Here is a 144,179-nt window from a genome sequence, read left to right on the forward strand (position 1 = left end):
TGCCTGCCACAATTACTTAATTCTGCTGTTGGGACATCAAAGTAACCAGACATAGTAAATGAATGAGTGGCTGTGTGTTCTGATAAAACTTTTCTTAGGAGCATTGAAACTCTAAGTTCATATAATTTTCATGTGCAATAAAATAATCTTTTGAAAAAAATATAAATATTAAAAAATATATAAACACTTCATAGCTCACAAGCTCTACAAAATAGGTGATGAGTAGAATTGTCCAATGGACCATAGTGTACCAATCCCTGAGATGCATAATGAAGTCCTGGTTTTTATTTACACTGCATTCATACTCAGGTGTTTTGTTAAGGGAGGTGGTAATAAGGTTTGTAAAAGGGTTATTTCTAAAGCCACTAAAGCCCACTGTCATTTTCATTGAATGGCCTACTGTCAACCAAAACAAGTGCTGTAAGAACAATTTTGGATAGTATCTTTTTAGGGCCTTGAAGATACCTTTTTATGGTGAATTGCATTGAATGATTGGTGCTCAGTGTCTCTTTACTTACATTCTGCCTCATTGATATCAAACAACTCATTAATTTATTCACTTAGTCATTCTTTTGTCCATTCTATCATTTTACTTTAAATGCCAGGCGCTTTCGCGAACACAGGTTAGTTAGACATGATTACTGAATTGCAAGAAAGTATAATAGCTGTGTTACAAACAAGCTGATGTCTGGGTTCTACTGTGATAAGTGTGAGAAATGAGAATCGAATTCCAGGACCCCACGAAAAAGAAAGGATGCTTGGCAAGGCAGAAAGTACAATTAAGACTTCAGATAAACAAATCTGTTTGAGACATTTGAAGAAAAAAACACTTATTGCCAAAAGCCTCAGTTAATACACTTTCTACTTATTTATGCAACTAGAGGCCAGGTGCACAAAATTCATGCATGGGGAGGGGGTCCCCTCAGCTCAACCTGCATTCTCTCCAATCTGGCAGTCAGACAAATCCTGGACCGCTGGCTCCTAATCCCTCACCTGCCTACCTGCCTAGTTGCTCCTAATTGCTCCCACACCACTGGCCTGATCGCCCCTCACTGCCTCTGCATGGCAGCATGATCGCCCCTAACTGCCCCCCTGGCCTGGTCACCTCTTACTGTCCACCCTGCCGGCCTGGTCATCCCCAACTGCCCCCTCCTACCGGCCTGGTCGCCCCTCATAGCGCCCCTGCTGGCCTCGTCGCCCCACACAGCCTGCTTGTTCAGTCATTTGGTCATCCCTCACTAATCCCCCTCCTGGCCTTGTCGCCCCCACACAGCCTGCTTGTTCAGTTATTTGGTCGTCCCTCACTAAACCCCCTGCCGGTCTGGTCATAGGCAGCCATCTTGTGAAGGCATGAGGGTAAATTTGCATATTACCTCTTTATTATATAGGATAGTATACCAATTGCCTGTATATTCTATAGTTATAGAATTTTAAGAACAAAAGACATCTTACTAGTAATCTATTTGGATTCTCAAATTTTTTTAAAAATATATTTTATTGATTTTTTTTTTTTACAGAGAGGAAGGGAGAGGGATAGAGAGTTAGAAACATCGATGAGAGAGAAACATCGATCAGCTGCCTCCTGCACACCCCCTACTGGGGATGTGCCCGCAACCAAGGTACATGCCCTTAACCGGAATCGAACCTGGGACCCTTGAGTCCGCAGGCTGACGCTCTATCCACTGAGCCAAACCAGTTTCAGCAAGGATTCTCAAATTTAATGAGAAAAAATGTGACCCTGAAATGAGAAGGGAGAAGTTCAAGGTCACTCAATTCTTTAGAGGTGGTCTTACTAATCAAAAAGTTCTTCAGTGCCACTTCAGTATTGTTTCTACTATACTAAGCATTCCTTGCCTCTTTCATAGATTTTTACTAATTACACATAGTTTATTCCCTCTTTTCTATGCAGATTATCTAAGTCAACTTTCAGAGTTCTTATTCAGAGATACCTTAATGACTATAGTTGACAAAAATTGAGAAAATGCAATAATAATGCTCAAATGATGTTACCTTTTTTGGATTTTCTGCTGATCTGAAGGAAAAATACAATTACCTCAGCTCTTAGACTCAGCATATTGTATTCTTCATGCCAGGCTACTCCATAAATGTAATTATCATCATTGTGGTTCTCACAAGATTATAGGGACTGAGTACTTCATCAACTAAGATCAGAATTTCCCATGGCACAAAACAAGACACTTGGATAATGATCTAGAAGGGTGGATTAAACATACTGAATGAGAGAGCTACACACTGAAAATGTTCCGGGGATTATCAGTTTAGCTTTTCAAATCCATTCAACTGAAGTGAAACTGATGTGGCTCAATACTATTTTGGGGTTTAAACTTTTACATTTCAGACTTCCTGCACTTTAAGGCTTCTACCATTTAATGCATCAGAGCAGGATCCACATTCTTTCCCTGCCTTCCCCGCAACCCCAGGGATAGGTGCACATTTTCCCACTCCACCAAGGGTTCTTCCAGATACACGGGGGAGTAAGGGAAGAGAATCAGGCTCCTAAGGCAGAATCTCTGGAGATACAGGGTTCTAGAGTTTGTGTGCTTTCCTCCAGGACATCATTTAGAAAAGTGGGGTATATGGCTAGGATCCCAGAAGAATTTCAAGGGACTGAACACTGCAACTACAACTTAAACAGTTCTGTGTGAAACATTACTCATTGTGATGACTGTTATTACTTAGGGGGTTATTGTTATATTCCAGGGCTTCAAGCACAATATTTCATTTAATCACCACAGAATCCTATAAAACAGTTATATCAATAACAATAAAAAATAATAATGGGTTTGTGCTACTTGCTATGTTTTAGAGATTCTTCTAAGTGTTTTAGTATTTTACATGTATTAATTTATTTAATCTTCCCAGCATCCATAAGAGTTATTATTACCATTTTGAAACTTGAAATTATAATTACATAATATGTTTATTGTTACAACTAATAAATGGGAAAACAAAGTTTGGACAGTATGACTCTGGAGGTCACATATTCAACCACTGTACTGCAGAGTAGCTGTCATAAAAGGCAGCCAATAGAGAGAATGTGTCTTTACTCCCAAACTATCTTCCATAGGCAAAAAAAGTCTTATCTGCAGGGCCCTACCTAACTTGAATAGGGGTATCATTTAACAAAAGAATTCAAGTCACTGAGCAAATGCTATGGTTGGTGGATCAAATGTTCAATATATATATACTAGAGGCCCCTTGCAGGAAGATTCCTGCAATAGGGCTTCCTGTGGTGGTCTCCCCCACCCCTCCTTCTTCCCTCCCTTATTCCCCACCCCTCCTGCTTCCCTCCCTTGTCCCCACCCCAACTGCTTCCCTCCCTTCTCCCCCACTCCATCTGCTTCTCTCCCTTCTCACCCACTCCACCTGCTTCCCTCCCTTCTCCCCCCCCAACACCTGCTTTTCCCCTTTCTCCCCGCCCCGCTTGCTTGCTTCTCCGCAGCTTCGCTCCCTTCTGCAGAGCTTGGTTTCCTTCTATGCTGTCTTTAGTCTTCCCTCTGCGCCTGGATATGCAAATTAACCACCATCTTGATTGGGTTAATTTGCATACTTGCTCCTCATTGGCTGGTGGGCATGGCTGGTGGGCATAGCGGAGGTACGGTCAATTTGCATGTTTCTTTTTTATTAGATAGGATATCTATATATCTATCCTATCGAATAAAGAGGGAATATGCTAATTGACCCTCACGCTGTCACAAAGATGGTGGTGCTCACAGCCAATAAGGAGGGAATAAGCTAATTGACTTTCCTGCCCTCAAATATGGCAGCACTCACAGCCAATAAGGAGGAAATATGCTAATTGACTGCCCTGCCCTCAAAGATGGTGATGCCCACAGCCAATAAGGAGGAAATATGATAATTGACTGCCCTGCCCTCAAAGATGGCGGTGCCCACAGCCACAAGAGGCAGCGCCCAGTCCCCTTGGCCCTGCCGGGGTGCCTGCCTCCAGAGTCCCTCAGTCCCCTCAGCCCCCCAGCTGCCCAGGGCTGGCCCAAGGTGCAGGTAAGCCTTGGCTGTTGGCTGCCCAGCTGCCCAGGGCTGGCCTTAGGTGCAGGCAAGCCTTGGATGGTGCTGCCCAGCCGCCCAGGGCCGCCTGAGGCTCAGGTAACCAAGGTTGGCTGAGGCTTGTGCTGCTGGCAGTGGCAGCAGCAGAGGTTTGATGGGGGTGTCTCCTTCTCCTGATCACCGGGTCACCTCCCACCCCTGAGGGCTCCTGGACTGTAAGAGGGGGTAGGCCAGGCTGAGGGAACCCCCTCCAGTGCATGAATTCTCATACACCAGGCCTCTAAAATATATATATATATATATATATATATATATATATATATATATATACACACACACACACACACACACACACACACACACATACATACTAGGAGCCCATTTGCAGGAAGATTCCTGAAAGCGGCCGCTGCAGCCACGCGCGCTGCCACTGCTGCCGCCACCGTTGCAGCCGCCGTGCCCGCACCTGAGCGCCGCTGCCGCCCGCCCTGCCCTGCCCCGCCCATGCTTTCCCTCTGGCAGCCACCTTGCTTTCCACTTTTCCTCCCTCTTCCTTCTAAGTTGTCTTCAGTCTTCACTCCTCCCTCCCTCAGCATATGCAAATTAACCAACATCTTTGTTGGGTAATTTGCATATTCGCCCTGATTGGCTGGTGGGAGTGGCTTGGGCGTAGCAAAGGTACGGTCAATTTGCATATTACTCTTTTATTAGGTAGGATATATATATATATTTCAATACATGACTTTTCAATACATAACTGTTTTCTCCACTTATTTTGTCCTGAAATCTATGCCTTATCCATCCCCATAGATTTGAATTGTTAGGTAGTCTTTCTTATTATCCTTGAAAATACTTCTGCATAGAAGAAAGTGATTATCTGTCTTAATACCCATCTAACCATATTTTGTGTTAATTTAATCTACATCCTATGAGAGGCCTATTGATATAATTGAGAGAACATTCTCCAGGGATAGCCAGCATTTGAAATCTTCTAATCAGAGACCCGTGTTCCCAAGGTATGCACTTTAGTTATCTTTATCTCTAATATTCTTGTCTGACTAACATTAGAATAGCATAACGGGTATGAGAAATTATATTTCATTACTAATATGAGTGACAGAAATATTATGCAGGCTTTCCTGCCCTTGCAGTAATGAAGTATAAGGATCCAGAAACCAGGTTATCTCTATCTTTTGGAACGGGGCCTATGGCCAGATTCTGAGCATACTTGTCACCACACTAAATCTTGCTGCTAGAATCTCTGTTGCATATGCCTCAAGCAAATCTTTCACACAGGTGGGATCCAAACATTAATAAGGAGCTTACAGTTACATGCTTGTTTGCCAATGAATGCCCATATAACCACGTTTGAGCGTAATATGGTTTTAAGAGAGGACTTAAAACACTTCTCTGCCTCTACTCGATGAACTTTTATTTAGCATAAGGAACCTACTAATTGTGAATGATCCATTGCCTTGGATCAGTTGGCAGTTTGTATGTGCAAGTACACACATGAGTGCGTGTGTGCATGCACACATACACACCCACACAGGAGAGTGGTGAAATAGAAGGAATAAAGTAGGAAACAGAATGGGGCTGCCAACTATTTATATATGGGCTTATTTGTCCTTGTCCCTTAGGTTGGAAAGTTTTTCACCCAGAAATTCTCCTGAATTTCTTACTGGTGAGCAAGCCATTTGTCTTTTGTTCCAGAGATAGTAACACGTTATTTATGATCCACACTTAACTACAGTTGTTCAGATCTCTGTCACCTCGAGGATTGATGGGTAAAATGCACTCTACTTTAGTCTTCCCTCGTCAGCTTACATGCCTTTATTTGTTCCTTGAAAGCCTGTGCTGTGTATATTTCATGGAAAAATCTGGTTTAAGTGCTCTTCTTTTTACTTTTTATGTGTGACAAATGTTCAAGCCACTTTTATCCCTCAAAATTTCCATCATTATTGCTTTTTTTCCTTTCTTCTAATGTTGCCATGCTTCTTCCTTGTGTCTTCAAAGGACGAAAGCCATTTAATACACAACATAATAAATACTTCTCCAAGCCCTTAGGGCTTATATCATCCAACATTGTTTCTAAGCCTTTAGAGCCATGGTTTTCTTGAGTTATGGGTTTTCATTTAAAATTTATGTTGTTTGCTTTTGTCTATATGAATTAAGCATTCCCTACTGAGAATGGTATTTCTTTAACTTTTTCCTTCTTAACTTTTGTTTTTATTTTCTTCTCTAGACTTAGCCATGAACTTTTTCAACTAAGAGTAACGATATATTGTGAACCAATAAAAACCTTCATTTGACTCAATCTAGAGTAACTAAAATAGTATTAGTAAGAGGACTTGCATTAGCTTAGATAGGCAATGCTATGCTGCAGCAACAAATAATCCAAAGTAACAACAATGATATTATTTCTCCTTCACACAATGTTCACCCAAGATTGAAGGAAAGTCTAGGATAGCTCTCCTCCATGCAGTGATCAGGGATCCTGGATGCTTTCATCTTATGGTTATACCACTTAAAACACTTGGCCTATGTTTTCTCCAAGTCAGTGGAAGAGATTGCAGGTCATCTAGTGAATCTTAAGTGTTTCCCATATCACTTTTCTTCACAGTACATTGTCCAGACCTATTTAGCAATGCCTGCCTACCTGCAATGGGATTATGAATACCAGGTAAGTAATGACTAGTGTTTTCATAGAGGAAGCGCTAAGTGACTGCTGAGGCCTTCTAATATAAATGTTACTCAGAGCAAAGAAATGCTTAACTCATCATACTTAAGATGAGCATGTATCTACTACTGAGAGCTATCCTTGTAAGTAACTGGCATCTCCACTTAGAGATACGTGTGACTGGCATTCATCAAACTGAACTCGGTTTCCCTTTTCCCTCCCCCACTCTTTGAAAAGTGCTAAGTAAGAGCTATAGTCTTGCATGCAATAGTCAGCCTATTCTTCTCCTTTAGGCAAGAATCGTGATGTGGGGGTGGGAAGATTTGGTGAGCTCCTTTATTGGTGGCAATAAATGATGAGGGAAGTCTTCCAACTGGACCTCTGTATCTTTAAGATTGTATACTGCTGTGGATCAGCATCTTGAGAATTTTAAAATAGATCCTCAACGTTGAAACTTTGCTAAGCTTGTTATACCTTATCGATATCTATGTACAGATTAGAAACAAAGTCCTTAAAGATGCAGAGTCTGGGATTTTTCTTTGACAATTTCAGGAAAGAGAAAGAAAATCTGGGATGCTGAAGAGTGGTCAAGGAGAGAGGCTTGGGTGTCAGTCCGGTCTGGGCTTAACTTTTCTCACTGTTGCCTATTAACCATTTGATCTTGAGTGAGTTACTTAGCCTCTGAATCCCTTTGAAATGGCAATACCTCAGCGGTGGTTGTGAGGATAAAATAAGAAAATGTATATTAGCTGTACATGCACTTAGCAGTAAGTATTCAATGAACAGTGGCTATCAGTATAATTGCTAATCTAATAAGCATGACAGTAGTAACACAGAGGAAAAGGGAAGAACTATAAGAAAAGGGAGAAGACTGTCTAGGCCTGAGAGATTTCCCTGATTTTAATATGGAAAGTTTTATAAGAAGTTTCCTGCAAACATTAATATTTTATTAATGGCAGCACAAGTATTAACCACAGAGTTTGATCTTCAAGAGATTTGAAGCCTCTTCTCATATTCTTCTTGGTTGATGTCTTTCCAAAAATTTTCTTTGTCTTTCTGCTAACGTTGGGAGTGGAGATATTTAATACCATTGTCTACTTTCTTTTTGATTTTGCTTAGAGATGGTGGCCTTCCTGATCTGAGTGGGCAAACTTGGGAGTGTACCAGAAACACTAAGCCAGGAACAATTGTAAAGAAAGCGCAGATGTTGAGAATCAATATGTAGATGGAAGATGAGAGAGCTATTTGTATGGAAGCCATGACCATAGAGAAAAAGCAACATGTAGTGAATCTGGTAGGACTGGACAAATGAGCTTGGTACACACCAGGGAATCCAAGGAGAAACTATAGGACTTAAGGTTGGGATGTGGACAGGATAGATATTGTGGCTCCTATCACAGAAGGAAATCTGATAGGGGAAGAATAAAATAAATTTTGCTCTAATCTTAAAGGACTCTAATCTTAAAGGGCTCTAAATCTTTGCTTAAAGCCTGGCCAGACAGGCTCAGTGGTTGAGCATGGACCTATGAACCAGGAGGTCACTGTTTTATTCCTGGTCAGGACACATGTCCAGGTTGCAGACTTGATCCCCAGTAGGGGGCATGAAGGAGGCAGCTGATCAGTGATTCTCTTTCATCATTGATGTTTCGATCTCTCTTTGAATCAATAAAAATCATATCTAATAAAAGGGTAATATGCATATTAAACCATCACTCCATTACAAAGATGGCGGCTCCCATAGCCATAAGATGGCGGCACCCAGTCCTCTCAGCCCTGCTGGAGTCCCCCAGTCCTGGGGGGGCAGCCGCTGAGAGCGGGCAGCATGAGCAGCCTGGCGGAATGCTTGCTTCATTGCTGCGGTGACGAGTCAAGCATTCCACCCTGGCCACGGAGGGCCTCTGGGCCGCAGAGAGCCTCTGGGTAGCAGGCACGGAGTGGCCAGGCCCTGCAGAGAGCTACTGGCACATGGATTCATGCACAGGGCTACTAGTATATATATAAAAAATAATTGCTTGAAAGATGATAGTATGTGTACTGTTACATCTATGGTATCCTCCAACTCTATCCTTGGTACCATCTCCATTTCATTCACTCTCAATACTGGTGACAACAAAATCAAAACCCTGGCACCTCTCTCTAGGACAGTTTTCTCAAATGGTGGTCTCCAGTCAGCCTTTCCAACATCCTTTGGAAACATGACAGAAATGCAAATTATTGGGCCCCGCATCATAATCAGAAACACTGGAGCCGAAACTCTAAAACTTGTGTCTTCACAGGCCCTCTTCATTGATTCTGATACACACTAAAGTGTAAGAGCAATTGTTACAGAATATACCACAGGTTTTTCACATATCACAGTATTGCTCCAAATGTAACTCATCTCTCCTTTCCCACTTCTGCTTATATACCCAGTCCCACTGCCTTTACATAAATGTCTCAAGCTAGTTGCTCAAGCAGAAATCTGAACTTGTCCTCTTCTCCTTGCTCACTCCTCAGATCTAATCTCCAATCATCTGAATAGCTCACAGATTCATGCCCCTCTTCTCTCCATCTGCACAGACCACATCCACTCAGCCTGTGCTATTGAACGGCCTTCTTGCTGAACCACTATTTTGTGCCAAACTATTGAATGCAGGATATATTCTTGTCATTTCTTGTTTTGTAAATAAAGTTTTATTAGAATGTGGACATACTCATTTGTTTACATATTCTCTTTTGCACTATGGCAGACGAGTAGTTGTAACACTGTGTGGTCCACAAAGTCTAAATATTTACTATATGGCCCTTTCCTGAAAAGGTCTGCTGGTCCCTGTGGTAAGTACTGGGTGTACATGCGGAGAAAGATGGATGCCATATATGTCCTCAAGGAATTTCAGCCAGCAGGAAAACCCCAGAAGATAAAATGAGCTATTTAGTTATCTAGGTCAGGAGCTTCTGATCTAGCTAGGGGATCAAGAAAGGCTTTGCCGGAATGAGATGAAGCTGAGTTTCAAAGGCTATGCACAAATTCATCAGACATAGGAAAAAGGAGAAAAGTGTTACAATCAGAGGAATTACCTCCATTCATTTATTCATTCACTTATTCATTCAAATAGTTTCTCTCAGTACTTGGTATTGTCCTCAGTACATTCTGCTTTTCAATGTTGTTGACTCTCCAATAATCTATACTAATAAAAGGGTAATATGCTAATTAGACTGGACATCCTTCCGTACAAAGCCATGGTGGCGGGGCCAAGGCAGAGGCAGTTAGGGGTGATCAGGCTGGCAAGGGAGAGCAGTTAGGGTGATCAGTCTGGCAGGAGAGAGCAGTTAGGGGGATCAGGCCAGCAAGGGAGGGCAGTTAGGGGGATCAGGCCAGCAGGCAGGCGAGCAGTTAGGAGCCAGCGGTCCCAGATTGCAAGAGGAATGTCCGACTGCCAGTCTAGGCCCAATCCTTGCAGTCGGACATCCCCCAAGGGGTCCCGGATTAGAGAGGGTGCAGACCAGGCTGAGGGACACGCCCCCTCCCATGCACGAATTTCATGCAATGGGCCTCTAGTCATTTAATAAGGTCCCTTGACTAAGTCTTCAGAGCAGGAACCCATAGAAACCTGCCTTTCTAGAAAGTTCCCCAGGCCACAATGATTTTCTCCTTCTAGAATTAATTAGACACGACATAGCACAGCAGTGAAAACACCTATTTTGAGCACCCAAGAAACTCCATATTAAGATGCTAAACAGATTTTTTTCTGAAAGCCCAAGACATACTTTGAGAGTTCCCAAAGTAGTGACTATCAGATTGTGGTGTACATCTGCTAACAAGTGACCTAGATAGAGGAGTATTGGTGTAACAATTTTGCCCAAGGGTCTGTGGCAAAATGTATATGCACCATAGGCTTTTCAAGGTGAATCACCTGTGAGATCTGAAATGATTTTGGTTATGTGTTCCTCTTTCCCACTGAACATTATTTTTTTCTTTGTAGAAATACTTAAGGAAAACATTTAAAAATTTTTATAAACTCAAGAAACTATATCTGAAGTAATTATAAAGGCATTTACTTACTTTAATTTTTATCCCCATTTTTTTATAAAATATATTTTTATTGATTTCACAGAGGAAGGGAGGGGGAGAGAGAGAGAAACATCAATGATGAGAGAGAATTATTGATTGGCTGTCTCTTGCATGCCCCCACTGGGGATTGAGCCCAAAACCTAGGCATATTCCCTGACCGGGAATCAAACTGTGACCTCCTGGTTCATAAGTTGATGTACAACCACTGAGCCACACCAGCCAGACTTTCTCTCCCTTTTTAATTGTATAATGCTAAATATATATATATATATATATATATATATATATATATATATATATATATATATCTTCTTATCAAAGACAGGAGCTTCAGAAGCACTTTTCCTTCCTCTTCTGGTAGAAAAAGGGTATAAAAATGGGAGCCAGGACACTGTAATTGAGAATTGAGACTCCGACAATTTGTGACCAGAGCCACTTCTCTGTAACTTTATCTGCTTTTGCTGCTGCCCCTCCATCTCAGGCAAAACACATTCTCCATGCCCCTCTCTGCCTACAAAGCTGTACTAGCATAATTCCACCTGTTTGTAGCTGGCACTGATCCTCTTCTGGCATGAAAAATGGAGACTCTGGGGCCGTTAAAATGCTGTCTGCTTTTCCCGAATGTTGCTGGGTGCCCTTCTCCAGCTAATAACTCGAACCTGTCTACATAGTGCATTTTCACTTCAAGCAGAGATGTCTTTGGATGGCTGCTTAAGAGGTAGAAATAGTTAGGGGATCTGAGAGACTTCTTAATTTCCCCCTCCTCTCCAGCTTCTAACATTCCCCTTGAATCAGATCGCTGACTGCTAGCTGCTTTTCCTCCCACACAGCCTGCTTTCCTTATCACCGGCATTACTCTCAATCTTGTTGCAGATCTAGCTGATTAAAAACACTAGCCTTGAGAACATTCTCTTTCTTGGAAGGCAATGCTCGCAAGGGATTAGGACTGTTTATATTGTAAGGCACTCCCTTCAAAGCCTCTGGTGACTTACTCTCTTGACTGATGCAAACCTCCACTAATTCCCTTTATCCAGATAATCCACTGGCTTCCAATATTCATCAAATGGCAAAATGAAAAGCTTTTAAGAAAGAGAATGAATGTGCAGGCTTAAAATCACATAGAATTTTGGTCTTGATATAATTGGGAAAGAAATTATGAGGAAATCAGGGTTCTGAATCTTATTTCCAATGAGATAACTTGGAAAAAGATAAAGTCCTTAAGTAGCATAGCACATATGTTTGGTACTTCTTGAATTACTTTAGTGGGTATTTGGATCGTGAACTTTTGATGAGGAAACAGAAATGTGTTGTGTTTTTTTTTTCCTCCCCGATAGGTTCACCTTAAGACAAACTACTCCAATCTCAGCTCCTGCTTCTTCCCTTTACATATGGAATTCCCCATTGTAGTACCTGTCTCTCTGTCATGCCTAAATGAAATTCATTAGGTATTTAATATGCAGAGGACACACAGAAATACTTACAGATATGATATCTATAAAAACGGAAAATATCTTATCCTGAGGGAGTTCCCCTCTTATAGTAAGAGTAGACAGAGTTGTTCTGCATCAGGGCCAGAAAACGAAGGGAAGCTAAGACAGTCAGCAAACTCATTAGTCAACAGAGCCAAATATCAACAGTACAACGATTGAAATTTCTTTTTGAGAGCTGAAAACCGACTTCTGCGCATGGGCCACGAAGTATCAATCGCACTGTACGTGCGCGCCCGCATGTGGTATTTTGTGGAAGAGCCACACTCAAGGGGCCAAAGAGCTGCATGTGGCTCGCGAGCTGCAATTTGTCAACCACTGACCTAAGAGATTCAAAGTCAGTCTTTTCCAGGATTCAATCATTCCCTTAGTAGTAGGAGAAAGACAATGTGTCGAGGAAAGGGATTCTTTTGAAGTGGTGACATTTGGAATTCTATTTCCATATTGAAGAAGTTAATAGTTGAGCAGATTTTTGAGACAACCTATAACATATGTGAATTGAAAGTGTTGTTAATCGATGCCTGTCCATTTAATCCTCTAATCGTGTTAGGGGTGACGTGCAGAATGAAACTCTAGGATTCTTACATTTGCTGCCAGGGTACCACCAAGGAATAGCAAGTATTTCCCAAATATATTAAAAAGTAGTATAGCAATTCTTTCATACTTTGAAGAATGCAGTCCAAGAAGGTGAGTAAAATAAAACAAAGCCTCAATTTTCTTTATAGATGGCAATATGCGATGGTTAAGAATCAGTTAACTTAGTATTCATCAAAAAATAGTCTGGCATGCGGAGCAAGAGAATATGAGAAGAAAGGATTCTTTAGAGTGGGAGCTAGCAAGTTTCTTTCCCAGGTTTCCTCTGTATTTGATGAATGGGTTGTTTCAGGCAAGTGAAATAAAATGATGAGGATCATTGAAAGAAAGCAAACAGAAGAACTGTAAGCCACACCCTATTGACCTGAATTGTCAAACACAAAAACCACCATTGAAGCTCAGTCAATGTAAACAGACCAGAAGACCACAGGCCAATCATGGTGCCTACAAGGTCTGATGCAGGTCACTCGGGTTTCCTGAGTGGTTTGGATGCACAGAGAAATGGGTATTGATGGTCAAACAGTTGAAATGAGTGCATCTGTGTCTCTTATGTGCCCTGTTATTTGATAGCTCCACAGTCACAGAATGAATGCACTGAGCTGTCAAGTGATAAGGATCCTCTTTAGAAGGTGTGGCCTGGGAACGGCCTCTTACACAGGAGAATCCAATGTGGGGCTTGTTGAAATAGAAAGCCTCTGTGGGAGCAGCGTTTGGCCCTACAGATAGGTACCACTGAAGATATTTGAATAAAGGAGGGAGGGAAAGCAGATTTTATCTTGGCTAAATATTTTTTAACCACATCAACAGCAGGAACATTGACATTTCTCCAATCTTGACCCATAATCTAAGTGTTTGTGATAGAGAAATTCTCATCATCCATTCCTGGGAATAAAAGATGCTTGACTTGCCTTCTTTCCCTTCACAACCACTCCCTGATCGAGAATTTTACCTGCTCCAATAAATAAGGGAAAACTCTTTCTCTTGGCTCTCTGGTTCCTTTGGTTTTGCTCCTACTTTCTTGCATTCACCCAGGTTCTAGGAATATGAGTGGTACACGTGGCGGATAACACAGGTTCTAAGAAATTCCCTAGACAGAAGGAAGTAACTAAAAAGGGCCCCAGCCCACTGACTAGTCTTTTGGTGATCCTGTAAAATGGATGCCCACTCCCAGGAGTGTTATTAAAAGTCTCAGTTTTGCCATGTTTTTATTTTCCAGTCCGTCATTTGAAATTTGGATAGATGAGACATTTCTCACAATTTAGGGATACAATTGGAATTTCTGTACTCATGAAGAGATAAAGGCTAGATTAAGAGAAATGGTGCATCCCACCCGATTTCGAGTGGCTCTTAAACTGAGCCCCATATCTCTTCACAGATGCTATAGAATAAACCCAAGACAGTTTTTCTTTAAAGGATGGCAAAAATGACACAAGGAAAATAAACAGGCTGGGCTTAGGCACAAGATTAGTGTTTCCATAATAATGGGTAGTTCTTGAATAATAATAGACCGAATTCCAAGGTTGCCTCACAGGTCCCAGGGCACTCCTGTTTTTTATAAAGGAAAATAAAATAAAATAAAATAATAAAGCCACTGAAAGTCAGTAAGTTATCTGTTACAGAATTTGCCAAAGAAAATGCCTTGGGTAATAATAATTGGCTTTAAAATCTCAAAGTTGTTAAGACAAATATATATAACTAAAATGAAAGGTATATGGTAAATCTTTTTCAGTGGTAATTATATATGACTAAACATAGTTTTCCAAAGTCCTTGGTAATTTAAGGACTTTGGAACATTGCTAAATATCTAGGTATTTTAAAATGACAAGGTACTGAAATGTCCATCTGAGTTTGCCTCGTGTGAAGAATCTAGAGAATAGAATTGAATCTGTTAATTGAATGTGCCTTGTGTTTTGTTTGGAATATATCCTTAGAGATGTGGATATATTGCTAGTCTGAGAAATGCTAGGTGTTTGGCTTGCTGGCTAGAGTTTGAGGCTTCTGGGAGTTTAGAGTTCAGGTTAGGTTGGGAGAAATTGTATGTGCGATGGCAGAGTGCATGGAGTGTGGAGGTTCATCTTTGAGAGGAACGGTTCTTGTGTTTTCTCTGGAGAGATTGGTGGTTCAGAGTGTATTGTTGTCCTTATGTGTATTGCATGTGGTGGAATTTCAACTGAGGATACAGTATTTTGTTGGCCTAATTAGAGAATAAGGATTAATTGTATGGACTGAATGAAATTTTTAATGTTAAGACCAGTTTGAATTTAATTGATGTCTTTTAAAAATAATTTTGAAAAGTGTATAATATAATCTTTGAGTTATGCATATTTGATAGTCTTTCCAAGTTAAATTTCAAGACTTGAACTGAAAGATATCTTTGGGGCATTTCAAGAGCCCTGGAATGATTCAAGGACTTATTCTCTCCTCTTAAAAGAAATATTTTTAAACTAAATTAGGCTGATCTAATATACTCAATATCACATGGGGAGCTTTATCAAATAAAAAATTAATAACTGTGTTCTATTTAAATACATGTAAGCAATTGGTTCTAAAAAGTACACAGTAAAATTTGCAAAAAGAATACTGTTGAAAAGTAAATTTAAAAAGGAGAAATTTTAAAATCTCTTCCACTACTATTTACAAAGTAAACTAAAAAGTTATTATTCAGGCATTAAATATCACCATTAATGAGACACCATAAAGGAAAATAAAGTTACTTTTACTTGAGATGTATACATTGCAGTATTGGCCAGCATGTTTCTCTCCTACTAGTTTTTCTGAAAAGCAACCAAGTTGGTTGTTTTGTTTAAAAGAAAGTAAAAGTTTTTAAAAGAAACTCCCTAAATGTGGTTTAGAGATTGCTCTGGGAAAAAATACAGTGGGAAATGCTCTTCAGATACCTAGGAACTGTATTGAAAATCAAGGTATTAGGCCTGAAAACGTAGAAATATGAAAGGATTGCCTCAAGACCTTAAATGACTTTTAGAAATTGTTAGAGGATATTAATTAGTTAAGACCTTATCTAAATATCTCTACAGGAGAAATGACAAATTTATTCAATATACTTAGGAATCCTAAGAAAGTTGTTATTAGGTGTATCCACAGACCCACAGAGTCATTTTTCTGATTTCATGGCTCGAATGTAACTGCAGTTTGCAAACCATCTAAAAAATATAAATGCCAAGCGGTTTGGGGTCATCTAGTAAATCCTATCTTCCCTAAACCAAGGACAGTTAAAAGTAAATAATTTTCAATTTGCCTCCCTAACCAAAGTTTATGTCTATACACTCAAAAAGACTGATAGCAGAAATCCAATTAGTGTCATTTGCTGTCCACACCCTAGATCAAATAAAGTTCAGGGGAACTAATAGTGGAAGGTTACCAGAGGCTTAACATTGTCGAAGCGGCTTGTCTCTCACCTGGAGATTATTTATGGAAGCATTTTATCTGTGTTTGTGCTGATATTGGGCCAGCCTACGTTTAGGGAATGGTCCGAGATGCAGGAGAGAAAGAATTGGATAAATGAATGCCACTCCAGGACTGATGTTGATGATAATTTAATGCCCCCTAGGCAGGGAAACTTCAAGCTGGGCCAGCCCAAACAGTAAGGGTCTTATCTTTAACCCTACTGCAGTCTTTCCAGCTGGCTCAGTCCCAAAACCAACCTTTTACCATGCCACCCCGGGAAGCACAGGATTGGACCTTAGTCCCACCTCCTGATATGTACTAACGCCAGAGACGGGGCCTCAGGCCATTGCTACGGGAGTGTATGGTCCCCTTACCATGGGCATGATGGGATTAATTTTAGGGAGGAGCAATTTGACATTGAAAGGATTTCAAGTTCTCCCTGGGGTGATACATCAGGACTATACTGGAGAAATGAAAGTAATAGCACAAACAATTAATACTATAATTCAGGTCTTACTGGAAACAAAAATAGCATAAATTCTTCTTCTGCCCTACTATCCAGAAGGGCAGCCTTTAACCGGTCAGCCCCATAGTGACTATTGCAAGACCTAAGGGCAATTAATAAAACCATGGAGATTATGGGGCCCCTTCAGTTGGGGTTACCATCCCCAATAGGTATCCCATTGAAATATCATTTTTTAAAGTATATTTTATTGATGTTTTACAGAGAGGAAGGGAGAGGGATAGAGAGTTAGAAACATCGATGAGAGAGAAACATCGATCAGCTGCCTCCTACACACTCCCTACTGGGTATGTGCCCGAAACCAAGGTACATGCCCTTGACCAGAATTGAACCTGGGACCCCTCAGTCCACAGGTTGATGCTCTATCCACTGAGCCAAATCGGTTAGGGCAACCATTGAAATATCATTAATTGGTATTAGATCTTAGGGAAACTTATAGATTTTCAGGATTCCCTGCATTGTGCAGGATTATGCATAGCACCCGAAAAGGTTCAAAGGACATTTCCTTTTTCTTATCTTGGCAGACACACACTGGGGTCATTTGGCAAGCTCCTGGAGTTGTTGAATGGCTATATTTGGCTCATTCTCCAACTAAGGTGTTAACTCCTTTCCATGATTCCGTTTCCCAGCTAATAGCTCGAGCCCGCCTTTGATCAGGCCAGTTAGTGGGCCTAGACCCTGACTGTAGTGCCATTTACAGCTATACAGCAAGACTGGCTCTGGCAACGATCAACAAGTTGGCAAGTTGCACTTGCTAATTACTCCGGACAGGTTGGTAACCATTACCCAGCAAATAAGGTGTTACAATTCCTCTCAGTTACTACCTTTACCTTCCCAAAGATAGTGAAGTCACACCTATACCTGAAGCATTCACCATTTTTACAGATAGATCCAGTTCTGGAAAGGCTGGATACTACTGCAGCAGGGGAGCAAAGGTCCTTCTAACCCCTTATGTTTCAGCATAACGGGTAGAAATACAAGCTCTTATTTATGCCTTGATAGATTTTGCTATGGAGCACATCAACCTATATAGTGATAGTGCTTATGTGGTAAGTAAGGCCAAAATTATTGAAACAGCTACTATACACTAATTCGGAAGAACTCTTTCGTTTATTTTTTAGCCTTCAAAAGGTTATTAGAGAACGACAATTTCCCTGCTTTACTGGTCATATCTGACCTCATTCAGGTCTCCCTGGTCTGTTAGCTATAGGCAATGACGCTATTGATCGCCTCCTTGCTGTAATGCAAGAGGCTACCCCATTTTCTCTTGGCCAGTCCTCCCATGCATTGCATCATCAAAATGCTGCTGCCTTTCCCAAACAAATTCATATTTCTCGGGAGCAAGCTCGTTAAATTATTAAGCAGTGCCCTCAGTGTGTAATTCATTGCCCTGTACAATCATTAGGGGTTAATTCTAGGGGTCTTAAGCCTAATCAAATCTGGCAAATGGATGTTATAAATAAGTGGAATCTGATCTAAAATTAGTAACTATTTCCAACTAAGAGCTCAGGAAATTGTTTAAAAAAATTTTTTTCAGGTGCATTCAACATATTCTAGTAATTAAATCTGTTAGATTTGTAAAATGTAGCTCCATTGTGCCTACTACTTTCATTAACATCTTATTTTATTTATTAACTTACCATTTTAAATAACTCTTAACATGTACATAAGCACAATAAAGTGATTCAAATGAGATAATGCACATGAAATGGCAACATCTCACAAAACGCTGTGCACTCAAACTATTTTAAAATTATTGTGTAATTGAAATTTCACTAAGTCCCTTGCCCAGCCCCAGTTCAGAGTTGGTAAGCAAATTGAGAAACAAGATCTTTTCTTATTCAATTACACTTTATCTTTGTACATGCCTACACTCATGCTGCAACACAGTATTTGAATAAAAGTTTTCTGAATAAATAAATAAATGAAAGACTAGAACCCGGTGTTTTCCTAGAACAAACTGAATTTGAGAAGCTTTATTTTGATGTTAATGTGTCAAAAAACCTTTTAGCCCTAGTTGGTTTGGCTCAGTGGATAGTGTCAGCCTGCGAACTGAAGGGTGTTGGGTTTGATTCCAGTCAAGGGCACGTGCCTGAGTTGTGGGCTCAATCCTCAGTAGGGGGCGTGCAGGAGGCAATCAGTCAATGATTCTCTCTCATCATGGATGTTTCTATCTCTCCCTCTCCCTTCCTCTCTGAAATCAATAAAAAATATATTAAAAACAAAAACCTTTTATAGCTTGAAACGAATTATAATATTATGGGTAGTAATATTTTCAGAAATAGTGAGGCCTGATAAACTAGATTGATGTACTACTTTCAATATAATGGTAGAGTTAACGAAAAGGAAACTAATTAATGGATTCAGGTTTTGTAGCAACAGACAAATATAATTTCAAAAATTACAACTGTAAATTTAGGTACACATCTTTAGATGGGGCCATGCAGGAAAAAGATGAGAAGCATAAATCTCAGTATCTTCAGGCCAAATCTGCCTCTGACATCTAGACTAGAGAATCAGCCCCATTTGGGTCTTTTGGTCATTGCAGAACATAAACAATAATTGTTACAGCCTTGGACCATGATTCTGCAGGATTTGAAAGCTGATTTCACCATAAAGTATTTAAATATGTTTCCAGCAGAAATAATATAATAAAAATGCTTCCTCAATTATTAGCATGACCAAATGATCTCTCTGAGAATACATGGCAAGCTTGATCCCCAAACTGCAAGGATTCACAGGTTGAATGAATAGAAACAATTCACTTAACCCCACTTAACTGGCCATTTTCTGCAGAAATTAAAGTGGGAATATAAAAATGCTGCCCAATTTCACACTGTATGCATAGTGATTTAGTACCTGGAAACGTTTTAGTCACACCCTGGCTTCCCATCTGCCTTCTAGGATTATCCACTAATACCCTCTCTACATCAAAAATCTAAAAGCTTCCCAAATAGCCTGAAGGAAACTAGAATCTCATATCCTCCCACCTTTTTTTAATTATCAAGGAAATGCAAATTAAAAAAGAAGGATCTCTTATCCTTTAAGAAAGCATGGAGGGACCTGGAGAGTATTATGCTAAGTGAAATAAGCCAGTCAGAGAAAGACAAGTATCATATGATCTCACTTAGATGTGTAATCTAAGGAACAAAATAAACTGATGAACAAAATAGATCCAGAGACATAGAAGCATGGAACAGACTGTCGAATCTCAGAGGGAAAACAGGGGTGGAAGGGTGGGTGGGTGGGGTGATAAGAGACTAACCAAAGGATTTATATGCAAATATGTATAATCCAAGGACACAGACAACAGTGTGGTGAAGACCTAGTTGGGGGAGGGGGAAAGGGTTTGGGGTGAAGGTCAATGGGGACAAAGGGGGCCATCTGTAATACTTTCAACAGTAAAGATAAATTTAAAAAATAGTCTTTCTAACTAGTTAAGGCAATAAATGAATTGGAAAAAAATAAAATCACAATGACATGTCAGCTTACATCTGACAGAATGGCCATTATCAATAAATTTACAAAGAATAAGTGTTGGTGAGGGTGTGGAGCAAAGGGAACTCTCCTGCACTATTGGTGAGAATGTAAATTGGTAGAGGTACTGTAGAAAACAGTATGGAGGGTCCTCAAAATATTAAAGATAAAGCTGCCTTGTGACCCCGAATTCCACTTCTGGGTATTTATCCAAAGAAATCCAAAACACAATTTCTCAAGACATATTCACCCCTATATTCATAAAAGCATCATGTGCAGCAGCCAAGATATGGAAGCAACTTAAGAGTCCACTGCCAGATGAGTGAATAAAGGAGGTGTGGTGTATGTAGACAATGGATGTTACTCAGCCATAAAAAGGAATGAAATCTTACCATTTGTGACAATATGGATGGAGCTAAAGGATATTACTCTAAGTAAATTAAGTCAGACAGAGAAAGACAAATACCAGATGATTTCACTTATACTAGTAACTGGAATCCAAAGAACAAAATAAAGGAACAAAAAAGATACAGAGAACAAATTGGTGGTTGCCAGATGGGAAGAGGGTTGAGGGGCTGGGTGAAAAGGGTGAAAGGGATTAAGAAATACTAATTATACCTTATAATAAGAGTCATTGGAATGCAATGCACAGCATAGGGAATGTGGTCAATAATATTATAATCATTATGCATGGTGTCATATCAGTACTAGACTCATTGGGGTGGTCACTTTGTAAGGCATATAAATATCTAACCACTATGTTGTATACCCAAAACTAATATAATGTATGTCAACTATAAATGAATAAATAGAAAAGTTAAAAAACTATATATAAAATATAGAAAAAAGTTTGTAAATGCATAAAGATTCAGCTTTCCTCTCTTAATTTTTATTTTATTTTAAAATAGCTTTATTGAGGTATAATTGACATACCACAAACTACACATGCTTAAAGGCTACAACTTGATAATTTTGACATAAATATACTGTGAACTGTCAACACAAGACAATGAGCATATTCATCGCCCCCAAGTTTCCTCGTGTCCTTTTATAATCCACCTCTCCTGCCTCTCCCCATGCTCACCCCATACCTTGATTCTTGTCATTTCCCAAGGTAACCACTGATCTGTTTCCATAGATTAAGACACAGCTTCCTTCTCTTTAGATGACAGGGTCATGCTGGTGGCCTGGAAGTAATTTGCAAGCATAGGCCACTGATATTTGAACAAATAAGGTGATTAGAAAGCAGTGAGTCCTATATACTCTGCCCTTTTTTATTATTTTTTTCAGACTTTTGATTCCATGTAATCAGTGAAGGATGATTTATATGAAAGTAAATTATGAGAGCACTTTTTAAAATAAAATACAAAACCAACACTTTCTTTACTTCTGACAAAAGTTACACACATAGAATCACACTATATTTTATTGCAGTGACAAAAGAAAGTTAGTAGGCCTAAAACTGTGGTAGTAGATATGGACATTATTCATCTAACAAGATATTAAGGCTCACATATTTCTATGTCACTTTTAAAGACCAAGACACTCAAATTAATGGAGATATCTGTAATATTTTCTTAAGTAACATGAAAAATTCCCTTCCCTCCCTCCCGCCCTCCCTCCCTCCCTCCCTTCCTTCCTTCCTTCCTTCCTTCCTTCCTTCCTTCCTTCCTTCCTTCCTTCCTTCCTTGTTGAAAGTACTACAGATGTCCCCTTTGATTATTGTTTTTCCCTCCCATTGAGTCCCTCCACTCCCCACCAGCCCCTCCCAGGCCTTCACCACTCTACTGTCTGTGTCCATATATGCATATAATTTCCCTGGTTCATCACTCCCCACCCACCCCACCCACCCTTGCCTTCCCTCTAAAATTCGTCAGTCTTTTCCATGCTTCTATGTCTCTGGAGAAACCTGTATATTCTTTAATATGGCATTCTGGGTTCTTTGCAGAAGTGAAATGAATTAGTTGAACATTTTTTAGTTCTTCTATTATGTTTGTTAAGTCATGGGATTATTGAGCTGGTCACTGGACTATAAATTACTGTGTAAACAAATTAGTTATCTTCCTAAAACCAGCAGGTATAGTCACTCCCTGTTGCTTTTCAATAATAACAAAAAGTGAGTTTCTCTACCAATGTCGCAAATTTGGTCAAGTAAAAAATAGGTAAGCAATAACTCTTTGGGTTATGATGTATTTATAAAAAAACAACTCTATTTTCAAAACAAAGTTCAAGATATTTATATTGAAATCCAGATGTAGGTTCAGAATCTCAGAAATACTCCTATAAATCCATTCACATTGTAAGAGTAAATGATAACTGAATCAGTCTTTGTCACATTTTACATCTCAAAATATTCAACGTTTTAAATTTGTGTTTGGGACATAATGATTGAAACCATACCATTTCCCAAACTGTGTTCTTTAAAACACTTTTCCTTGAAGGAGGCCAGTAGATAGACATCTGGTAAAGATCCCATGGTCTACGTAGCTTGTGAGGTACCTGATTCTACTCCTGTCCTAGAGTCTCCCAGTGCCCATTGGCATATTGAAGGTTTTGAGAAGTCATGGAGTAGATAAGTACTAGATTGAAGAAAAATATTCCCCAACCTTATTTGAATAAAGGTGTTATGCTTGTGGCTTCTTAATAACATCTTACAGAACAGTGTCTAGGGCAGTGATGGTGAACCTATGACACGCGTGTCAGCACTGACACGCGTAGCCATTTCTGATGACACGCGGCCGCATGCCGAGGATGAAACATTTGCTGCTCCTGAGGATGAAACATTTGCAACTAGAGTCTTGGAGTTAGTTTTTTCCTCAAAGTGACACACTACCCGAGTTATGCTCAATTTTTTGGCGAAGTTTGACACACCAAGCTCAAAAGGTTGCCCATCACTGGTCTAGGGGGACATCAGTTTCAGAAATGCTGACTCAGTAATTACAAGGAGACCAGCAAGATATATGCCATTAGGTACTTGAGGTGCTTTAGAAATCTCCAAAAAAACATCCTCCAATGAACTCAGCAGCACTCAAGCAATCTGCCACATTAATATAAATTATTGCTCATTCACATATATGTACTTGTCTGAGATGTGGGGCAATGTAAAAAGCTACCAAATATCAAAGCTGTGCATGGCTCCATTACTTATAAAAGCTACCTTTTTACATTTAGACCTAGATTTTTCGGCATTTCTGAATTGGACAGTATTTTAGAAGTTCTCTAGACAAATGTTTCTCAATCATGAAATGGAAGTCATCTGAAGAGAGTGGCAAAAAATCTAGGTTCTCAGGCCTTAGGCCAGGATAATCTGACTGAATAGGTTTAGATAGTACTCTGATATTTGTAGCTTACAATTTCCTCCAGAAATTTTATTTTCTGAACCAAATTTGGAAACTACTGCTCTACATAGGCCAAACTTTTCAAGTATCCTATCTACAATATTTCAGTAAATGTTGACTTCTAAGCTTAAATACTTCCAAGACAGGTTGTGTCATTATAAGAAACTCTCCCATGCTTGAATCTAAACTATAACTAAGAGCTAGCACTTACTGGTTGCTTATTAAGTGGCAAGCACTCTTATGCATTATTTCATTTAATTGTCACAATGATGCTGTGAGGTAGATTCTATTATTATTTGTTTTTATCGATGAGGAAAATATCTTATAGAAGGTATATAAAACCTTAAGAAGTCACATTTCCAGTTGAAATATTTCTCAAAAGGTCAGAACAATTTCTCTCTCTTTTGTTAATCCTCAGCTGAGGATATTTTTCCATTGATATTTTTAGAGAGAGTGTAAGGAATGGGGAGAGACAGAGAGAGAGAAACATTGATGTGTGAGAGACACATTGATTGGTTGCCTCCCAACTAAGGTATGTGCCCTTGACCAGAATCGAACCCAGGAGCCTTCAGTCTGCAGGCTACCACTCTATCTACTGAGCCAAACTAGCTAGGGAAGGACAATTTTTCTTATAGTAAATAGAGCCTGAAGAAAATGTCACAGACCCTATAATAATCACCAACCACATATGAAAATGTGATTTATGTTTTTATTTATTTGAAAATGTCCATCCCTATAAAGAACTTGACCAGATATATTTTGATTTGCATACAGAACAATATTGTTTGGCCCATGAATTACTCCAAGAGTTCTTGGAGTCTATAAAACCAAGAAATATTCAATGGCTATCAAAATAGTCACTATTACCATTTACCTAATGTTGCTAGAAAAGTATTGAGAAAGATCCCTCTCACTACTCCACCCACAGAAGTTATGCCAACCACATATTTGTTAGAAAACAAAAGATAGATGCCTGAAAAATGCTTTCACTATTAACAATTGCAAACTTCATATGTCACTCAGTGACATCTGGTTTCCTGAGATCTTACAATAAAATGACGTGTTACAAAAGAATCATTGTTACCTGTCAGATAAGATTTCTAGCTTTGTTGATAAAGCAAAGCAACACTTCTACAGAGGCTAGTCTTTGAAAAGCTATATCTACATGGGGTTACGTTAACCTTCCAAAATAAAATGTATATCTGCTAGAGGCCCGGTGCATGGATTCATGCACATTCAAAGGAAATTAATTAAAAGGTGGTGGGCAGGGGGGGACTGGACGAGATGAGCCAGACACGCCCTGGAGCCAACCTCCCTGGTCCCTCCCCGGTCCCTCCCCAGCTGGCTGCACCTGGGGCTACACAGGGACTCGAAGGGCGTCTGCGGAGTGGGTCCCTCTGGCAGGTGAGGTCCCTTGGCCTGGCCTGCAGGGATGGGGCTGAAAACGGCTCTTGGACATTCCCCGAGGGGTCCCGGAGTGCAAGAGGGCACTCTGCAAAGTTGCTGTTGCTTGGCAGCTCCTGCATTGAGCGTCTGCCTCCTGGTGGTCAGTGCACATCATACCTACCGACCAGTTGGCCAGTTGGCCGGTCGGCTGGTCACTTAGCCTTTTATATAGATAGATATCTACATGTATATCTACAAAAATCAATGATGTGTTATTTAAAAGAATAATATAAATATATGATAAAAATGGTTGAGTAAGTAAATATCCTTAATATATGAACTGAGTTAGCTGAAAGTTTAAAATCATCTAGACCAGTGATGGGCAACCTTTTGAGCTTGGTGTGTCAAACTTCGCCAAAAAACTGAGCATAACTCGGGTAGTGTGTCACTTTGAGGAAAAAAACATTATTTCGCAAATGTTTCATCCTCAGGAGCAGCACAGTGCTGACACGCGTGTCATAGGTTCGCCATCACTGATCTAGACAGTAGTCTATTCTCTTTTCCTTTTTAGTCAAGTCTCCAAGTTGGGTTTTATTTTGGATTCTTCTGCACCACAAACATAGTCTTAACTAGATGTTTATGAGGATTTTAAGCTTGATGGTTTCTAAGCTCCCTCTCATCCTGAAGTGCTATGATACTTGCTACAGTACATGGCAAGAACACGTGGTTAGTTGGCTCAGCTGTCCAGACAATTTTGGATTGAAGTTCTGTTTTCTGTTTAGCTACATTCTGTTTCACAGACATAGACTGCACCCATATTCCCAATTTATTTACATGCCAGTGCATGGGGTAATGTGCAAGAGTGTAAACAACCCCCTGCCCCTGGATAAACAATGCAATCCCACTCCTTCCCAATAATATAAAGGGTAACCTATCACCATTAATACAGTTACTGCCATTTGTTTTAAAATAAATATACCTTCACAGGATGAAACATATGGACAATGAGATTGCTACTCTATAAGATATTAAATTCTTTTTTTTTTCTTCAGCAAGCCTGAAATCCATGGAGAGAAGGAGAAATGAGAGTCAAAACAGGAGTGCTCTGTTCAAGTATGAGAATCCTCCATTTTTAGTGGAAAAGAGTCTGGCATTTAACAGATACTGAAACACTAAAGTTCATTTGTCATTCGATTTGTGGGCAATCATGTAGACATGGTTGCATGCTATCTGTGCCATGTAGCTCTGACTCAGATATAAAAATACAATTCTGGTGTTAGAAGCCCAGCTGTTGGGACTAGGGCATGCCTCGGAAATGCCAGCACACTTTCTTCTTCAGACGACTTCGTGTGTCCTTTCCAACGTTCCCCAGGCATGGCATAAAAAGTATCCTTTATACAACTCTTCACTCGAATAAGGCCTATATTAACTATGAACTTGAAGGAGACTGCCCCCTACGTGTTGTATAAAGTCAGGGCCTTATTGCAGTTCAAATCACAAAGCTGACCCAGAGCTCTGTTGCCTCAGCTACACACAATCAGATATGTCTTGAGAGACAAATTTTCTTCCAATGGCATCCAGAAAGCCATATGTTGTTAGTTAAGCAATCAACCAAAATACTGATAAAAACTGAATGCATGATTTCTGAACCAAAATTAAGGATTAGAAACCAATACACTTTCAAGACTGAAACCTGGTTTCTTTCACAAAACAAAAGAACACCACATGCTTTATTTATTTTATGTCAAACTATACTAAAGAATATTTTCAGAGTGAAATGAACATAACATTTTTGAAGGATATATCTAGTTATAAAATGTAAATTTAGAACAAATAAAAAATTACTCTTGATAAGGATTCAACCGAAATATCCACAAATGAATCGTGGTCAATCACATTGAAGGGGTGGTGGTGATGTGTGGAATAGTGATATAACAACAGACAAAAATTGGAGTATATCTAAGGTAAGGCACACCCTGGAAAAATAAATTGACCAATAGATAGCTATTGACTTAGGTAGGCATTTTGTCTAAAATGTGGGGTAGGTGGAGGGAACTATCAAGCCTGCCTACGGAATTATGACTGGTAAGCAAAGCAGAAAGCAAGAATGGGGGAAGTGGCGTTTTATCTCCATATCTATGCATAGGAACCAAAGACACTTAACCATGTCAAAAGTTAAGTGTGCCTAAAACGTGATGACATTTTATGGCATCTTTGGATGTCTTTGATGCAATCGTAGATACTTTCTTAGGAGATGTTATTAGATAGTACATATTTTGAACACGTTTGGAGAAAAAATAGAAGTAGACTTTTTACTTATAAAATAAATCTTCATTAAATGTTATTTACTAGTACATGCACCAATAAGATTGTATGTACAAACACACAAACACATATGTATGTGTTTCTTTGTGCCAAAATATGAATCTCTGGCTTTCTCTAAATAACAATCTTAAAACAGATTTAAAAATACTGCCGTATAATAAAATTATTTTATTGATGAATTTCTATTATGGTTGATCAAGTGCACACTGAAATTAAGCCCTCAGTAGAATGAAAAAGTGGCTGCAATTGCTACCAAGACAATTATAAGCCTGAAAAAAGCAAGTGATTATAGAATTTCTGCTTTTTTTAATAAAAAGAACTAACAAAACTAAACTATTCAGCTCAGACCAAATCTGATTCATTTTGTTCCTGGTGAGTTCAGACCTGTGGCTGCTATTTCAAGCCTCATTTATTTTTGACCTCAAATAATAAAGTTAAAATCAGCCATTTTCCATTCAGCCTTGTTACATTGTCTGCCACTTCATAAGGCTTTATGTTTGCATAAAAAATGTTATAGGAGGAAAACCACAAAGAAGTCACAAATCTGGGCAATTTTCCCTGTTTTAAACAGATCTCTAGTTGTTGCAAAAGTTGCCAACCACCGGACATACTTGACTGGGAAAAATAACCCAAACACTGAACATCTCTGTCACTATGCTGTTAATCCCCCCCCCCTTTTTTTTTTAAGATCTTTCATTTTTTAAAGCATATTTTTATTGATTTCTGAGAGGAAGGGAGAGTGGGAGAGAGAGATAGAAACATCAATGATGAGAGAGAATCATTGATCAGCTGCCTCCTGCATACCCACTACTAGAGACTGAGCCTGCAACCTAGGTATGTGCCCTTGACTGGAATCGAACCCGGGACCTTTCAGTCCACAGGCCGACACTCTATCCACTGAGCAAACCAGCTAGGGCTATGCTGTTAATTCTTTACAACAAAAACCTGCTGTACTGGGTGGTCCCTCTCTCCCTCTCTGCCTTCATCCCTCTCAAGCACCTCTTCTAGTTCCTTCTAGGTGCTGGGGCTATCTTAAGCTTCTCACAGTCTAATAGGAAAAGAAAACTAAAGAAATACTAGAAATATGACATTCCCTGAATTAGAATTTCTCTACAGTGTGGCAGCATCATTACTAGAACTGGCTCCTTAGACAAGGTGGGTCCCTCCTAAGCAGCATGGTTGGGGGTGTCAGAAGTCCGGGTTGGCCTTAGATTTCCCCAACTCCCTGCTATGGAAGCACCCGGCTGTCAGATGAGGGATGATGTGTCTACCATCAGAGCCATTCTATTTGGCCATCAAGAGTCAATGCAGGAATGATCTCAAGCAGGGGCTTTCTCTTACTTCCTCTCCCATCCATTAACATTCTGGTTTAGTTAGATTTTCTTCCCATAGCACCTGTGCTTACCTCTAACATTTTCCCTCACAGTGCTGTCATTAATTGTCTGATAAGAGAGATATCTCCCCTATAGACTATAAAAGCCTTCAGGGCATGGACTCGCAACACCTAGCAAGATACCTGGAACACAGGAGGGTTCAGGAAATACTTGTTGAATGGATTTATTAGAGAATAGCTCTTCCAACCCCCATGTTCATGGCAGAACAATTTACAATAGTTAAGATCTGGAAACAGCCCAAGTGCCCATCAGTAGACGAGTGGATAAAAAAGCTGTGGTACATTTACACCATGGAATACTACGTAGCAGTAAAAAAGAAGAACCTCTTGCCCTTTGAAACAGCATAGAGGTCTATTTCATTTTATTGAAGAACAGTTAAAAGTTCTGTTTTGAATCCGATGAATTTACATCCCTTTATGCCATTTAGATGAATATGTTAAATAAGTGACAGGGCTTCCACATTGGCGCTGGGGGTAGCGGTCAAGGCTGGAGATGTACATTGTATTTAGTCAGGTTTCTGTATGAGATCACCTCTGGAGGGAATAAAGAAAATAAGCTCAGAGAAAATACTCCAAGGAGGACAATGAGAAGGAAGGCCTTGGGGGCAGGAATTTAGCAAGAGAAAGCACCCTGGTAAAGCCTCATTTATCTCCTAACTTTGCCACAATTTGGTCCTGCCAGAACACCTGGTCAACAAAGCTCTACATTCACTTTGATACCTTCCAAATTAGTTGCCCATTTTGTTCCAGATCTAAAGTAAATACATAAACATAATACAGAAATGCACTATTGAAATATGTGGACATGTCAAATATTTTACATGTGTTTATTTAGCCCTAGATGCTTTTTACTTATGGACAAGATAGATGCTGGATCATCAGCTTAGAGCATGTACTTGACCATGATACTTTGGTTTTTTTATTTTAAAAAAATATATCGTTATTTATTTCAGACAGAAAGGGAGAGGAAGAAAGAAACAGAAACATCAATGATGAGAGAGAATCATTGATTGGCCACCTCTTGCATGTCCCCTACTTGGGATCGAGGCCACAACCTGGGCATGTGCCCTGACCCAGAATTGAACCATGACCTCCTGGTTCACAGGCCGATGCTTAATCACTGACCCATGCCGGCTGGGCTGCTCCAGCTATTCCAATTTTTTATTACTCTCACAAATGAAGACTATTGTTAAAAGGTCTTTCTGAATATGAGTTTTACCTATAATTCAAAATATTTCAGCTATCATTCTCCTTCTTACCTTCCCAATCCATACTTTCATGCATACAGACCTAAACACACATTCAAACACATAAATAGGAGAAACCAAGATGGCGGCATAGGTAAACACCTAAACTGCTGCCTCACACAACAATATCAAAACTACAACTAAAAGACAAAACGGACACCATCCAGAACCACAGGAAAGCTGGCTGAGTGGAAATTCTACAATTAGAAGGAAAGAGGAAAGCACATTGAGACTCAGAGGAGGTGCAAAAGGCTTAGGTACGGAGATGCGTGCGCGGAGAGAACAGGCGGCTGACTGCATGGGCGGCTGAGTGTGCGGCTGGCTTTCTAAAGCGGGAGGGAAACGGAAGCTCCTGACTGTGCTGAACTCTAGTCCTGGGCAAGACTCTGGGAACCCAAACTCATTTGGGGGGAATCTGGACTGTCAGGAAAAGAGAAAGCACACTGAGACTCAGGGGAGCTGCGAAAGGCAGAGGTCCGGAGGCGCGCTCGCCCAGAGAGGATTGACTGCTGAGTGCACGGGTGGTTGAGTGTGTGGCTGGCTTTCTAAAGTGGGAGGGAGATGGAAGCTCCCCACTGCGCTGAACTCCAGTTCCGGGCGAGTTTCTGGGAAACCAGACTCATTCGGGGAGAAACTGAACTGTCTGGCAGCGGGCGAAACTCAAGGGTGGCTTTTTCTCAGAGGTGCTTGCAGTGATTACCGAGGGACATTGAGACCCAGGGGACTCATAGGGCAGGGCTGATGGGAAGCCAAGGCTGTCTGCTCCGCCCTGAGACTCCACCCCATCCAAGCTGAGCACAGAGGGTTTTGCAAGTCTTCTCCCATAAGGGTGTCTCCAGCACACAAGTTCTCCAAGCGTAGACAAAGCTGATCCTCACAGCCAATTGGCCTGGAGGTCAATTCCTCCCAGTGATACCAAAAACAATCAAGACTTAACTACAACAAGGCTGTGCACACAGTGCACAAAGGGGTGCACCAAAAGTGTCCACCTCAGGTAACTGGGGGAGGCTGAGCCACTGGGCCATATAGGACACCTACCACACAAAGCTACTCTACCAACTCAGGGAAGCAGCGAAAATGCGGAGACAAAGAAACAGATTACAAATGAAAGAAATGGAGGAAAGCAAATGACTGGATATAGAGTTCAAAACCATGGTTATAAGGTTTTTCAAGAATTTCCTAGAAAAGGCCGATAAATTTAGTGATTTCAGAGAGAAAGGGAGAGGGAGAAAGAAACAGAAACATCAATGATGAGAGAGAATCATTGATTGGCCACCTCTTGCATGTCCCCCACTTGGGATCGAGGCCACAACCTCACCACCCTACCTAGTTGCCCCTAACCACTCTGCCTGCCAGTCTGCTTGCCCCAAGTGTCCCCCGCCACCAGCCTGCTTGCCCCTAAATGCCCGCTACCAGCCTGATTACCCTCAACTGCCTCCCTGTGCCAGTGTGCTCGCCCCCAACTGCCCCCCCCCGCTGGTCTGCTCACCCCCAACTTCCCCCACTGCTGGCTTGCTCGACCCCCCTTCCCTTCCCACTGGTCTGCTCGCCCCCAATTCCCCCTCCCCTTCCGCTGGCCTGCTCACTCCAAACTACGCCCCCCCCACTATACTGATCACCTCTAACTGACCCCCACTGACGTCCAGTTCACCCCCAACTGGCCCCCCTGCTGGTCTGCTTAACCCCAACGGCACCGCCTCCCACCAGCCTGATCACTCACAACTGCTGTCCCATCCTGGCCTGATCACCCACAACTGCCCTCCCCTCTTGGCCTCTAACTGCCTCTACCTTGGCCCCGCCACCATGGCTTTGTCCAGAAGAACATCTGGAAGGTCTTCTGGAAGGTCTCCCAGTCTAATTAGCATATTACCTTTTTATTAGTATAGATAGAGGCCTGGTGCACCAGTGGGGGCCAGCTGGTTTGCCCTGAAGGGTATCCCGGATCAGGGTGCATGTTCCCTTGGGGCATGGGGCGGCCTGGGTGAGGGGCTAATGGCTGTTTGCAGGCTGGCCACGCCCCCCAGTGGGGACTCTTACTCCATGGTGGGGTGGCCAGGTGAAGGGCTGAGGGCTCCCAGGCCCTCCTTTTTTCTTTTTTCTTTTTTTTCAGTGCCTCCTTGAGCAGAGGCCAGGGCCAGCTAGAAGCAAGTATCTGGGATTTATTTATCTTATATAATTAAAACTTTGTAGCCTTGAGTGGAGCCCAGGGCCGGCTGGAAGCCTGGGTGAGGGGCTGATGGCTATTTGCAGGCTGGCCACACCCCCTTCAGGGTGGGAGTCCCCACTGGGGTGCCTGGCCAGCCTGGGTGAGGGGCTGATGGCTGTTTGCAGGCTGGCCAAGCCCCCCAGCAGGGACCCTCACCCCATGGGAGTGTGGCCAGCCTGGGTGAGGAGCTGAGGGCTGTTTTCAGGCTGGCCACGCCCCCCAGTGATCCACGATCCTAGCCCCTCCTTTTTTTCTTTTTTTTTTTTTTTCAGCGCCTCCTTGAGCGGAGGCCAGGGCCGGCTGGAAGCAGGTATCTGGGATTTATTTATCTTCTATAATTGAAACTTTGTAGCCTTGAGTGGAGGCCAGGGCTAGCCAGTGCAGGCTGGAAGCTTGGCTTCCTCCATCACCGGGGGCAACCCAAGCCTACTGCTTGCTCCAGCTCCATAGCCGCTGCCATCTTTGTTGGGTTAATTTGCATACTTGCTCCTGATTGGCTAGTGAGCATAGCGGAGGTATGGTCAATTTGCATATTTCTCTTTTATTAGTGTAGATGGGAGACTTGGAGTTCTAATTATTCTTAATAACACACATTCAATTACCTACTTATGTACAATAGCATCATGACCCATACCTTATAAATTTCTATGTTAAATGGTGCAATTATTTGTAAATGCTAGAATGTTCTGGAATCTAGGTAGCACAAACACATCTTGGGTTTCTGAGTATAAGTCTATACATGCAGCCACTTTTAAAAACATACATAAATTTACTAAATCCTATGATTTTTAATGCTAATGTTTGTAATGCATGTGAGGAGACTGATGCCTGCCAGATGATTTGAAGAACTCAGTACAATGAGATATAGAGGACTTCAGGGTCCACATAAAGAAAAGACTAATGAAACTGTAGCAGCAGCTCTGGGCCTGTGGGTCACTGAACATATCAGAAAGGAGAAGGTAGCAAGGCTAACATCTTAAGGAGAGAAGCATTTTTCATTGTGGTGTAGCATAATTTAAAAAGTATGAATCCTACGTTTTAAAAAATGTTAAATGCAACATCATTTCTTTAATTACAAATGATATTAAGGAAGTCATGCTAAATAAATATTTAGTAAGTAAACAATAAAAGAGTCTACCTGGGAAATTTCTACAGTGGCTTTGCTTAAAGCTTCAACACATGCCCACAGCAACCACATTTAGTGAGGCTATTGCTCTTACAAATAGTCCTCCAACAAGGCTTTATTTAACCATGACTTGAATATTCAATTCTTGCAGCTTAATGAATTGATTTCCCTTCTTCTTTTCTTATTTACATATTTAATTACACATTTCTTCCCTTATTTACATATTTAATTAATTTCTTACTTATCATCTCCTACCCTCAGTCCTCTAACAGACTACAGAGAGTCCCAGTGGTCTCAGCTCCTGCAAGCTGGGGTGTCTTTTAATTGCTGATAGGGTTTTAATTTTTATGCATCACTATGGGTAAAGTTCCACCCCCAAAAGGTAGCTGTGACACCCAACAAAGCTAAGAGATACGCTAAATCTAACACATACCCTACCTCAAGATCAATTGTTTGGATTCTTAGCCATAATCTTTTCCCGTCTACTGTGTACTTGAGACCTACTGCCTGACTACATTCTATATTCACACCAGGGATGCATTTGTTTGTCCAATCAGCAAATATTTATTATGAGTTTATTAATACTCAAAGCACTACCGCATAGTGTTTAGGAGTGTGGACTCCCTAGTTTGGAATATCAGCCTTGTCATCTACCTGTTGTTTAACTCTGAGCAAGTTACATAACCTCTCTCTTCTTCAGTGTATCCATTTGTAAAATTGGCATAATGATAGCATCTGAGGATTAGTATGATTGAAGATATATTAAGCACTTAAAAGAATGTCTGGTACATAGTCGGCTTTTCATGTTATACGTTGCTATCATTTTAATAATTATAATTGAGAAGTGCTTGTGTATTTTATGTTAAGTGCTAGGAATACATTGCTAAAAAAGACAAACCTGCTCCGAAGATGTTAGGCCGGCTGGGTAAATGTGTATATGACACAGATACTTTCAAAATAATGAATGCTTTCATAGGAGTATGTCCAGACCTTGGAATATTTACTTTAAATATAGAAAACTTGTAGATGGAAAGGGATTACTACAAAAAAACTGAACATTTACTTCTAATCTGTTTACAACAAAACATCACGTTTTTCTCAATAAAAATGAAAGTTTCTCTGGAATTCCAGGAAACTCTGGGAACAAAATCATTTCAGTTCTTTAAGAGTTCCATCTTTCTGTTTCAATGTGTTGCTGATTTGATGATTTCCAATTCCAGCAAAATAGGGGTGATGCATTCTTTGTGGACACAGTGTTCTAGGAAATTCCAGAAAAATCAATATCTAGAAACCAAAGGAGGAACACTGCATACAAAGTCCTTAATATATGGTATCGTTTGCTTGCACTTGTCTTTCCTACTGACTGCAATGTACTGTGATTTCCTAAGTGTCTGGTACTGAAAACAAGGGAACGTAAATGATGGAAGGTATTTTTGGGTTGCTGAGATATTTAGGGTTACTCATTTTACTAAGCTGGCCTCAGCAAGTGCCAGTTTTATGATGATAGAGTTATGCTCCACTTTATGCATCAGTAGTAGGCTCCAAAATTGCATATAAATCAAAACTCCATTTAAAAGTAGTTTGTTTTTAATAGACCTTATGATGAATACTTCATTCTATTATCTATGTTTGCAAATTTGAATTTTGTCACTTGGATTTTTAAAATACATGATAAACCTTTTAATTAAAATATATATCCAGTGGTTTTCTAAGATGGAAGAAAAATCTGAAGAAGAGGGAAGAGTGAAGAGAACTACTGGTAGAAAGCTTGAGGTAAGGAATAAAATAAGCTGAAGGAATAAAACATACTTAGGCAAACCCAACACATCCCAGTCTTTATAATGCCTCCTTCTCTTCCTTTGCGCATTCCTATTCTACTTCCAAGAGGATGCAATTTAAATCTTATTTCAATTAGTCTTTTTAATTTCAGATTTTAGTTCTTATAAAGGAACAAAATCTTTTTGAAGATAGAGTGTCCAGTAGTCAACGATAACCTATAATTAGAAACAATAGCCTTTTTATGGTCCATATAAATGTGTACCAATGATTAAACAAACAGATATGTTAGAAATATTGTTTATAAAAAATGAGTTCAAATGATACAATCACATGGAATAGATTGTAGGGGTGGGTCATTACCACTGTAACCCCCCCAACATGCTATATTTACATATCATGTATTTTATTTGTAATAAACTCTATGGGGATAATTGCCATTTTAGAGAGAGGTATTTGCTAATCGTCACTTAGATTTTGCTTAACTGTGAAAACCAGGTAGTGCTATTTGAAATTAATTGAGGTCTGAGTATATGTCAAAAAATTTCTTTGTAAAAACATTCTTTCTAATATGACTATCACACATGAATAACCAATTCATCTATTTACTGGGACAGATGAGTAACTTAACTATGAGAGTTAGGTACGGTTGGGGAGGTATGTATATACTGGTTCATGTAGTAAAATGGCTTTTTTATTATGACATCAACAATTTAAAAACATGGCAAAGTTAGTGAGATAGAGGCTTTGTGGGTTTTCCTTTAATTAATTTGAAAGGCAGCTGCACTGTTTCTCTCATCTGAGCAGGACATGTTTAGTCTACTGAGGTTAAGTAAGGGCCAATCATTTTGAAGGTTGTGAATTTTTCCAAATCCTTCATGATTTAGGTTAAATCCATTTGTGCCATCTGCAAGTGTGCAAATTGTTACATAAAATACCAGTAACAATAATAATTTGTATAGCATTTCATACTTTAAACGTCTTTGTTCTGAAATACTGAACTGGATGGGACAAGGGCCAAGACAAGCTTACAAACAGTGCAGCTGGAGTGAAGTATCTTTATTTCACAGAAATTATGATACCTTCTTTGGAGACATCTATAGTAATAAAAGCGTAATATGCTAATTAGACCGGACAGCCAAATGACCTTCCAGACGACCTTCCAGATGAAGCTGGGGATGCGAGGGCCGAGGCCCTTGCATGAGTTTTGTGCATCGGGCCTCTAGTAGTATTAATACAAAGAAACAATATCTAAGAATAAGTGAGTCTCCTCTCCAGTTTAATTAAAGGGATGTTTGATTTTAATGCTTCGTTGAATTTACTTTGTCCTAACCAAACATGCAATCATAATTAAATTAACTGTAGGCAATGTTGCAGATTTCAAATCCTTTCCTTCCCACGCTTTAGAAATGAATGTAGTACAGAACATTCTTATTTGTGTGCAAATATATAGGGCAAAACAATCATTTTTTCATCAAAAATGATTAAAAAATACCATAGCAAAAAATTGGAATTTCTTGAGAGTGAGAATAATTGCTTATACAATATAAAGTAAGTTATATTAAATTTTTCATATCAAGCAAAGTCTGGTATATGAAACAGGACACCTGTTCTTTTAAGGTAATCTGAGAGCAGTGATTTCATCAGAAGACATTTTACTAATTAATTTTATTCGTGGTCCATTTCATATCATGCAATCAAGGTCATTTTTAGGGGCACTAAAGGGATTCTTTGTCTAGTGGTTCCTGTATGTGGCTGACAGAACACATGGGAGAGTGCATGGGAAGCTCAGATTCCAGAGCCCATCCTGGAATCACTGAAAGAGAATTTCCGGGAGGTGTGGCTGGGGACTGGCTGGCAGACAGGTGGGGACAGATTCTGAATATTTGAAGACTCCTTCCTAGGATTTTGTGAAGATGTTCCAGACTTGGAGAGTTTCCTCTAATTTATTTCACTAACAATCTGTTCCCTATGGACATTTATTTTTCATGACATGGAACTCTCTAGATATTAATCAACCTTATCTTCAAATGGATAACATTGACTTAGTATCCACCTCATATAGAATAGAATGACCAATTTATTCTAAGGAATTAAGAATTCGAGTGTACTAAAAGAAAAGAAAAGGGTGTTTTACAAAACATTTCGTAAGTAAAAAAAAAAAAAAGGAGGTGTGTGTGTGTGTGTGTGTGTGTGTGTGTGTGTGTGTTTCCTCTTTATCCTGGGCTCCTAGAACACTGCTTAGTGCCTGCCTTTCAGGGAAGGTGTTCAATAAATACTTTTAAACCTTACATGAAAATCTGTAGATATGGCACAAAATGTTATCTCAGAAAATAAAGGTAAGGAATGCGTTCACAATATAACCAACTATTTTAGGCTCCTCCTGTGCAATGACATAGCGATGGCACTCATCTAAGCCTTATTATGCTTTACCTTGAATTACATTAATTTGCGATCACATGTCTGTGTTAACCAGATTGTAAATTCCTTGAGAATAGGGAAAGTCATGTCTGGAATTTAAATTTTAACTAAGTTTAAAGCAATGTAGTGTTTTGCCCAAAGTCTCAGCAAGAGCTGAGATAGGGGACTCATGTCTGTCCACTCTGCTTTTATACTTTTGACTCAAGCGATTTCACAGTTAGTTCTTCACATCATCCCTCCAGCACCTGGTACAATCCTTTACACATGGTGGAAAAATACATGAATTATTTTTTATGTATTGCTCCCTATGTAATCCTTTGGTTCAGAGAAACATATAACTTCCTTAGTTCTGCATTGAATTGTTTGAGTAAAATAGCCAAAATCAATGTGTGTACACACAGTATCTGAAGACACTCAAGAAGACTGAATCATTTTCCCTGCTGTGGCTGCCACCATGAAATTTTCACATGGCTTTCGCCTATTCTGACTACAAGAGACAATGCTAGAGAGAGAAAAGGCTTCCAATGCTTTATTTCTCTGCTACACACCCACAAGGACATGAAGCATAAAAGAAGACACTAAAGAGGGAAACAATTGGGTTTGAATCTAATTTCCAAGAAATGCTGACATTAATCTAACACCAAAGTCATTCCATGCAGAATTATTTGGGTCACAATGTTGTAAAAATATACCATATGTTAGAAATATGGCTATTATTGACAAGTTATGTCATTATAAATTATTTTATTAAATACTTTTAGCAGTTTAAATATAGAACATTAACTGTACCTGGTCATACCTAGAAATACTCATATTAAAAAGGAAATTTTCCTTTCTTCCCGCATATTCATCAATGGTGAGTAGGTATTTTGCAACAGGTTCATTAGCTTATAAAAAACCTTTAAATATAACGGAGAAAACTGTGAAACTTAATTTGTAATATGAAGTTGTATTATATATGGCCATATGTACATGCATACGTATGCACACACATGCATGCATACATAGTAATTTGAGAGAACTAATTATTTCTTTTGCTAATGGAACATCTCTATTAACTTTGTAAAGTAGTGTTTTGATATCTGTAGGTGAATTTTCAGCTTTCACAACCTTATCAAATGTGGAAAAGAGAGTAAATTCACCATGGCAAGGAATCAATGTTCATATTAAGAAGAAAAAAATGGCAAGTATGAGGATCTAAAGTATTTTAGTTTCCCTTTGATTTTTAGGTTTCTAATTAACATCTACTTTTAGTAATGCTAGTTTTTAGATCACACTTTATTATAACAGGGTAGCAATCTATATGACATTTTCCTCTTGATCATTTACATATACAAGTTAATAAAATAAAGTTACAGATTTTTATAGAAGGAAATACAAACACTTTAAAATCATCATCTGAAATCCTTTGAATACGTATGGCATAACAGTGATGAAAACTCAATTAATGGAACACCCCCAAAATGATAACCAATTGGATTCTTGGAAGAAAAGATTAGAAGGAGAAAGACTAGCAAGTCTAATAATAATAAATGAAACCCAAAGTGATTAATTTGCACAAAATAATCCTCCTTTGGTAAAGCAAATATTCTGAATGTCAACGTTTTGCAATTTTAGTAAACCATGTATAGTACCTCCATTTAATTTCTAAGGTTTTCAAAGATGAGTCAATGGGTAAACTATACATTTGCCCCTGCAAATAACTTCCTTGAGAAAAAAAAGACCCAACATCAATCCTTATTGCCCTTGTCTACATGATGAGTTTAATATAAATGTAAAAAGAGAATGGAACTGTGGAATAATTTTGGAAGTCAAATAAATATCATACCAGTATTAGAATTGTATATTTCTAATTTATGAAATGTCTATCTGGGATTGCTTTTAAGGTTTGTCACTTGATAGGGGATTTATTCTTTCTCTAATTCACTCAGGGATAAACCAGATCTCCAATGGCAGTCTAGGGAGAGAAAGGTGATATTTTTCTTCTTGTTTATTATTTGGTCCTTAGAGTATAAAACATCAGCTTTTTAAAGAAAAAAATCTTAAAAGCCCAATTACATAATTTCACTTGCTCAAAATGTGGCTTACTGTTAATATAATCACAGAAAAATGTTCCCACAGTTTATGAAATTCAGAGTCAAGTAAATAAGGCAAATTGCTATTGAAGGGGAAGTATTGATTCTCTTACAATAGGTGCACTTCAGTTTTGATATATGGGATTTTATTTCTATTGTAGCAATAATTTATATTTAAGCCTTGAGTTTTGTGTCACCTTCCATGGCCTCTGTTGTTTTAAATCAGATGTGACAACTGTGCCTAAACTTCCCACTCTTTTGTTCTCTTTTGAAAATCCTAAGGGCTACATGCTATCAAATCTGGTCTTGAGAAATTATAGAGTTACCAGTAACTTGCTTGACAAACTTTTGCAAAAACCTTTATTTTTTTGTATTCTCATATTTCTTGTCTGAACATGTAGAAGACTGAACAAATGGATATGTAATTTCCTCTTAGTCCTAATATCTCGGAGGGCATGAAGTTATTATTTTTTCACTCTCCATAGAATAACCGTGGGTGCATATCGAAATCTGTAGATACCTTTTTCATCAAATGTTATGGCCAAGGACTGAAATTATTTTCCAACTAGTTTAGTTGGTTTACTATCACAAAAGTATTAAACAAAAATGCTAAGCAAATCAGAATCAACCTTTCTTTTTCTGTGCTAAAACAGTACACCATGCTCCTGTTAAAAGTGTTTCTTTGGCGGGAGTGGGGTGAAGGGGGTCACTGGGGGAAAAGGGGGACATCTGTAATACTTACAACAATAAAGATAAATTAAAAATTATTTTTTGAAAGTGTTTATGTATTATAGCTGGATTTCTGGTGCATCACTCTATCTCACAAGATTGGAAAATTTATGATGAGCAGGGAATTAAGGAGTCCTTTTTTATTGCTGTTATATGTGGCTCCAACTCAGGTTTAAATAATACCATCTTCCATTTCTTGACTATTGCTCTTTGTATCTAATATCTTGACTCCTCCCAAAAAGAATGCACAAAGTGGATCTTATTATCTTATTTTGCGGTTGAGAAGGCAGGCTCAGGGATATTTGTTCACTTGCCAAAAATGACACAGCTGGCAAGGGGTGGGGCAGGGCTGTTACTTAGATCTGTCTGATACTAGAGATCAAGCCCCTTCTATGATAGGCTTTGAATTTTCAAGACAGATGCATAACACCTGTCGAATCAAATGCATTTTTTTTTCCTTTTGGAAACACTGCATACCTAAAAACTTTCCCAAATGTGACGATTTGATCTGAGAACTATAAAAAGAAATAAGCAAGAGCAATTAAATTATCCACTTCAAGCCTCAGCTTTATCTCCCAAATGGGGATCTCACATTGAAATGTGGTGAGAATTCATTAAGTGCAAGTATGTGATGTGAGATCACTATGTGCCTGGCACAGAGAAGCTCCCAATGACTTAGATAAAACCATCATCATCATCATCATCATCATCATCATCATCATCATCATCATCCTTCTTTAGTACTATTTGTACACAAAACTCAGACATATGACGCAGAGGCAGTTCTTAATTTTAAATTGGCTCTACCAGAAATTCATAAAAATAAAAAAATATTTCTTTGTAAGTTGTTTTAAAAGTGACTTGTGATAGTTTCCCATATCTTTTACTTTTTTTATTGTTTAAAGTATTACAAATAGTAGTACATATGTCTCCTTTTTTTTTTTCCCCATTGACCTCCCCCCTACTCCCCTGCACATGCCCTCATCCCCCACCCCCAAGTGTCTTGCGTTCATTGGTTAGGCTTATATGCATGCATATCTTTTACTTTAAATAAATGCTGTTTCTTTAAAAAAATTATAGTGAATTCATTGTGCTAAGGGAAGATGATATCTTCATTTGTATGGGAGGGAAAGGCTAAGATCCAAAGCTTTAAAGGTATATTCCTTAGCTTGCTTTTTACCAGCTTTTCATCATGAGTTACCACTGAGTTTATATTTTAATATAGAACTAGAATTTTAACATAGAACTATATAAACATATCTAACTTTTAATGAGCATTGATACATATTTGCTGGAAAAAACGAGGCCCTTTCATGTTTAATGCTACCAATCTAGGCTGAAGTTATTTCTAGTTCTCATATATTCAATATCATATCTGGTTATCAGAACTAGAGGAGGGATTAAGTAAGAGCAAATTACAGTAATGACATTTAGCTTTATTAAGTTATCTTTACTAAGTTACTTGTTAACATATAGCCAGTGAATATGAACCAGAAGAAGCACCTGCGGATCTCAAATCCAAATTTGGTGCTTCTCTATTTTACAAGAGTATGCTGGCTGACTAAGAGCTTTTGGTGAATTATCCTAAACTTAGGGATATGCATATTTGATAATTCAGATGAATTCCTATAAAAACAATATAAAATAATATAAAACAATGAAAAGGATGAATTTGTAGCATCCTAGTGCTTTCATTGTCTTATGATTTTTTTATTTGTTAAAGAAATGGTGGGGATATCTGATAGAATTGTATGCATATCTCCTGCTTTTCTTATGAAGAGGATAGATTTTTTTTTAAAAGAAAAGATTTATTACACTCATGAGAACCAAAATCAATGAGCAGTTTGTAATATTGAAGAACATGTCTCGACTATTAGTAAAACCAAAGAGTATTTTTTTTAATAGGAGTTCAGTCACTGCGTAATAATATCTTTGGAGAAAAGTGCTCTTTTTCAGTTTCACAAAATGTAACTTAATGCAGTGTTGTATCCTGATAGATAACACCTCACCCTCTTTACTCTTGTGCTGCTAAATGCTCAGTTCAAGTGTACACAGCACACATTCATACCCCACTGAGAACCTGTAGAGCATGTCATTCCAGTTGTTATCCAAGCTTTGCTGTTGTTTGCACTACTGAGCTTTGGAATCTAGAAGATGCTCAAGTATGTTTCAAAGGTTGAGTCTGTCATTCTTCAGTACGTCTCTGATTCTGTTACCCAGAAGATATGCCCCTCTCTCTCCCTCTACTTTTCTCTCTCCCCTCCCCCTTCCCTTCCTCACTCCCTTTCTCTTCCTCTCCCTTCAGGTAAAGTCTGTGAGATCCCTAGGCAGGGCAGAACCTAGGTTCCTGAATGACTTCATGGAACAGAGCACCACTGAAACTTGCCCTGGACTATAACATGTGTAAGTGAAAAATGTTGTAGTGTTAAGCCAATAAATTTGGGGCTCATCTGTTACACAGTTAGCTTCCTCTGATTTGCTTTAGAATTTAAGTAACCTCTTTTATACATAACCTCATCAGCATTGGAAATAATGAGCAACAAAGCTAGTTTACCAGTATTTTTCTACTGTATTAAAACGTGATTCCACATTTAGGATAAAATTCAATATGTTCTGTGTTTTCACTTAGTCACTATGTTTGGTGGTTTAGGGACCAAATCTCTTCCTACTTTGACAATATGGAGAAGTGCACACAATCAAGAGCGAAGAAGTACTTTATGATATGTGTGTGTGTGTGTGAATGTGTATTATACACTATAGCTTAGTATATGTAGTTTTTTTAAAATATATATTTTATTTATTTTTTACAGAGAGGAAGGGAGAGGGATAGAGAGTTAGAAACATCGATGAGAGAGAAACATCGATCAGCTGCCTCCTGCACACTCCCCACTGGGGATGTGCCCACAACCAAGGTACATGCCCTTGACTGGAATCGAACCTGGGACCCTTCAGTCCGCAGGCCGACGCTCTATCCACTGAGCCAAACCGGTTAGGGCAGTATATGTAGTTTTGGGGAAAGTATAATTATTTAGCCTGAAATACCTGCATCTGGTTGAAGGTGGACCATGGGTGTCATGACAGTTTATGAATCACAGCTGCTCTTCTCATGTCTTTCTCCTAGGGGAGTAGTGATAGTTTTCTTGGTAATGCCTGCAAAGCATGTGGCTTGATTGCTGCACATACACATCCCTACTTATAGTGATCATTTCAGTGGGAGCTCCATTAGGAAATTAAAAGGGGGTGATGAGACTGAGTGATTCAATGTTCCAGCTTTTTCACTGTGCTTGTGGGGACCACCTGCAGATCCACAAAACAAGAGTGGGCTTTGGACAGGTGCTATTTGAATGCAGGCTCATTACAGTTTAAGCAACATAAACAGCAAAGCTCAAGGAGCCCCAGGAGAGCAGCACAGCAGGTGTCCTGGAACCACCTCCAGAGAACTCTGATAGCCCTTTCCTTAGGGACTCAACATCAGGACTGACAGAATGACTGGCCTATGGGACAAGATGGTTGGGGTCAATGGGCAATGAATTATAGGTTTTTTTAGTTATGAATGTCAGAGTTTCATTCTTAAAAATAGGTTTTCTTTCTAACTCCTTGAACCTGGCGTGTATATGAAGCTATGATGGGTATATGATTGTCATCAATGACTTTAAAATGCATATACTCCTCTTGCTATGAAATCAGTGCTTTAAATGTTTGTCAAAGTTAGCAGGGACTTTTCTGCACCTGGTAGTCTCTTAACTGACTGTGGCACTTGAACATTTTCCAGTAATGTCCATTGAACATTTTAAGCTTAACCGAAGATGCTTTAGCTTCTATAGACTGCTTGATATCAAAAGGAACTACAAAATTTCTCTGAAGTTTCACAGTAGCAGACAAAACAAGAGGATTCAGAATTTCTGACTTGTGTTATTAAACTCTATTTCTCTGGTGGTTAATGTTTTCAAAGTATTTTTGCATACCATACTTGTCCTACATGTATTTGCTCCTTTAATTTTACTCCTCCCCGCTGCACCCTGCTCTAATCCTGGGAGGCTGACTGAGAGGGGCCACCCTGTTGGGCTTCCTGGCCTCTGGCTTCCCGTTAAGTTCAACCACTGGAGAACTCTGGCCACAGCAAAGAAAGGGGTGCTCGTCAGGGAAAGTTTGAGCACCTTGCGATTGGCTCTCTCCACTTGGCTTTTTATCTCTGGGCTCCAGCACCCACTGCCTCCCCTCACACCTGCAGGTGGTCACACTGCTCTACCCCTTGGCCCCCAATCCTCTCAATTTTACAAATTCCCCTAAAATCCTAATTGGATCCTGCCATTTGCCTCTGTGATGCTGCCAAATCAACCATCTCAGTTGATGTTTACGTCAACTTTATAAAATATTTGCCCCATTTTCTTTTTTTTTATATATATATATTCTATTGATTTTTTACAGAGAGGAAGGGAGAGGGATAGAGAGTTAGAAACACCCACCAGCTGCCTCCTGCACGCCCCCTACTGGGGATGTGCCTGCAACCAAGGTACATGCCCTTGACGGGAATCGAACCTGGGACCTTTCAGTCCACAGGCCGGTGCTCTATCCACTGAGCCAAACCCGTTAGGGCTGCCCCATTTTCTAATAGAATATTTTGATTCATCGAAAAAGAAAATGATTTGCCCAAGGTCACAAAGCTAGTCAGTGGTTGGAATTCAGCAATTTTGACTCTTATTACAATGTTTCTTCTACAACCCTGCACTGCCTCCATTTACTGTAATTATTTAATCATGCTAACCACATCATACTGAATAAATGTTGAACTAGTTATCACCATCTATTATATTTTCCAAGTAAAGATCAGACATTGAAAGAGATCCCTTTTAAGTGAAAATCAGTGAAGCAAATCTTTTATGGTAATGTGTATGTTAATCACAGTAATTTTTAAAATTGTGAGTGATTTATGGCATAATTAACAATTGCAGGAGATCATCACAATAAGGCTGTCTTCAAATACCTTTATTATTGAAAGTTTAGTACACCAGGCATCCACAAACCTTGTATGTGATGCAAAAATAATTTGCTCAATAGTTTGGTAGTGAGTTTTTTTTTCTAATAATTTTTTATCATTTTTTTAAAAAAATTATCTTTATTGTTGAAAGTATTACAGATGTTCCCTTTGTTTTTTCCCCCACTGACTCCTTCCACCTGCCCCTCCCAGGCCTTCACCACACTATTGTCTGGGTGAGTTTTTGAAAAATACGTTTTTATTGATTTTAGAAAGAGATGAAGGGTTAGGAATAGAGAGATAGAAACATTGATGAGATCACCCTAGCCAGTTTGGCTCAGTGGACAGAGCGTAGGCCCTCAGACTGAAGGGTCCTGGGTTTAATTCCGGTTGCAGGCTTGATCCCCTGCCCTGGTCAGGGCGCCTGGGAGGCAAACAATGGATATGACTCTCTCACACGGATCGATGTTTCTCTCTGTCTCTCTTCCTCTCTTCCACTCTCTCAAAAAAATCAGTGGAAAAATATATCCTCCTCTGGTGAGGATTAACAAAATAAATAAATAAATAAATAAATAAAATAAGAAAGAAAGAAAGAAAGAAAGAAAGAAAGAAAGAAAGAAAGAAAGAAAGAAAGAAAAAAACATTGATGAGAGCGAAGCATCATCTATTGACTGCCTCCTGCATGCACCCAACTGGGGACCGAGCCCACAACCCAGGCATGTACCCTGACCTGGAATCAAACTGGTGACCTCTTGGTTTTGACATTGCCAGTCCCTGTGAAAAGTCATTAGGGTTTGAACAGTAACAAGTTCAGTTATAAAAAAATACTTGGCTAGTTGTACCAAGTGATCTGAAATAATCTAAACTGAATTTATTGCATGTAATATCAGATTTTGTGCGGTTTTCTCATCTGATCATTTATCAAGAGGTGTTAAGAATGTGTGTTTTTTTTTTCCCTTCTAGGAGCAGATGTTCTATGTATGGAGCTAAATGGCACACTTTCTCAGGTCAACTTTGTCGTTATGATGGTGATGCCTCTGCAATGCAGCCAACTGTCTAATAAATAAATGTAGGGAGTATTCTCTTTCCTTTCTCACAGAGCCTTCTAACGTGTCAGCATTAAAATACATGTTAAATAAAGTGAAGTATCAGGAAAGGGAACATCCCACCCCGACAGCTTTGCATTCGCTATTTCTGCTCTATGACAACACAGAGTTGATATGCGATCTCGTGTGATTTACCAAGCCGAGCATTCCACCTTTAGCGGCTGCAACGGTGTTGAGCTGCCTTGAGATGATTTACTGCAATTTGTCACTGTTTGAAACTGTTCCAAAATAGTCTGCTGACATGTGCTAAAGAGCTTTCAATGAAATCTGAACTGGTTCATTTGTTATGTCAACCAGAAACATTAAGTGATATCTGAAAATCACTTTAAGATTTATTGAAGTGATTTGAAATATCCTTTCATGGCAATTTGGTATATAAAAAAAGCACTATTGTCATGAAAAGCATAAGAACATCTTTTCATCACATCTTAAAAGTATTCATATTATGTTACGATTAGAACAGCATCACTTGGGCCCTTGAAAATGCTATCACTTTAAAGATATTCTAAAAATTTCACAAGCAACGTTTTAACAAATATTTGTAAGTGGAAGGGGATTGTTGTAATTTGCATGATTTAATATCATTGAAAATCATAGGCCTGATAGCTTAAATTCCAGATACATTACTAAAATAGTTTAAAGATAAGTTCATATCATTTTTCCTTAAGAATCTAAGCATGTATGATTATGCATCATATCTGTGTGGACTACTGGGAATCACTTCCCAATTTAGTGAACGCACAACTTAAATAAACCAGATAATTTATGTGTCCTATCAAATATGGGTAGAGGTTTCTTAAAGTTCTCTTTGAGACCAATGTCTCTAGAAGAAGGAGTAAAAGACAATAAGTGGCAAGCCGTGTACAGAGAACATCCTATGATTATTGCTTATGATAACTTTCCTTGGGAAAAAAGAAAGGTACACTGAATTTCTTGAGGTTTAGATATTAAGTATGCTTTTACATTATAGTCCTATCTAATAAAAGAGTAATATGCAAATTGACTGTACCTCCACTACACCCACAAGCCATGCCCACAAGCCATGCCCACCAGTCAATCAGGAGCAAATATGCAAATAAACCCAACCAAGATGGCTGCAGCCACAGAGAGCAGGAGGGAGGCTTGGGTTTCCCAGGCAATGGAAGAAGCCAAGCTTTCCACCTGCCCTTGCTGGCTTAGGCCTCCACTCAATGCTACAAAATTTCTATTATAGAAGGTAAATAAATCCCAACAGAAATGGCAGCAGCCATGGAGCTGGAAGAGCAGGAGGCTAGGGTTGCCCCCGGCAATGGAGGAAGCCAAGCTTCTGCAGTCCTGGCCAGCCTAGGCCTCTGCTCCAGGCAACAAAGTTTCAATTATAGAAGATACATAAATCCCAACAGAAATGGCTGCTGCCATGGAGCGAGTAGAAGGCTTGGCTCTGCTCCAGGCTACAAAGTTTCAATTGTAGAAGATAAATAAACCCCAGATACCAGGGCCTCCGTTTGGATCGCTGGGGGGCGTGGCCGGCCTGCAAACCACCACAGGCCCCTCGCCCAGGCTGCCCCACACCCCAAGGGAACCCCCACCCTGATCCGGGACACCCTTCAGGGCAAACCAGCTGGCCCCCACCCATGCACCAGGCCTCTATCTTATCTAATAAAACAGTAATATGCAGGTTGTCCATCACTCCAACACACAAAATGGCTGCCCCCATGTGGTCAAAGATCCTGTCCCCATGTGGACACAAGATGGCCACCACAAAATGGCCAGCAGGGGAGGGCAGTTGGGAGGGACCAGGTCTGCAAGGGAGGGCAATTGTGGGCAATCAGGCCAACAGGGGAGGGGAGTTGGGAGGGACCAGGCCTGCAAGGGAGGGCAGTTGGGGGCGATCAAGCCTGCAGGGAAGGGCAGTTAGGGTGACCGGGCTGGCAGAGGAGGGAAGTTGGGGGTGACCGGGCCTGCAGGGAAGGGCAGTTGGGGGGGACTCAAGCCTGCAGGAGAGAGCAGTTGAGGGGACCAGGCCTGCAGGGGAGGGCAGTTAGGGGCAAACAGGTTGGCAGGGGAGCAGTTAGGCATCAGTCAGGCTGGCAGGGGAGTGGTAAGGGGGTGATCAGGCTGGCAGGCAGAAGTGGTTAGAGGCAATCAGGAAGGCAGGCAGGCAAGCAGTGGGGAATCAGCAGTCCTAGATTGTGAGAAGGATGTCTGACTGCCCGTTTAGGGCTGATCCCACCGGGATCGGGCCTAAATTATCAGGCCTAAATGGGCAGTCGGACATCCCTCGAGGGGTCCCAGATTCGAGCGGGTGCAGGCTGGGCTGAGGGACACCTCCCCCCCACCCCGTGCATGAATTTCATGCACCAGGCCTCTAGTATGTAATAATTAAGGATACATTTGAATTAGTCAACAATACTTGGTCATCAAAATACTTTAATTTTTAAGCTTAATAGAAGTGTTATAAAATATGGATTAAGTTCTAACCCCATCTCCTAAATATGAAAAAAGTTAGTGGGCCGATATTAATAGGATTTCTTAGAGAGAATCCTAGAAGGAAATAAAGAGAGACATGTCTTCACATCTAAGCTAGGCCATGGGGAGTTAGCTGCTTTGGCTTGAAGTAGAAGCAGGGAGTGAGTACAATATAAGAGAACTGAATCTTAGTCCAAGATGGGGACTGTGGCCACGTACTTTCTCCTTGTTTAAGTTCATAGGATGCGCTGGTACCCGTGATTTCTCTCAGGGAACAGGTACCTCCAATAGAGCCCAATAAAAATCAAATCACATCTAAGGAATGGTAATGAACATAGTCATATATTGCCAACCAATGCAACCCAAGGGAAATCACCCTGATTGAGCATGTCCTGCTCTGGGATCAGTATGAAGAACAGGGGCACAAGGGCTGGATGCCACTGGCATGTAACTTCTTGGCTCACTACATCCATTAATAGACTCTCCTCTAAAAAAAACCACACTAAACACCCACTTTTATGAGTCTTCAATTATGCCAGACCATGAATAAGGTTTAAGGAGGGGTTTCGGAAGCAATTTCCACTAGTAATTCCTCATGCTGAACACAAGTGATCCAGAACAACATGTCTGTTGAATTCTATGAATGAGATTATTATTCTCCACTGGCTCCATTAGACCACTGCTATGCATGGCCAAAAACAAATTTGTTAATTTTTCTTTTATCTAATTTTACCTCAATTATATATTTGCCTGTAGTAAATTCGTGTTTCTCAAAGTGTGATTTATGGACCAGCTGGGTGAGAATTACCCAGAGTACCATTTAAAATGCAATAATTAGGGCCCTAGATCTCTTGAATTAGAATCTCTAGAGTCGCTCTAGCTAGTTTGGCTCAGTAGTCAGAGCATCGGCCTTCAGACTGAAGGATCTCAGGCTCAATTCCTGTCAAGGGCACGTGCCAGGGATGCAGGCTCCATCTCCAGTAGGGGGTGTGCAGGAGGCAGCCAATCAATGATTCTCTTATAATTGATTTCTCTCTCTCTCTCTCTCTTCCTCTCCCTACCTCTCTGAAATCAATAAAAATATATTAAAAAAAAAAAAAGAGAGAGTATCTCTAGGGTCAGGCTCAGGAGCCTGAATTTTTAATAAGAACTACAGGTGATTCTTATGCACACAGAAATTTGAACACCCCTATACGAAGACATTTTCCTTTGATTAGGGCTTATAGCTACCACAAATGGCTCTTCACAACTAATTTATTTTAGAGATCAAAGGAACCTTGGAGATCACTTCATTCAGCATCCACGTGTTTAAACAAAGAGGTGGTTAAATTCCAAAAATATTTGATTATTTCAATGAGAAGCCAGCCTTCCAGACTATTTCTGACATAGTCATAGTAATAATTATCATTTATAAGGGATTGAAAATATGCTTGGCGAGTAATATGGCATTTTAACTAATGAAAATAATCCTTAGACCTAGCAGGGTAATTTAAAAAGCATAATTTATAAGCTGGTGGACCAGACTAATACTATGGTCACTTGGTTCAGGAAGTATTTAGAATAATAATAACTAAATATGCAACTAAATATGGCTATCACCATAATAACAACTATATACGGCTATCGCGAAAATATGGTAATTCAAAAATATTTTGGTAAAATTACTCTTTGGAGTAATCACAGTGACTGGAAGTTCAAACTTGTTTTTTTTTTATAGTAGAAATGAGCCTCCTTGGGGGCATTGATATTGTTATCAAACCCTCCTGTTATGAGGTTCTTATTTGCCACCTCCAGGAATTTTGATACTGAATGTTCTACTCATTCTCTTCTCCTTAGATCAGTATTGGCAAACTACAGCCTGTTGGAAAAATCCAGCCCATGGCCAGCCTTTGCACTGCCCACAAGCTAAGAATGTTGTTTCCTGCATGGTTTATATGGTGAAAAAATTTAAAAAGATGATGTTGTATCATGTCAAAATTATGTGAAATTCAAATTTCAGTGCCTATAAGTGAAGTTCTATTAGAACATTGTCAGGTTGATTTGTTTATCTACTGTCTGTGGGTACTTTCATGCGACACACACAGACTTGAGCAGTTAGTTCCTTGCTACAGAGACCATATATCCCACAAAGTCTAAAATACTATGTGGCTCTTTCCAGAAAAATTTTGTGGACTTCTCTTCTAGAATGGGGGTTTTCTAAGACCAGCAGCATCGGTGTCAGAGAATTTGTTGCTAGAAATTCAGGCCTCATTTAGACATGCTGAATCAGAAATGATGGAGGTAACGTGGGTATGGGAGTTGGTGTCACATTCTGTGCATTATAAGCTTTCTTGTTGATTCTGCTTCATGCCACAGGTTAAGAACCACTATCACCTGGGCTTGGGCCTTGTTTTATGGGTGCAATAAGCCAAACTTATTTGAAAAGGTAAGTTAGAATGTATATGAAAGAGTTATGATTTATTCATTTTTTAATATTGCATTTACAAGAAAAACATGTAGAAGAAAATGAGCATTGGTAAACATTCTTTGTTGTCAGAGAAATAGCTTTTGGTAGAGAAAAAAATGCAGGCTTGCTTCGGGGGTTACTTTAATTTTAACAGGATTTATAAAATTACCTCCGAGTAGCTTTGATAAATCAGGAAAATGAGATGGCAATCTTTCTAGGAGCTGAATCTCAGTGGTACTTAAAAGGGCTTACCATTTGCTTTATAAAAAAGAAAATACAATATAATCCAATTACTTATATATGAAGTTAAAGAATCCAACCTGAAATTATACGTGGAAATCAAATTGACTTCAACAGAAGGGAGAGAAAAAAAATACAGCTTCTTTTTGAAGAAGAACCTGATCCTGATGTCCTGTCATTTGACTCATACGTGTCACGAACACCAAGTGCTCACCCCCATATGGCTGACATTTTTGCATCGACTATTGAAGAAGAGGCTGCTTAGTCCCAATCTGAATAAAACTGTGGGGACAGATGAGGATGAAAGGAGGCATGGAGACGAATCATTTAAAAATAAAATATAATAAAACAACCCAGTCTAAGCGAGGTTGTTGTTTTGAACAGCATGCTCAAGAAAACGCTTGAATGGCTCTTAACATTCCACTCTAATTAAATGAATGGCTCAATGTACCATTCCATCCTCATTCGTGATATTTATTTCAGGATATTAATAAATATTTAATTTCAGTTCTATTTACTAGTACAATAAAACCCGAAGTGATGAAAAGGAGAAAATGATATGGTTACTAAAGCCAGAATGAAATGTTGCTGATAAAAATGGAGATTGTAATTGAGCGGTATGGTCTTAGTAGGCTGGCTGGCACTGCCCATGGAGCAGCCAATAAGCAAATCAGACAACAGGTTTAGTTTTCCGAAGAGCACTGTAAATGTATGTAAGAGGCTTCGTTGTCAATTATAGAAGGATGGCTCCGCTGGAGTAGTTAAAAGCTCAGCCTTTGCAGTCCGACTGTTTAGGTTGGAGTCCCAGCATTGCCTGTTACCACGTGGGTAACCTTTGGCGTGGTACAAAATCAATCCCCCCATCTCTGTTTTCTAGCAAAAGAAGAGAATGATGACATTATCTACCTCAGAGAGTTGCTGTGAGAATGAGATGAGAGCCATACAAAGCCCCTACCCACGGTCGGGCACATAGTGAACACTCAGAAGTGTGAGCTAGTGTAACTGTCACTGGTAATTGTTAATCACCTATTGGCAAGGCCGTGGTGGTAATAAGGGAGGAGAGAATGCTGTAAAAGATTATTCAGTGTGCCAACAAGTCAGAGCTCCCGCATAAATCAGGTCCTATTGCTCACTAAAATCTCTCTCTGGATCAGCTTTGGAACCATTTAGTAGTCCTCTTCCATAAAAACTGTTTTGACAGCCCAGGTGGCGTGGCTCAGTGGTTGAGTGTTGACCTAGGAACCAGGAGATCGCAGTTCCATGCCTGGTCGGGGAGCATGCCCGGGTTGCGGATCCCCTGTGGGGGCTATGCGGCAGGCAGACAATCGATGATACTCTCTCATCATTGATGTTTCTATCTGTCTCTCTCTCTCCCTTCCTCACCGAAATCAATAAAAATATATACCTAAGGAAAAAAAAAAAAGCTGTTTTGACAACCTGTGCATGGTTACTCCAAAGAGAAAGCTCATAACTACACCTTGCAATAATTTCATCGAACATTGAAGTTACCCAGCTTAAAAAATAAAATCCAGGCTCTATTCTAATCCAAGTGGGTGATAAAGACTTTCACTTTGATAGGAGTTTTTTCTTTTAGATTCTTTGCTAAAATATGCAAATGGAACGTAGTTAATAAAGCACTCTTGTCCTTACGCCTTGACCTGTCAATTCCAAATCTGGTTCTACCTTGTGGTGAGACATCTGGATGTGCCCCTGCCCTGCTGTGCTGTTCTGTCCTAAGGGCGTGCTGCTGAGGCAGCTCTAACACCTGACTTCAGTGCGCATGCGTGGTAGACTATTTCTATTTAACAGTCCAAGGACGTAAGGCTTAGTATAAAGAGTAAAAAAACCTCCACATACAAGTAAGGGGTGCTATCTATAAAGACCTATTTTACAAACACAAGTGCTAACACCTTGCTCTGGGACAAGTGCTGCTGCCCATCACCGGGACAATTGACACTTGATCCCTAATTCCCGGCACTATTGAAATGACGGAGACAGACAGCTCCTTGGTTTTGGAGAACATCAAGGTGGGCTTCTATTATGTCTAACCAGAAGAAGTTATTGTGGCCACAGATAGGTCATCTGCTTCTTATTGTCAGTGGTTACAATTAGTGTTCCAGGGAATTTGCGTGAGAAACTGCAGTGTGATCCATCTCCTTCTTCCTAGTTCCTAAGGGTATATACATTATGCTAGGGTAGGTATGGGGGACATTATGGTAAATACGATAAGCTCATATTTCAAGGAACGTAACCATCTAATTAAAAATATATTTTTATATTATAACAAAGACTAGTAGATATGCTATGTCATAGAATGGACATTTTCAATGTATGTTTATAATAAAACAAGGAAGTCCAACTAAATTCTCCCTGATGGACTTGTTCATGTCCTTCTGCCATAGGATTACGTTAGTGGAAAAAACTGAAAAGCAGAAGTTTTTTATTTTTAATTTTTATTGACTTTAGTGAGGAAGGGAGAGAGGTAGGAACATCAATGATGAGAGAAAATCATTGATCAGCCCTACTAGGGATCAAGCCCACAACCTGGGCATGTGCCCTGACCAGGAATCAAACCATGACCTCCTGGTTTATGGGTCGATGCTCAACCACTTCTACTTTTGCTCAACTGAAGTTTTTACCCACCTGAAAGTACCTGCTGATAACACTTTGCAAACAAGATCATCTGTAACCACAGTTTAAATCAATTAACCTCTTTTAGGCATAGAAATGACTCCATTCCCATCATTCTCTTCAAATGCTTTCACTCTCTCTTCTGCACTTATCTGGGATCTCAGAGAACTCCAGTCCTTCAGAGTCATGGTTTTGGAGAGCCTGGGGCTTTTGTTTGAGAATTTCCTATACTATTTATGCTTTCCCTTCTTCACCAAGAATTAGCATCTAAAAAGAAGATGATAATTCACACCCACAAGCCTCCAGGGTTTCCAAATCCCAGGACCTAGCCTGGCAGGGGTAATGAAACCTGGGTGGGAGTGGTCTCCTATGTACTGCCAATAACTGCAGGCAGCCATCTGGGGACAGGTACAAAATGTCTCACCAATCATTTGGACTTGAACTTCATTCTGAATGAAGAACTTGACATGAAAAGGTCAAAAATTGTATTTTGTTTACCTGAGATGGCCTTCAGAAACTTGAGAGTCAAATATCAACTAGCAAAATCTCTAAAAATATTCACTATTTTTATTTGAAGAAACCATCTTAAAAGATTACTTTTGGAGGCTACTGGAGAATATATTTTAATGTAAAATGCGTTGGTTGTTGATGAGATGGTTTGTTTTTCAGTTCATCAGCAAGATGGCACTTTGATAAATCACAGATTGCTCAGTGCCTAAGGAGGCACATTATGACAGTTTTCATCACAAGGTGATATGAAGGGGCACATGAAGAGGCACTTCAGATCACACTAGGGCTGGTGGGTGACGGTGCCCATGGTGTCACTAAGAACCAGGGGGGGCTTTCATTTACTAACATGTGCTCACTGTTTTCTGATCCACCTGTGACAGTAACTTTTTCTTCAATCACTTAAGAACTGCATTTGATCTGAATCTTACTGCTTATAAATAAATGGATAAATGGAAGGTAACCCAGCCAACCAGAAGACCTCTTTGAAAGGAAATGGACTGTGCAATTTTTTTTCTGCCTTGATTTTTTTTTTTCCTGCCTTGAGTCCTTCTGTGTGATAGCATTGGATATGAATGAACAGCTGCTCACTGATTCATTCTCCCTTATTTTCATGCACCAGTTAGTACTCTCTCCATGTCAAATCCTTTCACCAAGCCTTTTGGAAATCAGGGCCATTGCATAGTCCATGGGTATCTGATTTGGACACATACGTAAAGACATCACCTCTGACCCTAGCCGGTTTGGCTCAGTGGATAGAGTATTAGCCTTCGGACTGAAGGGTCCCAGGTTCAATTCCGGTCAAGGGCACATGCCCAGGTGACAGGCTTGATCCCCAGTAGGGGGTGTGCAGGAGACAGCCAATCAATGATTCTCTCTCATCATTGATGCATCTATATCTCTCTCTCCCCCTCTCCCATCCTCTCTGAAATGAATAAAAATATATTTTAAAAAAAGACATCACCTCTGACTTCAAATTTCTCTTTTGAAGTGATTTTTTTTCATTTTAATATTCATAACACAATATTATGACCTATGTACTAGTATCTAGGTAAAATATTCTCTCATTTCATCTCTAAAAGTAAATATCAAGCCCTTTCACTCCTTGATTTGCTTTTGCTTTTAAGTCTTAAGGGGAGAATTATGATATTCATATACTGGTTCAGACAGATCCTAGGATCTTAATGGGAGTGACTGTATGAGATTAATGCTAAAGACAAATATGCAAACATATAATACAGCAAGAAAGAAAAGAGTTATCAAACCACTTTATCACTGGGTGGCGGCGGTAGGGATACAAATAGTGCCAAATGAATGGCATAACTATAATCTTCATCTTTCAAATATTGCTGTGGCACTATGGAGACTAGTCCGAGAAGCTGATCTTACTTGCTTCATCCTGTTTTTGTTTTGTTTTGTTAATTCTCACTCAAGGATACTTTTCAATTGATTTTTAGAGAGAATGGAAGGGAGAGAAACACAGAGAGAAACATCGATGTGAGAGAGACACAATGGATTGATTGCCTCACACGCATGCCCGTACCAGGGCTGAGGATTGAGCTTGCAACTGACACATGTGCCCTTGACCAGAATCAAACTCAGGACCCTTCAGTCCTTGGACTGATACTCTATCCACTGAGCCAAACTGGCCAGAGTTCATCCTGGCTTCTTTTGGGCATTGGGCAAATGGGCCAATACTTATTTTCAAGGCTGATCTCATCTTTTCTGGCTGTTGAGTAGACTTTGCACTTCAGTTGATGAGGGCATATGAGAAATGAACCAGATAAATTGCTTGATTAGGATCTTCATGAACCAGAACTGATGAGAGGGGCACACATTTACTTGTGAATTAAGAACCAAATACATCTTTCTGGGGCTTGATGATGACATATATATTTACGTTCTCCCCACTATGTGCCATTCACTAATTATAAACTTTGGGTCATTCCACTTACAGCATATGGTGGAATTTTTGCACCAGCATTTGGTGTTTGAATATTGACCCTGCTTCTTTTGCAAGTCTTATCTTACTCTATAAACGGCATTCTCGTTAGACGAACTCTGACCCTCTTCCTATGTTTTTGGGAATATGAAGAAGGAAACCCAACTGATGATTCAGCCATTTTTGAAGTCAGTTTGATTATTATTTCTTCAATAGTATGAGCTTCTATTACCATAGTAAACAAACAAATATAAATTCTCCTGAATGAATAGATGGTATGAACAAAAACAGACAGAATTTACAATTTTTTATAAAGATGAAGTTATATTTAGCCAGAATGGAATAAGCTTACATTCTTGGCATTGTATACAACCTATAGTCCTGGCTTACAGATAGTTATCTTCTTGCTGTATTCTTAAATAGTGCGTGTGTGTGAGAGCTCTCAGGTGTCTCTTGGTATAAGGACAATAATCCTATTAGATCAATGCTCTACCTTACTCCCTCATTTAACTTTAGTTACCTCTATAGAGGGCCTATCTCCAAATACAGGCCTATTGGGAGTTGGGGCTTCAATATTTGACTTTGGGGGAAATATATCATTCAGTCCATACCAGTTACACAGTATTATTATAGTATAAACTTATATTAACATGTTATTAAAGATCATCCCAGCTCTTTGCATCAGCTTTCTCTTAAAAGAGCACCAAATAAATCAGAAAAATAAAGAAAAAAGAACGTATTCTGGTGTAGGCATTCAGTATAATGAAACTACTGTTGTTTATATGACCATTTTTATTTTTACATCATTTTCTATATAAACACTTCTTGCCAGCAGAAAATATTTTTATTAGGTAAAATAACCAAACTCACTATATTTAATGCATTATAATATTTTTACTGTTGAAAAAACAAACTTATCTCATTTTCTGTCTTTTGTGTTTATGTGTGTTTGTCTGCAATAGATTACATAGATTTCTTATTTAAAATCTCCTCTGTTGAGTAGAGTCTGATGAATACAGAAATGCAACAGGTGATATTCACAATCAAATAATGGGATTAAGAAACACAGAAACAATGTCAGTTATTATACAGTCTGAGCGGAGTATTTCCTTAGTATACAGTACATGCCTACTCGAAGGCATACCAAGGGGCCTTTCTCTCTTTTGATTTTAGGACTGGATAATGTATTGACTTTTTATTTACTTTTATTAGTTTTTGATCCTCACCCAAAGATATGTTTCTTATTAATTTTTAGAGAGAGAGAGGGAAGGAGAGAGAGAGAGAAATTGATGTGAGAGAGAAACATCGATGGGTTGCCTCTCCTACATGTACCGACCTGGGATTGAACCCACAACCTCAGTATGTGCCCTGATAGGGAATCAAACCCGCAACCTTTTGGTGTACAGGACAATGCTGCAACCAATTGAGCCACCTGGCCACAGCAGACCTTTTCATTTTTTAAATGTTAATATCTAGTTACGAGAGAGTGCTGTTTTTTAAAATTGAAATTGTCTGTTCCCATCACAGATTGTCTTCTTTGTACCAGAATTGGATCTCAATATAACGAAGCACATCATGCAGACATGCCGTCAATTAGGAGCAGCAGCCCTGGAATACAACCGTTGAGGAAGCACTTACACTTGTCGAGGGAGAGGCCAGTGAAGGCAAAAGAAGGGCCACTGCAAGCGAATGTTCTCAGAAATAATTCTGTGGGCTGCCAACCTGGCACACATTCGTAGCCCGAATCTTGAGACTGATTGATTTGACTGAGAAACCTACCCGGCGTCATGGTCAGGGTTGCTTCTCAACGTAGAACCTCTCAGCATGATCGTGCTTTCCTAGCCCAACACTCCAAGCAGAGACAGTCCTCTTAGCGCTGCATGTATCCTAAGAAGAAGCCTATTTTTTGTTTGTTTCATATAAAGGTGCTGAGCAGTCTAGTGGTGGCTCTGAATCCATGGACAATCCTGGACCTGCCTCCAGAGCCTGCTGTGTAGGTAAGAAGTTACACTGCAGTCCTGGGGATACTGCTTGGGCATAGTTTGAAAACCACTAATTTATTTGAACAAGTATGATGACCTGCTTCATCCAGACGCTCTAAAACGTGGACATTTCCTTCTTGCACGAGCAGAAGCTCAGTTCCCTGGCCCGTGCCTACACCTTGTCTCCTGCTTCAGCTTCCTTGAATAGTGGCTTCGGGATTAGCTCCCACCGTAGACATGGTAACTTGGCCATTTTTACTAAAAGAAACCCTAAAACAACTTTCCTACACACTGATGAGGGATGTGATTCCAGCCTCAGACTTCTGTTTCTGAACTGGACAACATTTATTCACAGTTCTTGTGCATTTGCTTGTAAAATAGGTATCCCTTTTACCTGAGGCATTATAAGAATCAAATACTTCATTTTGAAAGGGCTCCGAGGAAAGCAATCTTCCTGTCAGATATGTATGTGTCTTAAATTAGTTTTGACAAACTATTATAGTTATATTCTCAAGCCTTTAGACTTATTTCCAAATAAAAATACCTTCAAGTCTATTTTAGAATGCAGGAAAAGTAATTTTCTTACTTTTCTTGCCAAGATTTCCATTCTCTATCTTCTGAGATATTTATATTTATCTTAATGTTTTTATTATGTTAAAGGCCCCAAAATGGCTTTAAAGTGAGTAGATTTATGTCTGCCATTAAGAAAACATTTTCATATAAGTATTAATTAAGAAGTATCAAGAACTGCCTGGCTGGCGTGGCTCAATGGTTGAGCATCTACCTATGGACCAGGAGGTCGTGGTTTAGGTCATGGATTAGGTTGACTCCTAATCAGGGCACATGCCTGGGTTGCAGGCTCAATCCCCAGTAGGGGGCGTGCGGGAGGCAGCCAATCAATGATTCTCTTTCATCATTGATGTTTCTATCCATCCTTCTCCCTTCCTCTCTGAAATCAATAAAAAATATATATTTTTAAAAAGCATCCAGAACTTAGAAATAAATTTAGCATTAGAAATGGTTATAACCAACATATATTTGATTAGTCTAATTGTAAAAATAACCAAGAGATTATCAGAAAATGTATGGCTCAGGAGACTTGGGGGCATCCATTTTAATGATTCCCAGTGGTATGTTTTTTTTTTTTACATGAAAATCCACAGCAGGCATTCCAGACGGGGTCATCTTTTACTTGGACCCAGACTCCTTCCATCTTGTGGAATTATCTTGTCAAGAATCTTAGTCTTCTCCAGCTCATAGATCAGGAAGGAAACCACAGGAAAAGCATCCCTGATTCTTAATCATTTCGCCTAGGAAGTGTCACTCATCACTTCTGTTCATGTTCCAGTGGTGTCACCCGGCAGGAAAAGAGTTGGGAAATACACATTCCCTCCTAGGCAGCTGCTTCTCAGGAACAAATCCACACTTATTCCGCCACGTAGTGGCTCACCAGAGCCTGTCTGCGTTTTTTCTAATTTTTGGATGAGGATAAGTAGCAATGATATTCATCCATTAACCCCTCTCTGTGAGAGCATAAAGAATTAGTGGTCATAAGCTATAATTGGAGCGCTCACTCTTCCTTTTCATTTGTAGGGTGCTTTTCCTTCTATTTATATTTAATTTGCTAAAGTGATCAGGAGATGAAGAGAAGAGAATGTGGGGTTCGCATTTGGGCTCCAAGCCAGGCAGCTTAGCCGTAGATATTTCATTTTAAAATTTAATTTTAATGAAAATGGGCAGGTAGAGATGGAACAAAATTCAAGAAATGGAAATTAAATAATGAAATCAAATCCCCGGGGAGCACCCACTTAAAGATTTATACAGGCTTCTGAATGAGAATAACAGTATTTCACGTCATTCTTCTCACGTCTATTGGTGATAAAGACACAGCTGTACATTGACATCTGTGACAAAATTATAGAAACATTTAAAATATGTTTTAGATAAATACATATACACTTGTGTATCACACTGCACTTCATTTCTAAATGGCAAGCTATGTGATGCATTATATAACGGTAATAGCAATACTACCGCATAAGCTACACACATACTACCTAATAATAGAGTAATATGCAAATTGACCGTACCTCCGCTATGCCCGTGATTGGACCGGGAGGCACAGGGGGGCGGGACTTGGGGTGGCTGGGGTAGCTGATTGGGCCGGTGAGAGGAGCGGGGGGTGGGGACTCGCGATCGGCCGCCTCGCTGCTGAGCAGGGACCAAATGGGGCCGGCAGGACGCTGAGCTCGCATCGCCAGCAGTGGCGCGAGCTCAGCATCTGGGCCATGGCTGTGCTGCGGCCCAGCGGGCCGTGTGGCGGGAGTAAATGGGCCTCCGGGGCCGAGCGCACGCGCCCCCGCCCCAGCCGGCCGTGTGGCGGGACTTAAAGGGCCGCCCGGCGCTCCACGCACGCGCCCCCACCCTGGCCGGCTGTGCGGCGAAAGTGAACGGCCCCCCCGCGCCACGCGCACACGCCCCCGCCCCGGCCGTGTGGCGGGAGTGAACGGGCCTTTGGGGCCCAGAGCTCAGCATCCGCTTGGCAGGGGAGGAACCAGAAAAATGGGTCTTTCCAGTTCCTGATGCTGACAGAGCCATATGGGTGCCGGGGTCCTCCACCTGCAGCCCCCAGTCACAGCCCATCAACCCCAGTCGCAGACTAGAAGCCCCCTGCCAGCAGTCCAGACGGGACCAGTGTGGCGCCGCGGTGGTGGGTGTCAGCGGGCATGCTACAGACATCAAATCACTGCCACCGAGGCCACCCCCCACACACACTCGCAAGTAGTATGGTCCAAGGAGGTGACTCCTAAGGCAAGGCTCCCATGGCAGCTGATGCTCACCATGCCAGATGAGGAAGCCAGACCTGAAAGCCCAAGCCCCCGAGTACCCGAACTGCAGGGCGTCGTGGGCCAGGGCCCTGAGGAGGCCCCAGGACAAGCATCTTCCCAGAGGCTGTGCAGAAGGAGGGGAGGAACCTCTGGCTAGAGGCCGGGGTGAGGGATGCTGGCGTCTTTGCAGGCCAAGACAGGGGTGAGGGACACCCCCCCACACACACACCCCCGTGCACGAATTTCGTGCACCGGGCCTCTAGTATATCATAATTAGCTAATTTTTTCCATTTTTCTATACCTTTATGAAATAGCACTCTGCTTATAAATTTATAGTAGAGTCTTAAAAGGCACTTCATTTTGAGATCCTGCATCTTGAATCCTAAAAGAACAGCAGGATCACATAAGAAGAGACCAGCACTTGTCAAAGGAGAAATATGAAGGCCAGGGCTTTAGAAGACCTTCAACTATTTTCTTGCCAATATCTGAGCATCCAGTGCCCTATTGTTCTTGATCATTTTGTGCAGAAAATTGTCTACAGTGACATTTTCCTCCTATGCATGCACCAAGGCTGCCAAATTCTGCCGAACACTGCTAAAGAATGTCACCTAGAAGGGAAGATTGGTGCCCAAATGCACTCATGATTGCTCATCTTACCCAGGCTCTCCTTAGTGTCTGTGAATCCCATTAGCTTTCCATTATACCCCTTAATTCCCATTTCTCACAGATACTGTCAAACCTTCCCAAGTCTCCTCAAATTTTCAGCTCATCCATCTTTTCCCCAAGTCCAGGAGATTACTTAAAATCACTGGAGAAAACTCTTGGACTTTTTACTGTCCAGGCTACAAGCTGCCTCCATCTTTCTCTTCTTCCTATTGGGTTGAGGAAGACTTGAATTTCCATCTCCATAACTGATCTACCATATATCTGAATTCTGGGACCTTTCTCCTCCGGATTCCTTAGACACAGGCAAGACCTTCCCACCTCCCCCCCGGCCCTCGCCGCCCTCCAACTGCTTGCATCTTGAACTCCCCTTCACTTATGGATGTGTCACACCAGAATTCCGTTATGGATGGCTTTCCAGCAGTGAAAAAGAGAGAGAAAAAAACTAAAGAACCTTCCTTCGATCTAAATTACCTCTGCAAATCCTATTCTCTCTTGTCTCCCCTTCACACTCAAAATTCTTGAAGGTGTTATCTATATTTTTTGTCTCAATTTCCTGAACTCATCCAATGTTATTTTTTTCTTGCAATATACCCCTGACCTTGCTCACACATGCTGTCAGTTCCCACATACTGCAAATGTGAATGCTTTTCATAGGTCTTTCGTGGAAGCATTTGATGCTGTTGAAATCTTTTCTTCATGAACCTCTACTTTCTTGCCTCACTTGGCACAGCTCTCTCCTGGTTTGCCTTCTTTCCTTCTGGCTTCTCCTTATTTTCCTCTGAATGTTCCTTTTGCTATACTTCCACTTTACCTATCGATGACCTTCATAGCTCAGTTCTAGTTTTTTTAGCCACCTCACTGTTAAGGATTTATTGAGCTAATACAGGAACTGGGTAAATTCATCTACTCCCAAAGCTTCAAAAACCATTAGTAAATAGATGATTCACAAATCGACTTTTCCATCACTGACTTCTTTTCTAGGCTCCAGTGCTATTTATCCAACTGCTACTGAACATTTCCACATGCATATTTCATGGACACCTTAAGCCTAATATATTGAGAAGTGCACTGATGTTCTTAACGCTCTTTCACACTTAATTCTCCTCTTGTGTTTTCTTTCTTCTTCTCCTTTTTTTAAGTCCGAGCTCAGATCAAGTGTAGAAACCTTCATAATTACAAAGGTCAGTACTCAAACCTTTCCATCATTGCTCAGAAATGATCAGCCTTTCAAAACACATGTCCCCACCTCCCCACCCTCAATCTCATTTATCCATCAGCAAGTCCTCAGTTATCCACTGTCACCTTTACAAACATAAGTTCTCTCTCTCTCTCTCTCTCTCTCTCTCTCTCTCTCTCTCTCTTTCTTTTATTGTTTTAAATTACTTTACACTTTTGCTTCTCAGAACTAGCGCGATCATGCTTCAGGTGGACTGGAAGGTCTTCTGATGCGCACATTTGGCTATTTTCATCACTGATCCACTTCAGTAGGAGCAGATATCAGAGAATTCTTCTTGTATTTTCTACCCCTGAAATGCTATCACCTTCCCATTCAGGACACCTTTCACATCTAGTAAATCACCAAATCATTCAGATTCTATTGTCAAATTGCTTTCTGGATACTATTCTTTATTCCTACAGCTACTACCCAGGTCCAAGCAAAAGCCACCTCCTTTGGTTGCCACATTTTCTTAAATGGCCTTTCCTTTTTCAATCTCTCTCCCCTAATACACTCTCCACAGTGCACACACGAGAATATGATTATGACCATCACCTGCTTAAAATCCTTTAGAACGTGCACATTGCTCTTATGATAAAGTTCAAACATTGAGACAGGTCATAACTGATTAGGTCCTTCATGGTCTGACCTCAGCCTTAGCATGCATCCTCCATCTTGAATTCTATTGTCCAGACATATTGAACTTCCAACAATTCTTTGAAATATTAACTTGCCCTTGCCCATCTCTAAGCCTTCATGTCTCATTTCCCTTCTCTGGAACATTCTTTAGCTCTCCTCTTTTCTGGTTGATTTTGTTCACCCTTCTAGTCTTATGTTATACATTTCTTCCTCAAGCAGCCCTTCTTGGATTCTTGGATTAGCTTAATAAATACCACTGAAATATGATTTTAACATTTATGCATTTTCCTTATCATAATTTAATACTTTACTATTGTTGCCTGTTGTATTAGTTTCCTCTTATTGTTGTAATTACCAAAAACTTTGTGGCTTAAAACAGCCACAGATTTATGATATTATAGTTCTGGAGGTCAGAAGACTAAAATGGGCCAGCAATTCTGTGTTGCTTCTGGAGGCGCTGGGAAAGATTTCATTTGCTCACAGGTTTTACCTTCACAAGATTGACTACAGTCCTTGGCTCATGACCCCTTCTCCCACCTTCAGGGACATCAGTGTAGGCTCTTCAAATCTCCCTCTCTGACCTCTGTCATCACATCTCCTTCTCTGACTCTGTCCCTCCTGCCTCCCTCTTTCCCTCATAAGGACCCTTATGATTACAATGAGCCACCTGGACAATCCAGGATAATCTCTCCACCTTAATATCCTTAATTTAATCACATCTGCAAAGTCCCCCCCTCTTTTAATATTTTTTAAATTGATTTCAGAGAGGAAGGAAAAGGGAAAGAGAGATAGAAACATCAATGATGAGAGAGAATCATCCATCTGCTGCCTTCTACATGCCCCCTACTGGGGATTGAGCCAGTAACCCAGGCATGTGCCCTTGACCGAAATCAAACCTGGGACCCTTCAGTTCGAAGGCCAACACACGATCCACTGAGCAAAACCAGGTAGGGCCGAAGTCCCTTTTGCCATGAAAGCTAACATGTACCAGGTTCTGGAGATTAGGAAGAAGACATCCTAATGGGTGTGATAGTCTGCCTCCCAAATATATGTTTAAATGTCTACTTTTCTTATTAGGTTTATGAAATATCCTTTATTCCCCTCATTATGCCTATGCCTAGTACAGTGCCTGACCCAGGAGAGGTGTTCAGTACTTGTTATAAAGAGTTCTAGTTGTAATTTCAATTTATTGATATATACATGTAGATATAACAAATGTATGTACCATTAACAAGTATAAATTATGAACTACCATCATAAATCAACCAAATGAAATCGGAAATAGTATTTTCCTTGTTCTGCTCTATGGCCCCTTTCATTTTTTCATAGCAACTAGTTTTTATCCTGTCCTTGAATAAAAACTCAGGCCCTATTGCTTCTCTGTCCACTTATAGGTGTTGAAACAACCTATTAAATCACAAAACATAGCTTTAATTCCATAATTCAAATGCCCCATCTTATGAATATGTCAAAAATCTGCGTTTCCTTTTAGGCTGAATCACTTTTCCTCCTCTCCACTATATCGTCCCTATGGTGGTTTCTGCCCCCTTCACTGTCGGGATAGAATGGAGGGAGGAAGGTTAAGTGGGACAGAAGGCACTACTTGGCTGAAGCTGCGCAAGTGATGTAATCTCAGTACCCTCTGGTTGACAGCTGACTCTCGTGTTCATTCATGGGACATTGGAGGATACCTCTCCCGCCGTGTCCCTGAGGAGCTCTCTCCTATACCCCTCAGTTCTTAAAAGTCATCCTCAGCCTCTACCTGCTGTGGAAGTCCCTTCACCCTCCAGCTGAACTGCTTGGGAAGGCTAAGTGAACCCCACTGCAGCCTCCTCTCCTGTGTGTTTCAAAAGTGGTCCCAGGGGAAATGCTCAAGAATCCATTGTCCTTATAAAGTGGGGGTGCCGTTAACGTCTTCACACCAGCCCTCTCCTCTGCTGCAAGAGACCACTTTACACAGCTTCCTGCTCACGAACTTCTTAGGCTTAGCTCAGATACTCGTCCACTATGCTCTCTAAGTTGAGTGGTCTTTTTAAAGACCCTTTGGTGTGTGTGTGTGTATGTGTGTGTGTGTGTGTGTGTGTGCGTGCACGTGTGCGCGCGTGCTGGGGGGGGGGGAAGCATTCACAAGACACCTCTTTCCAGATTAAACCTCAACAAAAGTCCTCCTTAGAGGACTAAAACCAAAACCAAAAAATAAAATCTACCTATGGATGTGAGAGGTTAAACTCATGCAGCTGGATCATAAACAGCTATTGTTGAAACTTCCATCACAGCCTAGAACCTCACTTTTGAATATACGTCCTACCTGAGTTAAATAATGAGTATTAAGTATGTGCCACTGTACTAAGTCTTATCTCATCAACCCTTTCAACTCAGTGAGAAAGGCATTGATGTTGTCTTCATTCTAGAGATGAAGAAACCAAGGCTCAGAGACATTAAGGAATATGCTAAAGATCACATTGTTGATACATAGTGGACCTGAAACTCACCACCAGAGTACAAAGCCACAACTTATGTCTTTTCATATGACAACATTCATCACACTTTCTTTGTTTAAATGCCTGTCTTCCATATCAGATTGTAATTTCTTTCCTAGTCCCTTCACCGTTCTTAGAGTAAAGCACATGTATGTTGTAACACTAATGTAATTCTCAGTTTTTAAAATGCAATGCAAGATAGTGTGTCGTTTCACATGCTCTGGATGAAGGAGTGATTTTTCTATTTAATAATAAAGACGAACAAAAAAAGCAAAACACACTTAAGAAGAAAAAAGATCCCAAAGTATAAAATGCCTTTATTATAATATCCAATTAAAAAACAAACAGTATGGTCATTTGTTTTTGTCTACAAAAGACCAAAAATTAACTTTATGCTGAATTTCACACTCATTTTTTAGATGTGCATGAGGCTGTGACCAGCTGCTGCAGGAAACAAGCTATTTTTGTTATTGTAGAGATGTAACTGACATTGCCCACTGCCAAGCTTCCCTTATTGAGCTTCAGCATCCATCCAAACAAACAAACAACAAACACAAAACACTATGCTTCTTTGGAGTAGACTTTAATCTTAAAATTAGGTAACTGACTCTTTCTATCTTTGCTTTAGTTCCCAAAAGAGGATTGCGCAAACTCCAGCCTGGGTAAATCTAGTCCACTGCCTATTTTTATAAATAGTTTCATTGTTACACAGCCATGTCCAGTCATTTACGTTTTACATATGGCTATTTTCATATAAAATGATAGAGTGGCCGCAGAGTCTTTATGACTCACAAGGTCTAATACAGGTGCAATGTAACCCTTTGTAGAAAAGGCTACTGACCCTTGCCCTAGAAAGCTTAGATTGGCATTTGCCATTATATAAGACTCTGCAAAATAATGCTGCATACTGTGTTGCCCCAACTGATTATCAAATGTGCAAAAGTGGCCCTAACCAGTTTGGCTCAGCGGATAGAGCGTCGGCCTGCGGAATGAAAGGTCCCAGGTTCGATTCCGGTCAAGGGCATGTACCCTGGTTGTGGGCACATCCCCAGTGGGAGGTGTGCAGGAGGCAGCTGATCGATGTTTCTCTCTATCCCTCTCCCTTCCTCTCTGTAAAAAATCAATAAAATATATATTTTTTAAAATGTGCAAAAGTGACTTTTTAACTTTATTTGTTATTTTTTATCTTTTATATTTTACGTTAGTTTCTTGTCTTTATTATACTTTCTGTATATTTTTAGCAACTTTAAATTTATTTTATTTTACTGTATTTCATGACTTTTCAAAAGCTTCCTTAAGTTCCTTTGAAATAACATGGCATAAAAATAAAATATATTTTGCAAGTTGGCTCAGTGTTTTTAGTTAAAATAAAGTTGAAAATAAATACATGTAAAAGTAAACAAGAAACTTTAAAATGAACACTGGACAGTTTGTACTGCCTTGAATATTTTATTGTTTTATTTTTATTAGATATTAGAGGCCTGGTGCATGAAATTTGTGCATGGTGGGGGGTGTCCCTCAGCCCAGCCTGCACCCTCTCCAATCTGGGACCCCTCGAGGGATGTCCGACTGCCCGTTTAGGCCCGATCCCAGCAGGATCGGGCCTAAACGGGCAGTCGGACATCCTTCTCACAATCCAGGACTGCTGGCTCCCAACTGCTTGCCAGCCTGCCTTCCTGATTGCCCCTAAGCGCTTCTGCCTGCCAGCCTGATCACCCCCTAACCCTGTGTTTTCCGATGGTCTTAGGCTCTACAACAGTGGTTCTCAACCTGTGGGTCACGACAGGGTCTCCTAAGACCATTGGAAAACACAGATATTTACATTACGATTCATTAACAGTAGCAAAATTACAGTTATGAAGTAGCAATGAAAATAATTTTATGGTTGGGGGTCACCACAACATGAGGAACTGTATTAAAGGGTCGCGGAATTAAAAAGGTTGAGAACCACTGTCTAACCACTCCCCTGCCAGCCTGATTGATGTCTAACTGCTCTCCTGCCAGTCTGATTGCCCCTAACTGCCCTCTCCTGCAGGCCTGGTCACCCCTAACTGCCCTCCCCTGCAGGCCTGGTCCCCCCCAACTGCCCTCCCCTGCAGGACTGTTCCCCCCCAACTGTTCTCCCCTGCAGGTCTGGATCCCCCTTAACTGCCTTCCCTGCCCAGTCGCCCCCAACTTCCCTCCTCTGCTGGCCTGGTCACCCCTTACTCCCCTCCCCTGCAGGCTTGATCGTCCCCAACTGCCCTCCCTTGCAGGCCTGGTCTCTCCCAACTGCCCTCCCCCGCTGGCCATCTTGTGTCCACCTGGGGGCAGCCATCTTTGACCACATAGGGGCAGCCATCTTGTGTGTTGGAGTGACAGTCAATTTGCATATTACTCTTTTATTAGATAGGATAGAGGCCTGGTGCATGGGTGGGGGTCGGCTGGTTTGCCCTGAAGGGTGTCCTGGATCAGGTGGGGGTTCCCTTGGGGCATGGGGCGGCCTGAGCGAGGGGCCTGTGGTGGTTTGCAGGCCGGCCACACCCTTGGCGACCCAAGCGGAGGCCCTGGTATCTGGGATTTATTATCTTCTATAATTGAAACTTTGTAGCCTTGAGCAGAGGCCAGGGCAGGCCAGGAAGCTTGGCTTCCTCCATCACCAGGGAAACCCAAGCCTCCGCTTGCTCCCTGGCCGCAGCCACCTTGGTTGGGTTAATTTGCATACTTGCTCTTGATTGGCTGGTGGGCATAACTTGTGGGGGTAGCGGAGGTAAGGTCAATTTGCATGTTTCTCTTTTATTAGTGTAGATTTCCATATGTTTATTTTTCAATTTTGTAAGCTTAAGATGAACTATTTGATTTTTTTTTTCCTGGCAGAAAAAGGCCAACAAGCAATAAATATAATTGTTCATTTTGAACTTTATGCTGTTTTCTGAAAGATAAGAGTGTATTTACTACAGGGTATAGTTGAATAAGATCCAAAATAATTTCTTTATTAAAAGTATGATCTTTTAAAATGAAAATTTATTTTTTATTTCTTTATTGACTTCGTTTAAGCAAGTACTAGTAGAATAAAATTAATGCCTTCCTGTGTCTCTCTGTAATAAAAAATGATGTATTATATTGGACATGTGCTCTCTTTTATAAAATGCCATTTACTTAGAATATATGTTCTACTATTAAAACAACCACTGGATGCCATAAAGCATATATATTCATCTCAGTGGAAACCAGCATAGGTAAAATTACATTAACCTTCTAATTGAATGTTACCATTTTGTCTAAGGCACTGTTTTCTTAGCAAATCTTAGGCTACCTCTTTTTCCTTTAACTTCTTTCATTCAAAAGTTTTATGATATTTCTAAAATTATATTTTATTTTCTAGGACCCAAAGTAACACTACAGATAATATATACACAGGTCCCACTACAGATAATTTTATTTTGACTTCTGACCAACTCTAGACCAGATTAAAGGTTCTAAATTCAGTGTCTCTGATGTAATACTAAGAGGATTTTTATATTTTCAAAGTCCTTTTGCTTATTAATATGGCAAATATTTAGAAATAAAATTTAAATCCCAAGACTATATTTCAAGTACTTTTCTTTAGTTTGTCATAATAAAATTAAGAGACCAAAGTGAAGTAAGTTTATACTGAATTTTCCAACTAAAAATCAGTGACTTATTGTGGTGAGCATTTCACAATATATACAAATATCAAATCATTATGTTGTATACTTGAAGCAAATATAATGTTATATGTCAATTATATGTCGACTAAAAAATGGAGATGTGTTCTTATTATAGAGACTGTCTCCATGAATTTTTTATGTTGCTGGTCAAAGCACATCTCTCAGATATATTTTGCTTTAAAATGTACAGCTACATTCCTTCCTGTTTGCTGCCAGATTTTCAGGAGATTCTTTTTATTGTTGTTAATCCTCACCCAAGGATATTTTTCCCATTGCTTTTCAGAGTAAAAGGAGGGAGGGCGGGGGAGACAGAGAGAAACATCGATGTGAGACACATTGATTGGTTGCCTCCTGCATGTGCCCCGACCAGGACAGGGGATTGGACCTGCAACCCAGGGAGTGCCCTTGACCAGGAATCAAGCAGGTGATCCTTGGATGTGTGAGCCAACGCTCTAACCACTGAGTGATACCAGCCAGAGTTATAGAAGATTCTTTTGTATTTTGCGTTTTAGTTCAAAAACAAAAATCTATGACCATGTTTACCCTGAGCGGGCTTTTGAGATTTCAGGTTAGACACATTATAACAGTTATCTGTAGTCTGAGGCATCAGAACCTATATATGTTCAATTCAAAGAAGCAACAAAAAAGGCACAGACTTCCTGGTTAGCTTAATGACACATCATTATAAATAGGCAGCCAATTGGTTTAGGGCAGTGGTCAGCAAACTGCGGCTGGCGAGCCACATGCGGCTCGTGAGCCCTGGTTTGCAGCTCTGTTAACTAAGGAGTTTGCCGACCACTGGGGGAACCCTGTCTTGTTAGTAGATCTGCAAGACTTGATGGCTCTGCCAGACGGGCCTGGGAGGAGTTAACATTGGCTGTTATTTTGCAAGCGCTACAGGTCCTGTGTGTCTTTATGGTTGTATTTATTCTATTGTGCGATTAAAACAGAGTGAGCCATAAAGGTTTTTTTTTTGGGGGGGGGTTGTTGTCTTTTTTTGAAAAAATTTAAAGTTTTTCAGTTTAAAAGATGGGTTATTTATTTATCTAAATAACAAATACACCAATATTTCATTATAGAAGATTGGATCAAGTTATGCCCAAATAACAGCAGAAAAATCATTTTAGGTCATGTTTTTAGATTTCTCAGAAGATTTTAACACTGAATTGAAATGTTTTTCTGAAATCCATACTTTGAAGACTCATTAAGATTCTTGTTCAAAATCACAGTAGTGGGTAACAGTCTTTGTCCTTCAAATTCTCACTTACATTAGATTTCACTACGTAAGAAATAAATAACAAAACAGAGTGGGTAGTTTGATTTTAGGGGGAAAGTCTTGAAATGAATTTTTGGTTTGCCTGCTCTTGCTACCTCATTAATCCTAAATGGTGTCAGTCAGTTGAGTCTAATAGCTGTGAGTGTTACTACCATGGTCAGTTCCAAATTACAGTATTGATTAATTGATTGTCTTCTTCCAGTTGTGAATTATATTAGCGCTAGCTCAGGCAGCTTGGCTTAGGGCCAAAGCCTAATTTTCAATAGAAGGCAACAAGCAGCTTCACTGTTTCACTGCTGTGGTTAAGTGGATGCTTAGAAAACAAAAAGCTTCGGAAAGATGGTTTGACCAAAAGGAATGCACTAGGTGTAATGAATATGCACTTACTGATGGTCTCTCTCCAACGTAGGAAAATTGGAAGGAAGAGAGTATCAAGAAGTCATCATTTCTCAACCTCAGACTTCCCAAACAATCTTCAAACAATTGACTGGAGGAAGAGAGCAGGAGGGGAGACATGTGACCCAGAATGACAATAAGCCAGCATTTGGATCTGGGGAATTAAGTCCATTCAGGAGAAGAGTGGTGTCGCTGGCACTTTCAAGTCAAGTAGAAGTTAAAGTGGAGCATGGATTCCCTCACATCATAGTAGGTGCAGCCAGCTATCCAGGGAAGCTTGAAAAGCAGCTGCCAACTGTGCATCATGGAGCAGTGGCACCATCTTCTTAGAATAATATAAACTTACAGAGTTGGAAGACAAAACATTAGCAAGTTGAAAGAGGCACAAGATTTCATGTTAACTCTCTGCTTTAATGATCAACATAAAATGGATGGGTGTGTTTATCATTGATTCTTGTGGGATGGGAAAAGCTAAATGGGGCATTAAGAGGTTAATAACTTTCATAGATCCATACCTTGGTGTTTGTATGCTGCCAGATCGATTCCTTTTCTCTAAAAAATCTGAAGGGAAAATTGGTGTGGGGTGGAATAATTCTGATTGTAATATTATATTCACATTAAAATGTACTTAAAATCATTATTGTTCTTTTTTATTCAGCATGAACAAAATAATACTGGATTTCACAGGGAATTAGCAAGAAGAACCGCTCTCCCTCATGTAAAGGGAGTGATCATGAAAAAGAAAGAGAGAAAGAAATGATTCTAGTGGTCCTAAATTTGAAAGCTTTGAAATCAATGTTTGCACAAGAGTGGTAAATGGAAGTTTATAAATGGGAAAACTATTGTGAATTTATGAAAAGCATATATCACAATGTCAAATATGGGAATTAGAATTTTATAAAAGTATTTGATACAAGAAAGGAGAGAAAGATTTCAAGTGAATGTGTCAATGAGGAGAAAGTTACTTTTCTATAAGTGGTATTAAGATCAGGATTATTAAACACACACATATATATGTGTTTGTATATTTATGAAATCCTTAATAGAATCTACGATGTAAGTCTCTTGTCATAGATCTTATAAGGAAAGTTCATAGACTAAATTTCTACAAAATACAAAGGTATATTAATTCTTCATGGCTGTCTTACTGATCTGCAGCAAAAATAAGGTTAGAATTAGATATGCCATGTATTTGTTACTTAAAAAAATATTATAGGTTATGTGATTGGACATGTGCTAAGGATACTTTGGAGGGGGTGAGAGATAGAACCAAGCAGCATGCTTTAGGGTGATCTGTTGAGTAGTTACTAATGTTGTCACTAACTCAGGTAACTCACATGTATGATACAATAAATCTAGTGTACTAGCAACTTGAAGATAGAAATGCATGTAGTGGACTTAACTAAATAGTTAGGTGTTAATATGGGGGATAAAACTATGCTCTAAGTCCCTTTGGACTAGATTAAGCAACCTTATTACAAACTCCTGTGCTTCCCATATTTTGCAAATATTTACACTCTCCTATAATTGTTTATTTAACCGGCTGTCTGTCCTAGGTAGACTAGCAAAGGGTTTGGCACATAGACAGCTACTTGGTTCTTTCAGTCAGTGTCATTCTTTTTTAAAATATATACTTTTATTGATTTCAGAGAGGAGGGGAGGTATCGTTTATTATTTTCATCTTTGCATCCCCATCATCTAAGGTAGTGACTCGCTAATACAATAAGCAGATGAATGAAAAAAGGACTCTGTGTATACCTACAATTACTTATTTAAGATATACAAATTATCACAACTATGTCTTTATTTTACTTAATTTTAATCAAGATAAAATTATTTATACAAACTTTTATTGGTGCAACTATAACTTTAGAAATTATATATTTCTAATGTGTGCATTTATCTGCCTCAAGGTTTTCAGAAACACAATCCTTGTGATTGAGAACAAAATATTATACACACACAGTCCTCCCTTGGCATTACTATGCTTTTAAATTGCAGTAACATTAAGATCTCAGGTAAATTGCAGGCAGTTGTTTCCAAAAAAGAGTCCGTAAGATATTTCATAATTTCATTTAATAACTATAGATGATTCTTGATCTTTTAAAAATGATTTTAAAAAGACAATTCTGCTTAAGAAAACCTGGATTCAGATTCAGAAGTCGTTTTGTTTTGTTTTTAACCATTTCATGTGCTCAAGATATTTTAAAAATGAGATTTTTTTATTGTCTAAATATTATCTTTACGTCTACACCATACACCACAATCATAAGTAACCCCTAAAATATTTGTTAATAAAATATGTAACATCACATAAGGCATTTTGTAAAAAGTACAACAGATAGTCTTAAGAATTCTTATAAACTTATGACTCAAAGCTGCCTGTTTCTTTTAAAAAATATTTTTATTGATTTCAGAGAGAAAGGGAGAGGGAAAGAGAGATAGAAACGTCAATGATGAGAATTATTAATTGGCTGCCCCCTGCAGGCCCCTCGAGCCTGCAACTGAGCCCACAACCGTGGCATGTGCCCTGACTGAGAATTAAACCTCCTAGTTCATAGGTCAACCCTCAACCACTGAGCTGCTGGCTGGATTTCACTGCCTGTTTTAAGGAACACTACCTTTCTTATGTGCTCTTGTTTTGTTACTACCCATCTCATATATTGCCCTTGACCCAGGCAACTCTCCCATGTTCAACCCAGTCCATTCTAGGTACCTGTCTTCATTCCATTGAATATTTGAGAAATAGGTCAGATACTAGCAAAAACTCACATTTAAAAATACAGAACCAAATACTATGAGTACAGTTTAGTTCCCAAATTCTGAAGATTTCAAAAAAAAAAAAGCACCACATTTTAGATAACATTTTAAACTAAATTCTGGGTGGTCTTTTATAGTTGAGTCTCTAAGCCCCTCCCTTTGAACAGCAGGTGTGTTATGGTGTATATAGCATAACTACTTTAAAAATATTTTTATTGGTTTCAGAGAGAAAGGAAGAGGTATAGAGGTAGAGAAACACCAATGATGAGAGAGAACCATTGATTGGCTGCCTCCTGCATGCCCCCCATTGGGGATTGAGCCTGCAACCCAGGCATGTGCCCTTATCTGTAATCAAACCTGGGACCCTTAAGTCTGCAGGCTGACACTCTATCCACTGAGCCAAACCAGCTAGGGCTAACATAACTACTTTATGATTTACTTTAAACTACTTGTTTAATTTTTGTGTCATTATGAACTCCAATTAGACTTAATTTTTTTATCAACTCAAATATTCCAAACTGATAGACTTTTTGATAATTACAAAGATGATGATAGCAAAAAGTCATGTTTAGTCCTGTCAATCTCGACTTAGAAATGACAAAAGTAAACAAATTAATTAGCATGTAAGTATATACTTATAGTCCCCCATGTGAAAAACACCTTTAGGCTTTACATAAGCACAACTACACAAAGCACAATTAATTTAAAAACCAACAGTGCTTAGACCAAGAGATAATAGTAGCTTTTCCACATACTTACAGTAGTCTCCAGATACCATCTGTCACACTGGGTTTAATTCTAGGATCAACCTGAACTGTTTTACTGATGTGCTAGCAGGAGGCATCAGAAGATGCAACATCTGAAACTCATGTCATAAAAGGAATGGTTGAAGGAGGCATGGATATTTTACGTAGATGACAGAAGATTAAGGAAGAAATAAAGGCAGTTAGATTTTCTATTGATGTAAGACATTTCATGCAATTATAACTACCCAATAATAAAAGTGAGGTTCATGTATAATTTTAATCAGAGACTGCCTGACTGTCATGAGGACGTTTCCAATAGAGGAGATTGAACTATGTGACCTTCCCTAGATTTTATGTCTTAATTTTTCTTTTTCTTTTTTTTTCTGTCCTCCCTCCTTTCCTTCCTCCTTCCCTTTCTCCTTCCCATCCTTCCTTACATCCTTCCTTTTTTTCTTTTTTCCATTGAAGGGCAATATGTTTTAAATGCAGAGTGAAAAATACCTCAGTCACAGATATACTACCAAATATCTATTTGATCTCAGCAGGTCGTTTATCCTTTCTGAGTCTAAATTTGTCATGAACAATACATGGCCTGGAGTTTCAAAGGTATATTTTAATTCTAATGTTCTCTGACCATACAAATGTAGACATATTGAATCAACCTCTAAGTCTACTCATGGTGAAGAGTCATTACAATCATAGACTTTTGAAACTGGAAAGCATTTAAAGTCAACCCCCCTATAAGTCATTAGATTACACCCATTATCTTTCCTACACTATCTTCCTAGTAAATCATTTAAATAAGTTTTTTAAATGTTATGTATATAATATGAAAGTTTTGGTTGCTACTCCTAAATGAAAAAATGTAACTCTCTCAAGCAGAAATGTTCAGAGAATGTCCTGCTGAGTTTTCTTCTTCTGACCACAGAGTCTGCATGAACAATTAACCTTCCTTTAATTCAATTAACTTGTTACCTGGAATTGTCACATTAATACTGTAATAAAAAATCTCTAGTAGAGATCTGGATATATCCCTTCTATGTGCACTGTTAATTCTGAAAACTAAATGAAATGAGGCTCACTTCATAGGGTGCCTTAGTAAGCAACTCTGGTTTATTTATCCAAAATAGTGCTAGTCAAAACTTTATAAACACTTCTCAAAATTAGGTAAAGAAAACTTAGTATTTCTGACTTTCTTAATTGATGAGAATCCAAGCATTAATTAAAATTCCAGAAGTTTACACTTAATGTGAACTATTTATAGGCATTGCCATTGGTCCATACTAAAACATGATACTGCACAGCATATACTCAAATGTCATCATACACAAGAAACTAAATTGCACTTGCCAAAATAAGCCAAGCACTTGGCTAGGAAACCCACAGTAATATTATGTTCACCCCACATGTTTTTGCATTTCTAAATTCAGATATTTTAGCAGTTTCTGGCTAGCATTAGCTTGATCCAATCATGAAAAGTGACAATGACAATAGATGAAAGAGACAGCTTATTTAACCAAATTAACTGAGCTTGGTCAATAGCCCCAAGGCAGAAAATTTGAGCCTTTAATTATAGATTTGTATATTCATCACTGACAGTATCTTAGATATCCCATAATGTTCTCATTCATTCATTTATTAATTATACATGATGTCTAGGCATTCTTTTAGACATTGTAAGAAACACAACGATGTAAGAAGACATAGACACTCCTTTCAAAAAGTTTACAATCTAGATACTTAAGGAGGAACTGTCAGGGGCATGGAAGCCTTACACATTTGCCCTCTAGTGAGATGGCTTGGGTTCTCTGAACTGAAAGCAAGCAGGGGTTGTTGCAGAACAGTGGCAACTGCTATATCTGAAGTTTCGCCTGGGTTCAAATCCTGATACTACTACTAGTTGAGTAAATTTGGACAAGATATTTGGTTTTCCAAGCTCTCAGGTCTCTCATCCTAACATGGAGATCATTGAAGTATAGACCTCAGAGATTTACTGTGAAGAGTAAATGAGATGTGTGCCATGTGCATTGCACATAATACACATATCAAAAATAAAGGTTAAGCATATTGAAGGGATAAAGCATACACTAAATAAGAAAGCTATCTTTTCTTTTGCAAGATAAAAAAGTTCAACGTTTTGTCATAGGTTAGAGTTAGATGACTGCACTCATGACTGATGATACAATATTCATGAATGGGAAAAGAGAGTTTCTAATGCAGTGTCTTAAAGCAACACTGCTAAGGGTGCTGATAATCTCAATGGAGGACAAGATACTCTGGGGAAGCCAGGCCATGGTGGCTCAGTGGTTGAGCGTTGACCTATGAACCAAGAGGTTTGATTCCTTGTCAGGGCACATGCCCAGGTTGTTAGCTCGATCCCTGATCATGCAGGAGGCAGCCAATCAATGATTCTCTGTCATCATTGATATTTCTATCTCTCTCTCCCTCTCCATTCCTCTCTGAAATCAATACAAACATTAAAAAAAAAAGACATTTGGGGGAATACTGATCAAATAGAATGCACTAAATAAAGTGTGCTAGTAAAAAAATAAAGTGTACTAGGCTTTCCCCAATTGTTTGACAACGTGTCTTATGATATTTTTATAGACAACATGTAGAAGACAGGATTAGAAAGAACTAGGTAGATTTGTTAAGTGGCAGAACAACCCCTAAAAAGACATTGGAATATGTAAATATTAATTTGAAAAATACTTTTGGACCTGGTTCAGAGCATTGTATATGGTAGGGTGGAAATCAGATGAGATTTAAAAGTCAGAAAGGTTGAAGTTGGGATTCTTGTTCTAACTCTCATTAGCTGTGACCTTTCCTCCTTGACCATCAGGTTCTTCATCTGTAATGGGAGGACATGAGGATTGCATATAGAGTCCTTCACTTTATGCTTGGCATATCCTAAGGGCTCAATAAGTAATAATAACTGCTAGCTTTACTTTTGTTTTTGTGATGAGATGAATATGGTTACATATTCTGTTTCTATTTTTACTCATCTTAGAAATACAAGTAGGCAAAAAAAAGCATTTGATCTGTATTTTATGGAAGGGTAGTTCGTTATGTTCTTTCTTAGTTATGTTCTTTCTGATCATGAGACACTGTGTTCTGTGATTGAAGTATCTATCCTGTCTCGAGAGGGTGAACTTCTAAAATATATAAAATATTTCTACTTTTAAACATGCTTATATGTGAGCATTTAAGTTCCTGATACCCTAAGTTTCAATGAAAGTAATAAAGATAACACCTATATATCCCTTACTATGTGTCAGGGACTGTTCTAAAGCACATTCATATGTCAATGAAGTTAGTCTTCACAACAGACATAGGAAGTAGGCAGTATGATGATCTCCATTTTAAAGAGGAGAAATCTCAGATAAACATATTTGAATAATTTGACTACGCTCAAACAGCTAGTAAGTAGCATAGAATTCAGACAAGTCTAGGTTTAGAATCTATGTAATTTGCCCCCTACAACAGATATAATTTATTTTGAAGAAGCAATGTCATCAGTAGAGGTATATATGAAATATTTCTATAGGCACTAGCTCAGAGAGCACTAGAACTTAAAAAGAAAATAGAAACATTATTTGTATTATTAGTACTATGGAAACAAGTACTTTGGATTCCAAAGAAATAAAAACTGCTTTTTAAATTAACTCTGGAACATAATGTGCTCAGAAAATGGGAAGTGATTCTATACAAATTGCTGAACCATAAAGCAGAATGATTAAAATCTTAAGGGAGTTATGAGCAAAGACACACAGGAATTTAGAAGAAGACATCATTCTGACTGGGGGTATCCAAGAAAGCTTTATGATGCTGAGCTGAATCACAATATATAAAAAAGCAACAATGAGAAACCAAAGGGGAACCTGCCTGGATGCCTAAAATAAAGTTACTGCAGTCCCGTATCGTTCGTGTTTAATTCTTATCTAATTTGACTTCAAAAGCATCTTGGTTTCTGGATTCTGTGTACCATTTCTATATACAGACATTTAGTTATTTTTTTCCTTAGAGTTATAAGAAGCATCAACCCAAAATTGAAGTTCACAGGGAATATGGGAGATGGTATTTTTTTTCCCTTTAAGCTGAAGATGCAACATTTTTAGCAGATAAGAGTATTTTAGTATGCTAGGAACTTTTTGTAAACTTTATTTACAAAATGTGTATTTAGAACCATCAATTAAAAGTAATTTGAATTTATTTTATAGTTCTTCACAGGTTTTTAACAGATAATAGTTTAAAATAGTGAGGAAATAAATCAAATAACTTAGAGAGAAAGCATAGGAGTTACTTATGTCAAAGAATTACAATTTTAAGATTAGAAACACACTATTAAGCTGCAATAAGCAAGAAAAATACACTTTGTAGATAATTGCATCAAAAAGTACTATTATGATAAGATAAAATGTTGATAACAAGGATATGTATGGTAAACAAAGCTGTGTTAATAGCAAAACATTTGTTGCAAAGTAGTGAGAACTGAATGCATAACATAACTATTACTGTTTAACAGAGATTAGATATTTAAAAATTTGCTAATCTGTTTGCAAATCTGCTTTTTCACTTTATTCCCCAATTAACAATAAATAGCTTCATAGCTTCCAGAAGAACCAAAATAGAGTCTGTAGGCAAGACCATCACTGAGGGACAACAGTTTCATAGCAGCAGCAGATAAATTCAATCAATGTTTAAATTTACAGACATCTGCTACTCTAGTTCAAAACTTTAACTCATTGTTAGATTTCCCACACATTCATGAATCAGAACTGAAAAATAAATCCCTCATTGACATATCATTTCCTAGTTATTCTACTAGTTTGAGTATGTTGTAATTCTATTTATAAAATAAAAACTATTCATCCATAGTTAAGAAGAATTCATTCTTAGCATATTTTATGAGGAATACCAGGTGAAAAGAATATATTGTTTGGATATTCTGTCCATCCATCCAACAGTATTTGTTGAGTACCAACTCCATACATATCAGGCACTACATTGAGTGTTAGGACCCAAAGAAAGAAGGAGTTCAGATTGTGTTGTAGACTTACCTTGTGCTAGCCACTGTAGGTGCTTCCAGACAGTCCCTGGCCTCAGGAAGATCAAAGCCTAATTAGAAAGAAATAAAAAATTATTTAAAAAAGTATTTCAAACCCTACATGGTCTTCAAGATACTGTATTTCTGTCATTCCTCTTTTTAGGGGGGGATTGAGACAGAGAGGGAAAAAAAGCAAAAAGGTTAATGAGAAACTGCTATAAATTTTATGTGATAAATGTTTAATTGAAAGAGTAAAATGTCAAAAATCAACATGGACATTTCTTTTCTTCACATGCTACAAAGCTGTACATTTTGACTGTTCATTAAAATTTTGAATTCAGGCTTTCCTATCTAACATGAAGTGGCTAAACTGCCTTTTTACTACATCTATTTCATCAAGTCTACTGAATGTCTTAGTTTGTTGCTTCCTGAAATTACCCAATACATTTCAAATTTCCCATTTTTGGGTCTTTATGGAACTGGATGTTAAGGAAATCACTTAAACACTGGCAGCCAAGCTAAAGCAAATCCTTGTCTGTGCTACTCCTCCTGGGACTAGATAGCAAAGAAGAATTGTAAATCTTATAAGTACTACATTTATGTAAAAAAACAAAACACCTCATTAATGTTTTAAAAATCTACACCTCTGAAACATATAAAAAGACACTATGTCTGAATTCCTCCATAGAATCATTTTATAAGGATTAAAGCCTACCCTAATGATTGTTTTCAGAATTATTTTCTTCTGTCTAGGCCACTTTTTTGTCAACTCTTTCCCCCATGTTCAATGCATTTCTCTGTCAGTTCCCTGAGAAATTAGCATCTCATGTAGAAAGCATTCCTTATACCTTGTCCACTCTATACTTCACTTAGATGTAGCTCTTAGATGCTGCAACATCTCTGTGTACTTCCTTATCACATACTAGAGGCCCAGTGCACGAAATTCATGCATGGGGGGGGGTGTCCCTCAGCCCAGCATGCACCCTCTCCAATATGGGACCCCTCGAGGGATGTCCGACTGCCCGTTTAGGCCCGATCCTACCAGGACTGCTGGCTCCCAACTGCTTGCCAGGACTGCTGGCTCCCAGGACTGCTGGCTCCCACAATCCAGGACTGCTGACTCCCAACTGCTTGCCAGCCTGCCTTCCTGATTGCCCCTAACCACTTCTGCCTGCCAGCCTGATCACCCCCTAACCACTCCCCTGCCAGCCTGATTGATGCCTACCTGCTTCCCTGCCAGCCTGATTGCCCCTAACTGCCCTCCCCTGCAGGCCTGGTCACCCCTAACTGCCCTCCCCTGCAGGCCTGGTCACCCCTAACTGCCCTCCCCTACAGGCCTGGTCCCCCCCATTGGCTCTCCCCTGTAGGCCTGGGCCTCCGCCCCCAACTGCCCTTCCCTGCAGGCCTGGTCGCCCCAACTTCCCTCCTCTGCTGGCCTAGTCACCCCTAACTGCCCTCCCCTGCAGGCTTTATTGCCCCCAACTGCCCTCCTTGCAGGCCTGGTCCTTTCCAACTGCCCTCCCCTGCTGGCCTGATCGCCCACAACTGCCTTCCCCTGCTGGCCTGATCCCTCCCAACTGCCCTCCCCTGCTGACCATCTTGTGGTGGCCATCTTGTGTCCACATGGGGGCAGCCATCTTATGTGTTGGAGTGATGGTCAATTTGCATATTATTCTTTTATTAGATAGGATTATCACATATTATCACATTACCTTACCACATATTATCATATTACTTTGTATCACAGAAACTGGCCAGTTGTTCACCAAACTGTTTCCCTTTACTTCCTGTTACTGAGCTGGAATATATTTTGTAGATATGTATATGCATGTGGTTGAATTCTTCCCCATGTGATATAGCTAGATACAAATCTTGACACTAGCAGGCCTGGCTTAAAACCATCTCACACATGCTCCTTCATTTGATGTTCACTATCTATAGGAAGAATCCCTGAAGAAGAAAAGATCCATAAGATAGCAAAAGCCTGGTCCTTTAGCTACAGCTCTTAGGATAACTCCCCTCCCCTACCCCCACCAATAATGCCTATTCATACTAGAATGTTAATAACATGGCTATCCATCACTCTGTTCTGATTAGGGACATCTATTGGCACTGGAGTTGCATGTAAATGATAATTAAATTTCAGTTCTTTGTGCCATTAAAAATGTTGGGTGTTTGTTACAGCACTTAATCCACCCAAACTGTGATAGTTTGATCTTTCCATTAGATCGTAAGCGAGAGTATCCTCGCAACAACTGGTTTTCTCTCGTTCCAGGTTTTAGCTGAGCCCCTGGCACAGTGTATGGCACATTATGACCATCTCGCTATTTAATAATTTGAATTTTATAGAATGAAATGCATGCAGCATGAGGTTTTCATAGGAAATACTATTCTAAATTCTGTACTGCTTTGTGGCAAAATCCTAGGCTTCATCTAGCACAGGATTCACAATTCCTTTTGATAAAAACCTTAAAGGCAAGAAACTGAGTTTGCTTAGGAGTTCAAAGCAAGTGGAAACATCCCAGCATTTTCGCAAAACTGTTTTTGTAGGCTTCTATTTGCAGTTTTTGGTAAGATGGTGAGAACATTGTAAAACCTTAGTCAGAAGTAACAGTCTTAAAAGTTCCTTGATGCAGTTGCTGTGATTTGAAATGTCCTTCCAACTGCCACTGGGGATTTAACGCCAAGGAGAGAAAATGAAAGGTAATTTTCTTTCCTTTTCGAAACAATAACCAATCACTGAACTCAAGACCTTCTGCTCTTCTCACAGAACAATGAAATAGTTTTTGAAATTTAGACAAAAGTAGAGACATCCAACAAACAATATCAAATTTCAGTCAGCACGCCTCAATGTACTTATTGCAAACACGCCTCTTTCTCCTGTTACTCCTGCAGACAAATCCACAGTATGAAACAGGGCGACCACCTGTTTGTTGGAGGTGTCTTCATATATCTCACCTATATGTCTCCTTACTACCATCCACGTGTTGGTTTGGCAGAGTCTAACTTTGAAACACATACTTCTTTTACCTTGAGCTCAAGGTAAGAAAAAAAGTAGAGGAGGTGGTCGTATCTTTTTGCTTCCTTTTAATTAAAGGAAGACTCTTTTGTTGGGCATGTAGATGCCTTTAACCAAAATAAAAACCCTCAAGCTTGGTTCCACGACTCAGTTAGGTTATTGCTGAGTGAAACCTTTAGGCTAGATTTTATGGTAGTAATAAATTTGTATGGCACTCACATCAATGTTAATACATCATTTTCCTTGGCAAAGCACTTGTCTCTTTAGTGTCACACACATGCATGGTAGATTGTTGAAGCCATTTCTTAAAATTTTCAAGACATTAAGACAAACTCTTTTGCTTCTCAGTCTATCAAAAAGCTATCTTTCCTTTCTGAGTACAAACACCAACCTAATGACCTGCTGATCTAGGAGAGGAGACAACAGAAAGTATTTAATACCAGCCAAGCCTATTTTTAAAAATTGTATCTAAATCATGTTTACTGCTTAGGTCAACTGAGATTTCTGCTGTGGTCCAAGTACAAATTATTAAAAAGTTTCGATTTTGTTTTCTTTTCTGAAGATTAGGAAAAATGAATAATATATTCCCATAAGCAGGAGAAAATGGAATTTTGGAAATTGATTTAGCCAGGTGAGCACACTCCAGCTCATAGAGCATCCCTGATGTGGGTGAGAGAACGAAACAAACAATAAGAGGGCTGTTGGAACAGTATGGGCTCTTTCATTTCCACGATTTATGCTAAAGTTTTGACTATTTGTTGTGGCTGAGAAAACTATAAGAGCTAAAGTCAGTAACTTTCCAGAGCAGAACTGTCCATAGTGATGTATAATCTGGCTATGATATATATTATAGTACAGACATACCTAGGAGATACTGCCAATTTGGTTCCAGATCATTGCAATAAAGTAAGTCACAATAAAGTGAGTCAAATACATGTTTTCGTTTCCCAGTGCAGATAAAAGTTATTTTTACACTATCACATAGTCTATTAAGTGTGCAATAGCATTATGCCTATAAAAATGTATATACCTTAATTAAAAAATGCTTTATTGCTAAAAAAAAAAATGCTAACCATCATCTGAGTCTTCAGTGAGTCATAATCCTTTTGCTGGTCCTGATGTTGATGGCTGCTGACTGATCAGGTTGGTGTTTGGTGAAGATTGGGGTGGCTGTGGAATTTCTTAAAACCAGACAACAGTGAAGTTTGCCATGTCGATGGACTCTTCCTTTTGGAAATGATGTCTCTGTAGCATGCAGTGCTGTTTGATGGCATTTCACTCCCAATAGAAGCTCTTTCAAACCCGAAGGCAATCCTCTCAATCCCTGCTACTTCATCTGTTCAGTTTATGTAATCCTATCTAATAAAAGAATAATATGCAAATTGACCATCACTCCAACGCACAAGATGGCTGCCCCCATGTGGACACAAGATGGCCTCCACAAGATGGCCAACAGGGGAGGGCAGTTGGGAGGGACCAGGCCTGCAAGGGAGGGCAGTTGGGGGAGATCAAGCCTGTAGGGGAGGGCAGTTAGGGGTGACCCGGCCAACAGAGGAGGGAAGTTGGGGGTGACCGGGCCTGCAGGGAAGGGCAGTTGGGGGGAACCAGGCCTGCAAGGGAGGGCAGTTAGGGGCAATCAGGCTGGCAGGCAGACGAGCAATTGGGAGCCACCAGTCCTGGATTGTGAGAGGGATGTCTGACTGCTCGTGTAGGCCCAATCCTACCGGGATCGGGCCTAAACGGGCAGTCGGACATACCTCGAGGGGTCCCAGATTGGAGAGTGTGCAGGATGGGCTGAGGTACACATCCCCCCCTCATGCACGAATTTCGTGCACCAGGCCTCTAGTATTCTAAATATTTTCTTGTCATTTCAACAATCTTCACAGCATCTTCACCAAGAATAGATTCCATCTCAAGAAACGACTTTCTTTGCTCATCCATAAGAAGCAACTCCTCATTCATTAATATTTCATCATGAGATTGCAGCAATTCAGTCACATCTTCAGGCATTATTTCTATTCAGTTCTCTTGCTATTTCTATCACATCTGTAGTAATTTCCTTCATTGATGTCTTGAACCCCTCATGATGGTTGGGATCAACTTCTTCCAAACTCCTGTTAATGCTGATATGTTGATCTCTTCCCATGAATCATGAATGCTTTGAATGACATCTAAAATGGTGAATCTTTTCTGGAAGGTTTTCAATTCACTTTGCCCAGATCCATCAGAGGAATCTATTTATGACAGCTTTAGCTATACAAAATGTATCTCTTAATTAAGACTTGAATGTGGAAATTACTCCTTGGTCCATGGGCTGTAGAATGAATGTTGTGTTAGCAGGTATGAAAACAACATTCATATCATTTTACATCTCCATCAGAGCTCTTGGGTGGCCAGAGGTATTGTCAATGAGCAGTAATATTTTGAAATGAATATTTTTTGTCTTCTTTTTTGAGCAGTAGTTCTCAATAATGGGCAAATATATAGCAAACCATGTTGTAAACAGATGTGCTCTTATTCAGACTTTGTTTTTCCATGGAGCAAAGAGTAGATTTAGCATAATTATTTAAAAAACATTTTTATTGATTTCAGAGAGAAAGGGAGAATGTGAGAGATAGAAACATCAATGATGAGAAAGATTTATTGACTGGTTGCCTCCTGCACTGCCTATACTTGGAATCAAGCCCACAACCCAGGCATGTGTCCTGACCAGGAATTGAACAGTTACTTCCTGGTTCATAAGTTGAAGCTCAACCACTGAGCCACACCAGCCAGGCTAGCATAATTCTTAAAGAGTCTTAGACTTTTCAGAATGGTAAAGGAGCATTGCCTTCAACTTAAAGTCACCAGCTGTATTAGTCACTAACAAGAGAGCCAGCCTGCCCTTTGAAGATTTAAAATCAGGGTTCCACTTCTTCTCTCTAGCTATGAAAGTCCTAGATGCTATCTTCTTTCAATATAATGCTGTTTCATCTACATTGAAAATCTGTTGTTTAGTGTAGACACTTTCATTAACTACCTTGGCTAATTTTCTGAATAATATACTGCAGCTTCTATACACCAGCTACTTAAAAAAGTGTAAGTAGTCCTTGCACTTTTGTTATGGACACAGACCATAGCGTGGTGAGGGCCTGAAGTGGGGGAATGGGGTGGGCTAGAAGGGGTCAATGGGGGGGGGGGGGGAAGGGGGCATATGTAATACTTTCAACACTAAAAATTTAATTTAAAAAGAAGAAAAAGAAAATACCGATTATCAAAATAGCATGACATTTAAAAACATGTTCTACATTAGTATAAGCAACTGTGACCCTTCAAAGTAGGTTAATTACATATTAAATAATTACATCCTAATATATAAAAACCCAGGGGCTGTAATATCCAGAAGTCAGTGCTAGATTGCCATGGCGACCCAGCACTGACTGCCGCCACTGCAGGAGCCCGGACCCAGCACTGACTGCCAAGGGGGCTGCGGATAAGGCCTGAAGAGAGGCCTGGAGAGAGAAGCAGGGTCTGATCCATAGCCTCCATGGCAGCTATTGATCAGCACTTGCCTCTCTCTTTCTCTCTGAGCCTGGCCAGCAGCTGCGCCTCTCTTTCTCTCGGGCCTCCACTGGGGCTGCTGATCAGCTCCGCCTCTCGGATCAGGACTGTTGATAGGCCCAGAGATGCTGACTGGCATAGAAACCAACCAATCAGAACCAAATCTGGGTGAAGTGTGAGGAGCCAATGGCTGCCTAGGAGGTGGAGCTTTTGACGCTGACTGGCATAGAAACGGACCAATCAGAACCAAATCTGGGTGAAGTGCAAAGGCAGAACCTAAGGCGGGGGCTGAGGAGGGGTTTTAAGGGCAACAGCTGTTTGGTGTAAGGTGTAAGAAAGCGGTTCAATTTTTTAATGACTGGTTGGGCAGTATAAGGCATATGGCTCTCTATCAGTCCAGATATAGGGATTATGTATTTTTGTCTGCCAAGAGCATCTTCTCCTGATGAAAAAGGCTCCCCCCACCCCCATTTAAGCAATCCTATCCTATATAATCTATCTGTACTACTAAAAGGGTAATATGCTAATTAGACCAGGTCGACCAGCCATCTTCTGGACATCTGACTTCCTTCTGGAAAAGCCATGGTGGTGGGGGCTGAGGCAGAGGCCGTTAGGGGTGAACAGGCCAGCAGGGGAGGGCAGTTGGGGGTGAGATCAGGCCAGCAGGGGAGGGCAGTTGGGGGTGAGATCAGGCTGGCAGGGGAGGGCAGTTGGGGGCAAGATCAGGCCAGCAGGGGAGAACCGTTGGAGGCAACCAGGTCAGCAGGGGAAGGCAGTTGGGGACAAGATCAGGCCAGCAGGGGAGAGCTGTTGGGGGCAACCAGGCCAGCAGGGGACGGCAGCTGGGGGCAAGATCAGGCCGGCAGAGGAGGGCAGTTGGGGGCAACCAAGCCAGCAGGGGAGGGAAGTTGGGGGCAAAATTAGGCTGGCAGGAAAGGGTAGTTGGGGTGACATAAAGTCAGCAGGGGAGGGCAGTTAGGGGCAATCAGGCAGGCAGGCAGGTGAGTGGTTGGGAGCCAGTGGTCTCAGATTGTGAGAGGGATGTCTGACTGCAGGGGTCCCTGATTGGGGAAGGTGCAGCAGGCTGGGTGAGGGAACCTGCCCCCCCCCCCCCCCCCCCGCCTCCGTACACGAATTTCATGTACTGGGCCACTAGTATTATTAATAATTACATATTATTTCATTAGGAGGTTTTTAGTCCCCTTTATTTCAATGTGTTTGTGTTTTTTTTTTGCATTGTTGTACTTTAGTCATTGTTCTTAAATTTTTATACATTCATGTTTATACTAAATAAGCAACACTAGGTAAGTAATCGCAAAGGAAAATATAAAGTTTGAAATACTTAAAGGTACCTATCTTGCAAAATTGTCAAGTTCCTATGTAACCAGATGTAGAAGAGAGTATGTTTTTAAGCTTTGTTTTGTCAGACACATTAGACCCTTAAGTAAGGGTCTAATATCATTCAGATTTTTCTCTTTTCTTTCTTTCTCCCCTCTCCCACCTCCCTCCTTCTGTTATTTTTCTAATGTCATACCTTACATAGTATGATTGTTTGTTTTTTAAATAGATTGAGTGGTTTGGAGCTTTGTTATATACATAACAACATACCCTACTTTAAACCATGCTGCAACTGGCACAGAAACTTAAAAAAAATATTCTACAACTAGAGGCCTGTTGCACAAAGATTCGTGCAACAGGCCTTCCTTCCTCTGGCTGCCGGCACCAGTTTTCCTCCGGCATCCAGGACCAAGGCTTTTGCTCTGGCTGCTGCCTTCCATCTATGCTCTGGCTGGAGCCTTCAATGTTCACTCTGGCCAGAGTCTTCAGTATTCGCTCCAACTGGAGCCTTCAGTCTTTTCTGCTCCGGCTGAACCACTGCTTCTGTAGCTCCCTCTACCCCCCACCCTCCCTCTCATAGCAGGTGTCCCACCCCACCTGGTGGCTCTGCACCTGCATTTGCAAATTAACATGCCATCTTTGTTGGGTTAATTTTCATACTCACTCCTGATTGCCTGGTGGGCATTGTGGAGGTACGGTCAATTTGAATATTTCTTTTTTATTAGTGTAGATGATGAAGGTTACTGGAGTACAAGGTTTTCCTAATACAGATGGCAGGGTATAAAAACTGGGAAATCAATTGTGCCTCTCATCACTAAAAATATTAAAAGTTTTTTTCTTTTTAGATTTGTGTGTGTTTCCACATGGTCCTTAAAAAAAAAAATAAATGAACAGGACCTCCAGGAAGCCCAAGTTCTTTCATTTATATATTTTTAAATCAAAGAACAGTGCATTTATAGAAAAGTGCATAAACAATGAATACAAAAGAAATGTCAGGGGTTCCTCCACGCCATTCAAAATATAGAATATTTCTAGTGCTTTGGAATTCCTATCCTCCCTCCCAATCCCATTTCTCCCCTTTATCAATAGTAAACAAACATTATCTTGATTTCTAACCCTATAGTTTTAGAACTGCCTGTATGTTATATAAATACAGGGGTGGGCAAAGGTAAGTTAATAATAATAATAATAATAATAATAATAAGTACAATAATTAATAAATAATAATACAAGAATAAACTCTGTTTCACATATACTCACAACTGTAAACCTACTTTTGCGAAACCCTGTATAATCATGTATTACATTATTTTGTGTCTGACTTCTTACTTAACAATATACTTATTGGCTTTATTAATGCTGCAGTTTGTCAAATATTATCTGAATATACCACACTTTATATAACCATTCTATTGCTGATGGACATTGGGTCATATCCAGTTTAGAACAATTACAATTAAGGCTGCAATAAACATCCTTGTAGATATTTCTTGGTACACATGTTGTATATAATGAGAAGTGAAACTGTTGGATCATCTGGTACACATATGTTTAACTTCAGTAGATAATGCCAAACTGTTTCCCAAATTGGTTGTAGCAATTATACTCCCCTGAAATATATAAGCATTTCTGTTCTATCACATCTTTGCCAATACTTGGTAGGAATATTTGTTTTGAAAGTCTAGGTTAAACCAGAGAAAGAGGAAATTGGGACTGAAGGTTTGATGTGGAAAAGGGAAGAATACTGAGGCAGGACTCAGTTGACTGGTAGAAGAATGAAGGTTGTGCTGTGAGTGGTGATAACTTAAATATTACTGCTGAAGATTTTCCCTGAAAGTAGGAATATCCATGAAGATTGAAGAGTCTAATAAAGAACATGACATTCAGTAAAATTAGGAGGCTGAAAATCAACCTGGCAATAATTTTAGTGCAAAAGAGATTTTGTGTGTGGTGCAGTGGAGTGGTGGGGAGGGAGACTATTGGAGACTTTTCACAAGCAAATCAACAAAACCAACATCTATGTATATAAAAGCCTAAGCGACCATTATGACCAGTCGACCGAACAACCGGTCGACTGATCGCTATGACGACGCACTGACCACCAAGGAGCAGACGTTCAACACAGGAGCTGCCCCCTGGTGGTCAGTGCGCTCCCACAGCCAACTTCCCCTAGCCAGCAAACCTCCTGTGGTCCCTCCCCCTCACCGCTGGCCCTCATAGGGACTGGGCAGGACAGCCCTGATCGGCCCAGATCACCAGCCAGGCCAAGGAACCCCACCCGTGCATGAATGTGTGCACTGGGCTGCTAGTATAGAATATAAATAGTGTCTCATATATGAAAATTATTACAAATATCTAGGTTGGTAGATTAAAGCTGAAATATGTCACAAGAGTAGATGTTTGCCCTGGAGAACTACTTCATATTAATCTATTCTAAACTATGTCTTAACTTTTCTTTTTTGTGAACATGTTGTATGTATCTCAGAAGAGATGGAAATACGATTCCACTATTTTAAAATAGGAAAATTTCCCATGGGTGTTTACTGAACTTTTTTAGTAAGTGAAAGCTTTATAAGGTAATTAGTTGATAATTATCCCATAGAAGGTGATTCTGAAAAAAATATCCTCTAGAGCCAGAAATAATCACAGCACTTTATAGTTGGAAGACAACTTGGACAACATCTAATTAAACCTTCTCATTTCACAGATGAGGAAGTCTTGGTGCACAGTTGCCCAGTTACTTGATTAAGTAAGGCAATAGTTAACCATAGATGCAGAAGAATCGGGTCTTTAACTGAGAAGATAATCATCATACATTCATCTTACTAAAAAATTGAAAAATATATCTTGACTTTCTTGCCTGGCTTATTTCTATACATGTACCAGAACTCATCAGTGTTCATCTACTCTAAGATGTCCTCTCTGGTCTCCTCTCTCTCTCACTTTCTCTCTCTCTCTCTTTTTAAAATATATTTTTATTAATTTCAGAAGAGGAAGGGAGAGGGAGAGAGAGATAGAAACATCAATGATGAGAATCACTGACTGGCTGCCTCCTGCACGCCCCACACTGGGAATAGAGCCTACAACCCAGGCATGTGCCCTGACTGGGAATCAAATCGTGACCTCCTGGTTCATAGGTCGATGCTCAACAACTGAATCACACTGTCTGGGCTGGTCTTCTCTCCAAGTCTGTGTTAGATGCCTCTAGTATGTCTTAAGCAACATCTTATAATAATTTCTACTTTGAAATTATCTATATACTTATCACTTTGCCCACCATATTGAGAAACCAGAACATAAGGAAGAACTGCTTTGTTCTCTGCTCTTAGTCCTTAGAATTTTGCATACGCCTCATATATAACAGTACTTGTTAAATATTTGTGGAATGAGTTAAATATCAAAAGTTGGTTTATAATCATTTTGGCATGTACTTTAATTGGGTAAAGCTGAATTATATAACTTCACCCATTTGGTTAGTGTTTTGGGCTGTTCATTGATATTCCTGTTCCTGTTCTTTTCAGGCACATGGTAGAAATGTACTTCCTTGTTCCTTTAAAATTAGTGTGGCCCTGCTGTTTGAGCAGCAGTAACACATGTCGCTGTCATGTAGGAGATTTTAACAGCCAGTGATCAATTCACTCTTCCCTCCATCCAGCCCCAGTGAATTTGGAGACTTCCTGAGTGATGACAACATAAGAAGAATCCTTAGCCAATTTATGATGGACATGTCGTATGACTGAGAAACAAAAGTACGTTGTTTTGCATCACCAAATTTTAGAGTTGTTATTGCAACAACATAACCTAGCATGTCCTGCCTTAATGCAATGGAATGAGACTTTGGGGACTAGATGGGGAAGGGACTTGAATCATTTGGGTGGAAAGAGTGAACTGTGGTAGACAGCTTCTGAAGCGGATCTCAAAGATCCCTATCACCTGGCATTTATGTACTCCTTGAATGTGGCTTAGACCTGGTGACTTGCTTCTAATAAAAAGGATGCTGAGCCCTAACCGGTTTGGCTCAGTGGATAGAGCGTTGGCCTACAGAATGAGGGGTCCAGGTTCAGTTCCAGTCAAGGGCATGTACCTTGGTTGCGGGCACATCCCTAGTAGGGAGTGTGCAGGAGGCAGCTGATCGATGGTTCTCTATCATCATTGATGTTTCTATCTCTCTCTTCTTCTCCCTTCCTCTCTGAAATCAATAAAAACATATTTTAAAATAATAAATAAAAGCTTGTGGCTTCCTTTTTGCTCATCCTGTCTCACTCATTCTTTCTTAGAGCACTTGGTCTAGGGAAAGTGAACAGCCATGTGGTAAGTAGACCCAAGGAAAAACCTGTGTGGCAAGGGATTGATGTCTCTGGCTTATATAAGTGAGTACCTGAAGCTTGTCAGTGAATGGGCTTGAAAGTGGATCTTCTGAACTCTGCCAAAGTCATGTTGGCACATTTGGAAGTGCATCCTCTTCCATTTAGGCCTTGAAATGACCCAGTCCTGGCTCACAATTTGATTTCAGTCTTGCGAGAGAGTCTGTGCAAGAGGCACATAGCTATACCACCGTGATTCATAACCCACAGGGACTATGAGATAATAAAAATCTGTTGTTTCAGGCTGCTATGCTTTGTGATAATTTGTTACAGAGCAGTAGATAATGAACAAGTTTTGTATTTCCCTATATAAGTATAATGTAGTGATAGGGCAAACACATTTAACATTGTGTTAGAAATGCCTGATGATAACCATATCTGAAGTTGAAGGCACTATATTAGTTTTTTCTTTATTGCAGCACTGCTATGTGGTTGTACCTTGTTAATGGATATATGAACCCAAAATCATATCAGAATCAAATTCATACTTTAGTTGTTTGAATCAATTTATTATGTCAAAGATATATAGATGTGGGAAAGGATTTTGAACTGTAAATAAGACTTAATTAAACATATAATAGTGGTCAGTATTTAGGATCCTAGGAAGTTAGGTATTCTGCATTTCTGATTTTTTTATAGATAAGAGAAAACTTGGTTTGTACAATAAGGAGAAACATGGGTTATACTAGACCATTTTCATGTTGCTCCAATATAATCTGACTTCTACTGAAATAGCTAACCCAATTCTTGTACTGCTTCTGGAAAACAACAACTTATCAAAATATGATCAAAGGAAGGCAGGGACAGGGCAAGACAAGGACTTTCAGGCTATTTTGAATAATCTGAATCTAAAAATGAGGGCACGACACCAGTTCTTTTCCCATAGCTGCTCAATATCAGGAATCCAGGACAATGTCTGCTCAGTAAACCAGAGAGTTAATGTTAAATTCTATATAGTGAAGATGAAAAAAAAAAAAGCTGCAAGAAAAAAATTAAAAAATATTTGGAAGAAAGCAAGAGAGCAGTTCTCACGTGAAAAAATAAACCCATATGCTGAAAAATTGTAGGACAACCTTAGGGTAATACAGGAAAGCTTGAGACCCAAAAGGACACTGCTTAGGTATTAGCCTCACAAGAAACTTGAAAGACAGGTACACAAGTTATGAGAAGGTTTTACATAGGCGAGTGAGTACAATTGCTCTCACATGTTTAAAGTCTACCCTGTTTGAATCTCACCAGGAAATCCCGATGTTTTCTGTGGGAGCAACAATTCATAATTTCCCTTTATTCCTGTTCGTTACTGCAGAAGACTCAGTCTCAGGGGGCCTTAATTAAAGAGGATGAGACAAGGAATCAAACAAATAGGGAGTCTGTTAAATGTCTGCCTGAAACCAGAGCTGCACCACTTAATGCAAAAGACTCTTCAAAACCAATAATGAAATAATCATCCTTTGGCAAGACTGATAAGAACATGAAGGCTAGATGTCGATTTGGGGAAACTAATTTACACTGGGGGAGGGAGGAAGGGAAAGAAGAACAACTACAGAAAATCAACTGTTAATAAATATCGCAGACTGCAGAGGAGTCACAGATAAGCAGCATGTGTTCCTCCCGCTGCGACATGGCAATCGTTTCTCTGAGAAGAGAAGCTGATAAGGCCCCTCCTCTCCAACAGGCAATCATTTTGCATTTTATATTATTTGAAAAGAGCTTGATTATTTTTTTTGAATGAAACTATATTGATGCACATTTACCTGTCAACAGAATGTTCTATTCCTCTGTTTCGCCTGTCTATTTAAAGGCATGTGACCTGACTATGAAATTCCATAGACAAAGCTTTCATTAGATGTAAATAAATGATCAAGAGTGACCAGCTCATTTTCAATGTTGTTTTTGTGTGTGTGTGTGTGTGTGTGTGTGTGCATGCCAAATTATGCTAAATTAAAATCCACAGCCTGATAAATATGACTGATATTTGCAGTAACGGATTAAGATAATGAATATTGCTTTATTCAAGGTCAGATACAATCTTTAAAAATCATATCCGCAGGGAAAATCCACACCTGGAAATAATAATTATGTTATTTGAAGTCTCCTTTAAAAGGAGAACAACATAACATATAATTTCTTCTGTTTTTGTAAACTTGCATAGATATTTAAATATTGCTCTATCAAGTAGGGACAGATAAGAGGAATGTGGAAAGACAAACAAGCAGTGAGCAGCTCATCAATTGACTTATATGGGTTTGATTTCACCTATAAAGTAAGGGGCTAGGCACCAGAGCCATAGTGAGACAGTGGTTCTAAAAGCATTTGCACTGTGTTTCCCAATATCATGCATATATTGCATATTGTTAAAGGGGGGTGGGGAATAAAATGCTTCAGTGGGCCTCTAAAGACTTGGGTCATGGTTTGGAGTACAGTCCATTGGACTGGAAGGTGGGAGGCCAAGAGTTAAGCTCATGTTTGGCCATTTTCTAGTTATAGTCTTGGGTGAGGACTTAATATACCTGAACTTTCATATTCTCATACGAAAACTAAGATAATAATCCACCCTTAAGAACATATATGTGGAAACTATTGTAAACCTCACATGCAATTGAAAAGCTGAATAATTGCTATTACTTTATTACATTTTAAGATTTCTTCCTACTTTATGAGACACAGTAATATTATATTAAATACTCATAACCCTGATCAAGTGTGAACTTTTGATTCCACCCATCAGTTCATCCACCACCCATTTCACTGATCCTTCCATATTTATTAAGCACCATTGTATGCAAGTCATTGATCTGGTTGGTCTGGAAAAATCAGAAATGAAGAATGCAGTATCTCTGCCCTCATGTACCTTATAGTTTGATAGAGAAGCTTCTCTCTTAATATACCAATGTTGTGTGCATAACCACTTTCTTTTATGATGTAGTGATTAAGCACACTGGCTCTTAAGTCAGACAGGCCTAGGATTCTAATCCCAACATTTTACAGGTTGAGCCACCTTAAGCAAGTGACTTTTATTTCTCTAAGCCTTATTTTCCTCATTAGTAACATGTATACTAAGATAGTACGCTCCTCGTAGAATTGTTATAAATATTAAATCATGCCCCAAAAGCATTTAGCCTAGTGCCTGGCATGTAATATGTGTTAAATAAATAAATATTAGCTGTTTTTCTTTGCACTTTCTCTTCCCCTGATTTTAATGTGCCTCCTCCTAAGAAAGAGAAAAGCAATACCTGATGGCCTGCTACTGTCATTCAGACCTTGGTGCTGCTACCAGCTGGCCTAGTCCTCACAGCTAAGTCTTGTTGGATGTAAACAATTTCACAGGACATCAACACCAAACAAGGTCATTCTCTGACCATGACAGATCTAGTCAAAACAAGACCATTCCATAATTATGTTTGAAAAATTGAAAAATAATCCAACATCCCCATGCTGGCTAATATAAGTGATTGGACTTCTGCTTCTTTACTAGTGACAGTTTTAGCCTTGTTTGGTTTTACTTCCTCATAGGTAATATTAAGATAACCAGTTGTAGAATTACCCTCACTTTCTGGCAGCCTGTAATCTGGGCACAGCCCCATATCCTTATACTCTCCCCCAAAGCACTTAAGACAACCCCCAATCATGTAATAAATCCTAACACCCTCTTACCGAAATCCCCCATAATTCCCCATGGCATGTGTGCTCCCATGATGTAAGAACCAATAAACTCACCTTTTCAACTACAGGTGTATTGCTGGAGATCGTTGGTTGGAGTGTGATGATACACCTAACCACACGATACCTCTCTTGTCTCTACTCATCATTATTTTTCTTTTCCGCTTAACTAATCTTATGTTCTACTTTGACTTCCTTTTTCTGTTACCACTCCTTTCATGGATTACATAAATGAATGTTCCCTTTCTATATGTATACTTGTTATCTTTCTTCTTTTTTTATATATAGCCTTAGCTGAGACAAGCTTATGGGAAAAAAAATCTACTAGACAGGGAGGAGAGAACTGCATGGCATCATGATCCCTTAAACATGGGAAAGGACAAATGTAAGAAAACAATGTCAACTATCCACTGAACTGTGAAAGAGCACAGGAAAACTACTAGAAATGTCTGACTTTGTACAAGGGAGTAAAAGTATCCACTTATATTTGTTTATATTTTAGTTATAAATCTTGTTTTTTCTATCTGGTTGAGTTTATCATTTTAATTTTACTTAGACATGAGGCTTTGTATTTGTTCACACTTTCATAGTTTCCACTGGGTAATTTTTAGGTCATAAATATACACATGCAATTAACTAGTTTGAAATATACACCATAAAATCACAGTAAACTTAAAATATAAAAATATAAATTTTGTTAATTCTTCTATCCTACCATGAGTAGTCATAAAATTTCACTAGAAATTAGCCCTCCTGTGGGGAGTTTTGTAGCACTTTGTCAAAGGAATTCAAATTATTTTTTAAAATTTGTCTTATTTTTATTCATTTAGTAAACATGAAACCACTTAGAAGTTAAAGATCTTTTACAATAGGCAAAGCTGCTGGTAGACATGTGAGCTGAGAAAGCATGCTATTTTAGTTTTCTCTTACTCTAAATAAGGTTGGTCTTGAGAATTTTAGTTAATTTCTTCTCCATAAATATTTTTGGTGACTCAACTTGGAATGCCTAAATTTTGGAATTCAATGGGATATAGTTACTGAGTGAAATGAACCCAAATGCAAACATATGAGGTTTGTTTTAACCTAGTCTCAAATTTCTGCATGTTCTAAAATAAAAATAAACTGATAGAAACCTTATGATATTATTGGGCTGCGGGTGTCCATAATCAGTCTCATCTTAATGGAAAGTATCTGATTTCCCCTCTGGTTTCTAATTGGTTCTATGTGCATTCTATTATGGGAAGTCTGCCTTTGATTCTAAGGTCAGGCCTCTGTCTTCCAGACTCATCATAGCTTGTATGCATTTTAGAGAACTTCTCAGCCATGGAAGGAGGACGCAACTTATGATTATTTATGCAGCACCAAAGGTATGTGTTAGGCAGCAGCAGGTCAAGTGTTATCTAGAAGGTGTAGACTGAAAGTTGGTTAAACTTGAAGGGCTTCCCTGATGATTGCTGAAGAAGACATAATTTCAGGTAAGAAGAGAAAGAGCAGGTGACAATTGTAGTATCTAGAGTATTTCACAATATATTTAAAACTAAGTTGGTTCCTCAAGGAAGGGCTCTGGGTGCTGTGTTGTTATTACTGCTGGGATAGGGGTTGATTTTAGAAAAAATAAAAGACCTTTAAGCACATTCCATTATTTTATAAAACTCCATTCTTAAAAATACCTATTAGTTACCTTAAATAAAATCACTAATTCAATTGTCATTCCTGTATCCCCATGGCATGTACCTGGATCCCCATCCAGAAAACTCAGAGATGGTAAAATACATTCATGCCAGTGGAATTAATTGGCAGTGTTTTGTATTAATGAGAGGAATGAAGACAAGAAGACCAGAACCAAATATAAATGGTGAGAACTGACAAGAGTATCATAAACAAGACTCAGATCAACTTAAACCTAGAGAAATGTTTAGCCACAGGTCACTTTGTTGAAAAGGTGATTATACATGAGTTAAATAGCATTTGAAAAAATATTTCAGGAACATGTCAAGACTAAAGAGTTGCAGAACATTTAAACCAGGGGTCCTCAAACATTTTAAACAGGGGGCCAGTTCACTGTCCCTCAGACCGTTGGAGGGCCGGACTATAGTTTAAAAAAAAACTATGAACAAATTCCTATGCACACTGCACATATCTTATTTTGAAGTAAAAAGACAAAACGGCAAAAACACCCGCATGTGGCCCGCAGGCTGTAGTTTGAGGACGCCTGATTTAAACTATACAGGTCAACTTCTTAAGAAAAGGAAAAGCAAATTAAATGTAACTTAAAATCTCAAAAATGATTTTATTAAAACTTATGCTAAAGTAATTTATATACATACTAGAGGCCCGGTGCACAAAATTCTTGCATGGGGGTTGTGTGTCCTTCAGCCCAGCCCGCACTCTTTCCAGTCTGGGACCCCTTGAGGGATGTCCGACTGCCTGTTTAGGCCTGATCCCTGTGGGGCATTCAGCCATCACTCTCACAATCCAGGACTGCTGGCTCCCAACCACCTGCCTGCCTGCCTGCCTGATTGCCCCTAACTGCCCTCCCCTGCAGGACTGGTCACCCCTAACTGTCCTCCCCTGCAGGCCTGATTGCCCCCAACTTCCCTCCCCTGAAGGCCTGGTCACTCCTAACTGCCCTCCCCTGCTGTCCATCTTGTGGTGGCCATCTTGTGTCCACATGGGGGTGGCTATCTTTGACTACATGGGGGCAGCCATCTTTGACCACTAGGGGGTGGCCATCTTTGACCACATGGGGGCTGCCATCTTATATGTTGGAGTGATGGTCAATTTGCATATTACCTCTTTATTATATAGGATAGGAGGACTAGAGGCCTGGTGCATGACATTCATGCATGGGGGCAAGAGAGTCCCTCAGCCCAGCCTGCACCTTCTTCAATTTGGGACCCCTTGGGAAATGTCCGACTGCCCATTTAGGCCCAATTCCAAAGGGATCGGGCCTAAATGGGCAGTCAGACATTCCCCTCACAATCCAGGACCACTGGCTCCTAACTGCTCACCTGCATGCTGGTCTGATCACCCCTAACCTCTCTGCCTGCCTGCCTGATCGCCCTTAACCTCTCTGCCTGCCTGCCTGATCCCCCTAACTGCTCTCCCCTGCCAGCCTGGTCACCACTGACTGCCTCTGCCTTGGCTCCCGCCACTGTGGCTTTGTCCAGAAGGATATCTGGATGGATGTCCAGAAGATGTCTGGTCTAATTAGCATATTATATTTTTATTAGTATAGATACTAATAGATCTATCTATCTATCTATCTATCTATCTATCTATCTTTATAATCTGATTTTTTGTCCTAGTGATAAAACTGAATGGCCCTCCTATGATCACTGGATTTGGCATTAGAAAACTTGCTTTCTGATTCTACTCCTACTTTTTAGCATTGTGGCCTAGCAAGTCTTTGAACTTTAGTTTCTGGTTGTTAATTGGCGATACCTATTTCTCTACACAAGGTTGTTATTGGTCCAGTGGTGGCCACAGGATCTGATGTTCTAATCATATCAAAGACTAATAAGCCTGTAACTCCCACTGTTAAGGGTGGGGGTGGGAGGAGGTGTGTCCTTTCTTCTACATCCAGCCATCTTGTAACACTGAGGATAGCAAAAAAATAACATGAGGAAGAAGCTAGGAGGAAGGAATAACAGAGAATTTGAGCAGAAGCTCTGATATCCAAAATTGGGAGTCTTCCTCTTCTCTAGATAATAAAGCATATCCTTATCACTTAATCCAGCATGAATGTGATCAACTTTATTGGTTGCATCTTCTTACATTTCCAAAATGAGCATTCTCCTCTTTGTCTGGATCAAGCAGGTATTAACTCTCTAAGAATGAAGGCAATCTATATTTGTTAGGTCCATTTATGGGCAAGGCACTAGTTGATATTTTACATATGTACTCTTATTTAACTTTATAACCTTCTCACTTTACAGATAAGGGAATCAAAAGCTCAGAGAATGAAGCAATTTGCCCAAGGTAACACAGGATTCCAAATAAACTGCCTGGTCACAGATTTCATACGTTTTTTTCATTATGCTACTGAGCAAAGCAACTGTAAACCTTTATGGAGATATCCCTAGTGGTAGAGTTCTGCTAACAATGCATTCTTTAAAAGGTATCAAGAAATACCCTGGATAATTATCAATGCTTTTGCATTAAATGAAATAATGACTGGGTAGGGGTGGCAGTTCCTTTATCTTTCTAACCAAAAACTGCAAAACCTTCAGAACAAAGTAATTATTAAAGCCTACACAAAACCATCATTGATTACATTTCCCCGTGTGGATTTCCTATTGTAGAAATTCTTTCCTAATTCAAAAGAAGCTATTATTAAAAAGCTAATCTCTTCTTATGTGAAGAACAGTGTATGCTGCAAATATCTCAAACTGTGTACTAAACACAGATTCATTGAAGGGTTAGAATAGCGGGGCTATTATCAAGTCATAAGGGAAAAGAATAGAAACTTCTGAATAAATATAAGAAAATTCTTATTGTAAAAGTGGCTTATTTAACTCCAAACAGTGACATCTTCAGAAAAGCATTCTTCTCTCTCTCTCTCTCTCTCTCTCTCTTTTTTTTTTTTTTGTAGGCAATATATAAAATTGTCAGATTCTACCATACACATGTCAGGAGAAAGAAGAAAACTAAAATAAATGTTGAAAATAGGGAGTATTATAATCCATGCTGAGCTGATTGGAAGGAAATAGGAAGATAGGAAATGGGAACAAACCATTGTGTCTGTATTTTGTTGTCGAGATCCTTCTTATTTTTATCATATTAAAGAAAAGCAGGGAATATGTTTTGTTAGAAAATGTATAGGTGGGCCCGACAAGTATGGCTCAGTGGTTGAGCATTGACCTATGAACCAGGAGATCACAATTGATTCCTGGTCAGGGCACATGTTCAGGTTGTGGGCTCAATCCCCAGGGTGGGGCATGCAGGAGGCAGCCAATCAATGGTTCTCTCTCATCATTGATGTTTCTATCTCCCCCTCTCCCTGCCTTTCTGAAATCAATAAAAACATATTAAATAAAATAAAATGTATATGTGGTAAATGGGTAGCAAAATTTAAAACCAATAATTCTGTTGGTTCCAAGTGAATTTTGATCAGTCTTTTTAAGAACAATATAAATATTAATTAGTACATTTTAAGTATTAAAGTAATAGAACTGAACATTCAATAGTGAATAGAGTGTAATATTGGAGACTTTATAATTAAAAAATTAAAAAAAAACATTGATGTGATATTATAGCATTATGATTAGGCCCCAAAATCAAACTTCTCCAAGACACTTTAAAAAATACATTTTTCTAATAATTAACAAAAGTCTTATAATGTTAGCAATGAGTTTAAAAGGTGAAAATAGTGCTCTATTAATTGAAAAATACCTTACAACATAACTCTGATTAATTTAATATAAATAAAGTGATTATTTGAGATAAGGCAATAATTTTGAGGTGATAATCATAGCAGTCATTAAATCATTTTAATGATAGTCATTAAATGTTTCCTCATAATTTACTGTGTAGAAAACATAGAACCAGGAGCTCTGGTGCACAATAAAAAGATTAGAGTCAGGCATGGTCTTTACTCTCAAGAAATGTTTTGACTATGAAACCCTTGTAATTTTGAAAAATAGCAGAATGTACTTAATGTATTAAGAGGTGTACACAAATTTTTGGTGGATTCTGGCATAAGAGGTGCTAATTTTCCACAGGAAGATCAGAAAGGCTTCATGTAAAAGATGCCATTTGGATGACTTTGAATAGTGTCTTGGGTAAGACACACAGATATAAAAGAACCTGTTTGTGAAGAGACCAGGGTTAGAAAATCCTAGACAATTTTCTAGCAATAGTAATTTATATTGGAGGAATCTCTTCACTCTTTGTACTCTACTGCAACATGAATCTTATTGTCAGATCTGTTTCTCTCTTATCTTTCTACAGATTAATCAAAAGTCTCCATGCAAGCTGGTTAGAAATTAACTATATTCTTCCCTTTAACAGCCCTATATATTTTAAGTTTTCCATTTTCTTCTGGACACCTTCCATATTAAGTAGGAGACATTAAAGCTGTGCCTGACAGCTGCTTTTCATTCTTCTCCTAGGTCATCTCAATCTAGAAACAGCAATCATACTAGTAGCTATGATTTATTGAGCATATACCAAGTATACTAAAGTATACTTTAGGTACTTTATCCAGTTTAAACTTCAAATCCAATTCTGAAAAGTCATGTATATTTCCCCCTTTTATCTGAAACTCAGAAAGGCTAGGTCATGCCTTCAAGGTCACACAGCTGGTCTATAGTAAACCTTGGATTTGATCCCATTCTAAAGTCTGACCCATTGAAAGCCATGCACTTTCCATTATGCTTTACCATATATCCCACAGGAATCACAATATTTCTGTTTGTCACATCATTATCTATCAACTCTCTCAAATTAGAAAGCTTGAAAATACTTCTTCCTATCCTTCTATAAGTCATTATTTCAGTCTATTAAATATCATTTTAATCACCCTCTCCATCTGACTGTTACATTCTCATTACATCTTTCCTGGGCTGTTGCAAAAGCCTTCCAAGCATTTTTCCTGTCCCCAAGTTCTTCCTTCCTTTAATTCATCCTCTCCATCTCAGCCAATTATATTCCCCTCAAAATACACATTGCATTTAAAAATTTTTCTTTTTTGCAGTTTCTAATGCATCCAGCAGGTGCTTTGTGTGGACTTGGACAAGTAATATGTGCTTTAAAACAAAGAGGAAGGTCTTTGGAAATATTGAATATTTATTAATTCTCACCCGAGGATATTTTTCCATTGATTTTACGAGAGAGTGAAAGGGAAAGGAAGAGACTTAGAGAAACATGTGAGAGGAACACATTGATTGATTGCCTCCTGCATGTATCCCGACCAGGGCTGGAGAACCTGCAATCAAGCTTTGTGCCCTTGGCCAGAATCGATCCTGGGACCCTTCAATCAGAGGGCTGATGCTCTACCCACTGAGCCAAACCGGCTAGGGTGAAATATTGAATATTTATGAAGAAAAATGGCTTTTCCAGAGTAGTGCTTTAGAAATATTAATTTGGCAGTAGAATATGAGAAGGATTAGGAAAAAAAAAAAAAAACACGAAGGGATAGAACCTGGCATTCTCTGCTCACTAAACTCTTAGTATTTACATGTGGATAAAGACAGGGACGATATGGCTCTGGTTTAGGGATCAGATTAAATTGAGAACATTGAGGCTGGCCCTGAGTGATCCAGTGCCTTTCTGGGTCAGCTCAGACTAGTGCTGGTTGCATTACTGCTAAAATTAATGCTGTGCACTAGGGAGCAGATGCGAGTTCAAGAATAGGGACTGTTGATTTCTAATCCAGCCTGATACCCTGTTTAGCTTTGGGGAATTGAGTTGGTAAATCTGCTTTGCAGAAATGTGGTTAGCAAATATGCATAGGCCCTGTTTCATTACTAATATAACTAATGCTTCCAGTGAGCACAATTTCACTGCAACCATGTCTCTCTATATACAGTTATGGAGTTTTTCTTCCTTCTTTGGAGTTCTCTTCATTATCACCACAACCTCAAGTCCATAAGTGTATTGATGATAATGTTAATCTGCTATTCAGAAGACCGACTCAGCTAGTTTAATCCTTTTATTTTTGACAAAGCCTAGTTCAGACACTCTAAATAGTTTCCTCCTATTACTATGGTCTCAAGTTCCATGGGTAACACTCACAAGGCCCTTGCTTCCAACCACAGAGTAGGGAAGGCCGACAGAGTTTCGGCTCAATTTCGATAAGATTCACAGATGCAACACTATGTTGTGTATGTTTATGTAAGATATTTCGAACCAGATATTAAATCAGTCAGGTAGAAAGTGGTTTTACATTGATGGCTAGTCAATAAAGTTTTTGTTTAGTGAAAACAGATTTGGATATGGATTACCTGAAAACTGTGCTAAAGTATAAAGCAACCAAAAGAAACCTTCAACAGCCATTTCTAAAATATTGCTATAGCAAAACAACATATAGAACTGTGGATTTCAGAGTTCATAGGATGGCATTGTTCTTGGAAGTGCATGTCAGGATATGCATCCTAAAGTATCTGTGGCATTTAAGAAAGGTGAAGTGTATGTCAGTTGAAGAATGCAAATTAATTCAGAGTAGCTTTGTAGATCTCTAGGGGTGGTAATTTAGTCTAATGGGAACTTAATAACTCATATTAAACACATTACTAATCTGATGCTTTGCTTACAGTAAATTAGAATCAGTGAAATTATAAATCACTTATTAAAGAAAAAAAGAGTATCTTCTTGAACTGATTTTGAATTTTCTTTAACTAAGAAACAGCAGGTAGGAAGAATCCTTGTTGTTTCCCAATGAATTCCAATCAAGTTTTGTATTCATGTAAGAACATTCGGTAAACATGTTTAATTCAGACAACTCAAACCAGTGCCCTTCATGTAATCACATAATACTGTAAACCAGGCTGAAACCGGTTTGGCTCAGTGGATAGAGCGTCAGCCTTCGGACTCAAGGGTCCCGGGTTCGATTCAGGTCAAGGGCATGTGCCTTGGTTGCGGGCACATCCCCGGTGGGGGGTGTACAGGGGGCAGCTGATCGATGTTTCTGACTCTCTATCCCTCTCTCTTCCTCTCTGTGGAAAATCAATAAAATATATTTAAAAAAAAATACTGTAAACCAAGTAGGCACTTTACCAGTTTACACTGAGCTATACACCGACCTCCATTTCTTATTCTGGATGAGCAAGGATCATGTGTGTTTAATTCTAAATACTTGGCAATGCCTTGCTCAGGATTAATGCAAATTACTTCTAATAATAATGATAATAAAATACCTATAAAGGTATTGCAAAATTCAGATTCTGCATAAATTAGTATTCCATAAAAACCTGTAAAATAAAGCAGCAGTAAAAGATTTTTCTTTTCTTTGCATTGTCTAAAATTACATGAACCAGAGTTTCCCTAACACCAATTATCCATTTGTAGACCTTTATTATGAATTTTAGTTTTTATCATTATACTGATTCACAGATATTTCTGTCTGATGTAATTGTTAAGTCAATAACATATCGTTTTATATTCATCCATTATTTTATTCATTCATTCACTCATCTATTATGAAAAATTACAGAGTATCTACTTTGTTCTAAACTTGCACATACAACAGTGAACTGGAGAGAGTTGACATCATCATGGCTGCTTTCTGGCAGGTAAAGCAAGCAATCAACACAATAAACAAGTCATTATGTCAGTTGGTCCTAAGTGCCTGGAGGGAGGGGCATGATAAAGGGGCTAGTGAGTGTGTCAGAGGGTGGGCTTATTTTATCTTTGGCTTCCATGGAAGGCCTTAGTGATAGTTTCTTCTTAGAAGAAAGTGATGGAGTGAGCCCTGGAAATATCTCGAGGAAGAGCATTCCAGATATAGGAGTTGGATAAGTAGTAGCCTTGTGGCTAGAATAAGGTGAGTTTGCTCATAGAACAACAAGAAACTGGTGTTGTTGGAGCTGAGTGAGTGCTAGGAGAGGAAGTAGATGCTGAGGTTGGAGAAGTAGTGATGGAGGGTGGTGGACCAGATGGCATATGGCTTTATAGAGCAATCACAGGACTTTGTCTTTTACAACAGGGGGACTTGGGAGACCTGTGAACAGAGTTAGAATATGATCTCATACTTTGTGTGTGTGTGTGTGTGTGTGTGTGTGTGTGTGTGTGTGTGTGTGTGTGTTTGTTGTTGTTATTAATCCTCATGATATTTTTCCATTGATTTTTAGAGAGAGTGGAAGGGAGGGGGAGAGACATTGAGAAACATCAATGTGTGACACATGGATTGGTTGCCTCCCACAAGCACCCTGACTGGGGTCGGAGATCAAACCTGTAACTGAAGTATGTGCCCTTGACCTGAATTGAACCCACTACCCTTCAGTCTTCGGGCTGATGCTCTAACCACTGAGCAACCAGCTAGGGCTGATCTCACATACTTTCAAAAGAATGTTCTGGCTATTATGTGAAGGCTGTACTAGGGTGGGGGTACAGGGAGACCAGGAAGATCAGCTAGGAGACTATTGTAATCATGCACATGAGAGAATAGCTCAGATCAGAGTTGAAGTGATGAATTTGAAGAGAAGTAGTAGGATTTTGGATATACTTAGTAGAACCAGTAGCAATTGGGGACAGAGTTAACGTGCTAACTAACAAAAAGAAGAGTCAGGATGACTCCAAACGTTTTGGCCTGAAAAACCTAAAATGATGGAGCTGCTGTTACTGAGTGGGGCCGGTCTAGAAGGAAGACTTAGTGTGGAGTGAGCAATCAGGAGTTCCATTCTCAACTTGCTAAATTTTAGATGCTTAACAGATGACCATGTGGAGACATGGAGTATATGAGTCTAGGGGTCCATGAAGAACTCAGGGGCAACAGTATTAATTTGGGAGGTGTCAGTAAATAGATTGTATTTCCCTAAAATATAAAGACCTCCTAAAATTAGGGAAAAACATCAACCATTCTATTTTTTAAAAAAGTAGTGGGGGTAAGGGAAATAAACAATTCCCAGAAAAAAGACTACAAATGGCTCTTTACCATATGCAAAAATGCTTGCTCTTGCTCAAAATAAGGAAAACAGAAACTAAAGGAATTAGATTGATAAAAATCCCCAAAAGTGACAATGTACAATGTGAGCTTTGTGATCTACTTTGTTGAGAAACATGCTCTTTCTTACATTATTGGTAGGAATTCAAAATGTTACAACCTAATATAGAGGAAAAATTTGGCAACATCTAGCCACATTGACCCAGAAATCCCCATTCTAGAAATGTATTCCAAAAATAAACTAGCAAAAATACCTAATCATATATACACAAAAAATTTTACTGTAAGGTTATTTGTAGCAGTAAAGTACTTGAAACAACTTAAATGTCCATTGGTAGGGGATTGGTGAATAAATCCTGGTATACATAGGAGAGCCATGTAATTGTGAAAGAGATGAGGAATATCTCTGTGTACTGCTATGCAGCAATCTTCATGGTATATTGTTGAATGAAAAAGGCAAGTAAGAGACAAGTACATAGTGCTCTATTATTTATCTAAGAAGAAGATTATATGACTCTGTATCTAGTTATATTAAAAAATAAAACTTGGAGAATAAGTCATAAATCAGGCTTTCTTTAGTTACCAATAGAGAAAGATAGGGTAGAGGAAAAAGGGGAGAGAGGATAGAAATATAAATTAAGATATATTTTTACATTTTCACTCATATAGAAGAAATTAGATAAATGTTTGACCTATTCCCTTTATTTACCAGTTGGTTTTAATTTTTTTACTTTGAAACTATATATTTTATGTAATTATAAAATTAAATTTAATAATCTCTAAAATTATTCTGAAATTGGCACTAAGAAATCATTAAAACTCTGAGACTGTCTCCTAATCAGCAATATTAAAAAGGTTTTTAAGCTACAGAATTTTTTTTTTTTATAACGCTGGCTTTTTTTTTTTTCCCCCATATATTTTATTGATTTTTTACAGAGAGAAAGAGTTAGAAACATCGATGAGAGAGAATCATCGATCAGCTGCCTCCTGCATACCCCCTACTGGGGATGTGCCCGCAACCAAGGTACATGCCCTTGACCGGAATTGAACCTGGGACCCTTGAGTCCGCAGGCCCACGCTCTATCCACTGAGCCAAACCGGCTTCGGCGAAGCTACAGAATTTTTAAAAATTTTATTTTATTTTATTATTTAAGGTATTACAAATAGTAGTACATATGTCTCCTTTTTTTCCTCACTGACCTCCCCCACTACAGAATTTTTATATGAATCAAAGAGTCTTAATAATTAGATTCTTAATACATAATTACATGTAGCAACTTTCATAGAATAACAATAATAATAATTTTTGGTTACTTTCTCAAAGCTTCTTTGCTGTGTTTTCCATGTACTATCACATTTAATCCTCACATCTACCTTAGAAAATAGGTGTTAATTATTTGATTTTAAAAATAAAGAACCTTAGTTCTAGTCAGGCTAAATAACTTACCCTAGATTACACAACTATGTAAGTGTTGCAGCCAGCAGGATTTGAAACCAGTTCTAAAATTTTAATATCTGTGCTCTTTCTAGTGTTAGATGCTGCCTTCTCAAGTTTAATGAATCATATTTAGAAGCACACATTTTTTGCTTCTTAATATACTACTTAATTATGATTCCTTATTTTATTTTTATTATTTTTTAAATATATTTTTATTGATTTCAGAGAGGAAGGGAGAGGGAGAGAGAGATAGAAACATCAATGATGAGAGAGAATCATTGATTGGCTGCTTCCTGCATGCCCCCTACTCAGGATTGAGCCCACAACCTGGGCATGTGCCCTTGACCATAATCAAACCCGGGACCCTTCAGTCTGCAGGCTGATGCTATATCCACTGAGCCAAACCGATTAGGGCTGATTCCTTATTAAAAAACAAAACAAAAACAGCATCAAAGATGCATTTTACCTGAAACTGAATAATTATTTTGTTGTTTTAAGTAATAAGTGGGATAAAGATGTTTGTACTTTAACAATATCTATCACTATTTATTGGGTGAATCCCATGTTCTTAGCAATGTTCTTATTTAAAATATTCTATTAGCACATTTGTAGGAGAGAAAAAAAATATTTAAAGTTAACTGCCAAAATATTATTGTCAAAGACTAAGGAATATAATGGTCATACCACTAACACATATGAAATGTCCCCCAACCCCCTAGTCTCTTTGTGATTCTCCTGTATACTGAAACAGTTATGTCATGCTACTTCTTACTTTTCAGCCACTCTTTACACTTTCTTATTGTTCCTCCTCATGGTTTAGTCCGTTTGCTTACAATTTGTGATTTTAAATCTATTGGTGATATATCTTTGCAAAAGTACTAGGGCCAAATCAATTGAGCAGCAAAGCAAATACTTGTATTCACTTAACTGTTCACTTGCTCGTGCCATTTTAAAAATACCCTCCACAGCCAATCTATAGAAAGTTAAGAGAAACATGTAAGAAGGCGCAAGTAACAGGGCACGTTGAGATAGCAGTGTTTTGCAAACAGCCAAGGCCACTCAGGGACTTCCTGAGCATGGTTAGACTATCAGTTAAGGAACTGACACATATGAGTGACTACACTGGACCTCAATCCCGCTGAGACGGCAGTTGGTGTGCATATTCTTGTGCGACAAAAACATTATTTCAACCTTTACATTCTGAGGTAGTTTCTACTTTGCTTTTAGGGAGTGTGTGCGGTGAAAACGACACTGGAACGGGGTTAGACCGGCCTTTCCTTCTACACCAGGTGCTTTGACATCAGCCATCGACCTTTGGCTTCACTGTAACATGCTTAGCCTGGAGGTAGGATGCCATAGGTTCTCCCTTCTGTGACTGTGACCTGTCCTCTCAGGTCAGAGTCAGCGTAAGATGCTGATTAAGATTTTAATGGTTACAACCCTTTTATGTATTCAGTGAAGAGGAGACAATGACCTCAAAATCCTAAAAGAGGCTCTGAAGCGAAAGTTCGAAAGCTTACTTCCTCAAGGTGGTTTAATAAACTACCGTATGGAGTGATTTCAGATTCTTTTAGAGATCTTATTACAGGGGATTCACTTTACAGCTTTTTAGCTGAACTCATTAACCGAGAGGAGTAAATCCTTTAAGTGCCATCAACTAAGACGTGGTCAGGGGTGGGTGGGGGTGCTCCAGAAACCCGGTGCCTTTAAGGCAACAGAAGATTTCTCCGTTTGATGCAGAGATATGGACAAATGTTTACACAAATACGGCATGGCCCCAGTATCTGTACACAGTTACGGGTGTTAGAAAGTACTCTGTTCTAAATTAAATGTATTATGTTTTAATTACACTTCAATAATTTGATTTAAAACTACACTTGAAAAACCAAATGCTGCTCTCTTGTACGAGACCATCGTTGATTAGAGCCAAATGATTTAAGGAATTGTATTTATTGCAAACATGTCAGGAAGGTAGAGATTTTAGTCCCTCTGTATTCAGATACACGGACACATCATGACAAAAGGCACATTCGCATCTTACAGGGCGTTCCTAATGTGTCTGCATACAGGCCCACGTTCAAGCCAGACAAGTAGATGAAAGTGAAGGGCTAGGCTAGAGGATCTGAAGGAGAACTGATCATTCGCCCCATATAAGACAATATAAGGCAGAAAAAAATGCATCCATACAAGACAATGTAAGACAAAAAAATAAAGCAACATAGTCTAAGGATTTCCTCCCCTTTTCTATAGCAAAGCCTGTCCCTTGTTTAGCTTTGTTTTCTAAGTAGTTGTAGTCTTATGTATACTTTCATTCGTTAAAGGCCTAGTCACATTCCTGGCACATTTTCATCTTCCTTTATTTCTTACCTATTTTTATGAGAATGATAGCAAATGTCTGGCAGAAAAACAGATAAGTGTAAACATATCCCAGTGCTTACTATTCCCTCCTTCCCCGCCAAATGGCAACCATAAAAGCACTCTCATTCTCAAACTGACAGAGTGCTGCCTGCCTCCCATTAAGGAGAAGGCAAGGTGTCCGAGATAGTTGTTGATGGGCATCGGGCCTGTTCCAGCTGTCAACAACACAGCTGTGGAGTTTCCTTCTGAGTGATCAGTGCTACGGATGCCCTCCAGCTAGTGCGTTCCCTGATAAGGTCCAGTGGAGAGCTGCAAAAGAGCTGAACACTGGGCTTCTCGTAGCAAATGCAAAAACAAACTTCACAACAAATTGCATTTTCAGCACTGCCTGATGCCATACGATCAAACGGGCTGAATTTGTTCTAGTCCACTAACTCAGAAGACATCATGATAGAAGAGTTTCTGTTGATGATTGTTAAGTGTTAAAGCAGTTAAGGGAGAAGGATTTTTTTTTAACTTCCACTATAAGACAGGAGGATGGGGGAGGAAAAGCTGAGCAAGCTTAGTAGGGTTGCTCACTTAGAAGAAAGCAAATAAGGCCATTTAATATCCTCACCAGGGTGAAATCTGTCACTGAGACCTCTCTCCATAAGTCTTTTGTGCGCATTTTAAAAATTTTAAACTTGGAGAGAAGGAGAAAAAATTCCAGTATTTTTACCTAGTGTGTCCATTATTTTTCAAAGCCTTGAGTAAAGAGACACTATAGGCAAAAAATATTCATATATTTTTTAAATTTATTGATTCTAGATAGAGAGAGGAGAAGGGGGAGAGAGAGAGAGAGAGAGAGAGAGAGAGAGAGAGAGAGAGAGAGAGAGAGAAACAGTGACCTGCCTTTTGACTCATTTATTCATTCATTGGTTACATTCTGCACATGCCCTGAATGGGGACTGAATCTGCAACCTGGGCACATCAGGATGATGTTCCAACGGAGCTACCTGGCCAAGGCATATAGGCAAAAAATATTAATAAATACATTCACATAATACTCTGGGGTTGGCATTGTAGCCACGTGTTAATCCAGCAAGACTCATATGTATTAATACCATTACTTTTTACAGAGGAAGGAACTAAAGTCCAATAAGGTTAAGTAGGATAAGTAACTTAACCAAGACCACAAACTAATAAATGGCAGAACCAGCATTTGAACCAGCCCTTCTGTGTTCAGAGTTTGTGCTATTGCTCACTCTAGTCTGCTCCCTCTTGAACTCACACTACTTTGATATTTGTTCAAATATGGTACCACTGTTTGACCCACTTTCTTGGGAATAAGAGTTTCAGTGCAGAATCCGCCTGATGATTCATTAGCGTTTTAATGATAAGTGCAAACAGTTCAGTTTAAAGGAAGGGAGTTCCTTTAAAAATCATCCACTGGGGAGAAACGTTTAATGCATGCTTTCATGTGTCTCCTCATTGACTCATTAGTTGTGGAAGTCAAGCCTGACAGTAGCTCAACCATCATATGCAATGGAGTAGCTACATATATTCAGTTAGTAGTAAGGTTATGAAGCTACACGAGAACTGGATTTGCCACTCAGCCACTTTACAACTAACACAGGTAGCTGCTCATGGCTTTCTTCATTCAATCACTCACTGACTCGCTGAAGAACCTTTCATGAAATCCATGCTTCAAGAATTGTGCTAGGGGGTCAGAACAACACCGCAGGAAAATAGCACAGCATCTGCCCTGGTGGAGCTAACAGTATAGTGGAGGAGACAGATTAGTAAATGAAAAAGTACTGTAAACCCTCCTAGGTTGGGGACAAGCACTTCCAGAAACCTTTAGGCGACACCTCTTCCTCTGCCTTGATTGTTACCCATATTACATATTGGCAGTATAAGGTGGTGGTTAAGAATATGTACTCTGGTGTCAGCCTGCCTGAATTAGAATCCTATTCCATCCCTTTCTAGCTATGTGAACTTGGGAGAGTTACTAATCTTCTAAGTCTTGTTTTATCCATCTTTTCAATGGGGATTATAATAGGGCCTCCCTCACAGAGTTGTTATGAAAATAATATGAGCTTATGCATGTAAAGAGATTAGTACAATACTTGGAAAATAGAAGTGTTCAACAAATGTTACGTGTTATGACAATGATGGCAATGCTATTGACAGTCACCTGCTGACAAACCTAAACAATTTTCAAAGAAGACATACAAATGGCCAACAAGTACATGAAATCACTAGAAATATGCAAATCAAAACCACAATGAGATATCACCTCACATTGTTAGAATGACTATTATAAAAAAGACAAGGAACAATAAGTGTTGGAGAGGCTGTGGAAAAAAAGGAACCCTTGTATTCTGTCAGTGGGAATGTAAATTGGTAGAGCTACTATGGAAATGTAGGTTTCTTAAAATATTGACAATCTGACTATATGATTTAACAATCCAATCTCTGGGAATATATTAGAAGGAGATGAAATCGCTGTCTTTAGGAGATGTCTGTGCTCTCTCATGTTTATCGGAGCATTATTCCCAATAGTCAAGAAATGGAAACAAACTTAGTGTCTGTCCATCAATGGATGAATGGACAAAGAAAATGCGCGCGCGCGCGCACACACACACACACACACACACACACACACACACACACACACTGGAATGTTATTCACCTATAAAAAAAGAATGAAATCTTGCTATTTCTAATAACATAGATGAACCTTGGGTGCATTATGTTAAGTGAAGGTGTTAACATTCCTAGATATTTTTACACTTAAAAATGTTGAATTTCATGTAAAAAAAAGAGCATTTGTGGGAATTTTTAACACATTACTTTATTTTGAAGAAAAGTTATCATATACTTCGGGAAGCTTATGCTGAACATGCTCCATCTCAAGATACTTGTGAATGCTGGTTTAAACACTTTAAAAGTGATGATTTCGATGTAAAAGACAAAGACATCCAGGTCAACCAAAAGAGTTTGAAGACCAACAATTACAAGCATTATTGGATGAAGATGAGTGTCCAACTCAAAAACAACTTGCAGAAAGATTAAATGTTGCTCAGCAAACAATTTCTGATTGTTTATAAGCAATGGGAAAGATTTTAAAGGAAGGAAAATGGGTGCCACATCAACTGAACGAAAGACAAATGGAAAACTGAAAAATCACCAGTTAAATGTTGCTTCAACGACACAAAAGAAAGTCTTTTTTGCATTGAATTGTGACTGACAATGAAAAGTGGATTTATTTTGAGAATGCCAAAAGCACAAAATCATTGGGTTGATCCAGGTCAACCATTAACATTGACTGCAAGGCCAAATCGCTTCAGAAAGAAGACAATGCTCTGCGTTTCGTGGGGTCAGGAAGGTATGCTGTATAATGAGCTTCTAAAACCAGGTGAAATCATTAATACCGATCGCTACCAAAAACAAATAATCAATTTGAACCATGCTTTGATTGTGAAACGACCAGAATGTGCCAAAAGACACGGCAAAGTAATTTTGCTTCATGATGACACACCATCACACACTTCAAAACCAGTTAAAGACATGTTAGAAGATCTTGCCTGGGAAGTATTAACCCACCCGCCATATTCACCAGACCTTGCTCCTTCAGATTACTTGTTTCGATCGATGGCACACACACTTTCTGAGCAGCACTTCAAAACATACGAAGAAGTGGAAAATTGGGTCTCTGAATGGTTTGCCTCAAAACAAGAAAAGTTCTATGGGAACGGTGTCCACAAATTACCTGAAAGATGGGGGAAATGTGTAGCTAGCGAAGGACATTACTTTGAATAAAGCACTTTTGATGTCTCTCTTGAAATTATCATATTTTCTTTGATTACAAAATCCTCCATACACCTAGTAGAAACAAGCAAACAAAAAACAAGCCCATAGATAGAGAGGACATTATTGGTTGCCAGAAGCAGGGGATGGAGATTATGCGAAATAGGTTAAGGGGGTAAAAAGGCACAAACTTCCAGTTATAAAACAATAAGTCATGGGGACGGAATGTACAACATGGTGACTTTAGTTAATAATATGAAATTGGTAAGAGAATAAATCTTAAAATTCTCACCACAAGAAAAAAATAATCTGTATTTTTCCATGTATATATATGGTAATGGATATTACTAGACTTATTGTGATGATCATTTCACAACATCTACACATATCAAATCATTTTGTTGTATATCTGAAACTAATATGCTGCATGTCAATTATATCTCAATAAAAATGGGCTATAAATAAAATAAAATAGAATTCAATGTTTCCAAAATGTATTAGTTTTCCAAACCTCCTTTCAAGATATCACTATGAACCAGTGATCTTTGAGATACACCCAGACTTTTGCTCAAATGTATTATGTACTCCTTAATAATACAGCCATTGCCTTAGCTCAGCCATTAGCCTTTCATCTGGAAATGTGTGTGATACCTCATCTTTCTTCTATCTGCTAAGGGCTGCATCTGCACAGTTATCTTTCTAAAACACTAACTTGAGTATATTATCCCTTCCTAAAATACTTTCTCTTATTTTAAGTCTAAACTCTTATTCAAATGGTCCAGGCTCTTTAAAACCTAGCCCCAGTTAATATTGGCATAACTTTATTTTTTTTTTAATTACTTCTACTCCTCTCTAAAACCTCATTCTGCCTGGTGTGGCTCAGTGGTTCAATTCCCAGTCAGGGCACATGCCTGGGTTGCGGGCTCCATCCTCAGTGTGGGGCATGCAGGAGGCAGCTGATCGACAATTCTCTCTCATCATTGATGTTTCTATCTCTCTCTCCCTCTCTCTTCCTCTCTGAAATCAATAAAAATATATTTAAAATAATAATAAAAATAAAACCTCATTCAGACCAAAACCCCACCCTAGCATTATAGCTAAATTCCTCTTTGCCTTTGTTTGGCTTGTTCTGTATTTATATGTTTTCTGACAAAATACTGCAGAAACAGTTCCTTTTCTAAGACTTCCTGGTCCCTTTCACTATTACAGAATGAATACATTAACTTATTCTTATTTCTTGAGTGTAATAGCTCTTTCTTCAGGTGGCTAACAAAGCATGCCTTCCATTGTAGGAGTAATTCCTTGCATGTTCCCTCTGTGTCTCAGCCCTCTGGGTTCTGGGAATGAAACATACACAGACACGTTTATGGAATACCTGACTTCAGGCCTCGAACACAGCAGGATCTTACTAAACATGTGTTGCATTGTTCTGAGTAAAGAAAATAAAGTATCTTTGGGAAATTGCTTGGTTCATATTCTAACTCTACTGGCCATTCTCAATATTCTCAAAATGTCAAATTTCGGTCATCTTTTGGTTTCAAATGGTTCACTTATTTTTTTTTTAATCACTCCTATGTGACTCATAGACGCAGGTGAGGTGTAGATTGGCCTTTAACATTGATGCTCAGTTTAACTTGTTTCTCCCTGTCATACTTTATTTTTAAAAGAAGTTTCAATGCTAAGACAAGAGTAGTGGCCATCAGCTTAAAATCTCATCATTGCATTTAATCTTCCAATTTTCTTCCTCATTAACAAAATATATTCCCGTTTCATTCTGACACGAAACATCAAATGAAGTGTCTTTCCAGTATGAGCATGCCTCATAATCTTGGGCACAAAAGAACATTGGCGTGTTTTTTTTCCTATGTGGAAGGCTGCTAAATCAGACAGACCAAAGCTAAGTGCTCCGGTAACATGCATAATGGGACAGGAAAGGCTGGTGAGCATTGTAAAGAAATCCAGGGCTTTTGTCAGTAGTGGTGTTATGAGCATTATTCTTCCGGTTTGGGAAAATAAACAAAGAATGGCCTTCTCCACTGTTATGACTGCCGGCCAATCACAGCTGAGCATGGTAAGAAACCCCACCAGAAAACCCCACCCCACATTCTCCAGAGACAACACTGCAACCTTGCTGGGATGTCATCTTGGCACTCCCTTAATCCAAGAAGCCAAATATGCCTTTTAGCTATGTCTCATTTGTGTAACCCAGCTATTGAGTAGCAAAGTACAAAGCATAAACCTTGTCAAGTGAAAATACCATGAGGAAGGCCCTGGCCAGGTAGCTCTTAGTAGAGCATTGTCCCATATGCCAAGGTTGTGAGTTCAATCCCCAGTAAGATACATACAGGAATCAACCAATAAATGCATCAATAAGTGGAACAAATCAATGTCTCTCTCTCTTTTTCTCTCTCCCTTCCTCTCTCTCTAAAATCAATAAAAAATTACTATGAGGAAAGGAAGGGATACACACAGTTATCCCACTAAACAAGGTATCTCTTTTCATATATCATGTGCCAATTAAAATACATTATATTATTACATATGCATAAGCATGTGTGAATATCCCCTTTAGATTTCAATTTAGATATATCTATAGGTAAAAATATTGAATGATAGAATTGCTAAAAATAAAAGTTCCTGGGTTGATGTAAGGCATTTAAAAACTTTTAAAGATTTTAAAATACTGTCCAAAAAGTTTTTAGAAAAATAAGTCTCTAGATGTGCAGCTTGACATTGTACATTAGATTTTGTTTACAGACATAATTCTGGCTTAAAACGAAAAAGAAGGGATTCTATTTCAGGAAGTGTTTTATTCATAAATATCAAATTTCACAGATGATTTAGTCCATAATGATAATGCATCTTCTGATGTTTATTAAATTACAGAACTTGATAATTAGGAAACGAATATAAAAAACATGTCCTTGAACATTTGGCCCATAGTTAATAATACCTTAAAATTTAAAGTAGATGTTCAGTCTATATTCAGGAGAAGTCATAGAGATAAATTTAAAAATTCTTCCCAGTGATTTTTTTTTTTACACTATAGAATAATCCTGTTTACATTAAACAGGTATAAGATATGTACTATGGAGCAAAGGAAACCCATTTAAATGTATTGAGAGTAAAAGTTGTATCAATAATGAACTTGAATCTATCTATATAAAACCCTAATATGCAAATCAACCAAAAGGCTGACCAACTGGTGGAACAACCGGTTGCTGTGATGTGCACTGACCATCAGGGGGCAGACACTCAACACAGGCGCTGCCCCCAGGCCACAGGCCCCGACCGGCAGCAGCGGGGGACAGGGTTGGTGAGCAGGAAGCACCAAGCCAGCCAAGGCGGGAGAGAGCGGGGGCCCCCCAATTGCCCTGCTGGTCAACCCAAAGGTTGGCCCTGATCATTGGACAGGATTAGGGATCCTACCTGTGCACGAATTTCATGCACCAGGCCTCTAGTCTCTGATAAGAGGACTGGATACTGGGCACAAGTATGCCTTTGGAGGAATTTTCTCTGAAAGAGGAAGGAAGACCAAAATTCTCCACCCCAAGGGATGTAACAGCTCTGCACTTGGCACAGACTCCAACTGGCAACTGCCAGTTACAGTCCTACAATTCTCTGTGCGAAATGGACACCTGCCCCATTTTCAGCAAAAGACTTGGCTCTTCATTAATTCAACAGGATATTCATTCTGTAAAATTTTCATCTATTTGATGTGGACTTTTCAAAATGGTATACTAGTAGACACTAAAATTTATTTGTGTATGTGTGTTTTAAATCCTCACCGAGGATATTTTTCCAAAAATTTCTAGAGAGAGTGGAGGGGCTTGGGAAGAGACACAGAAAGAGGAACATTGATGTGAAAGAGACACATTGATTGGTTGCCCCCTGCACAAGCCCCAACCAGGGCTGGGGATTGAGCCTGCAACCAAGGTACATGCCTTTGACAGGAATAGAACCTGGGACCTTTCAGTCCGCATGCCAACAATCTACCCACTGAGTCAAACCACCTAGGGCTATACACTCAAATTGAAATAAAATAATCACCTTTGAAATACTCTCATAAAAGCTTAGAATTTGAAGGGCTTAGACATAACATAATTTTTATAGTCATGTTACTTAACAGATCCCTCCAGCTTCTCTTGAGGAGGCACCATGATTTATTTCCCTGACTCTTTCAGATTGATGACCTCGTCTCTGAGTAGGAAAGTAGGGGGAGGCTAACATTGGCAGCAGCCAGGATGGCTGCCTCCATATTTTAAGAGACGAAAGAGCCATGATAACAGCCTCTATTTATCCCTCTCCCTGGTCAAAATATGGGGTGGGAGGAGGACATAGCAGAGGCTGTTGCTCTCAAACCAACCAGGTGCAACTCTTCAACTAATCATCTTGGAATCCCTACTTTGGGTTTTAGGAGGCTGTTTTGAGCATTGACCATGATAACATAAATAATGTAGTGACTAAGGAAAATTAAATGCATTCTTTGTCTTTTGTGAGAAAAGTATCATGTCTAATCCAATCGATGTTGATGCATGGTATAGTCAGGCTAGAATTTGTAGCACAGTTGAAAACTTGCTTCTGCCCAGCTTCCTAATCTGGTTCATTTTACTTCCTCAGGTGATATGTGGGAGTTAACAAAACTAAATAAGACAAAGCAAAAACAACCCCTGTATTAGTCTGCTCAGGCTCCCATAACAAAAAGCAATTGACTATGTGACTTAATATTTATTTCTCACAGTTGTGGAGTCTGGGGATTCCAAGATCAAGGTGCCAGCCTATTTGGTTCAGAGAGCTGTGTTCCTGGCTTGCAGACAGGGCCTGCTGGCTGTGTTGTGTCCTCCCATCAAAAGAGAGACAGCTCTCTTCTTATAAGAACACTAATCTTAACATACCATGGTCTCACCATTATGACCTCATTTAACTTTAATTACCTGTGTAATGGCCCTATCTTCAAATACAGTTATATTATATTGGGGGTTGAGGCTTCAATATAGAATATTGGAGGGATGAAATTCAGTCCATAATAACAACTTAAACCTGTAAGATATCGGTTATGTGAATCATAAAGGAAAATCAATATGAGATTCTAGCACAGGGCTACTTACTCAAAGGCTGTCCTTGAACCAGAAATGTTGTCATCACATGGGAGCTCGTTAGAGACACGGAATCTTACACCCTCCCCATTGATGTAGAATCTGCATTTGCACAACATCCCCAGGTGATTAAAGTTGGAAAAACACAGTTATAGGATTCATAATAAAAGTAAGAGTTAATTTTGTCCACTGTGTTAGAACTTCTAATAACTAGAACTGGCAAAATTATTTACTGTAACAATAGGGAAAACTTGGTCAGAAAATTAATTAGTATTATTTTTGCTATTGTAGGTAAAATTAATCCATTGATTTAATTTCAAACCTTGACATTTTGTGAATATAATTTATGATAGACCATTAGGTTCCTTGACGTGAAAATTTAGGAAAAAACCTCCATGCTTAGGCATAAACTAAAACTTTGGTTATTATATCATTAGCTTAAAAACATGCTATTTGTCTCATACAAGTGCTTTATGGTTAAAAATGGCATTATTTTAAAAATAAATAACACTTTAAAGTAGGCATATATTTTCTACAACACAGAGAGTGAGACATTACTTATAATGGAATTTTCAATTATGTACTATTTCTAAGCAACTTTAAAAAAATGCATTCCATCATGTCAAAAATGTAGAATTATGCACACAAAGCTTAATATTTTGGCACAGTCCTACAAAAGTGTTTAATAAATCAGCCCTTCTTATAGCTGACATTTATAGGTCCCTACCATATATTTCCTTAATATTCTGCTTAAACACTAAAATGAATGAAATATGCCAGAGAATACAATTTTCTTTGCCAATAAGAAATAAAATATACCCCCACTATCATTTTTTCAAAATATTAACATTAACTGATCACTGAAAATATCAACAAATATTCTTTAGATTATAGTTTGAGGTGAATAGCAAATAAAAGTAACACAGCCCCCTGTATTAATGTATGACAATTTGAAGGTATATATTTTTATGTTAGCGTATATTCTGGATTAATTTTATAGTACAATATTTAAATTTATGCATTAACCCTTAAAGAATGCGTCATGAACAATGCATGGTAGGTTAGTAATGGTATGACTTGCATAATTATTAGCTAAACTTCAAGAAGATACAATTTATGCTGCTAAATCATAACTCTTTCTTAATTCAAATATATTTTAGTTTGTTTTACACCTGAGATACAGTGAAAAGCTGGAATTATTTTCTTTTTTTAAAATTAAATTTATTGGGGTGACATTGGTTCCCAATATACAGGTTTCAAATGTACAATTCAATAAAACATCACCTGCAAATCTGCGTCGTGTGCCCATCACCTCAAACAAAGTCTCTTTCCATCTCCTTTTTCTCTTCCCTGGCCGACCCTCACCTACTCCCCACCCTCCTTTCCTTCTGGCTATCACCACACTGTGGTCTATATCTGAGATACTATGTGTGTGTTGGTTAATCCCTTCACCTTCTTTCATCCCAGTCCCCCAACCCACCCCCCTTTGACAGCGGTCAGTCTCTTCCATGTATCCATGCCTCTGTTTCTATTTTGTTGGTCACTCTATTTTGTTCTCTAGATTCCACATATAAGTGAGATCATATGGTATTTGTCTTTCTCTGACTGGCTTATTTCCCTGAGTATAATAATCTCCAGGTCCATCCATGCTGTCCCAAAAGGTAACATGTCTTTTTTATTTTATTTTAATTTTTACAGCTGAGTAGTAATAGAATAACTTTATTTATAGGAACCATAAAGAATAAATATTGTGATGTGATTAAGCATTAATACTGTTATAGATCTAGCTGATTTATAACATAGCTCTAAGTATGTAGGTATTTTTAGAGGGATCCATTGAAACACTGAGCAATAGAGCTATGTGGGGAGGTGGCATCCACATGTCACCATATACTTCAGGGGAGTCCACGGCACAAGGCACAGGTCCAATCCCTCAGAAGTGTGATTATCGCCTGAAAACCACACCCCACTGAGCTGCCTTATTGCTGTTATAAAAAACCTTTATCATAGGAAGCTCTTTGTGCTGTAGGAAGATGAATTCCACACTTTAGAATGCTACACAGCAGTTTCAGCAGAGTTCTGTAGTTCACACAGACTAATCTACCCCTTTGGAATATTCATGATTCAATCAGAATGCTCGCTAAGTCTTGGCAATTTTACCATTGTAAAATAAACTAGGTACGTTCTGATGAAACAGGCTGTGCCTGGAGAATGCCTTCATTAGATTTTAAAAAAAATACTCTATGAATTCTGTTCCTATCAAAGAACACCTCTCTATGAAAGCTGACTCAATCCCACTAAAGCAAAATCGGTATTATTGAAAAACTTGGTACTCGAGAGAAGCAGGATAAAACCAAAACATTATGAGGCAAAGTGCATTGACAATGCAAATCAAATGCACACGGTTTAATTATAATTGTGTATTAACTGAAGAACTGGGGATTATAAATGATGTGTTTCTGGTGAAGAGTTCGGCTGAGTACATTACATATTCATTAGCTTTCCATTTTTATTCACTAAATGTCCAGCCTTCTCTCCTACACACCTGGCGTTGTGCCTCCATGACTGAAAATGAATATTTTGTATTCAGAAGATCATGTTTATGTATATATTAAAAGGAAAGGAAACTATGACATATAACAAATTTATTTCTATTAAGCTGCATAATTTTGTCTGATTAGCAGGTTGTTTTGGTTTTGTACAACACCAGAACATTCTATAATGACTATTCAAAGATTAGATTTGGAAAGGATTGAAGAGTCCCTCAAGCCTCTCACTATTCAAGATGAGGAAGGGTGTATGTTTGGGTCTGGAGGTGGCAACTATAGTCAGTGACTCCATCACAGTAACCTTAACTGTGATAGAATCAGTAAGAAGCTTAGCCACAATTCCTATTTCAGTACAGTTTACAGATACCAGCCGCTGATCAGTTTCTCATAAAAAAAATTATTATGGTTGTTGAACATTATGTGTGTGGGGGAAAAAGAGGGAAAGGGCATTTCAAGTGACCTTTTCAGTTTTTGTTTTGCTTATTTAAAATATTTTTATTGACTTCAGAGAGGAAGGAAGAGGGAGAGAGAGAGAGGGAAACATCAATGATGAGAGAGAATCATTGATTGGCTGCCTCCTGCACACCCCACACTGGGGATCAAGGCCACAACCAGGGCATGTGCCCTGACTGGGAATTGAACCGTGATCTCCTGGTTCTGAGGTCAATGCTCAAACACTAAGCCACACTGGCTGGGCATGTTTTTATTGATTTTAGAGAGAGAAGAGAGAGAGAAACATCCATGTGATAGAGAAAGGTGGATTGGTTGCCTCCTGTACAACCCCTACTGGGGATTGAGCTCACAACCCTGGCATGTGCCCTGACCTGGAATCGAACTGGTGACCTTTGGGTACATGGGACATAGCTCAACCAACTGAGTCACACTAGCAGGGCAACCTTTTCAATTTTAAGTAGGTGGTTCTCATTGTACAAACTCAATTTCTAACATTTATTCTCATTTGGCACCATCTTTTTAGGACTGCCTTTGACTTGGCTCAGTTATTGACATTTAAGTATTGTTTGTATTTGTAACTTTGAAAGAAAAATTGAAAATGGGGGCAATGAACTATCTCTGCTCTGGTTCAGATGTTACAATAACCTACTTCACATGGAAAATTAGGGGATTTGAACTAAATCATTAATAATTATTAAGATACATGTATTAGTTATGATTATATTCACATTTCATTATGACTTCAAAACAATTTATTTAAACTGGCTTATCTAATTTATTATATTCATGAAGAATTATTTTAACAGAAATGGCACTTAAATTTTCTAAGTATCTGCTGACTTCTCTGTTTTCTAAAGAAAACAGTATTATTTTATAGCTTGAGTATCTGCCATGCATATAATATTTCATAAGGTGATTATCCATCAAAATAAACTGATAACAAAGCATTCCAATTAATTCATGTGCTAATTGCTCATCCCTATATGCTGCCTATGAACTAAAATTCCTCAAAGATATTCTTTCCCTAAAATTAGTTAGCTAGATTTGATTGTCTTTTAATTTACACTGACTTGATTTGTTCAATCAGTTAAACTCATTTATACTTGTACTAGAGGCCTGGTGCACAAAATTCGTGCATGGGGGGGGGTCCCCTCAGCCCAGCCTGCACCCTCTCCAATCTGGGACATCCCTCTCACAATCTGGGACCACTGGCTCCTAACTGCTCACCTGCCTGCCTGCCTGATCGCCCTAAATGCCCACCCTGCCAGCCTGGTCACTCCCAACTGCCCCCCCCCCGCCAGCCTGGTCGCCCCCAACTGCCCTCCCTGTGGGCCTGGTCGCCCCACGCAGCCTTCTGCTTGGTCGTTTGGTCGTCCCTCACTAACCCCCCTGCCGGCCTAGTCACTCCACGCAGCCTGTTCGGTTGTCTGTTCGGTTGTGATGGTTGCTTAGGCTTTTATATATATAGACTAAAGGCCCAGTGCATGAAAATTCGTGCACTCAAGGGGGTCCCTCAGCCCAGCCTGCACCCTCTCACAATCCAGGAACCCTCAGGTAGGGTCCCTAGGCCTGGCCTGAGATCAGGGCCTATCGGGGCTTTCCTTCCCTGGGCTGAAGGCAGCTGGCCCCACCCCTGCCACTGCCACTGCTTGCCATCTGTGCAGCGCTGCTCCCCCTCCCCTGCCACCGGTGGCCTCCCTCTGCAGGTGACAGGCTGGGGTGCAATGGCTTGGCTGGCCTGGGCCTCCCTCTTTCTTTGCTGGGGGGCAGGGCCAGCCCTGTGAGGGGCCGTCTGCCTACCTGATCACCCCTAACTGCCCGCCTACCTACCTGATCACCCCTAACCACTGGTCTGCCTACCTGATCACCCCTAACCACTCTGCCTGCCTGATAGCCCCTAACCACTTGCTTGGGGGCAGGGACAGCCCAGTGAGGGGCCATCTGCCTACCTGATCTCCCCTAACTGCTGGCTTGCCTACCTGATCACCCCTAACCGCTGGTCTGCCTACCTGATCACCCCTAACCACTCTGCCTGCCTGCCTGATTGCCCCTAACTGCTTGCTTGGGGGCAGAGCCAGCCCAGTGAGGGGCCGTCTACCTACCTGATCTCCCCTAACCACTTGCCTGTCTACCTGATCACCCCTAACTCCTTTGCCTACTGCCTGATTGCCCCTAACCGCTTGCTTGGGGGCGGGGCCAGCACTGACTTCCAGTTGGTCAGCCTCCGGTCGTTACGACCCAGGGTTTTTATATATTAGGATACTGACATCGATGTTAACTCAAATCCACAGTAGATATTATTTTGCATGTTGTGTCTTTTTCTAAGAAAGGCCATAATTAATATAATGAATCCTCTTGTCATGAAATATATAATTTTATTAAATTATCATTAGACAGAAAAAGAAGGGGAAAGCTGGACTGAGATGGAGCTTTCTGGAACCCTCCTTAATGGTTTCATGTCTTCCTTATATCTGTAATTAGCTTATCTCATTTATTTACTCATCATCTTTAGAGAATGTTACTATGTCATGAGGGAAATCACCGACCAGGTTAAGGAAATCATACACTGGACTAGCCTACATGCCCCTAATCAAAGACTAGCCACTAAGAAATATGGAGCCTTTCTTTCAAGGGACACGATAGAAGAGGATGAATGTGATTAGTGAAAAATCTCGCACATCTAAGGAGTAAAACAACTCACGTTGGTTGCTACATGGCGAATACAGGGATGCAAGGACTGGGTCCCCTGTACCATTTATGCCGGGGAGGCCCGCTGCTTCCCCATACACCAGTCGATGCTGCCATTGTCCTGCAAATGCAGTGCTTCCTACAAATCATAGCTCTTATTAAGATATCACTAGCTTAGCCCCAACCGGTTTGGCTCAGTGGATAGAGCTTCAGCCTGTGGACTGAAGGGTCCCAGGTTCGATTCGGTCAAGGGCACATGCCTGGCTTGCAGGCTAGGTCCCTGGTAAGGGGCGTGCAGGAGGCAGCAGATCAATGACTCTCATCATTGATGTTTCTATCTCTCTCACTCCCTCTCCCTTCCTCTCTGAAAGCAATAAAAATATATTTTAAAAATAAAAGATATCACTAGCTCAGAAACTTACTTTGAGGAGTCATCTTCCTATTTAGGTGATAGGGCAATTAAGAATTCTAGATTTTTACGAAAGGAAGAGGAAAAAAAGGACAGACTGAAGGAAAGTCAATAGAGAATTCTGCAGATCTCAAGAAGAGAAGCAGAGGAAAGAACTAGAAAGGTTTAATTGTATCCATTCCAGACAAAGACAGATTGCCTTGGGTGTTCGGGAAAGCCACACTCCGGCTTGGTATCTTAAAATGGGTATTAACACCTCCTTTCCTTCCCAGGCCCTGAGAGCAGCAGGCACATGTGGCATTTTCTTCTACCTCAGGAGTTTATTGCTGAGAAAAATGTACGGGTCCCTCTTCTGGATTTCTTGGATCCTACCCTACATAGGAAAATTATAAGCCCATTGGGTGAAATTTATCTACAGTGTATCGAAAAACAAACTGACATTAGCTTTCGAGGATATTCTCTGCATTTTAATGGCTGCCTTATCTGAGATAATTAAAGTGGGGGGCGGGAAATGCTGGTCATTTTGGGGGTCTTGGCAGCTCCGTTTTGAGGTTAGAAGATTCTCTCAGAGAAATCTAGCAGGCGGCAGTCTGTTTCTCTGTGCAAAGGGCTAGTCTGGTAGGAAATGCTTATTGGCCTCAGATCTTATTGGCCTATGATTGGGATGAAAAAATCTAATATCAGGGCATTAAGGACATTTTTACTCTTATTTAAAAAGTGACTATTTACTATGGAGATCTCATTTGGAATCCTTAGCTGTCTCAGAAGACTCACGTTGGTTTGCTGTCACTGTTATTTGGCTCACAAATATTTACTCTTACATTATGGATGATGCCAAATCAGTTGGAATAATAAAACTCAGCAGAGGGAATTAAGTGGGGAGTGGATGGTGCGGGGAGAGGAGGAGGAGAATAAAAAGTGAGGTAAACATGAAGAAAGCCTGGCCAAGAGGAGAGAGCACTGTACTATTTCTAGGTTTGGTCTTCCACTTTCAGTGGGACAGTTAGATATTGGATCTTGGGTGAAACACTTGGAATGAGCCTCACTCTCTTCATCTATGGAGATAATAAGTGCTTTAACTATATCACGGGGTTGTCATACAAAGCAGCTGACCTGTAAGCTCCATGATGGATATGACCCTCTTTAAAATATATATATATATATATATATATATATATATATATATATATATATATATATATATTAAATATATATTTTTATTGATTTTAGAGAGGGAGAGAGAAATAGAAACCAATGATGGGAGAGAATCATTGATCAACTGCCTCCTGCAGGTCCCCCACTGGGGGGGATCAAGCCCACAACCCTGGCATGTGCCCTGACCCGGAATCAAACCGTGACCTCTTGGTTTATAGGTTGAAGTTCAATCACTGAGCCATGCTGGCTGGGCTGACCTTAGCCCTTCTTACTTATCCTGGTTATTAGTATATCCTGCACTTAAGCACAAATATCATACTTTGGGTACTTAATAAATGTATAGTGAACCAAAGACACATTTCACAATCAAATGACCATAGGGCTATCAACTAGTTTGAATTGAGAGCTGCCCCAAGTAATAAATATATATAATTTTTACTCCAAGATACTAAAGGAGCACTTGGTTTCACAATCAGAGGAGCCAGGCCCTCTTGGACATTTCTTATACTTCATATTTGTATAGCATCTTTTATTCCAAAGCAGCCTCATCATAATGTCCTTTTACTCTTATAATACCTCTGTAAAGTAGATCAGAAAAACACTGTTCTTTCCATTTTATGGGAATTTAGGTAAAGTAACTTGATCAAAGATATTCCTCTTCCCATCTCCCACCACAACATAACATAGTCATATGACAAGCTTCCTTATGTAGTTAGCAGGCTCTTGAGTAATTTTCTCTATTCCCATTTTCATATATGTTGCAACCCTTCTAAGATCCTGGTTTTCGGCAGTGGAGTCAGTAGCAGGATTTGAATGGCATAAGAGAAGACTGGGGTTGTTTGTTTCTTTTTTCCTCCAACCTGAAAATGAAAATCTCAGCCCTTAGCCTGGAGCTATATATCTTGCTCTGAAATCCCCATTGACTCCCCATCCCGACTGATTTTATTTTATTTTATTTTTTATTTTTTTACTTTTTGTGGTAACTGTGGTGGTTTAAAAACATTATATTCACAATCTATTTAATACTCTTCCCTTCAAGATATGGAGGCTTGAGTATGGGCTGAGCTTAGGGACTTGCTTCTAATGAATAGAATAAAGCACAAATGATTATGTGTGCTTTGAGGAGAATAGGTCTTAAAAATATACCACTGCTCCCTTCTTGGTCATTCTCTCTCTTGAATGACTGGTTCTGGGGGGGGGGAGCTAGCTTACCAATGACAAGAAACAGGACTCCTGCCAAAGGACATGCAAGTGAGCCATTTTGGTGGTGGATCCTCCAGCCCTACTCAAGCCTCAGACATTGGCAGCCCTAGCCAACACTTGATTGCAACTTAATGAGAGACCTGGAGCCAGAACCACCCAGCTAAGTTGTTCTTGAATTCCAGGGCCATGAAATGATGAGCTAATATTTTGTGAGCAATTCATTATTCAGCAATAGATGATTAATACCATATTTTTTCAAGTATTTCTATTTTGTAGTAGGAGAATGTGGGCAGTCTATATCATGTCATTTGTTCATGCTGGCTGAAGTTTCTGGGTACATTTGACTACACAACAAAATGCTAAAATAAATATATAGCAGAAATTATATATATATATATATACACATGCCTATGTTTTAATGTATCATTTACATTTCAATTGTTTAAATAATTGCTAATTATACAACTCTGAATGTTTAACAACATACATCAATTCTTCAATTTCAGATATTTTAAGTATTGAATTCAATTAAATAGTGTATGATCATGTTTCTTCCGGAATGTCTTTTTAAAAAATATATATTTTTATTGATTTCAGAGAGAAAGAGAGAGATGGAAACATCAATGATGAGAGAGAATCATTGATCAGCTGCCTCCTGCAGGCCCCAACTGGGGATCGAGCCTGCAACTGACTGGAATCGAATCTGGGACCCTTCAGTCCACAGGCCGACGCTCTATCCACTGAGCCAAACTGGCTAGGTCACTGAAGAAGTTCCCAAGGGAATAAAAAAAATTTTTTAACTAATTTTTATTTCTAAATGCATCTTATTGAATTATACACACATACATATTTACATATGTATGCGTGCTATGTAAATGGTTAAGCCTAGGAATGAAATGTTAACATGGGCTAACTCTCTTGTTTTCCTGTAACATTTATATTCCACACAATTGTTCCAGTAGAATGATACCACATTTTGTTGCTATACTTTTTGTTTAAACATAAGCATTTTTAAAAATTGATAATATTCAACTCAAAGAGACTGTCCTTTTATTTTTTTAAAATATGTTTACTTACATTGGATAAAGCAAAGGAATAGTCCTATCACTGATAAGGTTCTGGATTTTAAACAAGAGGCTCTCTGTCTTAAGCCAAAGACAAATTTAATTACTGGAAAGCTACTGAGGGCTCAGAGAATGAATGGAGATAGGAGAGCATGTGAGATGAGGACAGGAAGAACAGCAGTGGCTCACAGTAGAAAATCTGGCAAGCCAGTTTCCCCTGTGACAAATAATTTGTAGTCTTTCCTTCTGTCATTGTACCTCCCAACCAAATCTCAAAGCCCAACAAACAACATCTTTTAGCCAAGTTTAGGTCATGTGTTTTTCCGTGGCAGTACAAGAATGGTGAGAGAAAGAATATGGTTCCTTTGACTACTATAATTATTTGCAAAAACTTGGGTTAAATGTCACAGCAAAATTATACATGATGGAAAGAAACAATTCCCCCAAAGCTAATGACACTATATTAGGAGAGACAAAGGTAGCTTGGCTGGCAAAAAATGACTAACAGCCTTCACTATTATCCTTAAGTTGTGTCTTGATTGACTCCTTGAAAGGAAGAGAAGTTTCAAAGCTACAGAAATGGGCCTGAGTCATAATGAGGTGTGAGAGTAAAATTGTAAAGTTATATGAATACTGGTGCCTCATGCTTGATTTGAACACTAGTAACAGCATTACATATACAAACTACAGGCATTTTAAAATTATTATAGAGAATTGAAAACATAAGATGACTAGAAGATACTGGAATCTTTGTTGAGATTTATTTTATGAAGATATTATCCTTAGGATGTAAATAAAAAAATTAAGCAATAGCAATATATTTTTATACTTTATACATTAAATCATAATTAACTAAGAGATGATGTTATCTATAATCAACTGGCTGAAAATTCTAAAACAGACAAATCTGTATCTTTTATCTGATAAAAGATTATGACCTAAGAAAGTTAGCCTGAGATGAACAACTTTTGGTGGATAATCTAATTAAAAACAACCCACTCTCAAACAATTAATCTTGGGAGCTAAGGCAAACAGATTTTTATCATTTTATAGTGTGCAGCCCAAACGTGAATACTTCAAATAGCCAATCTCACACTTACTTAATCTACTATGTGAGTTGAAATTTGAAAATCCTTATCTCCTTGATTCTTATCAATGAGGTGGGGGGGGTGGTGATCTAACAAGCCAGAAACAGTTAAAATGCCTGGTTTTCTTGTTTTGGTGACAGGCTTATATCTCTACTGCCTGATAATATAGGAGAGGGAAAAAGAGTGAAAAAAGACAGTTTCAGTACAGATGTCAATTAGTTGTATTTAAAAACACAGAGAGAGAATTCCACCCCTCATTGTCCCACAAAGCATTTTAACACATGGGAATTAAATTTATCTAATTTTGTATCTTAAACCATTTGGCTGGAAGAGCCAAATTAGAAATATAATACTGTATTGTGAGTGACTAGAGTATACTATTGATTGTGAAGTGGATTTCTGATATAACCAGGAATTTTACAAGTCAAACTCCTGGAAGTGATACAATAAATGGGGAAAAAAGATTAACAAAATTTTGAGTATCTATATCTACAAATTATACAATTTTACGTAATTAAAATAGTAAGACTTTTCATCTAACTACTACTTAGTGTTTTTTAAACCATCTAATTGCCAAATAATAATATAATATGCCATATATATATATATATATATATATATATATATATATATATATACACACACACACACACACACACAATAAGGTATGTACCCAAGCTACAATTTGTTTTGTTTCCCCTGTATACATTTCTTTTCTTGTTATTTCTATTACATTTAGCAAAGAATAGCACATACCAAATTTAAGTGACTAGCTAAGAAATACTTCCTATTTCTGATAATCAGGCCATTACAGCTCTCTTCCTTCTTTTGTCATTGTTTCTGTCAAGAACACTGGTGATATTTTAAATAACATGAAATTGTCCAAAAGTGCATCTCCTTTTTTGTTATTTCACACTCTTTAGAATTCTATTTCACACTTAAAAAAAAAGTAGATTGCCCCAGAAATGTCACCATTTACCTGTACATTACTGTGTAGTGGAACAAATGTTGGTATGTACAATAAATAGGTTGAGACCCCTTTGAATGTTGAGCTTGCAAAACTAAATTCTCTAGTACATATAGTGCATTATGTTCATCTTGCCTTTAAACTACTGAATAGAGGTCTTAGTAGAGCTGCACAAAATCAACTATTATGAATGAACTCGTGAAACATCAACTGTTTTCCCTGCACTACATGCAATAAGAAGTATCAAGTACTAGAATACTCAAGTACTAGAGAACCATGAGTCTTTTGCTATGTGCCATCATTACAAACACTTTCATTCAAGCTAGTGATATTCAACTAGCTAATATGTAAGTCTAGTTCAATTTTATTAAAGTTTAACCAATTCGCCATAAGAAAGCCTACAATTATAGGTTTCTATCAATTGTCAAAAGATCACTCTGTGGCAAAACGTTTGGCTATTTTACAATGTTTATTCTGGCAACTTCACAATTCAAGTTTTTTTTTTCTACAAACATTATAACAGATACACTAGCCAATGAATGGCATTTTCATATGTTTGAATTTGTGTTTTCAAAATTCCTTTTGTGTAGTTTTTATTTATTAACCATTATATATTTATTAACAATATAGTTAGATCAATCCAAATGACTTTTAGTTCTTTCTATATATAGCGCCTAATCTCTTTGCCTAGAATGCCCTTGCTCTAACTCTGTATGGCCAGACTTAGACCATTTTCTTATATTTTATTTGCATCTCTGTTATCTCACATATTCCTCTTAGGTTTGGTTTACAGTTATTTACATTATCTATTTTTGATCTCCTATTAAAGGTAGCACTTGAGGGTAGAATCCTCCTTCTTTTTCTTTTTTTGGTAATCCTTACCTGAGGATATTTTTCCATTGATTTTTAGAGAGAGTGGAAGGAAGGGGGAGAGGCACAGAGAAGAGAAACATTGATGTGAGAGAGCCACATGGATTGGTCTGGGGATCGAGCTGGGGATCGAGCCTGCAACGGAGGTATGTGCCCTTGACCGGAATTGAACCCAGGCACCCTTCAGTTCAAGGGCCCATGCTCTACCCACTGAGCAAAACCGTCTAGGGCCTTCCTTCTTTTTTTCTTGTATCTCTTGCAGTACACAGTAGATATTGAATAAAGGCATTGAATAAATAGAGGAACAAATGAGTTCTTTGGTGATGTTTAACATTATCAAAGTTGCATTTCATAACATTTTAAATTATCTTGTTAATAATGATTTTACAAGTTTCTTAGAGTTTTTCTAATGTTAAGGCCACAGAGAGTAAGCAATGGGAGAGACAGATATTAATTAGCAGCCACTTCATGGCCAGTGCTGCTGATATTTTAATTTGGTCCTATAGCATGGATAACAAGTAGAATTTAATCTTATATTCATCTCTGATTATTAGTGGCTACCTGGTACCCTGTGTTGAGAAAGATTCTGAGGCTGTGTATAAATTCAGTACAAAACATTCCTATGTACCACCATGCATGTATGCTATGGCTGAGGGAGAAAGAAGTTATGTCATATATGCTGGGACTATGCCACCTGTTTTCTTCTTTAAAAGATAAGCGTGTCCTCTGGGTATTGTAAATACAAAGGCACAATTCTCATCAGATGTCACAAATTCCAATGCCTGTAGGGACCATGCAGGCAAACACCAATGAAGTAACTCAGGAGGGGACTGCGCTAACTGGAGAGAAAGTCTAGAGCTATCTAGCACTCAGCACTGGCTGGCCAAGTGTATGACAAATCTGCAGATATGGTGTTATCAGATGTTGGGAGCCCGAAAGCAACATTTCCCTGGGTAAGTCTCCTGATCTCCCAATGTTGACAACCAACTCAATTTTCAGAAAATATTATCCAGGCCAATTTTTTTTTAAAAGTCAGAGTATTATACCTCATAAACTTATTTGAATTCTTTCTCTTTCCCTGTCTCTCTGTCTCTGCTTACCTCTAGTTTCCTCTCCCTCTCCCTCTCCCTCTTCCTCTACCTCTCCTTTCCCTCTCCCTCTCCCTTTCTCTTCTCCATATTGTCCTATTTTATTTGAGCATGTAGAATCAATTGCTAAAGTTTCAATTCTGCATTTTTCATAGAGGGAATTTTCATGGTGGACTGGACTCCTGTCACTGTCTTTGTCCCAGAAAAGGCAGCTTCAAATAGCCCTTTGTTGGCTACTTTGTTTGAAGGTGATGGATCTCCATACCTTACACAGACCTTCTTAAAATGAAAGAAAAAAAACTGAAAAACACTGCAGCATCAAAAGAAAAGATCAAATGTTCTTTTAAACTTCAATAGTTTCAGGTAATTGAATTATAGGCCTTTTGAATTTAAAACATGTTTTATCTTGAAAGTGAATAAACAAATAGGGAGAAATTGGGAGGAAAAGCATCTCTGGGGTGGAAAAAAGCCTCCAAACAATTTGGATTCACTTTAAATTAAGTATTATTTAAATAATTACAGTTCAGTTAGGGGACGTCATTTTTATCAGGACCAATATTTTTGCCTTGCAGCTTGTCTTCTCCCAGAAGAAATCCCAGGCACACTGTTAACATCTGTGTAAACAATTCTTTAATACATGGTAACAATGCTGAGTTGACATCCTTACAATTACAGAAAGCTCTAGGGCACCGGCCACAAGCAAGTACATGTGTGACTTCAGATTTGTCTCCCTTCGGAAGAACTGTTTCCCCCCATCATGTACTAACACTAATAGAGATTGCTGACCCTAGAGCAAGAACACCTCACCTGTGAAGGAGTGAGGTGTTTCTTGAATTGTTTGCATGTAAACACTAATATCTGTCCAACCTTTCTTAGCCCAGTAAATCTCTCCAGGGTGTAACTCCCGGCAGTTTGACCACAAGCTGTTATAATTAGGTCAGGTGAGGAAAGCAAACACTCTGCCATGACCATGTTTCTCAACTCTCCAGATTTTCACAAATACCCCCAACTGACCGGAGGTTAACATTCATGACCTGGTGTCTCCTTAAACAGGTGGAGACAGGATTTTCATTTTCTTTGAGTTTACTTAAAGACTTTTTAATATGCATTAAACTGGTGATATGATTTGCATTTCAATGTCGGAAAATTAGGTCTGTTTCTTGAATTGACTCAGGAGCTGCAGATCTTCTGGGACTTCTGCATTTAGGGAAATGGAACGGTGAAAAACAGCAAACACCAAACGAAAAATAATAACTACAATAAATACATCATTGGCAATAAGACAAGTGCCAATTCCTGTGACAGAAGCCTTATAAGAAGTCTGTCATCTATCTATTTAACTTGTTGACTTTTATTGTTGGATCACATGTGGATGCAAACTCAGATGCGTAGGAGAGAAATCAACCTTCCTGGTCAGGAATAGTGAACCAGTTTAAGAGATTAATTATATTTAAAAGTGATATCCTCTGTTCCCTCACCATGTCCAAAGACATCTGACGTTCTATTTTATCCTTTTCCTATTTGTGTTTGGGAGAGAAATAGATAATCTAGAATCCAGAAAACCTAAATACCAGATTTGGGGTTAGGGGCTAATGTGCAGGGCACTATATCAGGGATATATCAAAATCCAGCCTGGATATTGTCAATCATAGATTCCAGGGTTGTGATTCCATTTCTGATCCATGTCAGGCAGCCCTGCTAAGCATCACTGAGAGAATGATTGGCACCTGAATCCAGCAGCAAGTATAAGGGCCTTCAGCGGTCCCTGTTACCCACAGGATAGAGTTCAAATCTTCCCAGGATATAAACTCGTCTTATGACATGACTTCTGCATACTTTTCTAGCAATATTTGCCTCCTTTCCTTGTTGTAGTCACACATCTCCAGGCATGAACAGCTACTGGCTAGCAAGTTTCACAGCTCTATGCCTTTGCACATGCTGTTCCTACCATCTTGTAATTCCTTGTCTTTTTTCATTTTAAAAAGTGCTACTATTAATTTTTAAGAACCAGTTCAAGGATCTGTTTCTCTATGAATTGAACTAGAGTTGAATGCATTTTTTCCTTTGGGCAAATACTGTATTTTGTATATTATGTAGTTATAGATTTTGTTTGTCACACTATATTGCTGTGTTTATTTTTCTTGTCTCTCTCCACACAGGCTGAATTCTCTGAGGTAAGGAGTGTATATTCTTCATCTAGATTCTCAATAAATAGCATAATGAACTACTTTATACATTTTAAATGCTCAAAAGTAATTCTTAAATAAAACATTTAAATAAATACATAGTCTTTGAGGCAGATTTTCTAGAAATACTGTTCATAATGTTTTTGGAATATCAGTTAAATCCACACACTGCTGCAGTCTCACCCATTCCTTGGGCCAACTTGGTACCATTTTTTGGGTCCAATGAAATACAAAGTTCTACAAAAGACCTTCACACACACACACACACATACACACACCTTAAAACAAAACAAAACAAAACAAAACAAAACAAAACAAAACAAAAAACACTATCTAACCTTCCCATTGCCTTCACAAGCTATACAATGTTTTTCACATTATTGTAGTTGAACTATCTTTTCCTAGAAGTTAAGTTTGCCATGGGAGTCTTTGCTTGCTTCTAATTCTGGATTCTGGGATTTTGTATGCTGCCACATTTCTCTTAGGGGACCCTACCTTTTATAAAGAAAAATGACATAAATCTGAAATCACTTATAAAACAAATGTAAGGACATTAAACAAACAAACAAAAAAAGAATATTGGCATAAGTTGCTCATCAAGAAAAATGGAATTTTTGAGATAGAAAAGAAGTAGGATAATCATAAAATTTCTAAAAAGGGACCTTTGTGATATTTCCAAATTAAGACAGAGAGATTTGAGAAAGTCCAGCAGCAACATCCCAGAACACACACTTTCCTAGCTTAATATTTGGAGTGCATATTGATTTATTGATATTCAGGTGTGCATCCTCCAGAGTAAATACTTTTAGAAAGCCAGGGTCATCACATAAGATTTTCCCCTAAAGATCTAAAGTACTTAGGAATTCCATGGGCATATAAACTTATTCATTGACTAGAGGCTCAGTGCACAAAATTCATGCACTAGGGGGTTGTCCCTCAGCCCAGCCTGCACCCTCTCCAATATGGGACCCCTCAGGGGATGTCCGACCCCTCAGGGGATGTCCATAGGGATCGGGCCTAAACCGGCAGTCGGACATCCCTCTCCTAATCCGGGACTCCTGGTTCCTAACTGCTTGCCTGCCTATCTGCCTGATTGCCCCTAACCGCTTCTACCTGCCAGCCTGATTACCCCCTAACTGCTTCTACCTGCCAGCTTGATCACCCCCTAACTGCTCCCCTGCCAGCCTGATTAACACCTAACTGCTCCCCTACCGGCCCTATCACCCCCAATTGCCCTCCCCTGCCGGCCTGATTTCGCCCCTGACTGCCTTCCCCTGCTGGCCTGATGGCTCCCAACTTCTCTCCCCTGCCGGCCTGATCGCCCCCAACTTCCCTCCTCTGCCAACCTGATCTTGCCCCCACTGCCCTCCTCTGCTAGCCAATTTGGTTCTGATTGATCGGTTTTTATGCCTGTCAGTGTCAAAAGCTCCACCTCCTAGGCAGCCATTGGCTCCTCACAGTTGACTCAGATTTGGTTCTGATTGGTCAGTTTCTATGCCAGTCAGCACCTCTGGGCCTATCAACAGGGCCTGATCAGAAAGACGGGGCTGATCAGCAGCCCTGGTAAAGGCCTGGAGAGAAATGGAGGCACGGCTGCTGACCAGGCCTGGGAAGAAAGAGAGAGGCAAGTGCTGATCAACAGCTGCCACAGAGGCTATGGTTCAGACCTTGCCTCTCTCTTCAGGCCTCTTTTTGGGCCTTATTCACAGCCCCTTCAGCAGTCAGTGCTGGGTCACTGTGCCTGCAGCCATAGCAGTCAGTGCTGGGTCACCACGGCAACCCAGTGCTGACTGCAGGACTGACTTCCCCTTGGTCGAGCCTCCTGGTAGTTGTGGATGTGATGGACCCAGGGTTTTTATATATTAGGATAAGAGCTGAAGTCTTTATTACTTGACATTTTTAAAGTTCTAAGTTTCGGGCATTGAGTCTAGGAGTTATTGATGAAATCCTATTGTATTAATTAATGTATAATTACTCGTTCAAATTTGCTACAACCAATAGTTAGCATGTCTTTATTTTATTAGATCATCTTTTTTAGCTCAACTGTATGTATTTTTATAAATATATAAGCATATACCTTTCTTTCTTTCTTTCTTTCTTTCTTTCTTTCTTTTTCTCTTTCTTTCCTTCTTTCTTTCTTTCTTTCTTTCTTTCTTTCTTTCTTTCTTTCTTTCTTTCTTTCTTTCTTTCTTTCTTCCTTCCTTCCTTCCTTCCTTCCTTCCTTCCTTCCTTCCTTCCTTCCTTCCTTCCTTCCTTTCTTTTAATAAGCCCCTCAAACTGTTTCAGTTGGAGTGATTTTAATGTTAGACATTTCATTTGGGTTTAGAGTCTGCTTGAGTCCTGACTAATACCAAAGCATAAGGAATAGTCTGAGTGATTTTAAGTGAGGAAGTGCAGTATGGATGGTACTCTTTCCTCCAGTGAAGTGGTCCTACTCTTGTTGAGCATTCATGATAGGTTGCTATCATTCTGTATCTTGTTTCCTTGGACTGCTGTAACAAATTACAAACTTAGTGCCTTAAAACAACAGAAATTTATTATTTCACAGTCTTGAGGTCAGAAGTCAAAAATCAAGGTCTCGGCAGCACCACACTCCCTACAGAGGCTTTAGGGAAGAATTTGTTCTGTGTTCTTCTAGCTTTTGGTGGTTTGTGGCCACATGACTCCAATCTCTGCTTCTGTCTTCACAAGGCCTTCTACTTTGTGTGTCTTTTATAAGGACACTTTCATTGCTATTGGGGGCCACCTGGGCGGTCTAGGATCATTTTCTTGTCTTATGATCTTTAATTATATCTACAAACACCCTTTTGCAAAACTAGGTAACAATTATAGTTTCCAGGGATTACGATATGGGGTGGGGTCAACCATTCAGCCCTTTTTTAGAAATTTTCTAAAAAAAAAAAAAAAGAATTCTTTTTGGATAAAGTACGAGTGCATATTTTCAATTTCCTTCCTATTTCTATTTGGGCTTTGCAGTTATGTTATTTGAGTATGTTTTTCGACTAATTTTGAGATGGGTTTTAGAAATAAATTTATTTTAGTGAGAAGCTTTTCATTTCTTTGTTTTGTTGTTATTGTGTTTTTGGTTAGCTACCTAAGAAAGAGTTATAGTTTTATTCATAATTAACTGTATTATTTGTAGATAAACATGTTTTTAACATGTAGTGATGGCTCTAATGGAAGGTTTTCTTTCACTTCTGCCATAAATTATGTGTCAGTTTATATAATATATCTCTCAACAGTGAAAGGAAAGAATCCCAAAGATGAAGGGGATTTGGAGTTGGTTTCACTAACATTCATGATTAACATCTGGAAGCCTTAGAAGTGATTTAGGAGAAATATCAGCACATGTTTCTTGTTGGATAAGTCTCGATGGAAGAGACATACAAACATTTGAAAATAATTCACTGCTTAAAAAAAAAAAAATAACAGTCTTGTAAAGCCCTGCAACTCTTATTCCTTTTACCCTTTGTTCATATATACAATTTCTGTATTTGAATTCCTCCAACTGGAGACTCCTAAGCAACCAAATATTCCTGAGAATACAATTTTCACACTTTACATGGCTGTTGTTAGAAAATTTCTGATTTACTGCAGTTCTATATCCTCTCTACAATATCCATTACTTGAAAGCAGGTTGTAAAAGTCTGACAGAGATCTCTTTCTGAGGCTTCCATGATTCAGATGAGCTTTTCTTGCTCCAGAAAGAGAAAAACACAAGTCAATTAAAAATGCAACTGCACTAAGTAAAAATAAACAAAGCTCAAGTCAAATATAGACAAGGCTTTGCTGTATGCAAACATACCCAAAAGAAAAACAATGAATGTTTGTAGTTCAATGCCACTAGAGCATTAATTAGCTTTTAGGTGTATAAAAATAATAAAAATATGTTTGCTTGGATTACAATGACTTTATTTAAATTTAGCTCTCAATGCTGATTTATGTCTCCTCATCCCAAGAACTGATGGAGTCTGTATCAATCATTTTTAAAAAAAACTATTTTCTTTTTAAGCTGAGCAGAAAATATTCATTTTTTCCCTCCCACTTATGGCTCCACAGAGGAGAGGTTAGGATAATAAAAATACCTTTGTATATCCAAAGGATTGATATCTGTTTTCAATAACCAGACAGTGCTCCAAGATAGTTTTAGGAAACCATTTCACGGATACTGAAAAGCCTCAATGTGATTCTGATGAAGGGAATGTACATAACACTGGATAACCGGCTGTCCTGTCCTACAAGCAATCACGTAAATATAATGGTTGGATCACACTGATGGGTTTATAAACAGGAGGTAAGAATAATCAGCTCAAAGGACTTTATTTACACAAATACTGTAAAACATTATAGTCTACCACCAAGTTAATGTTCTGTAACAGGAGAAACATGATGTAATCCAGGTGTCCACCATTAGAGAAAAAATGTCACAAGGGCCAGGATTTGTGTCCGTTTTGTCCACTACTGTATCCCCAGTACCTAGAAAAATCCCTGGCATGTGTAGTATTTCTTTCAAAATTTATTTAAAAGTGCTAAACAGGAGAGAAATGAGATATATACATTTATTCTACAGTAAAAGTCGCTGGTTTGCACAGGAAGTAGGCCTTTTCTCAAAGATAGTTCAGCTTCCTGTTAATGATATTCAATTAGAAAACCTAACAGTCCACTTATCCAAAACCTCCTTTGTTGGTTTAAATTCCTTGTTTGACTCCAGGATTCGGAGAGAAATACCCAAACCTCTGTTTCAAAGACCTTTGTATCCTTGGTAAGGTTCAAGGAAGGTGTGCTCCACTCCTTCTGTCTTTAGATTGAAAAGACTTAAAGAGGTTCTTTCCAGGTGCAAAGTCTCCCCCAAGGCAAAAACACAGCTTCCTTGACCTTTAGGAAGAAATCCCAATTAAAATCTTCATTGTTGACGTTGAGAAAAAACTGGATCAAGAGAAGAAAGGCAACTTGTGTTACCAGGCCCTGGGAATGAGTGACAAAGCTAAGACTAAAATCTAACTCCCCTGTCCTTGGTTCAAAGACCACAAAGGAGAATGACAACGACATTGCTGGCATTTTAGAGGAAAGATCTTAAGGCATCCAGTTGCTGTGGCTGAACAAAGGCTACAGAAGAACTCTGAAAATATATGCAAATCACAGTGTCCTTTCTCTGACCTCCCTTACCTCCACCCTTCCTTTCTCTTCATTTATAGAATAAATCCTCAAATCCTGTTTGTCTAAATTTTGTTGACTTCTACATACAGTAGTCCTTCTATATTTCCCTTCCAGGACCAAGCTCTTTTATTTACCATCCCAGAACAAAGAACAAAAGCTCTTTCCTCTTGTTTATGCCCCAACTCTCCAAGATAACTATGCATTTTTAAATCTCTCTCTCTCTCTCTCTCTCTTTTTCTCTCAGTAATATATTGGATATATAAAGTATCTTATAAGAAATTTATTAATATCTCAATTAATGAACCATATATTGTTATAAAAGAGGGACAATTGAAAATGATTTCATAAAATCTCCCTTTTGTTAAGACTTAGCAGGTGCTATGAAGAGCCCTAAGAAGAAGGAAGGAAAGTTGTTTTATATGACAGTAGATTACAGATAGTATATAATTCTATTTTCATTTTACATATTGAGGATATGGTAGTTACATAAACTGCATGCGACATAATTCAGGGATAGAAGATTTGGTTTTCATTTCCCAAGCCCAAGCTCCTTTTTTCCTCAAATATATTTTCATTGATTTTAGAGAGGGAAGGGAGAGGGAGAGAGAAATAGAGACATCAATGATGAGAGAGAATCACTGATCAGCTGCCTACTGCATGCCCACTACCGCAACCTAGGCATGTGCCCTGTCTGAGAATCCTACTGTGACCTCCTGGTTCATAGGTTGATGCTCAACCACTGAGCACACTGACTGGGCCCAAGCCCAAGCTCTTAATCATTAAACCTATTTCTTCTTAATTTGAAGAATGATATAAAGCTAAATAAAAGATCCAAATTTTTATACATGATAATTTTATGCATGATATCTCTGTGTCAGAGTAAAGATGTCAACTCTACCCAAAGTATCTTAAAATAGTTTTTTCTGACCTTATCCTTTTTGAAGTAGAGGGAACTTCTGAATTAACAAAATATATGTTATATATAACATCTACACTAATAAAAGAGAAATATGTAAATTGACCATCACTTCGCAATGCTCACCAGCCAATCATGAGTATGCAAATTAGCGGGACAAATATGGCGGCGGCCACAGAGCCAGCCAGAGTGGGCAGGAGGCTTGGGTCGCCCCTGGCGACAGAGGAAGCTACACTTCCCACGTGCCTGGGCCGGCCACCGATGGAGGGGCCTGTGGGCAGTGGCCATGGAGCCAGCCTGAGCATGGGAGGCTTGGGTCGCCCCTGTCGATGGAGGAAGCCAAGTTTCCTGCCCACCTGGACAGGCCACCAATGGAGGGGCCTGTGGGTGGCGGCCATGGAGCCAGCCTGAGCCCTGGAGGCTTGGGTCGCCTGGGCCAGCTGCTGAGGGAGGGGCCTGCAAATGGCCCTCAGCCCCTCACCCAGGCTGGCCACACCACCATCGGGGTGAGGGTCCCCGCTGGGGGGCGTGGCCAACCTGCAAACAGCCATCAGCCCCTCACCCAGGCTGGCCATCCCCACCCCCAGCAGGGACCCTCACCCCATGGGGGCATGGCTAGTGTATAACTGCCCAGCCCCTTGCCCAGGCCAGCACCATCCCCAGTGGGGACCCCCACCCCAATGGGGGCTTGGCTGGCCTGCAAACTACCACAGGCCCCTTGCCCAGGCTGCCCTGCCCCCAAGGGAATCCCCACCCTGATCCAGGATACCCTTCAGGGCAAACCAACCAGCCCCCACCTGTGCAACAGGTCTCTATCTATACTAATAAAAGGGTAATATGCTAATTAGACAGGAGACCTTCCAGGAGACCTTCTGGACGTTCTTCTAGACAAAGCCATGGTGGCAGGGCTAAGGTAGAGGCGGTTAGGGGCCAAGAGGGGAGGGCAGTTGTGGGTGATCAGGCCAGGATGAAATGGCAGTTGTGGGTGATCAGGCTGGTGGTGGTGAGGGGCCGTTGTGGGTGATCAGACCGGCAGGGGGGGCAGTTAGGGGTGAGCAGGCCAGCAGGGGGGCAGTTGGGGGTAAGCAGGCCAGCGGGGAGTGCAGGTGGGGGCAAGCAGGCCATCAATGGGGGTCAGTTGGGGGTGATCAGGCTGGCATGGGGGCAATTGAGGGTGAGCAGGCCAGCAGGGGGGCAGTTGGGGGCGAGCAAGCCAGTGGGGAGGGCAGGTGGGGGCGAGCAGGCCAGCAGGGGGGGCAGTTGGGGGCGAGCAGGCCAGCAGGCAGAGTGGTTAGGGCAATCAGGCAGGCAGGCAGGAGAGCGGTTAGGAGCCAGCAGTCCTGGATTGTGAGAGGGATGTCCGAGTGCCAGTTTAGGGATCGGGCCTAAACCAGCAGTTGGACATCCCTCGAGGGGTCCCAGATTGGAGAGGGTGCAGGCCAAGCTGAGGGACAACCACCCCCCCATGCACAAATTTCATGCACCCGGCCACCAGTTTTTACATACTATTATATACTAGAGGCCCGGTGCATGAAATTAATGCATGGGGGAGTGTCCCTCAGCCCAGCCTGAATCCTCTCCAATCTGGAACCCCTCGGGGGATGTCCGACTGTTGGAGATCCCTCTCACAATCTGGGACTGCTGGCTCCAAACTCCTCACCTGCCTGCCAGCCTGATCGCCCCCTAACTGCTCCCCTGCTGGCCTGATTGACACCTAACTGCTCCTCTGCTGGCCTGTTCGCCCCCAACTGCCCTCCCCTGCTGGCCTGATCGCCCCCAAATGCCCTCCCCTCCAGGTCTGATTGCCCCCAACGGCCTCTCCTGCTGGCCTGATCACCCCCGAATGCCCTCCCCTGCAGGCCCGGTTGCCCCTAACTGCCCTCCCCTGCTGGCCTGGTCACCCCAGCTGCCCTCCCCTGCCAGCCATCTTGTGGTGACCATCTTGTGATGATGTGAGGGTGGACATCTTGTGGCAGCCATACTGTGATGACGTGAGGGCATCATGCGAGGGCGTGAGGACCACCTAGGCTTTTATTAGTATAGATATAATATATATAATGCTAGTACAGAAGCATGGGATCTTAAAATAATTTGTTTTTTGGCAACAGTAGTAATGAAAAATTTAAAGAGTGAGGCAGAGTATGAGATATACATGATATATATTTAAATGATAGCCACATCAGGCTTCTAGATAAACAAAACAACCATAAACATTACAAAGCCTGACAGCTGCAAAAATAAGAACTGAAAGTGACAGTAGCCAACACTACACTAGGCTGAAGCATGTAATTTACATCTTAGTGAAATTAAACATACGATAATAGCTTAGCTTCCAGGCAACAATACTATTAAATTTGCAGTAGTAGTTTATGACATCATCTGAAACCCCAGGATGCACATTTGAAGCTGGCTATTATGGTTAGTAATCTGTATTGCTGTTCTGGTTAGTTTTTCATTTAATTCATTGCAGGCTTCTATTAAAAAAAAAGACAAATAGCAGCAGTTGAGGATGCTGTGTTTTACAAAAGCTGTTAAGCCTCAGGCTGCAGTGATGTCACACTTTAGAATCAATAGCAATAGTTTATATTGGAGAAGCATTAAAAGGTCAGAATTATATTGAAAACTATAATAACTTAAGCATTTTATAGTGAATAAGTATAGTTTTGGGAGGTTTTCTAACTCACTTTTCCTTCCCAAATGTTTCTTAGCTAAAATGGTGCAATGGTGGAATAACAATAAGACCTACCACTTTTAGTAATGGGTTTATGTTATATAGCAGCATTTTCAACCAAAGGTATTGTAATAAGACCACTAGAAGTTCAGACTCTTGTGGAGGGGGATGTTAATCATCTGTGAACTTTTTAAAATGTTTCCAATATTTTGTGTGTAAATTATTTTTTTCTGGAGATGG

This window comes from Cnephaeus nilssonii (assembly GCF_951640355.1).
Source record: "Cnephaeus nilssonii genome assembly, chromosome: 14".
In the NCBI taxonomy this organism is placed as follows: domain Eukaryota; kingdom Metazoa; phylum Chordata; class Mammalia; order Chiroptera; family Vespertilionidae; genus Cnephaeus; species Cnephaeus nilssonii.